The following is a 124,589-nucleotide window of genomic DNA, read 5'->3' as shown; positions in this document are numbered from 1 at the left end:
TGAGATCAGCGTACTTGGTCAGCGCTCACACAATCGGCTTGTTCTTTTATGGGACTGCTTGTTTCTGTGACGGCTTTTTAGTTTTGTGCTAATGTGCAGGAGCTAATTGCTACCCGGCAGATCCACCTTTAGCCCCCCGTCACTTCCAGGGGCACCTTGGTATGTGCATGTTTGGTGGCATCTCAGGGCCGGAATACTTCTTTCTTTCTCTTCAGATTTTCTTGTCAGAACAGTGTTCCATAAGAAGCAAGGTGTTTTCTTAAGAGCGTTGATTAAAAGGTTGTTATTCATATATAAAATGAGCATGCTCTATGGGATCTCAGGCTTGATAGCTTTCTGCAGTTCTCAGGGGAGAAAGGCATCGCTTTGATTTTGCTTGGCTGAATTAGAAGCTGTCTGGCTCCGTTCACACCTTGCCACTTCAGGACCTCCCTTAGGGCTGGGGGGGCTGGTCCTGTGATCTCCGCACAGCTTCACTGCCTTGAGGCCAGAGCTAAAGGTGGCTGTTGCCCTGGGCAAAAGACGCAGTGGCAGTTCCTGTGCAGGGATGGCCAGAGGTAGCCCGTGTCATGGACACAACCTGTGGCAATTTATGCCATGTGGCATGTATGAAGAAAGTATTTTTCCTCCTGTTTTTATTTACAGGCATTTATGCTTGGATTTCCTAAGGCCGCTGCAGCCCCAAAGACTTACTGATAATGTCAAGGGGGGGCGGGGGGAGTTTCAGCTTTCTCTAACGTTTGACCCCATTGCTATATAAACCTGTGCAACCTCAGCAGGTCACTCTGTGTCCAGAGCAGCGGGTGTCAGGAACAGAGTCCTACAACACAGACACAGGGCTGGTGTTGGTTTGAAGGGAAAGGCTTTAGCCCTGCGACGGTGTGTGCCCACGGCCGTGGGTTTAGGCTGAAGGTTGGTTAGGGCTTCCGCAAGGGCACGTGCAAAGCTGAGTGCTTGACGAGGCCAGGCCTGCAAAAGGCACGTATGCCACGGGTGGGTGGGTGTGTACATAGCTCAAAAGGTGTATTCTAGCAGGGTTTGGTTACTTTTCTGGGGTGTTTTGTGGTTTTTATTTTGGTTTATTTACTTAGCAACCCTTAAACAATGGTGTGGTATGTCATGACCTTTAGGGCAAAGGGCCTGGGGAGGAGGGGGTGTTGAATGTAGCCGAGGTAAGGTGCTGCGGCTGTTCTGACAGTGCTTTCAACAATTCACAAAATGCATCTAAAGCAGCAACATGACAATATCCTCAGTGTCAGAAGAGCTAAGCCTGTCTTATGGATACAGGGTGCTTACAGTGGGGATAGTCAGTGGTTTGTTGCAAGCATGCAGAGCCACTGACAGCCTTCGGTGGCGTCAGCCAAGCAGAGTTTGAAGACTTAGAGGCACTTCTGTATCTAATGGTGCTACAGCATAATCCAGTAGCTTCTGAAATATTCTTGGATGCCTTGAGGCTGAGCTTTACAGTAACATTTACTCCTGACAAGAAGAACATTAGCGTTGGCACTATTTCAGCGTTTTCCTTATTCCCACTGTTAAACCCAACAAGATAGGCTACACTAAAATAGGATTCATTATTTGTGTTCTTGTTAACTGCTTGTAAAACACAAGATTACTCCACTAGATGAAGCATCTTGTGCTTTCAGGAGTATTGAATGTCTACAGAGTAAACTTGGGACAGCTGCCATGAACAGCAGCGGGTTCTTCCAGAAGTAATGTGGTACCTCACTGCTCTCCTGGTAGCTGAATTCATGGCTCGCTGCTTTGCCCCCGTGCACGGGTTCCCAGACGTCCTGCGAGGTTCTGTCGGTTCTCCTGTGGGACGCTAAGGTACAGTCACCCTTGCGTTTGATGTAGATGTCACTACGTGGTGATCTTGAACTTAAGTCGTAGTCAAGTCAGTCTTGTCAGCGAGAGCTGAACTGCCTCTTGCTCAAGTCAAGCCTTTCAAAATGTGTAGCACTTCTAAATCGTCTTTTAGAATTCAGGCTGCAAATGCATTTTTGTAAGTAGATAGGAAGTTACCAGAAATACTTGGGTGGTGAGTTGTTGCTATTACTTTACCTTGAACTCCGCTGTTAGGCTCCAATTGCAAGTAGCACAGGGGCCTGACAAATGACATTGCTGTGGTCGCTTCTGCCAACACCTGGTTTTCCCTTCAGATGTCAGTGTAGGGAATTTGTAACGGAAAGGCTCACGTCGGTGTGAAGGGAGGCTGGGAACATTCCCCTGGACACGGAGGCTGTAGCAGGAGGCTGTGGTGGGGAAGGCGTGCTCCTGAACAGCCTGGCGACAGCACCCAGATGAGGTCAGCCAGACTCCAGTGCATTTGCCTGCAGGTTCCCAAGGTACCCGCAGCCCGGGAACAACCACAGCACAGGTCTGGGCTCACCAAGTTTGAGATCGTTTTCTCTCACTCACGCCTCCACTTCCCCTCTCCCGTGCTCTTACCTTTTTGTTCATTTTTTCCTCACTTTTATGACTTCTTGCTCTTTTTCTCACTTGGATATTCCTCACAAGCTTTTTTGTCCTCTTGCTTGTGCTTTTCCCCTCTCTTTTTTTTTTTCTTTGCACCTGCTTTGCTTTCCTTCTGTCTACTGACTTTTACTACAGGTACAGACCTCATTCAGGAGAACCTTCTAGGATTCAGGCCAGGTCAGGTACTAACGACGTATAAACCTTAGGATAACGACCGAAAACAGTAACAAAAATTTTTCAGAGGCTGCCACATATTTGGTAGAAGCACAGTTGCAAGCAAAACCTGGCATTTTCCCAACTGGAAGTGCTGACTACAAGAATTCAGTGGAAATGTGAAGGCAAGAGTAATATGACTGTCAGGATACAATATTGATACAATACTGTATCCACAGATAGTGTGATACAATCCCCAGGAGCCCACTGCATTTGCAGAATTTAAGCATGCACGAACAGGAAGCTTGCTCCTTTCCAAGTGCTGCTTATCTTCAGAGTGCTTACCGTCAGGTTACCTGGGGAGGAGAGGAGGTTCCCAGCACTACCGAAAAGAGCAAGGTATCGATTAGAAACGTACGGTCACACGGTGGAAGACAAACATTTATAAAGCTGGTTGACAGCAGGGCCAGTAGCATTCAGTGGTGAAAGGGAAGCTCTATGTGTGGATTCCACTGACTTGACGCTGCAAACACAAAACCAAAGCTTGTGGCTGATAGATTTGTTTTTATTATTATAGAACAGATGAACTAAAATAAGCCAACAATATAATTTTATGCCAACAGCCATCTTTCTAGCACAGGCGGTGACCGATTCAATGTACCCTTCTCCCCCCTCCCCGGGCCTCTGTTCAGCGGGGAGCAAACGGTGGTGGCTCTTGCACATGGGTTTTGGACTCCAGTGACCTTACTCTTTTTCAGTTGTAGAGGGGTGCCTGGGAAAAGAGGAGGCAGGGGAGCAGAGAAAAGAGTATATATCTTGTAGGAGCAATAAGCAGAAAGGCTTGTGGATCCTCTTGCACGTTCACGTGTGGTGACCAGGTAGATGGGACAGCTGGAGAACTGTGCCCACTCCCAACACGAAGCAAGCCCCTGGTTGCTACTCTAGTCAAGCCAGGAGTTCCTTCCCGTTCCAAACTAACAAAGGGCAAGATGCACTCAACAGGGGAGTTTCTGGCAGGGTAAGGGGCAGTCTATGTAAAACCAAACCAAAAAAACCACCCCCACCTCACCCACCCCCCAAAAAAAGCCCAAACAAACCTGCACTTTAAGCCACTTCAAAGTAAAAGTCACTTCTTATAATATAATAGATATTTTTTAAATGGCAGGACCACCATCCTAGAAAGACAAAGGACTTGCACTCAAGACCAAAGAAAGAAAAACAAAAATCCAACCAACAAACAAAAGAAACCAACCAAAAAACAGGAGTGGCCCCACTCTCAAGCTCAGCTCTTCTCTAAAAACAGCACTCGTCATCCATCTGAATAGGTAAGAGGAGGAGCGGACAGAAAATAAAATAAAATTGGTGCAACTTCTTGCCAGGTGGCGCATTAGACCAAAGCTCCATACCGTCCCATACGGCTACGCGTCCTGCGGTGGCAGCATTAATTTCTTTCAGCTCTCATTGCCGTATATGTCTGTATGTACAGACATATCCGCACAGAATATATAATATTGTTTTTAATGTTAGTTTTGATCCTGTAGAAGGGCTCATCTCTCTTTCACATGGTTCTGTGCTCCTGCGCTGTTGCTGCTCCCATTGCCGCTCCCGTTACTGCTGCTCCCACTGCTGCTGCAGAGGACCTCTGTGAGGTCGTCCATGATGGTGGTCTCTTTAGGGTCCACGAGGTTGAACTCCCTGATGAATAGGATAAAGTGTGTGTAGAGTGTGTTTAAATGTCCATGCAGCTCCAGTGCCAAAGTCTCCTTAAAGTGTGAGGAGTAGATATGGGCCAGCACGTGGAACAGGTACTTGCAGATCTTCTTCACTAGAGACTCGAATGAGTTGGGGAATTCCTTGCCTGAAAGGAAGAATAAGAAACACCATGATAGCTCCCGCCGTCACCTTCAGCCCCACAGCAGCGTCTGGGCTGAGCTGCACTAAGAGCTACGGGCCCACCTTGTACAGCAGACAACGGGGGGGGGCCTGTACCATCCTCTTGCCTTCTTTTTATGGGAATTCAGGGGAAGAATCTAAGGAGGGTTTAAGCATTTTCATTTGAAGTTGTTTTAAGCCATAAGGGTTCAAAAAATCAAGAGTAATCACTCTTTAAAACCACAACATTTTTTGTTATTGAACATAAAAATAATGAGAGGTTCTTCTGGGTCCTTACCTAGTTTGCCCAAGAGCAGCAGATTTTTCCCCTGGAAGCACCTAATGCTTGGGAGGCCAATCCCCAGGGGGCTGCGTGGGGTGCAGCAGTCTGACTAACTGCATATAACAACTTCCCTCATTTCACTGCTGAAATTCTACCACATGGGAAGAGAAACGGGAGGAAATAGCGTGTGTCTTCCATCGGGTGCAGTTGAAACAATTGGTGACAGCCAGCGCGGCTTCACCGAGGGCAAATCGTGCCTGATAAAGCTGGTGGCCGCCTGTGCCAGGGTTACAGCGTTGGTGGGTGAGGGAAGAGGGACTGATGTCATCCACCTGGACTTGTGCCAAGCATCTGGCGCTGTCCCGCAGGACAACCGTGTCTCTAAACTGGAGACACACGGACCTCACAGATGGACCACTCGGGGGGATAAGGAACTGGCTTGGATGGTCCCACTCCATTTGAGTTGCAGTCAACAGGTCAACGTGCAGGTGGAGACCAGTGACAAGGGGTCTTCCTCAGGGGCCCATACTGGGGCTGGCGCTGGTCAACATCTTTGTCAGTGACATGGACAGTGGGATCAAGCGCACCCTCAGCGAGTTTGCTGACAACACCAAGCCGTGTGGTGCGGTTGATACACCCGATGGCAGCGATGCCACCCAGAGGGACCGTGACAGGCTGGGGAGGTGGGCCATGTGAACCTCAGGAAGCTCAACAAGGCCAAGTGCAAGGTCCTGCACCTGGGACAGGGCAACCTCCAGTATCAATCCCGGCTGGGCAGAGAATGGATTGGGAGCAGCCCTGAGGAGAAGGACCGGCAGTGCTGGCCGATGAGAAGCTCAACGTGACCCAGCAACGTGCGCGCGCAGCCCAGAAAGCCAACCGTACCCTGGGCTGCATCACAAGCAGCGCGGCCAGCAGGTGAGGGAGGTGACCTCTACTGCCCCTCCTCTCCACGCTCACGAGACCCCACCTGCAGTGCTGCATCCAGCTCTGGGCCCCCACGCAGCCTAAGAAGGACATGGACCTGTTGGAGAGAGCCCAGAGGAGGGACACAGAGATGCTCAGAGGGCTGGAGCACCTCTCCTGGGAGGACAGGCTGAGGGAGTTGGGGCTGTTCAGCCTGCAGAAGAGAAGGCTCCGGGGAGACTTTATTTATAGCAGCCTTACAGTACCCAAAGGGGGCTGACAGGAAAGCTGGAGAGGGACTTTGTACAAGGGCCGGTAGCGATAGGACAAGGGGTAATGTCTTTAAACTGAAAGAGGGTAGATTTAGATAAGATATTAGGAACAAATTCTTTACTGTGAGGGTGGTGAGACACTGGCCCAGGCTGCCCAGAGCAGCTGTGGGTGCCCCATCCCTGGCAGTGTCCAGGGCCAGGCTGGATGGGGCTTTGAGCAACCTGGTCCAGTGGAAGGTGTCCCTGCCCATGGGGGGGGCTGGAAATAGGTGATCTTTAGGGTCCCTTCCAACCCAAACCATTCTATGAAATTGTGCTTGCTGGTCCAGTACTGTGCTGGCACAAAAAAAAGTGATTCTTGCACAGCTACTGTGATAACAGTGTCCTGGTTTCAGACACCACCTGCCATCCTGTGCATGGTGCACAGTACAGAGTATGTTACTGGTCTAAAGTGCATCCTGGCCACACAGACAAATCATTTGCATGAAACACCTTCACTGCCCTTGAATAAGCATTAAAAAAAAAAAAATTAGTCAACTGCTGCTAGCTTACTAGGCACTGTCTCACTAGACGCTGCCGTTTTCCAGATCAAGATGCTTGTAAGTGAACGCTAGTAGCTCAGTGTTTGCTGTATTGCGATATCCTAGCTCCCCGATTATCTGTTGAAATGGCTCAGGAATCTAGCTGCTTTCAGTCCTGATGAAACCCACCTACAATAACTTCAGGTCTCTTATTTTCTTCCCCTTCACCAAAGGCATTGCGTGTAGCAGTCTTGTTAGGATACAAATCTGAGTTAAAATTAATTTCGTATTGCTTTTTGGTTCTTAAAAAAAAAAAACACATTTAATCTTTGGAAGGGAAGGGAGATTGCCAGCAGTCTGTGAGACAAGGCCTGGCTGAGCAGGGAAGACAAGCCACAGTCCTGGCAGTCCAGTTGATTTTCCCCTTACTGGAAATAGTGAAATAACAGGGCTAAATTTTATTAGCAGCAGGCTGTATTAAACACATGCTGACAGTTTTCAATTTTTTATCCTCTCTGAATACAGGCTGGAAGATCTCAAAATGCTTGAAGAAAAAGATGTATCGATGATGGAATACTGATGACAGGACTGTGAGACTTCCACCCAAGTTCATATGCCAACAGGGCAACTCTGCCTTCAAGAATAAGCCAAACTTAAAATATCCCTTAAGAAAACCCCAAACCATCAAACAAGGAAGTGTGAAAGCTGCCTGCTGTTACCGCATACGCTGAATGCCAGCTTGCACCTCACGGCATCTGCAGAGCGCCGCAGGAAGCACCTGTCCAAAAGCAGACATACCGTATTTTGTCGGGAAAACGTCCTCATCTGTCACTAGCTTCTGCACTGAACTCATGACGAAGTCGACGTACTGAGGAGCAGTGCACTTGATCTTCTTTCCCCGCTCATCATACCAGTAGTACTGTCTGTGGAGAGAAGTGACAGTGTCACCACACTACACCCTGGCTCCTCAGCTCGGCTCCCCCAGGAGCTAAAACATCTCGACGGCTAAAGAATATAAACCAACAGCAGCAACGTTACCAAAATACATCATAGCTGCTACAGAAGAGATTCCCTTCAGGGTATCCTTCCACATCAAACCCCCTGGGTTTCGGCTAGCCAGTTTTGTTCCTCTCTATCAATGCACTCCCAGAAAGCCTGCCGACGGGTCTCCGAGGGGAGCAGCTCCGCTCAGGCAGCGGTAACCCCCGTCCGTGGCAGACCGAGGGTTTACATCCAGTCCATAGAACTGTGCAGGAAAGTATTACGTTACTATTTTTAAAGGGCAGCAACACTGCGCAGCGGTGACCTGGTGACCTTCTAGTGCTAACCACTGCAGAACATCCAGCACCTGCTAGCGCAGTATTACCGAACAGACAGAGGGTGGCTCCAAAACACCAGCTCGCCCAAGCCGGCCCTGCCGAACAGGCAGCCTCTGTAGCGCTACAAATCCTGCTCCCACACCTCGTCTGGGGAAAGTTTTCAGGACCCTTCCGCACATTGCTGCCAGCGTGCCTTGACTGCTTTCGTTACAGTTTACAGAGAACAGGTTACAGAGAGTAAAGGCTCCCCAAAACATCTGCGTTTACGCTTGACTCTGCCACCGGGTGAATAATCTTGTTGGATCCAAAAGGAACAGGAGACGTTAACATACTGCCCAGCTCCTCAAAAGCAGCCCTAATGCAATCAGTTAGCCAGCATCTTCTTGAGCAACTGCAGCCATCCCTCACCTGACGGAGAATCTGAAGCTATAAAAGCACTGAAGGTTTGATCCTGTTTTTTTATTTTTTTTAAAGTCATGACTAATTAAAGCACCTCTAACTGTTACCAGGAACTTGCTACTGCATTACGCACACAGAAAGAAATGTTTTACAATTAAGGAATTTGGCAAATATATACATATATATATATATTGTTGTTGTTGTCGTCTCTGTCACACTTGAGGTGTCTTGAGTTCCAGTTCCCGAATGCTTCCTCCAAACACTCCAGGCGCAGTCCTATATCATCATGGGATTGATAAGAAATCCATTGTATTGTCTTCCCAGAACACAGTGTAGGTGGTGTTTGCTGGCTGCCTTTGGAAGCAAGGTTGGAAGTGGTCTGAGCATCAGAACGTGGCTAGAAAGACACCTCATCCATCGCGTGAGCCCCTGAAGCCAGGATGCCGTTTTTTGCTTGCCTGTTCAGCTCCAACTCTGCTGCTGTTGACTAATTATCTGTTATCTGACGTTCTTCACACAAATCACTAAACAAGCCTCACTGTAGCCCAAGTCAAAATATCCCTTCAGTGTGACATTTAGCCACCTTTGCATTTTTTTTTTTATTTGCATGGAAGGTAAAGATTAAAGATAAATGTTTTTTATGTGCCTGACAGGACTAGACTGCATTGAACTGGAAGGATCTATACATGCTACTTGGAAAGTGAAGCTTTATGTATACCGACCAGCAGAACAATCTTGAGTCAACTAAAGAAAAATATTAAGTAGCAACTGAAAAGTTTTCATGTACAATGTGTTTTCATTGCCTGGAAAGATTCTTCAGGGACCTGAGGGCGGTGAGGTGAAGGCACTAACGGCACTGTTCATGCCCCAAGCTGTATGAAAAGAAGAGGAAGCTGCAGAAATGAGTAGAGTAATTCAGAATTTAAGAGAGGAAAAGCAACTGGAAACTAGTTCTGCAGACACTTAAGATTTAGAATTTTTCTTTCAGCTCATTTCCAGCATGTGGTGCTTGGTCATTGTGTCTGTTTACTGGAAAGAGCAGGACTGACTGCAAAAGGGCATAAAAAGGTGAGCAAGTGGAAGGAAACAGCAGGAGTCAAAAGCTCTTTGTAGAGTGATGTCAGGCACCAGAACTAGTGTTTGGGCCCTTGGGCGCAGACTGTGTTCTCCACCACCGCTCACCACCTTTATACGGTCCGCACAGACGGAACGACACGATGCCCCCCCATTGGTCTGGTCCTGCAGTAAGCCGCACCAAGACAGTTCTAGGTAATCCAGACTTATCTGGGGTCTTAAGACAAAGCTTGTTGCCAAGAGCAGAAGCAGAGCGAACTGTCTGTTACCTCGGCAGCTTTCTCGTGCCGCACACCTCCTCAACTGCAAGGCAGGAAGCACAGTTCAGCGTTGGCCTTTGGTGCAAAAATGAATCTGGATCGTTGGATTTTAGTCAAAGTTTGGCAACTGTAGAAGTTCAATCCAAGTGAATAAATCTGCTGCACCACCCCTCTGCATACCCTTTTTGCCTTTCCTTGAAAATCAGGCTAATTATGCAAAATTGGAACTTAAAATAAGAATCATTAAGAGTAAGAGGATAACTACAGGGACTGTGCTGCTGGTTAGCATCATGCACCTTCCCCGTGTTTCAAGTGCTGTGAACAGTCTTCACAGGCCCTGGAGGAAGAGAGGAGCCCCTGACATGCCATGAGCATCTCCCACCCGCGCTGGAGTTATCTCCGTTGACAAGATCGGAAACAGGCTGCGGCTCGGCGGGCACAGAAGCCTCACTGCATTCCACTGCTGGCACTAGGGCAGAGCAGTCCCGTATTAGGCAATGGATGGGGAGCAGAAAGGACAAGAAGATGACACTGAAAGGCACCAGGAAGTGCTCACATTATACAGACTTTGATTATTTTATTTCCTATGTAAAAATTCTGGCAGATCTAAACTTTCCCCAGTAAGGAGAGCAGGAGGAATTTGCAGCTCCACTCCAAATCCCAGGGAGAAATGACCATGGGTTTAACAGAAAGAAGCCTATGACGCAAATAATAAAGTATAACGCATATGAAGTCACAATGCTGCATCTTAGCACATGTGCATATTTTTCCCTTCTCCTCTAAAACATTCCAGGTTTGTGCCGATGACACAGAAGCCAAGGCAAAACAGAAGTTACGCTGGTATATAAGAAGGGCTTCTGGAAGGAGGGAGAGGCAAACGCTGTGGAGATGATGTGGTCTGGAAAGGAAGGCGAGACAGTCCCGCTAGGAATACTAACAGACGAGTTATGAAGAAAGCAAGACAGCAAATGGTATCAAATGCAGTGGCATCTGATATCAAGTGGCAGTAACGTAGTGCTTGTCAGCACCTCGGAATGGCTTTGATGGTTTGATAGGGGCAAAGAAATGTTTAGATGGGGGTGGAGAAAGGAATACACAGCTCAGGGAACATAAATATAAGAAAATGCAAAGCATGCAAGTTTTAATTAAGATTTCTAGAAGGAAAGAGACACTAAGGGCAAGGCAGACATGAGAAAGGAAAGTATAAGATTAGAAACCTTTCACTTTTATCTGTGGGCTGCCGGGAAGTTTGCATCCATCCTTGATTTCTGCCTCAGGAGTTTTATAATCTCAGCCCTGTGAACAGCACTTATGTAGGCTCTTAGTTACTCCGCTCCAGCACTTTGAGAAGTTTTACCCAAATGTCAGCTATAAAACCAGTTTACAGCTCACGGTGCTTTACAGCTATTTTGTGTAATAATAAACTATAAAAAGCATACTAAATCTAAATGGTAAATACTGTGTTAAAAATACAGAAACTGCTTTACAGTAAGTAATAAACATACTAATGAGCAAATTTAAGTCATTCCCAAAGCTACATTCGTGCCACTGTCATTAAATTTTGAGGATAACTGGCCATTCTGCTCTTTCTCTTGGTACTTTCCCACCTTACCAGCAAACGCTGCCATACGTTCTACAAGAAGACCAACTTTTGGTCAGATGTCTCTTAGTGAGCCAAAGCAGAAATCCCCTTCCTCGTTGTGTGCAGATGGCTGCGCCATCCCATGTATCTGACAAGAGGCCTGAAAGGTGCACCTGTCTGCAGTTCAGCAGTTGGCTGGAACTCCTCTGAGATGTTAAAACCTCACCTCAAATATGTAACTGCAACTGGTGTTTATTTCGCCAGCAAATACTCTATACTTAGGATTGAGTATCTGCTAGGTTAACTTGACAAGCAGCCTGTTCTCAATAGTTACTTCAACACCTCAACCGTAAATACGAGTAACCTTCCTTGGGTATGACCAGAATGGTGTGATCCAAAACACACCTTGGAGAACTGGGCAGGAAAACAGAAGAGAGGAACAGAATGCAGACCTCTGTACTGGACTGCCTAAGAAATCCACACCGAAAAAAATGGCAAAGTGCACCCATATTCCAAGGTCTGTAATTATGTGGCATTCTAATATAAGCAGATACTATTTTATTCCAAAGTAGCTGAACAAACAGAGCACAGCCACAGAAGGTCAAATCGGGAGTGTCCATCAGGTTGATCAGCAACAGACTCTTAATGTTTAGGTGGAACTCTATATACTGGAGACAAAGCAAAGGCACAGTAAATTATACCAACTGGTGTTTCTCCAAGACAATAAGCACGTCCTTACCTTACTTCATTAGATAAGATTTTTTAAAAAGCAGGAGGGGGATGGAGAAGCGACAGGCAGCTTTGTCATAGTCATAACTATGAACAAACAAGCATCTTGGAGGGCAATTCTCTGCGTTGCATTTAGGCATCTCTCTTCCAAAAGGGAAGAGCTAGGAAAGGCAGATTATAAAGATGCGGATTATCTAAAACTGTCGTTAAGAGATACTTGGAGAACAGAGTTACGAACAGGGCCCTGAAAGCTGAACCATAGCGAGGTGTGTAGCTGGGGGATCTCACCTCCGTAGTTTTTTCATGGGCACCGCACACTTGATAGAAGAACGCAACATGCAGCCTACAGTTTGCAAACCTGAATCACTCATTGCCCCCAAGTACAGGAAGATACTTCAGTTGTTACAATCTAGCTAAACACAAACCCTTTCAAGCGCTTCACCCAAGTGCAGACATGCTTCCTGTTACTCCCAAACAGCGCAGTTTTTCAGATTCCCCAAACAGGACAGGAACGTTCTGCCATCAGTCCTCACCACCAAAAATCTAGACTACAGCTGGAGCTGCCTACAAGCACTTCCTTGCTTTATTCTGCAGCATGAAATGCTTACAGAGAACTCTTGTTTAAGACTCCCTAGCACAGAACAGAACGACACTTAGAGAGGTTCCCTGCCACCAACCTCCTCTTAGCCACTATTTCCCATCAGCCAAGTGGACAAACAGTTAAACTCGCTCCTTTGGACAGCCAGTGCCTCATCAGGAATTTAAACATCAGAAAGCATGGGGAGCGAAAGTCAACAGAACGCTCATCTTACAGATCACTGTTTCTCATTTAGAGATCATTTAGAGACACGAAGTCTCCTCTTGATAAAATCTGGGTCCAGCAGATATTACTTGCTGTTCCAGCCTGTTTTCAAAGTCCCTAGCATGGCCTTTAATTCTCTATTGACAGTTATCTTTCCAACTTTTAAATGCAAAAGTATTCTCTGTACACTCTGCATTCTTCAGAGTGCTCTCAATGAAAGCCCCTGATAATAATTCCAAGTGTACAAGATAGCCCAGTACATTAAGCAAGGATTCCTTTCTAAGCACTACGTAATTATTGTCAGAGATACAATACAGAGCTCTGGTTCTGTTGCATACATTCCCTGGGATGTTTGTTTGATGTACTATAACATTAACTGCTCGGTCTCCTGTTTTAAAATCCATCTCAAGTAAATTAATCCCAGGAAATGCATGAAGAGGGAAGAAAAGGACTATCAGCGCGTGTGCTGGAGGAAAAAACCCACACAACTCAACAGGCTTATTCATACTGGACCAGATCTCATGTTCCATCATGCTGGACTGTGCTAATCAAGAGCAGGAGTTTATGGTAACTTTTTCTTACATTCACCATGTACAGTAAAACTACAAAGCTTTCTCTCATAAGTGACAGCTAGTCCACGTCAAAAAAGTCTACTAAGTCCTACAGGGGGAAAGTGCCAAACCAAAACGTTTTCCTTACTCTTTGCAAAGCTGCCACTTGTGTCCTCTGCGCTCAAGGGGCCTGGGCGGCAAGCCAGCGGCTCACGTCAGGCTAGAGGTTACCTGTCGGCAGCATGGTGCTCTGCCAGCATTCCAGCTACCAGAAGCACCCTCTGAGCTTCCCACAGCCAGTTTATCTCCCTGGCCTTCTATGGCATCTCAGCACTGTTACCAGTAAGGACAGTTGTGCCTTGGTCTTCTTCCCCTCAAGCTACACACACAGTAATTTGCCTCTCTGATCGGACCTTGTAAAACCAGCTCACAGCACTCACAGGTTCTCATCCTTCCAACCCTCCACAAAATCAGATTTCCAGCACCCTGCACCGCTGAGGGGGAGCAGAGGCTGTACAAGCTGCCACGTTCTCGCCAAGTACGGATCTGCCGTAAAACACTGGCCCAGTGCCACCCAATGCAACATCCTCCCCCAGGCAACTCTGAAGACTTCATGGAAACCTTGTAATTGTAAATATTGACTTACGTATTGCACACTGCCATGGTCTGACATGACTCTCCTGTACAGAATTCTGAGATTGTACTATACTGTAAGTTGATGTGATGAAAGAAAGTTGTTGCTGAAAAATAAACACAAAAGAAAGAAAATGAGAAGTAAAATACTTTTAAACACTGGTTATCCTCCAGACAATTAGTTGAGCAGAGCAAGCGAAGTGACCTCAGAGTCTTGAGCTTCCATACAAATCTAAACATGATTTAGCTAAATGAGTCTAATGACGAACTGCAAAACAAAGAGGTACATGGAATGAAAGCTCTTGTTTTGATTTAAGATGAAAGCACCATGATGCATCAGCTCTTATTACTCACTAAGCAGCAAGACTGGAAAGTGTCTCCGTCATCAGCCTCACCTTTACAGTATAACACTCTACTACAAGCTGAAGGCAAACAATTTGCTACATTTTTTTGAAGTTTGACTTAAAATGCACATTGGCTAGAAAACAGCATTAATAATTCTCACAACGTATCTCCTTTAAAAAAGTAAGGGCATGAAAACTAGTACACTTCTACTTTTTAAAAACCTCCTGAGTTAATACAGCATCTTAATACTCCTCAGGGGGCACTCAACTTTTTTCTTAATGAGTCCCTGTAAACTTTCCTAGCTTGCAGTTCAAAGTAGTTTCTTGCTTATCACATACTGTTGAAAATGTAAACAAGACTGGGTCATAGCTGCAGGGCTGGCAGGTGAAGCAGAAGCACAAGAAATTATTGTAAATCAGAACTGCCATGCACAGGCACAGCATTCAGTCACCGTAGTCAGTCACATCTCCAAGTTCCACTTGGCTACAGTTTAAATTCACACCAAAGCTTGAAAGGAGTGGGGAAAAGAAATCCAACCAAAATACTTCAAAATTTCTGGCTTTAGGCATAACCTGCTTTACATACAAATCTTAATAAACTCCCATTTTTACAATGCTTCTGGAAGATCAATAGCTTGCATCAGCAACGTGCTGAACCAGCCAGTTTACGGTCAAAGGGCATCTGCTGGTCCTCAAAAAAGCATCAAAACCTTCAATGCCCTCGTGGCACAGCGAGGCAGCGGAAGGACGAAATGCATCGAGGCTGCCATGCTGCTGAACACAGTTTGTACATAAGACAGCTTAATTACTATTCAAGGTCTAATTACGTGCATTATGCAGTAAGCACAAATAGTCACAGAGTGTTTTTCTAAGTACTGAAAACAGTAACAAGGAACAGAGTGAATGAATGCCTTCTGGGGCGTGGACAGCAAGCTCCGAGCTGTACCATTACAATACTCACTGTTGCTGGCTAGCCACTCGTTGAGGTCTATTTCTCGTGGTAACATCACTAGCTCCTTAAATTCAAAGTCAGTAATTCTGGATTTTGTGTATTCTGGCTCTAGGTAAAGTTTCTTCTCTTCCGGTGCTGGCTTTTTACCATTTGGCTTTCCCTTGGACTTCCTGTAAGACATTAAAGAAAGAGAAGAAAGGTTACCTGTACTGTCGATGAACGGCTACAGAAACCTGACAGAAGCTGGTTCAGCTAAACTCCTGTATCTGTGGTTACATTGCTTTCCTGCCTTCCCTCCCTTTCCCTTAATTATTTTTTTTTATTTAAAGCAAAAGGCAGTTTCTTAAAAAGTGTATGTGAACTCAGTCAATTTTTTCAAGTAACACTGGAAATTTTGAATGGTATTAAGAAACTTGAGACGGAGCTGCTCCATCTCCACTGCCCCTTTGCCAGTTTGGCCAGCAAATTACTGGGAGAGTGACGGTCTCTCGTCACACCTGCGAACAGTCGTGACAGTGGAATGGTGCTGTGCCTAAGGAGCGCCGCACGCGAGCACACTAACCGTCCCCTGCGTCATACCGTTAACTGGCACCTGCAAAACGGGGATCTGAGGGACAGCAGAAGTGGCCTGCTGCAAGGAGATAGCTCCCAGTTGGAAAAACGCTCCTTCCACCCAACGTACTGGCACCGCTCCTTCAAAGCTACGGCATTCCTCGCTACTCCAGCCCTCAGCGCTACGGCATTCCTCGCTACTCCAGCCCTCAGCGCTACGGCATTCCTCGCTACTCCAGCCCTCAGCGCTACGGCATTCCTCGCTACTCCAGCCCTACACTGCGGAAGCGAGCATCTGTGACTCCAGCTAGAAGCACTGATAACTACAAAAACTTTCTCAACTCCCAGGATACCTGAAAGAGAAAGATGTGAGTTCATTGTTTCCTGAAAATCCTTTAAAATCCAATGTATTACGAAATAACCTTCCATTTGGGTTTATAAAAGCAGACAAACCACGTTCCATAAAATGCACTTATCTCCACGGCATACTCTGCCGCTTCATCTCCCACTTCTAAAGTGTTTGTTGCAATCACTAGTTTTCCTCTCACACTGTTTTTAACATCCTCAAGCTAGAATCTCAACCCAACCCATACTCCTGGGCCAGGGGCTTGGTGAGGACTTCTGAGGAAGGACGGCGGGTCAGCACCTTGGTCTTTTCAGCTGTCTGGTTAAACAGTCGCATAGCCATGCGTTACTGCAGTTTACAAAATCCACCTAATCGGAGACAGAACATCTATTTAATGGTGAGGGACAAGCGCAGTAAGGCAATAATACAAGGTGGAGATGCCACGATTTTTTAACGTGAGGTTTTCTTGGTTAAAAAGGTTTTTAAGGACCTGTAAAACCAAGTCATGCCCACCTTTACAGATGACTGCATTGTTTGCTGATGAAACTCCTCTAGATCCCATCCGGAGGAAACCAACCTCGTGTTGTGGCTCTTAACATACTTCATTCACATAATTACCAACTTTGCCCCTGTCTGAGATAAACACAGGCTTGATTTTTGCCGTGAGGATGGGATACACATCTTTCCTGGAATGGTGTTTAAAGTATCAGTGCCTTCCCCCAAAAAAAGTATAATAATTTTTCTCTTTATGGGCTCTTTATTGATCTGTTCATTAAACCCATCCTCAGAAGGACCCATCATCCACGTTGTCAGCACTGCACTAGGGACGGACCCAGATCTGCCTTCCGCAAGAAAGGAACACCGTAACGTGCCAGCACTGCTGCTGGTTACTGTCTTGAACTTGCACTGAGTTTTGTCACACTTCTCTCTAACCAGTAAGTTAACTCTATAACCAGTAAGACCAGAAGGACTTTAAGACTTCAGGAAGGCCACTGTCAAGGAAAAAATAAGGAAAACCTAGTGACAGCAGTACGATGTACCTTTACATGCTCACAGTATATTTTCAAACCACAGATGCACAGAAAGCACTGCAGGAGGTCTCTGGCAGGGAAAAGACGGTCACACTTTCTTTCCATATGTTAATCAGAAAGGTGGATTTCATGGTTGGAGAGAAAATGCCTGTGACATAGAACACCTTTTAAAGAATACAAATACAACACGAGAATAAACAAACCAGTACCGGCGAAGATGAATTCAGCGCACAGCTACTCCCCCACATTTCCTGCCATCTCCTTTTTCCACAGCAGCTCATCCAAGATTTGTCCCTTACGTTTATTTAATGAAGTAACCTGGATTAATTCTCATAGCAGCTCCACAACGAAATATTTTTATGACATGCAGTCAGACATTCCTCAGAGCAAGGCTCTGAATACAGAGGGGCTGCTCAGACCAACAGCTCCTGGTTATCAGCTAGTTATTCTTGTTTTCAAACCTGTACTTTGCTAGATCTCCTATGAACTTCACCATGGAAAAATCAGCTACAGATAAGAAAGAAAAGTCCGTGAGAGCAGGAACTGCAGGAGGGCCTTAAGTACATCTTTCACGGCTTCTTTAAATATCTTTAATTTATTCTTGGGTCTGAGACTTCGGATTTTCACAGAACTTGAGATGATATCCAAGGAAAATTTAATAGCATGAAACAACAGTCTCAATCAATAGTCTGTAACCTGATTTTATGGCAGATGAAGCAACATATTTGACCTCTTCCTTTTGCAGGAATATGTTAAGACTTGTAACTACCTTCCCCTGACAGTCAACAGTGTAAATCCAGTTAAAACCATGCACTTGGCCCTAAGCTAGTAAAAAATACTCCAGGCAACTGATTTGCTTAATTCCCAGCACAGGCTGCCTTACTCCTACACTGCTGAAACCAAGGCTGGCACGCTCCAGACAGCACCCTCATAACATTGTCTGTCAGAGGCCCAGCAGGTAAGATCTATTTAGAACACACTCTTTGGGGTTTTTTTCAGCTATTTAGGTTTAGTGGTTTTGGGGTTTGGTTGCAGTGGAGGGCAGGATTCAGGCATTCAAGGATAAGTGGATTTTTAAGAGCATTATAGTTTCAGTAACAATCGCGCAGAAAACAACTCCAGAAGACTGGTTTGACAAACTACATGAAGCACAACTGGGGAGAAAAGCCACCAGTGAGAAGCTGTTTGGACAGAACAGAGTTTGCGTCTTCGCTTTACTTCCAGGATGCTCAAACCAAGGGCCCCAGGTTAGGGCCGTGCCACGTCAGCTAAGAGCAGTCTTCTGAGAGGAGGAGGAAGGGAGAGAGAGATGAAGAGGTCAAAGACAGTCTGTCCCAGAGCCAGGCTGTGCAGGGAAACCACAGAAGGAAGCCAGACACAGGAGGCTGAAACAAGCCTTCCACCGAACAGAAATGGGTAGTGTGTACCTCATTCTCACTTCAGCATCTTCTCCTCGTTTCAAGAAAAGAAACGGAAATTCAACACTAAATCTATTTGGCAAGTCTGCTAGTGCAAACGACTCCACATGGTCCTTTTACAAAACCCAGCCCCCCTCATTACCACCAAACCTCAGTTCTGTTAGATGAGTATATACAGCCGCTTTGTGTCTTTCCAATAGACACAGTGTTTCCACAACTGCCTTGTCCTGGAACTGGAGCACTTCAAACAGAAGCTTCCCGAAGGATTCCATGCTCTGCCCCTTTCCAAAGCTTTGGCTTGGTTTAAAAACAGACCTGACTCACGGGTATCGTCACTGAACCTGCAAAGTGTCCATAATCACAGATATCAAAGGGTTCATTCACCCCCCTGAAACCTGAATGTCACATCACCATGTGCAACACAAACTTCTTTTTAATCTTCTGCAGCTACTGAGAGCTAAAAGCAAGGCCACGGAAATTGTTTCTGCCAGCAGATTTTCATGACCTGCATGCAGTGCAGTCGGGGCACTACATGGCCCAAATAGAGACTCCGAGTACAAACTAAAAAAAATTCCAGTCTTACAGACATCAAGTTTTGAACCAGACCACACATCTTCCCTCAATTAGGCATAAGTTAGATTATAAAGTCAGACTTGCTCATATTAATTGAGTCACGCTCAGTCTAGGCTGTAGAATTGGGTTTAGTTCAGAAACCGCGTCAATACTAGTCGCTACTAAAGCATTTTCTTCACAAACTTGCAAAGCTGGAGCATACAGCGGTACAGAGAAAACAGCTTTATAAACACAACTGTGTGTGATTAAGAACAACAAATAATAGTTCCACGTTCTAGATAAATCAAAGCTCATACATTCACAATTACCAGAATTACGAGACAGCGTGAAGTTCAGGCGCTAGCTGCTTTGCTCTCCCCTAGCTCCAAGCTCACTACCGTTACAAAAACTTGTAAGAAACCACCATCCACGTGGAACCAACTCCAAATGTGCAAAGCGAAGCATCCATTATTCCCTTTGTTGCGAGCTGTTCACACTCAAGACGTCTTTCTTAATTTTTCATTTGAAGCACACAAATACAAAAAATTACGTGTAGCCGTTTCTGAGCTGTCCCAGAACTCCCTTGTAAGCGAAGACTACAGCAATGCGCCTCCAGCAGCACAGACAGCAGCTCCTTCAGCCTGCTTTGAGTGAAAGGAAAAGCGACAACAGTGAGTTTTACTGTTCTATTCAGGAAACGCTAAAATCCATCACCTGTAGACGATTATTTACTGAAGAACAACTAAATGTCATATAAGACCACAAAAAGGGCAGTACCTTTGAAAACACCGCTACAGGCACCCTAAAGCAAACCAAAGTCCTGATTCATGTTTACCCGTGTCTTTCTTAAAAAATACGACAATTCTACTAAACGTGTCTTAACATGTCCACGTTGGACCAACTGCATCTCCAAAGCAGCTGGGGGAATGGCTGTTACACAGCAGTTGGGTGAAGGTCTGTCAAAAGGTTAGCCCCAAACCTGTCTATCAGTGCTTAGCTACTAATTAAGGAAACAAAAGTCTTTAGGGAATCCAAGGAGACGGCACTCAGCAGTTTTTATTGACAGGCAAACCAGCACACAAACTAATTCTTTAGAGAACTCCCAGGGTAGGTTTGGTGTTTGTTTAGTTTTAGGCACTCAATTGAATACGATGCTACAGGCAAGGCCACACCTGTGAGTAAGTTTCAGAGAAGGAAAAGCGATGGGAGATGGCAGTAGACAGGTCACTTGTCTAAAGTCTTAGAAGGAGGTTTGGTAACTGGCCTCCAGCCCAAGACCACGACCTTCCTGAAGGCTTCTAGCAGGGAGCTGTACCAGTCGCATGTTCAGCTGAGAAAACACAGGAGCTGGAGGTGTGCCGGGTTTCACTGGAGAGAAGAGATATGTAAGACACCTCACCAAATGACAGGCCCACTGGGCACAGTAATTTTTTTTTCCTTGGTCTCACTGCTTTGTTACGATCAATAAAACTGCCAATTGCCCAGCTTGTTTTCTTATCATCTCAGTTAATAAAGATATTCCTCTAATCCTCTCATTTCCTTCTTGATCTGATGCCCAGTAGTTTCTTGGTTTAAAAAACCCCACACTTTGGAGCATCTTCAAGCACCATCCAGGTATTTATTTTAAAACCATTCAAGGAAAGTATTTTTCCCATTCATAGCAGAGGACCTGACGTAAGGTTCGAAGTTTGTTCATGGCGCAAATACTAAAGATGTGTTAATTTAAAATGATACCGTTTGCTTGGAAAGAAGCACACGTGAAAGTAATCTGATTTAGCTAAAGACGTATCCAAGACGCAATGCCCCCTGCGTGGACGTTCTTCATGAGCTGATGTAGTGTCACATCACTTTGGAACTGCACCAGGGCATCCATGGATCCACGGTTTTGGTCACGAGAATCGGATTTATTACATGCTTGATCACACAGAGGGAACACTAGTGATTCATTAAATGCCAAATGTCCCTAAACTGATCATGCAGTTTATCATCATCTCTATCAATTCAGGATTCCTTTCTTCTGGAGGGAACCAGCACAGCTATATTATTTTCCTGCTGCCTCCAGCAAGCTGCGCAGTTTCCTTACACCTGCAGCTGAACTGCAACCAATTCAAGGACAAACAGTGATGCCTCAGTTACCATCTCCCAGCCTTCACACCCAACTAAATAGCCTTGGGGTGAGTGGCTCTTTATTTTTTATATTTTAAATTCAAGTAATCAGCAGAGTTTCTTTTTAATGTGGCATACTAACATGGGTTTAGTACCAGATATAAGAGTAACTTTATAAAGTTAAAGACTTTATTAAAAAAACCTAGTGGTGAGCAGAGCTGCAGGCAAAACTCCAATCACTTTGTGTCCTCTGGATCAGGCACCGGTTTCAGGTTCCAGCCAAGTCTCAAACACACTGATTTCCATTTGAACATTGACAGAACAGGTCCAACAGGCCTTACGTGACAAATTTGTCTCCCTGTTTGCAAATCTCAAAACTCAGAAGTCATCTCAAGTCTGTGAGGATGAAAATCACCACGGATTATGAACCCTACAGGACAAAGATGCTTGTTTTATGATTAGTAATACTTTATTTTTGTTAGTAACTGACCCTATTTCTTACCCAAGGTTAACTGGTACAATCCTAGCAATCCCCAGCAAATGTAGAAGGCAGCGTGTCTCCACTGCTGACAATCCAGCTGTGAAGTGTTCAGCGTGTGCTGGTGAGAGCAAAAGGCCCATGGTTCCTAGCCATGCACGCACAAGTAGCACAAAACCTATTTTAAAAAAGATCCAAGAATAAGATGCCCACAGAAGTGTTACTCAATGGTATTTAGAAAGTCACTTGAGGTTTTGGGGGTTATTGTCAAGTAACCTAGCTTGCGCTTTATAAATTGTATAGTTCACAACCCAGAAATTTTTGGGGGTTAGAATGGTATATTCCCAACCAAAACATTTATGTAGAACATTCACAGCCTCCAACAACACCACCATGTTCACCCTCACCTAGGTGCACCTCTACGCCACCGAACTACCAGATATATCAAATTACCTCGGCCTTCGAATTTTAGTCTGTAATTTTTTCCTTGCTTTTTGAAGTGTCATGTTTTAAAATATCTTCCGCTGATGAAGTATTATAGAGTGGAGTACTCCTGCCAAAACCTACTTTCTCGGTAATAAGAGGATGGGGGTTAGCTTCTTAAAACACCAAACTAGGGAGGCAGTAAGCCAACGTATTAACTGTGTCTTTTAGGCCAAGCCTTATGAGCGCTTTCATGTTTTTCTATTTTCTAGTGAATAAGGGTTTGTAATTCAAAATTAAAGGTATACGGGATATTTTTGGTTTAGCTTCCCTCTCCTTTGGCTATGGAGTCAGATGGGATGTGAGTGGAACGGGACATGGTAAGGCAAAAAAAAGTCAGTATGCAAGCTCCCTCCCTCCAATGTACTCCTTTTGCAGAGAAAATCCAAAGAGTTCAGCCATCACAGAAGGGTACAGCTCTGCAAGGAAAACCAGGTGAGCTGCTCAGTTACTTGTTACCTTTCTGGTTCTTCTGTGGCACCTTACTGGAAAGAAGTTCTCTGTTAACTTCTGGTTAGAAACGCTCAGCGTTAAGTATAGGAGCCCTGAACCCATTTACAGCAGGAAGGAAACAGCTGCATGAGCTAGAATTTGTGAGTCCTGGTGACAAACACCCACCAAGAACAACGAAGCAGCAGGTTATGCCAGTTTTTACAGGACAGGAACAAACTCCTGAAGGCTGTCTGGCTCCCTAGCCCAGCAGCCCACAGTTCTTCTCCCCAGTCAAGCAGAAGGACTGAAAGCTTAAGAGGCGCTAGGTAGCTTTAAAACCACTTCTTGATAATTCAACATTTTTATTTGTATAGCATCCAAGAAAAGGTGAGTAACAAGCTTCACTGGAACATCAGCAGTTGCCCTTCCTTTGAGAAAAACCCAGAGATGATATCTGTGTTTCCCTCTTCCTTTAAAACCATACGAGATCAGTATCTGGAGATTTTTCTGCGATCCCATGTCCTGTCTGAACCCTGATCCTGTCTGAACCCTGATCGCTGCTGTCTTCAGCTGAAAATGCCACGTAACAGCACACCCAGACCACAAATCCTGGATGTACATATACATGTTCAGGACTGGGAAAGAAAAAAGAACATCAGCATGGGAAGGGAAGCTGTGGAAGGTATTGGAAAGCAAGCCCAAATCCCAGTTGCGGCATACAGCCAGTACAACTGTTCATGGATTGCTGTGGTCAGACTGCTTCTGCAGGGCCTGGCGAAGGGAAGGAGATGAAGCTTTTTAAGACAGTCTCCGTTCTGATCTCCTCTTAAGCCAGGTCCCCAGTAGACCCCTCTGACCTCAGTTTCATTCCTCCTCTCTTGCCCTAGGTCAGTTCCAGGGCTCAGTTGCTGCGCAGGTCTAAGGGGGCTGCGCCACATAACATATCTTTGGCAGCATTTCTGGCCGCTTCTTCATTTTTGTTCTGTTTTTAAAAGTTACTAATAGTTTATTTAAGAGAAGGAAGAAAGAAGAATGTACCCTACATGCCAGGGAAACTTTTTCTTCTGGATTTCTCATAGTGGCTCTTTGCCTTAAAAGGGAATCTTTGCTTGGCCTCCGGATGCTCTGTGTGAACAGTCGGTGCCAAGGCATGGCAGGCATGTTAAGGATGACAAGTGCCATAACATTATTTCATAATGCCGCTTCTTAACAGAAAGACCAAAAGATTCTGTGGGGCCAAACTTGAGTTTCCAGCCGATGCTGCTAGCAAAGCAAAAAGGACCTGGGGCAATGGGCACACGCCACCCCTGGGGTCCATCAGGCCTGTCTGCTCCCTGGCTCCCCACCCACCCGCTGGGGAAGGGGCTGGAGCACAAGTCCTGTGAGGAGCAATTGAGGGAACTGGGGGTGTTCAGCCTGGGGAGAAGGAGGCTCAGGGGAGACCCTGCAGGTCTCTGCTGTAGTGAGGAGGGGTCAGTCTCTTCTCCCAAGTAACAAGCCACAGGACAAGAGGAAATGGCTTGAAGTCACACCAGGGAAGGGTTAGATCGGATACCAGGAAAAAATTCATCATCAAAAGGGTGGTCAGGCATTGGAACAGGCTGCCCAGGGACGTGGTGGAGTCATACCTCATCACTGGAGGTATTTAGAAGGGTAGATGTGGCACTTAAAGACACGGTTTAGTCGTTGACTTGGCAGTATTAGGTCTGCAGTTGGACCTGATGATCTGAAAAGGTCTTTTCCAACCGACGTGACTATGATTCCACTTCTGCCCCTCCTCTCTTCCCTTGCTCCCCGAGCACCAGCTCAGTGTTTGCCAGCCTGTTTGCCCACAGTGGCCTGTCAGCTGCATATTAACTGCCTCCCAAATCACGGTGCTGAAACTCCCAGGCATCTGCTGGCGGCCAGGTACCACTGCTGCTCCCTCTCTTCTGCTCATGATCTTCCTTGCAGTGCGCTTGTGAAGAACGGCTACAGAGGACAAGGCCAGGCATGCGAACAGCTCAGTTAATGCTACAAGAATATGCAGAGTGCATTCTTGTGGTAAAACACACTGGACTGGAGTTCCCTTTCTTCTCTGGGTGTACCTGCCAGAACTCCTCCCCAGACGGAGAGGAGGTGTCCAAGCCTCTCTGGGTGCCTTTGGGGAGGGTCTTCTGACTACAAACCCTTGCACCGGTCCAAGTTCCCCTCAGTCAACACGCTTGGGAAGGGCTGAGTGGGACAGAGCCCCAGGAACGCCAGGGAAACTATGTCAGATGGGAGACAGATTATTTCTAGGAGCCAGTGATTCAATCTAAAAGGAACCAATCGCTAGTAGAAACAGAGAATTACCTTACCCAAGCAATACTCTGTTGTTTTTCATTTTGAAATATTCTCTCTCACCTCTTGCCAAAAAGCCCTAATATATCCGACCAGGAGGTGCCAACACGAAGCCTCAGCAAGTTTGTTTTCCCGAGCGATCTACTACAGTCCAGATTTTGGCAATTTGGGGATTAGGCAAGAAAAAAGGTCACAAATCTTCCCTGATGTTTATTTGCAAGAGCTCTACGTGGAGCCAAATTAGGTCTGTGGTAAGAGAGATTCAGTAGGTCATAGATTAAAAGTGTTGCAACAATTAATTTATCCAGTGCTTAGAACAAACCATACAGCTGAACACTGCATCATAGATGCCCAAGTCCTGGGCCCGTGACAGGTGTGGGGGGGTGGTTCTTGGTCTGGTTTTGTTGTTTTTAAACTCTCCCACTGTAGCAAACTCTGGCTGGCTGACAAAGCAAGCCAAAAACTGAGCAGAAAGGTGGCAAATCCCCAGCTTCAGGCGTCTCCTAGTGTATTCTCCCCTGCTTGCAATGCCTCCCTCCCTAGAACCGTACTCTCCAAGCAGACGCTGGCACTGGGCACCAAGGGACAGGAGAGGCCATGCCACGCTAACTCTCCAGGGCATCTCTGCCCAGCCATTCCTGAGCTCATCAGCTGAGAATACAGGCTGGAGTTTCTGCGTTCTGGGGTTTGTCTTGTTAACAAGCAGCTCGTTTTAGTCCCCAGGCACACACTCCAAACCCATCACGCCCATACACATACCTGTATCCTTGCCTCCCCCATTAAGGAAAAGTGTCATTTGTATTCTAGCCACACAAATGGCCTCCCCTTCATCCTCCATTGGTAATGTACTCCCACACTGCAGCCAGACAGCAGGAACGAGCTGCATTTCGCCCAGGCACGGATATCTGTATATGGAAACATTGGTATCTGAACTGGCTCTCTAGGGACCTCTGAGTCAGAGAGAAATAGTTCTTTCTCATAACGGAAAACCATTTCAGCGCAAGGTAGAGATCTACAGCATACCTTAAATTCTTGAATTAAAACACACAGGCAAAGGGGAAAAGTGGCTCTCAACTGAGAGCAGACAATGGCAGAGATAGCGAGCCTGCTTCTGTTACAGATGCTGCAAGCCTCAGTGGGGACATCTCCCACCATGCAGAGCCACAGGAACAAGTGATCCGCACCAAGAATTGAAAGCAAGTAAGTTCTGGGGTGGCTGTTAATCACCTTTTACACTTTGGGAAAGGCAAATATAGGCCTGTCGGGTTATACTGCAATAGCCAGAAGAGTATTTTTTCAACACATGATCTTGAAATTCCAGAGGCCAGAAAAACTGCTTGCAAACAGCAAGGAAAAACTAAAAAGAGTATGATTGACGCATTAAAAAAAAAAATCTGTATCTCTCTTTTAAGATTTTTAGACTCTGCAAACAAAGAAAACGTAAGTGTACTGTAGTAAAAACAGAAGCTTCTTAATTAACATATCATCTATTCCCTGTGTTTTCAGACATGTCTATTAACTGAGGCAGTGATTTATTATCCTGTAATCTTATACTGGAACGCACTTAAATAAAGTGATTTTAACTTCTGTGTCATGATGAAATTCAAGTTCTGGCAGCAGCCGCTCCTCCTGGTTCCGCTGAGGCAGCCCTGTCCCTGTCTGGAAGAGCCCAGGCAGCAGCTCTGGTACACCAGTGTGGGGAGGGTGGGCACCACCACAGCACACAACCCCCTGCAGACGCTGTTATCTTCCAACCCTGACGAAATCTGTAGAGCTGGCAGATTGCAAAGCTATCTTTTTATTTCTAAACTGAGCAAATTTGATTTGGAAACCTCACGGCCTTGTAAATGTGGGATTTCACAACCCAGCTTGCACAGAGTTGCTTTTCAGGATAGAACTGCGCTTTAATTGCTGGGAATTATCTCACCCTGGCAACCCGGCCTCGGCAGCCTTCTTGCTATATGGCCCAAGATACACAAACAAACCGTCTGCTCCGCTCGGAGTACCAGGGCGCAGACAGATTTTTCTTTGTAAGAGTGGTTTAGTTTCCTCACTGCCTTTTTTGCCTTACAAGCTCTCTCTGTAAAACAAAAAAATTCCTCTAACAATACTAACTAGTTGTAAGTACTACTGTAGCCTCAAGAAAACCCGCAATAAAGTATGTCAGATATGCAGGCCAAGCTCACCGCCTTACCCGCACACTACGTTTGGGAAGACAGGTACATAACATCTGATCTGCTTGTTATCTGAATTTTACAATTCTCAACTTTTGAAAGTCTATAAAAACGTTTACAAATACATTTTATAATTATACTGTGCAGTCTGGAAAAAGGCAATACGGACTGCATGACGTTCCCCAAAGAGTTAATGAGAATACTCACTCCCAGAGCCTGTGCTCTCAATAGATAAATATTTTTCAACATGGTGCAACATGCCAGCTTGCAGCTGAGCTCAGTCCTAGTTGTTGTCTCTCTCCTCGGCTCCCCAGAGGTGAGGAACACTAAAGGACTGTCTTTTGCACTTCCCGCAGGACCAGGCAAATTGCAACTATTTAGGCACAAAAAGTGTCTTGCGTTGGAAGGATAAGTTAGTTATTTTTGTTTGGCATTGCTACTACAGTTCTGCCTACCGTACGATTACATATAGGTAATGTTTTCAAAGGTGGGACTTCAACAGCTGAATCCTTCACGTAAACACTGTCTGGTTTACACCTAAAAAAATGTGGTTTAATAGGACAGAAGAGTGCTAGAGCACACCACAACTGAGAGCATACATAAGAACCGGTAACAAAATAGCTACTTCAAACAGCTTAGCTTTTTTGTAGGAGCTTCAGTAAACTCAAATAAGTTATATAGCATGGGAAAAAACTAAGCTGTTTTCACTATATTCATAAGCAATTCCACATGCCTGCACCTGTAAACTCACTTTTGAAGCAGTTGTACTAGCACACACATGTGCATCTTGTTGCAGTGAGACACACAGCTGTGAGGAATTAATTACCTACCCAGTCATTAGTTATTGAACAGGTTGGGCAAAGAAATACCAGTGTGAAGAAGCAGCCCCGCCTGAAATTTTCATCCACTGTATCAAGCTCCACAAACTCATCTCTTGCACTTTATGAACTGCAGCACTTTAATTGGGAACGATATTTATTTACTAGAAATGACCATGGGTCGAGGTCAGTTCTCTCTCAACAGCAGCTCTGAATATCAAAAAAGGATTTTGTTTTCTTTTGCTGACATTTTGGCTTTAATGTAAACCAAAGTTAGTTCAGGGAAATCCCCCCTCTCCTGGCATGCCTTCGATCAGATCCTGTGATGTAAGTACCTTTTGGTGTTAATATGAACCGTCTTGTTAAACTAAAAACCTGAAACCCATAGTTAGAAAGCATAATTTGTGTCTCCTCGCAGAGCAAGAAAGAGTTGATGGTAAAAGGAATCAAAGCATTATCTTAATTACGTAACTTTCATTAAAAATTATATGTACAAAACATTCACTACTCTAACCATGTAGCTTAAAAATTAACTTTGTGGCAGAATGATGCAGTGCGCTCTGTTCAGTTTTGTCATCAGTATCACACAGCTGTTTCAGTATTTCCTACAAAATCATGCATTAAAGTTTTGCTTTCTTTACAACAGAGGAAGAAAAATCTATTTTAAGATACAAACTCCATGGAATAATGGGCCAAAGTAAAGAATACTTGAATCACTGGTTGAAAAAAATAGTAGGGTGAATTACAGCTTAATTACTGGTACAGTTAAATCAGCCACTGTTAATTAGCTTGTTAGACAGCAGTGAATCCCAACCCTAATTTATAACTTTTCAGGATACACCAAGAGAGACCAGAAAGCTTAAGCAGAAGCACCTTTACAGATGCATACTGATCCATTAGCAAACAGAAGAAACCGAACCCACAGATACATTCAAACTTGCAGCGTTACCTCCAAGGGCTTGCTGGAACACAAATTCATTCCTTCTAATGAAATGCTGAAAGCATGGCCAAGAAATGGGCTAAGGAAAACTAGTAATTTTCAAAAATAAATATTAAAATCAGATGCACAGTTGCATACTGAATTTGTTTGATTCCCTTGGCTGCTGGTGCACATGACAAGCGGTATCTTCAACTGTTCGTGTGGATTTGCAATTAATCAGTTCATACAAGCAGAGACCAACATCTAAGATTCTTCGCCCGGACGCCAGGTGAAGGGATGCTTTCACACGAGCTTCTGCAGCCCGACATCGTGCCTCAGAACACCGGGTGGTTGTGACCTGCCGCTACTGCTCTTCAAAGCCAGCCAGCATTGCTCGCCGGAGAAGCCCCGTTTCAACTCCTGGCAGTGACCCACAGTCCGTACTGGTTCTGCAGAGACGAAACCGTGCTGCTCACGCGTAGCTGCACTAGTAGCTTCACTGTGAAGAAACGAAAGATGGTCCCTAACCAGTGAAGAAGTCGCTGGGAGTAGCTCACTATCACTGTTGGGTGATCCACTTCTCAATATTGAAGTCTCTACTTCAAAGATCAATAGGAATCCTCCTCAAAAAGCTTAACTGAAATCACTTAGTAGTCGAGCTAACTAATCTGCTAAGTTAGTTGTGTGGATTTAAAACGTGATGTATTTGAATGATGTATCTGGACATGAAAGAATGCTTTATATGCTGAAAAACAACAGAAAAATCAGTATTTCAGCTGAAACAGAATACAGTTTCTGTCTCACACAGATGATGGTCTGAAGACCTCAGCTTTACCTTTTCCCTGCACAAGTTTGGTCTGAAGAAATGAGTCACATCAAAACTGAGGACTTTGTAGAAAGAAGAATCAGCAAAATCTCATTTATCAGTTTCCTTTCCCCTGCCGTGCCAAATGCAGCCTGCTGATTGTCAGCACTTACCCCTGTAAGGTTTTGGTGTTCTGAATCTGGGAGTTGTGGTCACATTGGACTGAAAAGCAGATCTGGGCAAGTGCCTGGAGTGCGAGTGGAGTTACCAAGGTGCACCTCATGTCAACTCTCCTAGCGTTTGAGTTTTTCTAAGTCAACATGAAGAAGCCCAAACCTTTCTTCATTAACTCCATGTACTTTGTATGGTATGCCGGGATAATTTTTTATCCTGATATTAAGCTGTCCTAAGAGTTTCAATGTTCTGTCACTGCCTGCCTTTCTGAGGACAGCTGCACTCGCTGCTGATGCTTCCTTTTTTAAAAATAAAAGGAATTACGCAGGCTTCCACAATGTTCCTTTCACCTGGGGAGCATCTGCTACCAGCAGTTCCTGCTGTCTGAGCAAAAGCCTTTCTAAACTTATTTCAGGATCAGACAAATTAACTTGGAAAATTAACAGAGCAGCGTTTTCTGACAAGCTCAACCAGCCTAACTCCAGTGTTAATGGACTCCATTAACTCCAAAAGCGGGGGTTTTTTCTTCAGAAAGCTGGAAGAAAGGGTTAATCCGTGCATCCCATGCTCTTGCTCTTCTCTTCCCAGAGACTACGTGCTGGCAGCTCTTAAAAGAAAAGCAACATCTCATCTTCTTTAACAGCAATTTGCTAAAGTCTTAGTTAAGATTCTGTGAGCCCCACAGCATCAGGGATTAAGAAAAAGGATTAGAAAATACTCCTCAACAAAAGAACACTTCTATCAAACTCTGCTTTGGTGTAGTCAGAGAAAGATGTATGATAGGGGAATGGATCAATTTTGTCTTAGCCATCTTAGAGACAGAGCAACTGGTGGGAGACCACATTCCTAACACCACACCTCTTCAGCAAAGGTCCTCAGAATAGTAACAGGAAAGCTCTTCTACAGAGGATTATTCTTTTTCCTCTTACAAACTTATTTCGTAAAGAACTTGGCGTGCACAGACAGCTTGAGATACAGATACTTTCTCCATAAAGAGCAGCACCAGAAACATGGGCTATTACAACCCAGGTGGCAAAGAGACAAACCAGGAATTGCAGTCTGTGCCAGAAGGATGAACGTTGCACGCTCATACTTTGCGCAGATGAAAACAGTTGCATACCAAGGAAACTAGATAAAAGGAAGGTGAATAATTTCACAAGTTTCAGATTACAGTCAAATATATTCTTAAAGTGTCCAGGAGGAATCTTCAGAAAAAAAGAAACATACTTTTACCCCTAAAACAGAGGGAGATGCTGTTAAACCTCAGGCAAGTGCCCTTCCTATACTAGCTCTGGAGATACCTTACAGGGTTATTTCAACACACAGAAAAATTGTAGCAGTCCTCTCCCTCTGGCTATTGCTTCACAGGATGTAGAACATGTAACCAAAATACAGCTCAATGTTGTAAATCCCTCTGAGGACAGACACAGACTTCTTCATTAACTTAATACAACGTACGCTGCTCACCAACTTTCATAGATGCACCAGGGTCATGACACTCCTGCAGCAAATATGAGGGAACAGACAGACTACTATCCCAAAGACACGGAGGATGCCCAGCTCACCGGACCAGCAGGGAGAGCCGCTTCTCCGGAGGGCATGTCCCAGTCGCATGGGTCCACACCAAGCTGGCAATGCCACACACGCCTGCCATCAGCGCAACCTGCTCTGTCCTGAGGACAGGACATTTGTGTCAAAGAACCAGCTCCACAAGCACACCTGTGCTTTCATACACACAGAAGAGCTACCAGAAAGCCCCTCTGGCCTGGTCACACCTTGCCAAAGCACAAGACGTTACTGCCCCATAGCGTCATTGGTCCTTCTGGTCCTTCCCCCGTAGCCGGGTGCTGAAAGGCTCTCACTGAACAAGGAATTGGCTCCCATTACAGAAATATTCACCAAGAGGCAGCACGACAATCAGTGATGTCAGTTGCCCTGACCCGTGAACATTTTTTAACTATTTTGGTACATGGAAAGTTGTGGGAGGAAGAAAGAAAAAGAACAGGATAAGAATAGCTGGCGTGGTTCTGAAAAGCATTTTGCCCGTAAGCCCCTTCCGTGCACACTGCCCTCCCCCTCCCCTTCTGCCTGTCCCTGGGCTTCTGCATTAACCAGATGAGCTAATGATAAACAAGGCTCTTCCTAATTACTTTCTAATACTGCAGAATGGACTAAATAATTGAAAAATGTTTCTACCTAAATTAGGATATAACAAGATTGATTTTTTTAAAATATTTGCTTTAGTCCTGTCAATACACACAAGCATCACAGACAGCAGCTATCTTCAGCAACAAGAGTCAAGGCAGTGGAGAAGAGGCAGCCACATCAAACACGCCCTGCTTCCACCTACCTACATCCTGTTTCATGAACACGTTTAAGACTACTTCGCATGATCAATTAAAAAATAGAATCTAATGTCAAAATTAACCTGGTTTCTTTCTGATCTTGCTATGAATTATCTGAGAAATAGATAAGGAATTCGATTTTTCAAAAATTTGTACGTGCTGGATGTAAAAATGCACAGCACCATCCAAGATGCCAACACAAACCTGCTGATGTATCTGACTGAAGCAATCTTTATCACACTATCACTGAAGACATTACTACACTCTTGAAAAGCACCTGTAAAAATTCCACTTTGTTAGTAATGCCAATGGCACACCTACCCAAAAGGAGTGGGATGGCTTGTTTCAAGTTTTGGTTGGTATCCAAGTCAATCCTTGCACATTGCTGCAAGAAGGGAACTCTTTGGAGGCAGAGGAGTTCCAAGTTACCTATTCCCACACTCACCCTGGACTATGCATACATATAAACCGCAGCGTACTTTATCAGAAGTCACCACACAATGGCATCGCAACTCTGTAGCTGGCATCATTCCTCGTTCCTGACACCTTATCAGAGATTATTAGTCAGCTGTCCCAGAGGGACTCAGTTTCACTGGAGACTGAAAAGCAAACACACTGACTACACAAAGCTGCATGAGGGATTTCCGAAAATCACCTGCGCAGGACCTGAAGCGCCACGACGCAGCAAACGTGCTGCAGTTCAGAGCTGCAGGTGAGCACCTGAACCGGGACTCAGGCACTGGCACCAGCAGCGAACACTGTGTCCTCAACTCACCAGCACGCAGGTCTGAGTAATGCTGACGGCCAGCTCGGTTACCCGCTGGGACCAAAGAGGGGAGATGCCCTGTGTACCCGCGTCTTCCACTTGCGCTGCTTGAGGCCAGTAAAAAGCACACCTCTGCAAGGAACCTAACAGTAGTCAGCTGCTCCACAAAAAACTTGAACAATTAATACTGAAAAGTAGAATAGTATTTCAAGTTTTTACATTGGGGTTTTTTTCCCCTTCTACCTCTCCAGAGCCACCAACTTGTAGAAAAACAAAAACAATAAAACCCAGAAAAAACTGCATCCATTTTGGTTTTTTCCCCTCCCTAACCACGGGCTAAATAATTACACAATTCATTACAGGAGAGGAGAAAAATGAGATTAACGTATTTCAAAAACATCTGAAGTGAAACGAAAGCCCTAATTAAACACTATGCTAAGGAATATACATAACTTCATCTCAGCAGTGCCATGATTAATTTTAAAGGTGAGATGACACTTTTCTAATGGTATTTTAATTTTTTTAATCGTTACAAGTGTATAGTCTTGGTCCCATCCCTGAAGTGTTAAACACAGTTTACTAACCCATATGACGAAAGATACAAGCATCTCCAGAGTTCTTCACAGCTGAATCACTAATACTTTGAAAGAGTAATAAACCTAACAGTAGCTTTCATAAAAAATTAATTAGAAAGGCTGAGAGCACATCTGTTGCTTTTGTTACATTTTTCCCTCCTTTCTGGTTCAGCTGTCTTTCCCCACGCTCTTTTAAACTCAACTCAGGTTCTCAGAGTTGCTTCTTCTTGTGAAGCCTTTTTACTTGCTCACACTTTCCTCCTGGTTTCCTCCCCCTTACCGATTTTTCCTTTGGCAGCTGTTATTCCTAGTGTGACACAGACACTATTTGGCACCCAGCAGCTAGAAGGACTTGGACCTACTAACTAATGAAAACAACATGCATGTGAAAAGCTTCGAGACAGTGAGTTATAAGCACACACAACTCACATAAATAATGTAAAAGTTTGCTATGGAGGAAAGACATACTGATTAAGTACACACTGGAACAACTGAGCTTTATAATTCACGCCCAGGAGAGAGACAGAAACTGAGGGCACTTTAGGGAGAAGACGGACACTCAATCCCTTGTCCATTGTGAATGTCTACAAGTCCTTGGCAGCCTGTGGAGGGCTGGGAGGGAACGGTGGTGACGACAGTTCCCAGTCATGCCTGAGAAAAAAAGTCTAAAATGCAGTAGGCTTTTCATAACGCCAGGCTACGCACAAGAAAGATATCCTTTGATCTCATCCCCGAGCCATGTGTAGGGCTGGTCAGGAGAAGGAAAATTACTTCAAAGTTTAGTATCAATTCCCCTGAAGTTTAATATTCCTTCATCTTCTGTACAGACCACAGAAGACTCCATCAGCAGCGTTTCAGGTGGCCAGGCTCGACAGTGGTATTCGATACGCTTTGCCCTAGACTTACTCCGAAGTAGATGGCAAACCATTACAGTAACATGGGCTTCATCTCATTTAACTTCACATGACTACAACATAAGCACTAACGAGCGAGCTGGTCACTCTCTCAGGCTGGCGTTACCCCTCAGCATTCAACCAAATCTTTAAGCCCCCTGCTCTTCTCTACCAACAATGAAGCAGACAAAGCTCTGCTGTTGGATGTCTGTATGTTCAAAGAAATCGCACCACAGCTGTCACCAATAAGCCACCATTTTTTGCCTAAACAAGGTCTCACATGGTTTCTTCTTTCACAGTCACCAGGCTTACAGTTTCTGAAGCACTAACACCGAGTTTCTGCAATGAGGAAACTCCAACTGGACTTAGTATTTACCAAGGCTCCTATAATCATAGGATGATTAAATACTAGTCCTAGCTACTACATGTGCTGTTATGCCGCCTAAGCTCTTTGCAGAATAGGATAAGCTTATGTTTTCTAGAACAAAAACTTAAACACAGCAAAATGAAGCAACAGACATAAGGTCAGATAAGGCATCTGATGTGTATTCAAGAAGAGAAATAAGAGAACCAGTCTGGCATCTAAAGTAAGTTTTTGACTTCACATTTCTAACTGGGTGCAAAAGGAGATAACCTAGAACGAAAAGACACATTAAAAAAACCCTCTCCTAGAAAATAGTAGTCACTCCCTTCCGATAACAGATTAGCAAAATACAGTTATGCCATTAATTCCAAAGCCCAAAATATTTCACGTACGATAACTTTTTCCTGCTTTCACAACAGTCTTATAGCATATGTAGAAAATAAACCTCGGGGGGGAAAAAGTAAATAAAATTATGCACAGTTTCTGCATGTAATCCAGTTGGAGGAGAAAGAACAGAGTTAACTTATACTTTTTAAAAAAACATGTACCAAGCAAATCATAAAAATGTATGTTTCGCTGCTAAGTCACAGGAAGTTACCTATGCTTTAAAATAAACTGCCATAGATGATGAACAAAAGGTTTGGCAATTCTTCCCCACCGAGGCACCCATCTATTTACATCTGGGAGTGCTGCCAACAGAACAGCTACCAAAAACTTCAAAAGGTTCACAGCATGAATAGCAAGCCGCTGGCCAAAGGATTTTATGATATGACCAGCTGTGTAACACCATATTGAATTAGAGACACACCACCCCCCAAAAATGCAAAGAAGGGCCATTAGACTTATTAAAAAGCTGAAGAATCCTGAATTCCTCAAACTAATGTTTTCCACAGGAAAATAATTTTTTTTTTTTTTTTTTGGGGGGGGGGAGGGTTAAAAAAAACCCCAAAAGTACTGCAATACAGCACTTTCTAAGAGCAACTCTAGGCAGCCCTGAGCAAGCCCCCTGGGCTGATTCACAGCCAGGGCTCAGCCGCTTTGTGACCAGAACGTTTCATAAGGGCTCCCCCAGACTGGCTTGAGGAGAGGAGCGGGTGAGTCAACAGAGGAAGAGGGATAATGTTTCTGTTGACAAACATTTAACAATTGGCAACAGAGCGCAGGAAACCGGGACAAACGACAGCTTGCCAAATAAAGTTACGCTGGAGCAACAAGGCTCCTTTCTGGAGCAGTGCTGGCGTTCTCCACAGATCCCCGAGAAGTATTCTCAACGCAACCGAAATAAAAAGCTGCAGTTGTCGAAGAGCAAGGCTGCTAGTCCTAGTATTTGTGGCGATGTTTTCCCCTGCGAAGCAGAACGGGTCAGAACTGCTCCGAATCAAATTACTGCACGTCCTCTGCCAAAGAGCCTGGCTTCGGCCCCCGCAGCCGAGCACGCCTCAGCCTTCACACCAGCCCTTCTCAGCTACACGAGCAATTTTTTCCCCTCATCTTCCGACATTGCTGCAGAAAACGTGCCAAAGCACATGTAGCGTCTCGGCCAGGCTCTCTACTCGGGAAAGCCAGCACCCCCGCCGCCTTCTCGCGTCCTGAAAACTCCTTTTTCAGGGAGCGCGGACACGGCCCGCAGCGTCAGGGGCAGCGCCCGTGCTCCGCGCGGCTCCCGCGGCTCCCCCCGCCCACGGCGGCTCCCCCCGGCCGTGAGGGGCCGCGCCGCGGCGCAGCCCGCCCGCCCCTTACCGCAGCACTTTGCCCACCGCCTGCAGGACCATTTTGCAGCTTAATCCCGGTTTGGGACTCGGGGCGAGGACGGGCCGTTCCGCGGGGAGGCTGCACTGATCCCCGACCATGGTACGGCGGGACGAGCGCGGAGCGGCGCGGAGCGGGGGAAACGCCGGGCCGCCGGTGGGCACGGCTCGGCCCGGACTCTGCTCGGCCGCTCGGGGCGGGCTCTGCCCCGCCGCCCGGCCCGGCCCCTCCGCCGCTCGGGGCGGGCTCTGCCCCGCCGCCCGGCCCGGCCCCTCCGCCGCGGCTCCTCCCGCCGGGCCGCCCCGCCTGGCGCTGCCCCGCTGGGCCCGCAGAGGCCGCGGCGGGGGCCGCAGCCCGCAGCCCGCTCCCCCCGGCGGGGCGCCGCTCGGACGGCGCGGCCGGGGGTGCCGGCACCCGGCCCCGAGGCCCCCGAGCCGGCGCTGCCCCCTCCGGCCTGCGGCGGCCCCAGAGCAGCGCGGCAGCACCGGCCCCACCTGTACCGGGCCACGCCGGGCGCCCGGTGAGAAACGGGAATAACGAGGCTTTTGTGGGCAAGACACGGGAATAACGAGGCTTCTGTGCGCAGGGCCGGGCAGCGCTGCCGGGGCTCGCCCTGGCGCCGGGCTGGGTGCGTACTGCCAGGAACGCGGCTCTGCCCCGCCAGCGCCAGCCCGGCAGCGGCACCGAGGCCTCGTAGCTCAAACCGAGAGGGTGAAGAAGAGTAAAATCGCGAACAGCAAGAGCCACCTTGCCGTTATGGCCAGAGCTAAGAGCAGGCACCTGGTAATGGCCCTCAGAGGCCGAGTGACCAAGCAGCACCCCCAGACGCAAGGCCTGCGGTGACACACCAGCAAGTGTTACACAGAGAAACCACTTTGCCGTCAGTTTTCCTAACAGACCTTAGAAAGATGCTCAACATCCAGCTCCTTCCTCAGCCACGGCATGTAACCACAGCTCCACACACACCTTCTGGGCAGGCAGCTGTGCCCACAGCTCGCTGCTGGAGCATTTAGAGCCAAGCCGTGGCAAAAAATGTGACTAGCGTGGCATAACGTGACCCGGAACACAAAGCCCCGAGGACATCGCTTCTTCCGACACGCCAAAACCCGATGTGTGACATCTCAGAGAACACAGTGGTTTTGCCATTTTACGTACACCTGCGACACTGGCTGCGGCTGGATGGGGCAGTTCCCCAGCCAAGCACTCCAGTTTGTCTACTGAACGGGCAATCTTCCCCAGTGAACAGAAAACCGACACTGTCGAATCAAACCTAGCACAAATCACATCATTGCTGCTGTCACCAACACAACATCACTTGTCTAAAGTGGGTGGGAATGGGACCACTGTTTGCACAAACCCAAGAAACTGCAGCCACGTCACCCAACCTGGAGGAACAGCGCGCTTGCCGCTCAGTCCCAGAGCGCCCACACGGGCAGCAGCGTTTGCCAGTTACACACTTTTACTTGCATGTCCAAGACAGGCATCCACACCCTTGTGAAGCGGGAAGTATTTTTATTCCCACTCTCCAAGCAATCCACTTCAGATGGAGTTTTAATGACTTCACTGATAGCACACAGGAAGCCTGCAGCTGAACACAGCTCAGCTTTCCACTCCACGGCCTGGCGCTTCGTGCAGAAGATTATCCTGCCCTTGAAAAAGCTGATGCTTGCTCAATCTTTTCCCGAAGTAACAGTGACTTGTCACAGAAACATTAAACAGCAAGTCCTGGCAAATGGAGAAAGGACACCTGCCAAGCTGAACAGTTGCCCTCACTTCGTTCACCAGTGAAATCTGCACAGAGAGAATTTTGTTTGTTAAAAAAAACCACCCTAAAAACAACAAGCCTGTGATATAAAGCAGCTTAAGTTTTATTAAAAGTCTGTCTATCCAAAGTAAATTAAAGAAAAATCCAGGGGTCAAACCAAAATAAATACAGCTCTGTGGTGTTACAGTTGTGTTAGGAAAGCTGGCCTCTCCATGACTCTCACAGCTAAGCATTCACGCTTCAGAGACAGAGCTTCAGTGGTCTCACACAGGTTTGCAACTGACACTCTGCTGTTAAAACTAATAGATCAACTGAAATAAAATTTTTAAACCTGCTATCTTTTTACCTTGACCCAGATAAATGACCCACTTCTCCGTTCTGTTAGCTTCTCCATCAAACCAGCCCCTTCCTTTCCCTTTCCTCAACCACATGTCTCCGCAGCCCCCTTTCCAGCCTTTCTTCCACCTATCGCTTTTCCTCCCGTCCAGCAATATCCCCTTTCTGGATCAACTGCATGCTACAGTTTACCTGCAGTACTGGATTTTATGCAAGTTGTGGGAAAACCCAGCCTCTCAAAGTCAATTTTAAATGCTCCAAAATAATAAAAAAATGAAACAAAGTTATTATAGGAAGCACAACTTAAGTACACGCGCTTTATATATATGGCATCAACATAAGTAATTTAAAACACATCTGCAGTACAGAGTCTCACACTTTAACAAGATTTAGAGCACATGTGCAAACACAAATGAGTTTACTTGAAAGCTGCTGCATCCAGAAAGAGCAGCACTCGATCTAAAGGCAATATGCTTAGTTGAACACAGCTACTGGTCCGATCTCTGCCTATGCATATGCTGAAGGATGAGTACCTGCACTTCCTCAAGGGTGTGCCTGAGCCACCTGACACCCTGCCTAGTTACATCCACCGGTGGCCTCTTTTTCACTTGCTTTTTCAACATCCTCTGCATGTAACAACTGCTGGATCCGACCGTAGCACAAGCATGCTTCAGCAGTGTCAAACTGCTTCCAGCACAACCCCTGCCCACCAGCCAGTTTTGAAAGTTCACGGAGCTGTGTACGGAAATCACCGCTAAAACGTTAACAGAAATATCTGTGAATGGACCTGCCAACAGCTTTATGATTTGTATCGGTCCTACAGACGTATCAGCAAAGCAGTAACAGCACCAGTGGCACAGAGTAAGGGCACGAAATGGTGCACTGGGAAGAGGGGAGCCCCATTTCCCACCACCTACACGCGACTGTATGTGCTTACATTACACTGATGGAAAGGTTTCTACATTGATCCCCACTACCAAGCCAAAGAACGGTACTTATAAATTTCATGAATAATGCTTTGTATTTATAATTATGTTAAAGCAGCAGTTAATTACACATTTATGTGCCCCTTTTACGGTTCCATAAAAATCAAGTGTATAGCAGCCACCACATGGATGTATACTAGTACCCAGAGATTTGGCAAAGAAAGTCATACCAACCCAGACAAGCAAACAATGTCAAGGAGAAAAAAAAAAAAAATCACGACTACTATTTTGATTGAGGTACAATTTAGCATTTATATGCATAAAAATGAGCCCTTGTAATGTCAGATTGTAAAGTTCTGTTTCAAATCAAACTGAAGCTTACTGTGTGTCCCTGCCTGACACACATCTCAGTTTTGACAGCTAATTAGACTTTTTGTTTGACTTCAGCGTGCCCTGCTACCATCTAACCAAGTACTCTTTCCTGTTACCTCACAGCACATCCCCAGATCTCTGGAACCACTCAAAATCAGCAATGAGACAGTTTTATCCTTTAGCTTGCCTCTAAGCGGCATTTATACTGAGATTACATTTGCTCTCCATTTTGTCATCCTCGCAGAGCAGCAAAGATGGCATGAGCAGCTTTGCTCCATGTAGACAGTAAAGGCATGGATTTGGGACAAGACAGGCTGAAGGCAAAGTTGCCTCAGTGTCAGCAAGCAGTTTGGAGGTGATCGTAGTGAAGGCGGAAAGAAAAGATTTCAAGGGTATACTTTCAGCTCCACTCTTGAGATAACAGCAGGAGAAATCAGGCTTCCTGACTACACAAGGGTGTTGTGATACAAGCCTTATCAACAGTGGCTACACACATTCCAGAAAGTTTGTGCATAAAAGATTGAGCTTAAAAGCAGCCCACTAGTAAGTGACAAGGCGCCTACGTTTGCTGCATTACTGGAAGCTCTGGTAACAAGTCAGTATCCTGCAACCACCACCTCTAGCTTCATCAGTAGCGTGGGGGTTCTCTTCTGCAATAAGCAGAGAAAAAAATGGTACATTATATTCTCACCTAATCCATAACATGAGAAACAATTGACTGCAGCAAGAACAGCAAAATACCTCAAAATATCAGTACAGTTCCACCAGGAACTCCAAAGAATGTATATTACATCATTTTGGAAAGGATGACCAAAATTAGAAGAACCAAGGCTTCACCAAGTATAAAAAATAAAGAAAAGAAGGAAGAGGAAAGTGACTGCTGGCTGCTGTATGTACCAAACAAAGAAATCATGATCTCAGAGGTACTGTATTTCTGGCATGCTTGTGGGTATTGTTCCAAAATCCCTTGAAGTGTCAAGTTAAGCCAGGTTCACCAAGAAGTGTGTGTGGACGGGAGCCGAGGACCCTGAACGTATTGAAGGATGCAGCAATAGCAGCAGCTCAGCAGGAGAGGCTCAACTCCACCAGCACTGAACAAGTACCTGAGAACTATGGAGAAAGGAGGGGATGGTCACATCCAGACTCCACATGGACAAGTGACATGTAAGGGGACAGAGCTGATTTTTATCACCTGCATTTTAAGCAGTCCTCCCAAGTCAGCCCACATCAAGTGGCAGAAGCCCTCTGCAAAACACACACTGGTGGGACACTTGGTTCCACAGCAGCTATTCCAGGCGAGTTTGGGGCAAGTAGATTCTGACTTAATGAACTTACATGGAGTTGGAGAGAAACATCAGATTCAGACCTCACTTGTAGCATCCCTGAAAAGTCAGCACTGTTGTAAAAGTAATTCTGATTTTAAAAATCATTCTGAATCCCAGGCAAGTTCCAAGATGACTGTATTCTGCTTAAAGTTTCCCCTACTTCACACTGAAAAGGTTCTTTGCTTTCTGCACTAAGGTGCTGTATACCATTATATAGCACCCTATTTCAGTGATGGATGAAGCAGTCCCCATACAGTACTTTTTTTTCCATAGTTCATTCCAGAACAGCAAAACATCACAATGATACAGCCTCAGGAGGCAGCGAGCTTTCCTCTTTCTAGCTTGCAACACTATATGCTTGGCACCACTATACAAAGGAACAATAAACGGGAAAATATTTGCAAATAAACAGCTCAGATCTATCACCTTCATAAAACTGTCTTCCGCATAGACAAAGTTTGCTGGAGAAAAGCCTAGGAATAACTCCAGGTGACACTGAAGCTCCGGTGACAGGCAACATCACAGAGGATGAAATGCCTTTTTTTCTTCCAGTGGGGGAGGAGGAAAGGAGAAAACACAAACAAGTAAAGATGTGCCAGCGAAGCTAATGCATTTATCATTCTGAGTGCCCAAAAGGATGTTTTTCAGCACGTGCCTCTCGCAGATTAAGCCAGAGGAAGAAGTCTTATTAAGCAGAGTACCTGCTGATGGGCTGCATGGGGTCCTCACAGCATACTGTAAAGACTGAGATGCTTAGTTTATACCATTGCAGCTGCTGTTAGTTCCTTCCCAGGGATAATACAAGTGAGAATTTCATCTCACATTTTACCATTCAGGTTCTTTTTTATCTTGCCCTAATTTTGAAGTTTAACTAGGCTGTGCTCCAGCGAAGCATCAGTGCAACACGCATTTCATACAGAAAAGCTAAAATGAAAGACTCCTGTTCTTTTCCTTCCCTCCCCCAAATATGCTGGACCTCAAGCTCCACATAAAGAGGTAAAACTTCTAAAACTTGGCTAAGAAGCTCTCCCTAGGGATTGTTTAACATACTCAGAGCTACTTGCTACATAGATACAGAACTCTCCCTGTAAGTTTTACAACACAACTACTGTTTTCACAGACTTTGGTAAATATGGCATGGAAAACAAAACCTTAATTGCAAATTGGCACAAAACTCCAGGCTGAGCGCCCAAGGTGTAATCAGCACAGGAAAGGGGGGTATCTGTGTCAGCACTGGTATTGGTCAGGACTATCTACCCTTGGGTGGGAAAGGCGTAGAAGGAAAAAGGGGAGATGCTGGGAGTGAACTTGCAGAGTTTTCCCAGGCAGATGAAGAGCCACTAAGGAAATATGTTTCCCTCCTTTTTGGTGCTAAGAATGGCTTCATCTCAGTATAGCAAATTATTTTATCTGGTAATGTCACGTTTAGATGACAGCATGAGGGAAAAACAATTCATGAAGTCAGCATGAAATTTATTCTAGGAGATTTTTCTCCAGGCATGCATTACGAAATATAACACACAGAGCTTACATTATGTAAGATTAAAAAGGGGAAACTATTAATTGTAATTCCTGGCACTTACAGAATGATCCCTTAGCTACTACTTCTGAAGAGCAGGACCACAAAATCCAGAAGTCACAAAATTAACTTGGTTCACACCCAGAGAGCAGTGCATGTCTGCATTCCACAAACTCAAAATACACATGCTGCATCCCAGCTGATTTGACTTCTTAATACCTTGCAGGCCCAGCACAGACCAGAGCGACGGGAGGCCAATAACAGCTTTTGCCACGCAAACGATGCCATAAAGTACACAAGTTAAAATCTGAAATAGTTCAGATTTGTGAAGGAGATGAACAAATTTCCAGCAGTGGTTCAGCCTTGCAAAGCTGGTGGCAGCTCAGCCCAGAGGAGGGGCCACTCCACAGCTCTGAAGTAAAACCTGTTTGGTCAGCGTGCATGTTAAAGGCAGGTACTGGAGACGGACACAGGGCTCCAGAAAGACACCAACAAGGAGTTTGTCATAGGGACTCACCTCTGCTGAAGCTAGGTGGCTGCATTTCAAACAGTCCTGCAAGTAAAAGTGGAGATCTTGCCTTTGAGCAATCCCCAAACCTAACATCCCGCTGATGAGGCGTTTTGAGCCATTTGAAAAACTTAACATACTGAAAAAGGACTGTTAAATGACACACTGGGCGGGGGGGAAACCAACCTTGACATTTTACAGGCCAATTCTTGACACTTGGTTATAGTCAAGATGTTACAAACAAGAAACCCATAATACTCCCACAGCAGCACTGTCTTGGGTCTTCACTGCACTTGCCCATCTTGCCTGTGTGAGAGCTCCGCTGCCGGTGGGATATACGCTTACGTAGCCATGGCCACACAAAACTACCTAACTTAAAGTACGTTGCTTGGAATTTTCCTAAAACTTGTTACAAAAATATAGCCAGGCTTCATACTTCGATTTCCTGATAAAGAAAATGGCTTAAGTGTATTCACTTACCCATTCGATCTGAACCTCACACTTTGACAGTATAAAATCAAGCATCTCTCAAAATTCAGTGTGATCATATGATCTTGTAATCAACCCTCTCCTACAAATTCTGGACAGATTTGGACAAAAAGTAGCAAGATAATACATTTTCAGGTTAAGACTACCATACCCTTTTTTCAGGCACTGCACTAACATGCTGGTCCAGTTCAATAAGGAACTGGTAGATTTAAAAAGCTTGTAAACAAAAGATTGTTGGGTTTGCATCACATTCGTTGCTCCTAAATGACGCTTGTTCACAAGCAAGTTAAGCTAGCTGCTGAGTGAAATCATGCTAGTAGTATAAAAAAACCCCAAAACCAAACAAAAAAGAACACCTCAAACAGCACCCAAAAGAGTAAAAATCAGGGAAAACACCACTTTTCTATACAAAAATAATATAAAAGACCACCACCTGAATTATCTCAAACCATCAGAGGTTTCCTTTTTAGGCTCAGAATATTTGAATCATTTTAAAAAGCCCCTCCTGGAAGCATACACAGGTCATGAGAAGGTCTACTTAAGACAGAACTGCCTTCCAAATTATAGCTAGACTATCAGACACAAGTATTTTTATTACTGTGACATGCTTGCACCACTGTAAACGCTGGTTAAGAGGCAATCATGGATTACACCTCAAGAGAGAAACACCATAAAATGAAGGAAACTTCTATGAACCTAAATCTCATCTGATCAAGGAAAAAGAAAAGAAATGGTAGAATCAAAACTGAAGAGTCCCAGTTTAAGCCAATCACGGAGAGAGAGATACGGGTTTAAAAACACTGTTAAACACATCTGTCATTGAGTAATGCTGCAGTATATAAGGCTTTTCTGATTCTGTCTTGTTTAAAACCTCCGTTTTTCCTAGAATTTGTTCTACAGCTGGATTTACACCTTTCCCCCATAGTCCAGTGCAAGTCTTGAACAGATATTTACTTACTATGAAACAAAGAAAAGCACTGGCTGACAGAAGAGCTTTGCTGGTCTGGTTAGACAAGATTGTCATTTATCATGGTTTAGTAATGCAATAAGAAAATTAGCCTTGCCTGCTCTCAAGCACAAGAAAGTCACGCTTGAGGTACTGGGCAGAAATCGAAGGGAGGACCTTCCATCTCTACCAAGACTTGTTTGCATGAACTTTGCTAAATAAGTCTTTACCCCAATTCCACAGCCAGGAAAAAAAAGAAAGAAAAAAAGGTTACTATTATTTACGTTTTGCATGCATTGTATTGCAAATTGTTCCTAAACTACTCACTTTCAGGACTTCATCCATATCAATATGTACTGAGGCTCAGATCAATGGGTGACAATGTCACACTATGATAATTCCTACTTAGCTACTGAGAAATACCATTACCATGAGCGTGGCAAAGACATCTTTTCCAAAAGCATGATGAAAATTGCTTTGTAGCTAGGAAATGGCCTTGAAGTTGCAGCGTTACTGCAAGGATGAAGAGGTAGGCAAGTGGTGATCCAGTATGATCCAAGGAGACACAATTACTAAATACTGAGGGGTAACAGAGAAGGGAAGGATGATTCCAGACTTCTCCAAAGTCCAACTCTGCCAGTACCACCTCTGAGGTGCAAGTGAAATTGAATCCCTCTCTAAAGCAACATATATATATCAAATTTTATCTAAATTCAGTGATACACACTACCTGATGTATTTTTGTATTTTTCTAGGCTTCCTATTGGGGAAGTGAAAGAGAATATTGGAATATGCATTCATCCTGCATCTGGAGCTACTTCTGCTCTTTGAAGGTACACTGTATGTATCGAGCAAACGTACGTAAGCCTTTCTCTTTCAACATTCTGTTCTAAAAATTATTTGAAACTAGGGAAGATACATTGTGTTCCACTATGCAAATAGCAACTTCCCTGTATAATTATAGTACATTTTGCTCAGAATTGCATCATGACTAGGATACTATTAAGAGGACAAACATTTAACCACTATTCTTAGTTTGTTAGAAATTTTTTCCCACAAAAACACACACCAATCTTTTCATTGTTTTTACTTTAGTAAAGGAACAGTTATTTTTTATTTCAGTAAATGTATTTTTGTTAGTGTTACAAAACAGGTATTAAATTCTCCTTCAGCTTTCTTCACTATTATTCTTCCCTTGTCTTTACCACAGTTGCCTTAATTTTCTCTAAGACAAGATCATTAAATAGGAATAAAAAACCCTGGCATGCTGATTCCAAAATAGCCTTAAAGCTTCAGTAAAATATTCACTTCTAAATGTGAATTCAATGGAAAAGGGGCATCAAGGAGTTTCTTCCTTACGTTCTCACCAAATGGATAGGTGCACATCTGACAAAAGAAGAAACAGAATGTATTTCTAGTTCACACACATGAACCAGAAGCACTGGAACAAAACATAGCAGATGACTGAAAATATCATCTAAACTTTACAAGCTCTTCCATATGTTGTTCAGAAGTATGAACCGTGCAAAATTCTTCTGAACAGATGCAGCCTTACATCATTTTACTTGTGCACATACCTCTGTCAAAGCATCAGCCAGCGCAGGGCCCACCTGAGCAGCAGTCACATTAAAAGATGACACTGAACAGCTAAGAAACCAAGCACTCAAAAGCTAACCTTGGTATATTGGTTTGCACTCCCTATTTGAGCTTCTGATTATACTTCAGAACTCAGGTTTTAATTTCAGGATGGTAAAACACAGAATACAGATTCTGCTCCCTGTTGCTCTCCTATGTGCTCCATGCTAAATCTAAAAGAAAGTACAAACGCCGTTAAGGATCCAGTTCCAGTCTTCCCAATCCAACCAGGCTATTAGATACGCACATGAACCGATCAGCTTCAGAAAGAATTTGGTGTGTTCAAGTGCTATATTAAACTGGAAATTAAAAGGCTGGATCTTAACCTGTTTGAGAATCATGATAAATATGATGCAGCTTCCTCAGAGGGCCAGGAAGGAGAGGGGATGAAGGCATGGAATTTTAGCTCTACAGGGTAGGAGCAAATCTGAATTTTCTTCCCAATACATGCTCTACATTAATACATGGGCAACTAAATGCAAATTTTGAAAAGAATCCTTTTATCATAAAACAGTACAGCAGTTGCTTTTCATAATACAGCATCCAAAACATGTTGCTATTGCTTTTCCTGAAAGCAATAAAATATTGTTATTCCACAAATTCGGTATTACTTTGTTTGCATATGCAAGTGCTCATGCATATTTGGAACCTGACAGCAGCTATACTGCTAGCACCACTGCCTGCAGGCCTGCTGACTAGCAATTTTCGTACGAAGTATTTTCTTTCTTGCCTTTCCCTATGACCAAATTTATAAAGAAGCTGTCAAAAATCCCCCTAGCTGAAGTCGATATCCATATCCATTCACCATTTGGGTGCATGTCAAAACACAGAACAGACACAGAAGTAACGCCGCTGAGAAGTGAAGCTCTGCTATCAATGGGCCGAGCAACGAGATGCCCCCTGGCTCGCCGCAGCCCCAAGCCCTTCTGCATACCTGATGGGGGGAAGGTCTAGGGCAGGGGGAGCGCTAAAGGAAGGCTGTTCACTCCCTACACCAAAAGAAAAGGGACAAGAAACTATGCTTCAGCGTCCGAGGAATCAGTTCAGTCCTTCAGGAAACAAGCCTCCCCAGATAAAGCTTTACCTTTTAAACAGCCAGCTGGAGAATGAATTGGCAAGGATCCAGCTGTTCGCAACACACAGGTAACGTACAGCTCCTCCTCCTCTCATGACTCTTGCTTTGTCTTCACCGGTAATGGTTTGGTGGGGGACAGTAGTTTTAAAGACAAGGCAAATACGCAACACTTATCATAGCTTGAAATTCAGAGACAAGATCTGCCAGGTAGGTACAATCAGCATTGCACACCCCTTCTTGGGGTTGAGTTCATCTGTTTTAACCTTGTAGATAAACTAAATAGTTGCGTCCCCACTATGGTTTTCATAGCTTACATACTCTTTAATTGTTTCACAATGAAAACATGCGCTTTTTTTGATCCAAGGAGATATTTTGCCTACACAAATACAGCACGCTAGCACGGCGTGGCTGCTGCCGTAGACAGAGCACTTGCTACAAAACCTGTGCCCTGCACGTGCCGTGTACGTCACCCCACACCCATGCCCCGGCACTGCCCAAGTAAAACAAGCTACACTGGTACAAGAAAAACCAACCAAAAAAACAAAACAAACAAAAAAACACACCACATTTTGCCTATAACTACACTCGACTTTCTTCCAGTGCAGGTGTACTCTCAAAAACCTTCTTCATACCCCAACCACCAACGCCAGAAGACATCTGGAGCGGAGACAACACGTACGCAGGTAACGCCCGGTTTTTCCACCAAGTGATTCACGTTTCCTCCAGCAGCACGCTGGGTTCGTACACCACAGCACCAACCCATGCCTCCCTGAAAAGCCTGATCTACTGGGATTGCACCAGTCACGGCCACCGCACGTGCAGGGGGTGATGCAGCCGCCCATCTCCTGCTCGGGAGCCCAGAGGACAGCGGCCACGGCAGGGCAGCTGCCCCTGTCACAGCCCCCCCAGGGCCCATGGGGACACGGGGGCTATCAGGTGCAGGGCACAGCAGGAGCTCCCGGAGCAGAGATGCTCAGGTACGCTATAGGTACACACACCGCAGGGACCAGAGCAGTAGGCTCTGGGGTCAGAACCAGCCTTCAGCTCCTGTCTGCCTTCTGTCTAGTTACCCCTGTAGGGAACCCAAAGCTTAATTAGCCAAAAGCACACCTTCCAGTAAGGCATCTGGTTTTAACTTGTGTATCTTACAAGAAAGATGTTATTTTGCTCAGCATTTTGTTCCAATGGCTGATCACATCCACCGTTAAAACATGCATCCTTTGAATATTTGAAATCATCTAGCTTTAACATCCATTTATGTTTCCAATTATGATTGTTATCCTGTTAGATTATAGCTTTCTTCTCCACCCCCTCCTTTTTTTAACTTCATTAGCTAGATGCTATATTTACCTCTTGACCTTCTGAGAAACTAAAAAAAATAAATTTCCCTTATGCCTCATTATTAGAAATCTTTTCTTCAGTCTTTAAATACTGCAGGTCTTTTCAGCCTTTTAATTTAGATGGGATCCAAGTGCCTACTCAAGACAATGAAAGCACAACTGATCAAAAGATCTAGAGCTATTCTTACAACCTTAATAAGGGTGAGCAAGCACACAAGACTATCTGGATCTTCATTCCCCAACAAATTAAGGACCATCGTTCATTTAATAATGTTGCAAGGTTAAAACGTTTACGTTTCTAACATTTAGAAATTCAGATAGTATTTGCATCTTAAGACAACAGAAAGAATACTAGTTCTCATTATTTGAGAACGGAAAGAAAAAGCTATAAAACCATCAATTCACTTACATTCTCCAGACAGAAGAGCTATAAATATAATATAGCTCTTGTTTTATAAATATTTAATCAGCTTAGTAACAATTATGATCACTTCATTCCACGCAGGTTGCACTACCTTTGATTAAAAAACCTCAAGGAGAAAAAAAAAAGCTTGTTTTTCTTGTAATCCATTTTCTTCGCTTCCTTACCCACAACCATGGGGGGAAAAAGCCACAGCACTATCATCCAAGATTACCTTCTAAGAAACAAACGGAGAGCACATGGCAAAAACGTTGTGTCCTCTCCCACATAAAATTACCTCCCTACCACTGCGTTGCTTCCACTGTAATCCTTGAGTCCCCTTGAGCAAAAAGCAGTATTGATTCCAATTAAATTACCTGACCCAAGGGACTGTGTAGAAAGGAGCAAGGAAGATGATACAGCCTAAAACTTCAATGAGTGTGTCCTACCATCTGCTAATACAACCATTACTGTGAAAAGCCACTCGGATTCACTTTGCTGCCTGTTGTCTCCAGTGCCTTCCTCATCCTCACTCCTTACACTCAGAAAGAGCAAATGCCTCGTCCCATCCTCTACAAGGAACAGATTCAGGGGAGAGCAATGAAAGACCCCAAAATAAGTTGTGCCCCCTGACTCCCTCGATACCATCCTTTGTCTTGCTTTAACGATGCTACTTTTAACATCCAGAACTCAAGAGAAAATATATTCAACCCATACCTGAACTCGCTAAAAAACATGACCCACCCTCACCCTCTGCATTAACACGCTCCGTATACTCAAGGATGGTTGGGTTGCCTGGTGGACGAGAAACCCAAGGCTTAACAGATTGCCATTATGCACGTCAGAACTTGCAGACATTTCCCGGCTTCAGCGTGTCACACCTCTACTGAAAGTGAAAGCTGCAGTTTACCTTCTTTGGGGCTTCATTTACTGCCTCATTTCCAATTCCAGATAATCAACTTCTAACAAAACTGGAAAGCCCATGCTCTCTCCCCGTGCAACAAAGGAAGCCAGATTGTCCTCCTGTACTGTACGCATCTGCTTTTGTACCGCAACTGCTACTGGCAGATTGTTGCTTAAGAAAAACAGACTGGCAACGAGAAGGATCAGCAGCTTGGCATTTGTTCTACTTGTGTAACCTTTCACAAACAGCCTTGCATTTCCATCAAGGCAACGTTCATCTGCTCTGTGCAAATACAAATAGTAGCTTATCGAAAAGCTGCGATGTTGTTCAAAAATTGGCTGAACATATATAGAGAAACGAAACAACACTGACATTCAGACACTCTAGAACTTGCAAGTGAAATTTTTTAATTTCCAGTTTTTAAACAGCGCTTATGTAGTCAACAAATAAAGGTTATCAAACCCTCTCCTAACAGTGTTCTTTAATCATCTACCAGCACAAAATGCCACTAGAATGTTCTGAAATACTTTGATGGCATCTTTTGGCCACACAGCTAAGCCACTCCATCAGCCAGCTTCTTCAGAGAGGATTATTCCGATTCACTCCTCCCTGCCCAAACCAAATGGAAACTGTGCGTTTTCATAGTGTTTGTTTTCTGTCAGTTTAATCCTGTGATGCAGCTCACGACAAAGCAAATTCAGAGTCACTGGAGGTCTAAAAGAAACAACAGAAGCCCAGCTAGGGCTGGCAAGTCCCTTTCGCGGGAGGTTTGCCGCTATAGTGGCTGAGCTGTACGGTTGAACAGGCTCGTGCTAACAGCTTCACACATGCACTTGCAAAGAACAATGCCCCTGTTACACCATGTGTGTAACTACATCAGTTCCCATAAATGAGAGTGATAAGACTGTATACAGAGAAAAATTACACATAGCTCCTTGTTCCGTTGTTCCAGGCTGCCAGGACATGGTGTTAAACATTGCCGTAGGAAGTCAGAAGTGCTCCAGAACACAGGAAAAAACTTGGAGAAATAGGAAACTGACTTGACAGAGGAGAGGGGCAATCCAAGCAGAGCTGTTCAGCTCACGCATCAGCTCAAGGACCACGGTCACAGATTACCAGAAGACCATAATCTCCTCCCAGCCTTGCAGTTTTCCGACCACCCTTTGAGGGATCACTCTAAGTGATAATAATAAAGAAAATTAAGCCTGAGCATCTCAACCTTGAAGCATGTATGAAGCTTGAAGTATGTATTCTGGGCAAATAGGCAACTACTCTCCTAAGGATGAGGTGAAGCATGCTCTTAAAGAAACACTTTATTTATAAATTTTTTTTGATTCTCAGAGATGGACCTGTTTTGAAATTGCATTGCCATATTCCAATACGTACTTACAGGGGAACAGACACTGCAATTATTTTTCAGGGACATGACAATGAAAATATTTAACCTGTATTGCAATGTAGTTTGTAACACAGACACCACCTCATCATTATCGTACTTACTCACGCTACAGAGCAGATTTATTGTGATAAACTGTCCTGCGCATACAAAAGTAGAAAGTCACACTTCTTTCTTCCTATTGACAGCATCACGGCAGTGAAGTTGAAAACTTACTAACCCATCTAGCTTTCTTAATATATGTAAAATGTCAAGAGCTCAATTTATGTATTCAGTCCACTAAGTTTCTCCGGAACAGTAAGAAACTCTCCCTCCCACCAAATTCCCTCCAGAACTACTAGAGTCAGTGGGCACTGATGGACAGAGCAAAAGCAGCAAACACACACCCCGCAATTCCTTTCCGGACCAGAAGAGAGAAAAGGGAACTGATGACTCCACAGCCGCCTTCTGCAAAACCCAAGACCTGGCTTTTAGTTCTTGAACCACTTTTAGGAGAGCTGTTGTGCTTATTCATAGACCTCTCCGATACACAGTGATGCACTACTACTCGTCCTGCATGTGGGCACTGAGATTCCGCTATTGATCATGTACTGCATTACTGACCACAAAGTTCTCCCACAGCGAGCAAAAGTACGGAGTTTTTTCTCAAAAGGAGAGCACAGAGAGGAGACATCAACTCCAACATGTTTGAAGCTGCCTCTATGAAAGTAGAATTTATTTTTGTAATCTGTACCAGTGGAGTTGACTTTAAAACACAGCAGTCCCAATTTGTACTATTTTAAATCAGGATGCACACATATAAATAATGTTCAAAATTTAAGGTGGGAAAAGGCTGGAGCTACTCTTGTTCATGTAACGTGGCACAGAACCGGAGTAGCTCTCAAAAACTAAACGAACAGACTTGGTCTTGGAGAAACGTAACTGCCACACCTACACTGATAACCCTCTAAGTCAAAAGAAAAAAATAATTCTGTTCTTTTTTTTATCCTGGACGTTTTTACTGCTCCCACAAATTGATATTAGCATTGCACTTGGAACAGGCTACAATTACTCTGTGAGTGGCTTCAACACATGTTCCCTCCCTGCCACTCTGCCCTCTGTTCCTTGCAAAACTCACTCTTCATAGCTCAATAATTGTGACAAACTGATCCATGAAACTGAAAATACGGGGTTTGGGAAGCAATCCTGCAAGGAAAGGGGGCAGATACTGACAATTTTTCCAATGCTTCTAAGGTTGGGTCAAAGTGACATAATAAAACCCACACATCCAGCCCTTTCTAGCACCTCTGGGCCGGTTTGTCTCTCGTATCACGCTCTGAGGGGAAATCCCGATGAGCCAGGCTGCCAGAGCCACGCGCCGTTTCGCCAGGGGTGGGTGGAAGGAGCTCGCTGTAGGCTTCGGCCGCTTGCAGGCTCCCCTTCAGGCTGGCCACCGATGTAGGTACGCAGTCACTGCCTGGCTTTTGTTTTTCAGAACAAGGAGAAAACACATTTTTCCCCTCCCTTGTCTGGGAAACAGGAAATAGGTTCTTATAAAGGCTCTCCCACGTACAGACTGGGCAGGAAAAAGGTGGAGTTTGGCAACATGGAGATCTGTTCTTCAAGCGCAGACCAGTAATTATTCTAAGGTAAGCGACAGGATGGCTGGGCTTACTAATGTTTACTCACCCTGGTGCTGCTGCTTTCAAATGTATTTATATTTCATGCAGACTTAACCATAAATGTAAAAATTGCTTATTTTTACCCAAGTTTTTGGTTGGTTAGACCCTCGCACAGACTTTACTTTACCTTTACATACAAAGTCAACAAACTCAAAGAAATACGCCTTTTTAAATACCTGTGCAAGTTAATTAGCTCTTAAGGTCCTTATAAAGTGGCTAGACGTTTTTATCCCTATTTTATAAATGAGGCTATACTGTTTTAAGTGCAGAATATGACTCCCCAGAGCACACACAAAGTTCTACCCCTCCACTTCAGAAACCATAAGCTAGAAACAATATTGTCTTTAGCTCAGGGGAGGGTGGGGGGTGGGAATCATTAGGACAGAAAAGTATCTAGGTTTGCTAGGAATGTCAGTCAATTGATAACCATAAATCGTATGTCCGGAGGAACACATCTTCTTGTTGGTTGTACGTATTCCAAGAACGTATATTAAAAACTAGTAAAAAGGAAAGAATCGGCATGAACAGAAGGAAGGCTCTCCACTGGAAAAAAAATCCTGAGATGCTGGTTTGAAACTACCTGTGTATGAGCTACCCCCAAAAAATCCTAAAATGACTTGACTGCATCACACACTAAGTTTGGTATGTTATCCACAGAAAGCAACTAATATCCAAACTGCTTAGTACTAGAGCGCTAAACTGGGTGGGAGTCAAACTCTCTCAAAAACCATATTCCAGCCCCTGAGAAATCAAACTAGTTATTCAGGAACTGAAAGAAATGAGATTTTTTGCAGGTTTATTCCATCTTTTCACTAAAATACTTTAATTTGTACTTGTCAAGGTCAGACTGAACAGCCTTTTAGAGCTGGAAATTATTTTTTATAATCTTAAATACAGCAAGAGTCCCCAGTATATCACAAAACACAGTATTTAACCCCATAAAAAACATTTAAATATGTAGTCAACTTAGTTCCTCCTCAGAGTGTTCTATGAGCCATCAGTCATTACAAAAAAATCCCCTAACAAGCTCCATGACATCAAATTATAATGAAAAGATTGTTAAATTCCCCTCAGAAAACTGCCGTGTTACTGCATCAAGAATATACTTGTAATTAAAACTGACTGGGAAAGCAAAGACTTGTCTTTAAGAATAGCTTCAACACCTTTGAGCAAAGCAGCTGCACGACTGCCATGCAATAGAGCTCCCAAGCCACTAAAACCTGACATACATGTAAAGTCAGCATGGTGCTGTCCGTTAGGATCTTTCCTGCCAATGCACGATGCTTCGTTATCTTTAGCATCCATTGGCATTGCTGATGTTCTCTCCCACACAGAGTAAGTTAAATAACTCACATTTTCGTTTAGCTGAGGTAGCAGTACTGAGCAAAATGATGGTTCATCCTGCATCATTGGCAGGGTAGAGCTTTGGGAATGGAAGATTTAAAAAAAAAAAAATCATTAACAGGTCTTTGCTTTATTTTTTCCTTCTTAGTTGTAGAGAGGACCATAACCAAGAGTCCCCTCAATACAGGTATGAGGAAAGAAACCTCAATTTACGTCATCATCATTGTAGGTATGGTCTGACAGCAGGTAAGGGAAGAAAACAAGTTCCCATTCTATTCTAACAGAAAGCTTGAATTCACTGAAAAAAAGCTTTTAAAATGGCTATATTTAATACATTTGTTCATTATGCTTTTACAGGAATATCCCATTAAAAATCTCTAGGCCTCAGAGTATCTTAGCAGGAAGAAACAGAAATAATCTGTCCATTGCACATCAAGCTACCGATTCTGTAATTCACAGTAACCAGTATAAAAGTTTACAGTTCGTTTACTGCCCCTAATTATTATTAATGAGCTATAAACTGAGATGTTAATAGTTCTGGCATACAACAGATAAATTATATGGCTACTTTTAGTGGGCACTGCTTACCCTGCATATATACTAGCTTCATTATAAAGTAAGCCCTGACTACACTACATATTCCACAAAGCACTTGGATGGAGGGAGGTGGCATAGAAGGTGCCAAAAAAAAAAAAAAAAAAAAAAAAAAAGTGAAGTGCCTGAAGTGTTTTGTTGTTCCCTGTTCTGGCCCCAGGTTGTTATTGGAACAACATCTTTGTAATACTCAAATCCCAATATGAGCATTTATCACTGCCTGAGATTCTGTGTAAGAGCAAGGACAACAGTTTTCTTGAATGTGTAGCACAACATTGTTTTAGATCAAGAGGTAAGATATTTCCAGTAAGTATATACACTATGGGGGAGGGGGGGGGGAAGAGGGAGAGAAGAATACACACACACAAGACCTGCAGCAGCACGTTCTGGAGTTCTGAATTAAATCTTTGCTTCTGGCAGAGACTAATAAAATATTTGTAAAGAGTTACTGTTAGCTGCACAAGCTATGAGAATGAGCATATATTCCTATAGGTTATTCTTTGATTTAAAAATCTCCTACCCTTTGGCAATAAACTGATCAGGCTGGCTTTAAGAGTACGCATTGAAATGAGCATCCTTCTATGTCACAGCTGGAGATTTTTGTTTCTTAACCACTTTTTCACATAAAAAGACAATACAGATTTTTCCAGCTAAAATAACATCTGGCATAAAGTAGTACAGTACTACAAAATTATTCTACACTACATGCTGCACTGATCTGAAGAACTAGCTGATCAAGAGGTTACCCCCACCCACCCAAAAAGAGATTATATTTAATGTAAATTCTTGTTTTCTGCAAGTCTTCTGCAGCATTCACCATGAGGGCGGCCCAGTTCCAAATCCATATTTGGGAACAGCTCTATTAATATAACAACAATGACTCACACTGCAAGTTCTAATGAAATCGTCTGTTTAGAAGTGTTATGTTCATAATACTTTCCCCATATAAGGCTTACAGTTTAAACCTTTATGCATACATCATTAATGAATATAAAAATGCGTAAACTCCTTTTGAATGCTCGCATATGCAAGAAAAAAAAATCCCAGAGAAAACACATTTGAGATCATAAATCTTGTGTTGCAGGACCAGTGCCACCAGAACAGTCGGGCTGAACAGAGAACAACAGTTACAAAAACAATGCCCACAGCCGCTATAAAAGTAACTCCATTCTTGAAAGTGAAGATTAACTCAAAAGATTCAGAATTACAGTTCTGGAAGTTGTTCAGTATTTTGCACCGTACTTCCATTTCCCTCTACTTGGCAACCATACTGTCACTTTCTCACGTAAGATGGACAGTAGCAGGACTGCCCAGGATACATAACTAACGCCAAAATGCGGTGGGATTGCTGCAAGTGGCAAGTTATCACCAGACGGTGACAGCGAGACCACCATCAGCCCTGCTGCTGCTTTCCAGCATTCACCACCTCTCTCCTGGAGCTTTGGATGGCTCCATACCCTCGCAGCATTCCGCCAGCAGCAGGGAAAAGGCGTCCACAACCCGTGCCAGGGACCCGCCGAGGCGCAGGGACGCAGCAGCCGTCAGGAACGGCCAGCAGCCCCTCCTGGTCCCCCCGCTTGCCGCGTGCGGGAAGAGGTGCTGGGCTGAAATCCTGTCCCCATCGTTGGCTGTGTCACCAGGCAGTAATGCGAGGGTAAATACGGGATGCAGGGGAGCGGTGTGGGAGATCTATGGGGAAGTCTTTCATATAGGAAACCTGTGCTGCTTGTGCGTGACAACGTTGCCACGTTTGGGCTGTCCTCGGAGCAGGCAGAAGGTCCCCAGATTGCGGTCTACATCCACACACTGCAGTAGCCCTCCCCTTACAAAACAAGGGGCATTGTAATGACACTCGAGGAGCCACCTCACTCTGGCTGAAGCGGACTGAAAGGAAACCAGTCAGCTTCAGCAGGCAGAGGAGCAAACCCATAACCAAGCCACACCTGAGCACAGCCGGCGGCAGCTGAGCAAGCGCCAGGATCACCTGGAGTCAGGCAGAGTTCGCTCAGCAGCGCTGGCCCGGCACCTCAGCTTACGTTTTTTGACACCATAAAGCATTCTAAAGAAGACTCTGCAAAAAATGGATTCCCAATCCAACAAAAACTGAAGTGGATAATCTATATTTTTGGCCTTAATCTGATAAATCTGGGCTGTGCTTTCCAAGGATAACAGTCTGTACTGCTACCCTTAGATTTTCCCTTTTTTCATGACAAACTGTGGTGATTTGGGAGGACTGTAAAGCAGTTCAAGCAGCTGCTTCTCCTCAGATAAGATATTTGGGTGTTCGCAGTACTTATGTCTGCCAGAGGAGCTATTTCAATGGGCTTTCATGAGCTGTTTAATGCTATTTTTCCTGTAGTTGCAACGATACTGAATAAAAAAAAAAGCCTTCTGAAGCAGCTTATTATGCTCTTTCCGATTTCTGCTTTTTTGGGCAAAACAAACATAAGACACTACTTTTTCTCCTTGGCTTGCTTTGCGTCAGCAGAAGATGGAAACACAAAAGAAAAATAATTTATTTTTCAATTTCAGTGCTTGGCTCAAGATCCAGTCATTAGTTTAAAGCAGCGACTTGGAGCAGAGGAAACAGATCTTGGGGCCAGCAATATTTTATCAGTCAGCTGAACGTCCATTAATCTTTAAGATATTCTTAAGTATTTTGTCCCTGTCCAACTTGAATTTGTTTCAAGGGATCGGTTACTTCTGCCTTTGATTATATATAATCACTTTCATGTACACATAGTCCTGAAATGAATGCAGGAAAAAAAAGTCTCCATGCAGAGCAGAACTCAAAGAGCATTTTCAGAAGGGCCCAGGGCAGCACTGGGAAGGGAGATGTCAAACTGCTTGAATTCTCAGCTGGAACACCAACAACACAAGCTTAACACAAACTTTTCAAAATTTGAGCAAGTGCCCCGAGCAGCGAGCTGCAAACCCTGCATGCTCAAAGCTCTCACCCCTGCCAGACTTCTGCACACGTGACACAGCCACGCTCCGGTGGCCCTTAGCGTCCCAGGAAAACATGCCACAGCAACTGTTAAGCAGTGCAGAATCACACACAGTAATGATGAGAAGGTAAAACTGATTTGATTAACATTTAAACATTTTACTTTGTGCTACATATTTGTTTCAACAAATAAGCTCTTGTTGATGCTGTTCAGTTTCCATCCCCCTGCGTTTGGGATGGCCACTATGCAGGAGTTGCAGAGACCATTGCTTAGTTTTAAACAGTGATCTTCAAGACAGTTGTTGAGTTTCTAAACATGCACTGATTTAGAAAATATTGTAGACCAAGCACACACTGCATGGCCTTGTCAAAACTGCAGTGCTAAGCAGAAGAGAATGATGAGGCACCATACGGGCTCACTGACCAGGGCCATCCGAAATCCCAATTTGGGTGCAGTTTTACCTAGCAGACTGTTTATCAGTATATCCTATGGTATCTGAAGCAAGGTCAGCAAGTTGCCAGCTGTCCAAAGGAGCTCTTCAGCTCTATAACTGCACAATCTACTTAACACTGCAGCAAAGCTTTCCTACAGTGGGCATGGCCATCGTGAAGGCAAAACAGCATGGGCACGGGTCCGTTTGCGCTACTACAGAGGTTACAGGAGTCTGTAAGCCTGTATACTATGATTCTAAAAGGCACAGGAAGCTTAGACCACACCACCAAAGTTCAAGCTGCGTATTTGTTTTGGGTGTGTTTGAGGTCACATCTTGCGAAATGCACGCTTGGATTTACACCCTTCCTTGAACTTAAGTCATCAGGAGAAAAAGAGGAAATAGATGTGTAATAAACAGTATTTGTTATCTGACACCTTACCAGTATGCAAAGACTTATACTAACAGTAATTCCAAATACTAAAGGGACATGGGAAGACAAAAAAAAAAAAAAAAAAGCATTTGCAAAGAGGAAAAAAAAAGTGATGCTAAAATTATTGCAGTGCCAGTGCATTTTTCACCATCAATAAACAAAGCACCAACTGAATAAAGGGATCTCCCCCAAGTTAAGATGACCTTCGAAACAGATCATTGCTAAAAAGAAACTCTGCAATGCAAGGACATATAATCAGCACACTGCAGGTTAGCATATAACAGCAAAGCTGACTTAATGTTGTCAAAGAGATGCTGGCAAGATTTCTACCTCAGGCTCAGCAAGTTAAGGGAGGTCTCCTAACTCAGTGTCCTCCGATGAATCTCAGCACCAAATACCCCTGTCTCCACTAACGTGTAATCATTACCCGCTTCAGAAAGCAAGAACAAACATGCCCACATCCAGCAAGACCCACTCAAAGAAAACCTATAAATCACAGTTTCCAAGTGAACTTTTGGATTTCAGTTGCTCCCAGTTTATATGTGTACAGTTCTTGCATAGTGTAGCTGTGGCACAACAGAACAGGCAAAAGTCCAAGCAGGGGGAGCTTCTTACCGGTATTGGGTTTGAAAATGTTTTCCAGTATCTTAGCTCCCCTTGCAGTCTTCCCCTTTATGAGTTTCCAAGTGTAGTCAGAGCCTGACCAGATCATACACAACAAAAAAAACCAATTATTGTGATGACTCTTGCTACAGTTCCTTGTTGACAAGCAAAATGAAAAGCAAGAATCAAGCTTTTCTGGACCAAATACCTGCAGTTTCGGGGAGTACCTTATGAAACCAGAGACAGAACTATTAAAAGGAAAAGTGAGCATCTTTATGCAAAAGATGTAAGAGTCTTCACGTAACCCCTGTATCCTAGAGACTGGGCTTCTCCAATCACCCTTTTTGGTTGCCTCATCCAAGATATCAGCATCACCTGCAACAAAAACACCATCTAGAGCTTGATAAAATCAATCTGTGAGAACATAATGAGGTAGGCATGGTTTATTTACTTTAAGAACATCTGGATACAGTACCTAAGGAGAAGTTACACTTTCATTTCAAAAATTGAGGGTTCAAACAGAGTTCTTGTTCTCCCTCATGAACACTTAAGTTACACCCCCTAAAGTGAACTTACTGCAAGTTCAGTAGCTCCAGTTCACAAAATAAGATTCAATACAGAAGGAAGGTGCAAACAAAGTGACCTTTGACGTAAAGAGTTCCCTGCTGTTGCTCTTGATGCACAACAACTAAGCTTTAATACTATTAAACATTTAGCATAACACCACCTTGTCTGATTGGGAGTATACTCAGAAACTTTACCACCATACTCTGCAATTCCATCTCTGAACATGCTGATGAGTTTGAGGTACTCACGTTTGGCTGTACAAACCACCCAGGTCCCCCCCGCCCTTTTTTCCTTTAATCAGAGAAGCACACAGTTTTCATGCACTAGGCTGTGAAGAGTAATCCCATGGTGGCTATGGCCCTGTCATGTGCAGGTACCTGCTGCAGCAGCATTTGTCTTTGCCCTACAACATTCCACCCCAACGAGCTCCCCTCTCCTGAAGTGACCTGCGCAACAGGGAGCCGCTCCACCTGGCAAGTGGAACACGCTGTCCCAAACAAAAATCCCTAAAGATCAAAACAAGCCTTTCTGCTGACATGCCAAAAGTTTAGGCTAAACAGGAAAACATACTTGAAGCTCTTTTTCCATTGCCTTGCATTATTAAACCATCTAGGCAAGAGATAAACATAAAAGGAATTTCTTTAATTAGATAAATTCACTCCTCGGCATCTGTTGTTTAATAGAGCGAAGCACATCAGCATGTTAGAATCAGATAATATTGGAGTCTCCCACAAACTCACAGTTGAAGCTTCTTCTTCATGCAAGCAATTGGGTGCCGCTGGTTTTAATCACTGTAATACAACACTTCCAGTTAAATGCTCGCCGTAAAATGTCATGCCAGGTATGCACTGGGCCACAACAAGTGAAATTCCTTAAAATGATTATGCAGCATCTTGCAAGTTAGAACAAGGCAGAACAGATGCACAGGGTGATCTTGCACAACTTATTTCCCTGAAGTTCTATACCATGTATTCATTTTTAATAAACCTCAAATCAATTAAAGATTGTGCTTCCCATAACTAAAACCTAAACGATTCCTTTAGCATAAGCAGTATCTATTACATTTTACATTTCAACATCAATGGGCTCTCTAAATTAAAACAATCTCTCGAAGGGTTAAAAAACCTCTGCAAAAAAAACAAGTTAATGCTAATATACTCTTAACCTCTATCTGGTACAAACTAAATCCCATCGAGTGACAAACTCATCTTACAGCTTAAAACCAAATACTCTAAGATAGTAACTTTCAATTATGTTTGATTTTGTAAGCAGTCAGATAATGGCATTTTTATTACAGTTATTTAAATAGTTAAGGATAAGCCAGGAAGATGTTAGCATCCATGCAAAGGACCCTTCTACGTGGCATTGTGCAAGCCAGGGCAGGCAAAAAGCAGTGCAGACCAGCTGAACAACACTGCCGAAGTTTCTCCTGTCTGATCTGCTTGTGCTGCCATCTGCCATCCGAGCGCACAGCGGACCGTGAGTTTCAAGCAACTGGGCAGTGCTGGGCTGGTCTGCACACCTGTACTCCGAAATACATCTGGGCTTTGCAGGAACGCAGCACTAAGCCGACCGCACCGTGAAGCACTATCACAATGCTTACTCATTACAGAAGGTTAAAAGTAGCAGCAGCAAAGCAGAACGACACTCCAAGGCTAACAACTTTCTTCATTTGTCAAGTCACCTGCCAGGTACTAATGAACAGTTGACACGACACCACGGATGTACAGGTCTTCTTCAGTCAGGTATGCTGTGCTGAGAAACAAACCTTACACATCATATGAAGGCATGCGATAATCTGCCTTAGTAAAAATTAAATGCAATTATTAAAAAAAATACTTTCACCTGAAAATTGTCTATTTTCAATTATTACAAAAAGATTCCTTAAACAAGGAATATCTAGTTGGTTATCTTCTTTCCAGTAATGGTATATTCTCTGTTACTGAGAGGATTTAGGGACAGAGGGGGGGAAAATAAATCAGTACAGTAACTCAGAGTGGTTTTAGGCACTTGAAACTACTTAGACTGAATAAATTTAAAGTAATTTGTATTCCTCTCAGGGAGCACCACATTTAATGATTGCAGCTCTTGCTCATATCAAAAGCCAGCCTGCTTGCTGGCAAATGCTTAAAATAATGACCACAGCCATCTCTTCGGGAATCACACCGTTCCTAATGCTTTGGTGGTTTTACTGAACAGATCCACCTTACTTCAACACACAGACAACTCTTAACTTGTCCCCACCAAATGCACATGCTTTAGAAGTAAATCTAATAAAAAAAAAATCAGTAAAAAGCAAGCTAAATAAGCTGCATATTTTACATGCTGTGATCCTCTGCTCTTTCAGACAAAAGACTTGGTCATTATTTCACATACCCCATCACTAGGAAGAAAACCAAAGGCTTCCGTTTTCATGTGGTTTTAACGATGAAGATTCAAAAGAGGATGCAGGCTCTCTCTTACCCATTCAGCGTGTATGAACCATTCCTCTTGAGTCTCATACTTGCAGATAAGAATCTTAGGAAAAAATCCAGAATGAGGTGGTTTGTCCTCTGCTAGACCAGAATACAGGCACCTGTTTGGTGGTTGCGCTTTTTGTTCACCAGGGGATCTCTTTCCTGTTTCTCTGAGTCATCAGAGAGGAACAATGTGAAACCGCCACCAGAGCCACTTAGCAGGAAGCCCAGAGGAAACTGCCTGCAGCCAAGCAAGAGTCTCGAGGTGTAAAATCTCCCCACCACACCTCCGACAATATCTCGGAGCCCACCACGGAAAAGCAGCAAAAATTCACGGAGAAGCGGTTTTTACAAAACACCTTCACCGCTCCCTGAGTGTGCAAGAATAAATGCTGTTAGAAAGCTGTGTTTTACTGGTGAGCTGCTGCTTCCCAGGCTGAAAGCAGCTTCGGATCTATTCCTCTCTCCTCACGAGCCCGCTGCAACTATCGCTCAAGTATCCAGCACTACCGTCAGAGCACAAGGCAGCTAAACAAGATGCCCTAAATAACAAACATTCAGACTTTTCCGTGGTTTTTCTCCCGCTAATATCAAGTTGGAAACTACACATGCGGAAAGGGACACGCAATTAGTGGTTAGAAGGTTCATCTTCCTTCTTGAAAGTTAAAAGACAGGCAGATGTGAAGTCACGCTCAAATGCAGCAGAGAAAAATATCCTCTAGCAGCCCAGTCTCGGGCAGGCTGCCCTGCATAAATCACACCATCGCACTGTCTCCGATGCGGCTGTTTTCCTTCCTTTTCTGTTCACCCTACCCTTCCCCGAGAGCTGTGAACTAAACAGCTGCACTGTTGAACATCTGGACCAGAGGAGTGAATCTACCATGCAAAGCAAAAATTACACCAGATAATTGCTGATCATTTACTGTCTGTGTGCAAATCGGCACTGACTCAAGTAATAAATCACGTGAAAAACATTTTTAACAATGAATGTTGAAAGGACTGTCACTTGTGGCCTAGGTGAAACTGCTCTAGCATAATGGGAAAACTGCACACTAGCCAAATAGAAACATTCAATATTCACTACCTACACAGAAGAAAGCGATGGGTAGGGTCCCACAGTACTCTGGCCCGAGTACAACATTATTCTGTATTTTAATGGCCCAAATCTCACACTGTCAAATGACAATGTTTGTTAAGCTGAATTTTTATCTTTAACCCATCTTCGCGTTGTTCTTTCAAATTTGTCATCTGAAAATTTAAGTTACAGAAAAACAGCCTAAAAAAAAAAAAAAAAAAAAAACCTGCGTGATTTCTTTCTAGGTGCCCAACATTACACAGTTAGGTGTAGTCAGGCATACTTGTATAGGGACTGATTAGATCACAAATATTGAGAGAAAAAAAGGGTTACAATGAACTACAGGCTGAAGAAATCAACTATGTCGTACTGTTGATAAAAGGCAGCAAGACTGACCTGTACAAATATGCTGCGTCTGCAAGACAGAAAGCAATTCCCAGCATCTATCGGGCCTAAACTGGAGTATCGTGCCCATCCCCCAGCACCCTAGTTGAGGACAAACGCATAATTAGCTGGAGAGAGCACCCAGAGAGCACCAAGAATATTATTAATCTCACAGATGAGAAAGCAGAGAGCAAAACAAGGGAACACCTTCCAAGAATGCAGAACACTGCTGTAAAGAGAAAGGAAACAAAATGTTCTTCCTGCTCTATCCATCACAAAGGGACTTGAGCTAAGCAAGAAACAAACCATGTTAATATTAGATTTTTTTTGGTAGAGGGGTTTTTTTGGGTTGGTTTTTTTTTTTTTGTCATTGGTGGTGTGTGGTTTTTTTTCTTTTAAGTATAGAAATAGATTACAAAGTCTCCATTATTGTAGGCCTTTGCAATGATCTTGCTCCAGAGCTGACTAGGTGACCTCTCCAGGTGTCTCTCATCCCTAGCTTTCTATGGTTTGCTCCCGCTGCTAGCCAGAAGAAAGAACAGAAATTGTGCAGTGTAACCACATGAGGCAAACCAGCTCAACCCAAACCAGATTACAGCATGCTTTCCCTTTCCTCAAAGTTAGTTATACTGGCCAGGGCTGCACACAGGTCCAATACAATACCACCACAGTGGTAGCAGCACTCTGCTTTTATCACACACATCATGGGGAAGAATTATACCATGTGTTCTTCTCAACCATCAACTTTGCAAAGATCCCACCAACACGCCTGGCTGGCACCAGGGTCCGATTCTTCCAATTGCTCTGGTCAGGCCCCGCTGTCCCCAGGAGGGAGTGCAGAGTCACTACGGCCACCAAAGAGCTAGAAGTGAGGTCCCTGCGGGCGGCTACCTACCAGTCCTGCATAAAGCAAAAACACATTCTTGGAAGCTTATCAAAGAAAACCAGGATGATTCATTTGGTTAATAACTTGGAGAAGAAAAAATAGTTAAAGCTAATAAATCACTGCTATGTAAAGATCACTTCTAAATGCTCTGCAACCCCAGAATCGAACAAACACTTGAATTCAAGTTTTCTTCTTAGAAGCCAAGATTTCTGGAGAGGTGGTCTTAAACCCAGGCTCAGAGTAAATCTGGCATGTCTTCAGTTTTAAGTGAAATAAATCATGCCCCACTGAAAAGATACACCTGACAGTTTAATTAAAGCATATATGACACTGCAGTTACGGGGTGTCCACTAATTTGCCTTGGAAGTGTGCCAGCAATATGAAACAAGAGCTATTGGGAGGTGGTGTCTGATGACTATTACTTAATAGCAATTGACTACTGTTGGAAGCTGAAGAATCACAATTTTTGTAATTAACAAAAAAAGCAGACCTTCCCACAGCTTTTTTTAAGCTCCTTTCTGGATGCAAAATTTAAGCAATATACCCATGGATTTTCAGAGCCTTTTGTTTTGACTGGCTACCTAATCTCTTAAAAATAAGTTTCAGCATGATGTTGCTGCAAGCAGCTGCTGTTTTTTCCAAACTGCTTCTCTGAAAGACACCAATGCTTTTTTTCTTTCTCACCCCTCCATGCTCTGTCAAGGATTACAGCAGCACAAGGGTATGTGTTCTTTAACATCTCCATCTGAAAACTATTATAGGAAACCAGCAACTAAATATAAACTGTCCAATAGGAGCCGGAGCCAGCCACATTGATGCTGGGATCCCAAAATGCTATCATGGACAAAAGAACTTACCACAGAAACACAGCTAAAGCCTACTTGCCAACACGACTGCTTCAGAAACAATGAATTCCTGCTTCAGAGAGGTCGTCTGGAGAAATGTATTTCGTTAATAAAGATTAAAAAAACCTTTATTTTTAGTCAACATGAAAATAAAGACAAACTCGCTGAAGTAGGCAACAATGATGAGGCAATATGCTACACACATTATCTCCTACACTATTTTCAAGTAGCTGCACCTAAAGAAAACCTTTTCTCCTCTCCCTACACATACACATTCCAGAGAGCATACACAAGCTGAATCATCATTACTGCGGTGAAAACACATGGGAGGAGGGAAAACATCTTTACATCCCCTTAAGATTCCTTCTGACAAATAAAGCATTCTTACAGCCCACTTCTCTTTTATTCCCTTCCCTAAGCAGAATCCATAAACTTTAGCATGGATTATTTGTTCCCAGGCTAAACATTCATCCAATTACTGCTCTGCTTCTGAGGGGAATTTCAACAAGACCATTTGGCCCAGTTATTCTGGACGTTAGCTTCAAGTACAGTTCTTTAGATAACAGAAATTAGTATGGATGATTTACCATTTTAATCCGTCTCCCAGCCACTCTGTGCTTTGAAAACAGCATTAAAAGATCCCCGTTTCAATTACTATTAAAAAAAATAATCTCCATTTAATAAGGAAACGTACATGTTAAGTAAAAAGCTGGGTACAGAAGAGAATAGCTAGTCCTCTACTACTTGGAAAGACTTACAGTACACTCAGTTTAATTATTCATCCAGGGAGCTTTGCATATGAATGAAACATCTTTCTACATCTAAGAAGAAACACTCACTAGCAACCCCAGTCCTCCACATCTGGTCAGGAAAGAGAGAGGAGACAGTGTGCCCATATGTACCCTATTTTCCAGAGCCATGGCTTTTTCCAGGTGTTAGAAGTTACTTCTACAACATTTAGTATTATTTTACACATGTATCCTTGACCCATTCCCTCCAATGCCTTTGAAAGCTCCATTTGCATTTGTCCCACAACTGAAGAGAACAATTTGCTCCCTTTTCTCCTGGTAAATACCCACTAACCTAATGCTTAACCTTGTTTTCTACTGTCTTGCATCATAACTTGCACTTAAGGGCCAGCCAAGTTAATTCCCAAGATAATCAATGAAACAGTGAATTGTTACAAGAAACAAATTTGAGTCTACTTTTCTAGTCTGATTATGCACTTACAGCACTTTGTATTAGTTTGCACATCACACAGGGTATTAAATAGTAGGTCAGTCAGGTCCACTTCTACTTAACCACTTTGCTAATTCAGGCTTAATTTAAACACTGATATTGGGGAAACAAAGAGCTTACAGGTCAGTATCAATCGTTGCTGGATAGGGAACGAAAAAGTAAAGGAGAACAGGAAAACTGACTCTGAGACATAGCTGGAAATAAACGTTTTCCCCAAATGCTGCTAATTCATTCTGCACATGAAGATAGTGCTGCCTCAGCTTCAGAGCTGAAGGGATTTTGTTGCCAAAGCTGTAAAGAAATCCATTTCAGTGGGGGTTTTGGCTTCATATTGAAAAGAAGAAAAAATCCTGTGTGGGGACACCACAACGGTCAATATACAAATGAAAGCCATACCACATTCCCTATATACAAACAGAAAGCCGTAACACATGAGAGGTCTTTAATTTGCTTTTGAAAAGATTATATTTTTTTACATTAATACAACAGCCAGTCCTGATTTAAGGCAAAGACGACAGCAGCACCAAAAGGGTTACTGCAAGCACTTCATAATAAGCAAAACAGGACAGCACTGGAGAAAGTTACTGAACTGAAATAACAGAAAAGCAATCCGCCTGGAAACGGAAAAGGGTGGGTGAGCAGTCTCTACCGGACAAGGGCAAAAGCCAGGGTTTATAAATTTAGAAAAAAATACACGCCCACACAAAGCTTCTCAAGTAAGAAGATGGGAGGGGGGAGAACCACACAAGGTTTTACAAGGCCTTTATATAAATTTTGCCTAATCATCCTTAATGGACATCTGCCCATGGCTTAGTACAGGAAAGACCAAGCTTTCAGTGTGTGCCAAACCGTCTGAAACACAAACCTCTGGCACACTGCCCACTTTGATCCCCCACTTTGGGCAGCTTCCTGGAGGTAGGTTTGGAGCAAATGAACACAGACAGATCACTCTTTGGAAGGGCTGTCTAAAAGAGTTAATGTCATGCGAGTTTGGTGTCAGACTTCACAGTGCTCAACTGCATTATTTTTAACTTACCTTAAATGATTTCTAGGTTTTTAAAATCAGAAGCAGCTAGAGAGAATTCAATAATTAGTTTCAGTGTTAAAGAGAGGTCCTTACACAGGGTTAACACAAGTACTGTGGCAAAATAATTTTTTAGCAAGGGGTGAAAGTGGCTCTCCTTGACGCAGATGGGCATTAAGACCAGCTATGTGGACAAACAGTTATTTATAGAACTGGCAAACTGCTGCAGAGCATGAAGACCCCCATTCAGATCAGCCCCCACAACCCTGTCCATCTCAAAGGAAGGCTCATAAAGTAGCATAATAAATAGTAAAAGAAGATTGATGTTCTTGGCAAGAGCAGCAGGCAGGTAATTCGGAGCAGGCACTGCCCCTCAGTCCACCAACAGGAAACAACTGCATGACTTACCGCAACGCCCCACCCGAGCAGTCCCAGCCGGTATAAAAGTCTCTGCTGCAAAATTTAGCTAATGATACAATCCAGGAGAAGTCTGCAAGTACCACAGAGGGAGAACAGGAGAGAAATTTCTGAGAAAGAGACTTTAGCTAAAATTAACTACACATGATCAGGCATGTGTGAATCCCTGAAGCCTATAAAGCAAGCAGAAAGAAAAAGAAGTTAAAGTTTTCTACTGCACAACTTGCCTCTCTCTTATTTAAGTTTAGCTAAGTGGTCTCACGCTAAGGTACTAAAAGCTGCAAGCAATTCTTCTACTAAAAAAAAAGTTTAAAACTAGATTGGTTTTGCTAATCATGAAACAGTACCCAGATTCCAATACAGAAAGCTGGCATTCCAAAAGTAAGAGTTTTATTACATAGAACCTTTAACAATAGAAAGGAAGGAAAAGTCTTTAGATAGTAAAAAAAAAAAGGTCTGTCATTTTGGTCAAATACAGAATGAATCATTAAAAACAAGAGGTATCAAGAAATACAATTGGATAATAAGGGTATAAATTTTGTAAGACACACTGCACGCTGTATGTAGGTTAGTGAGTACAACAGGTATGAAATATACAACAGCTATGTGCTCAGTCATCAAAATATTTCCAATTTGAAGTATCAGGCCCTCACCCTCAATCTCCTTTTGAATTTGATGATGAGCTTGCTCTTACACATCCGCGGCAGCATGCTCATAGAGTCATTCATCTCTCCCATTACTATCTTCGCCACTGCACAGGCAGACTGATGGGACTCTAGAATGCTCCCCTGGCACTAGAGGAAATTCCCTTGAGCCCCAAGTTCAGACTGCAGATGCAGATTCTTATTGCCAAATAATATAAATTTTATAAAATTATTTACTTAAGAAGTTTAACATTTACACCTGTAAAAGACAACAAATCTGGCAGCCACTAAGTTGTTCTTTTGCACTTCTTAATTCAGATGGGTCTGAAAGATCTGCGCAAAAATGCTTACTTGGGAAGGGAAATACTGATCCACTCTCTGCAATTCAGTATCTAGTAAAAATTAACAAATGAACATTTCTGCACCCATGGAATATAGCTGGCTTTGACCAAAGGAATTACGTGGGGGAAACAAAGCTTGTGAGCAGTGGGGGTAGCACACCAAAGAAAAAAAACCAAAAACCTGTAAAGCCAAACACACATATTACAGGAAGACAAATATAATCAGAAGCTTTAAGCTAACCTATCAGTTGCTGAATGGTATGAAAACAAGAGGAAAACGGAGAATTGAACATTTCAGAATAAATTCTGATCATAAAAGTTATCATCCTGCATTTGTAGAGTCACTTATCAGACACACTTTATGTAATACACCCTGAGAGAGAATTGACTAGCTCAAAACAAAAACAATGCTGTTTTTGCAGATTATTCTGTACTTCTAAATTGATGCACATAATAAAACAGCTTCTCTGAAATTAAATGCAGAGTGAAAAATACCATGTGTGTCAAACACAAAGGCAGCAACATGAATTACTTGAACACTGGCTTTTTAGGTGACCCTAACAAAACCTTGCCTAACTGGACTTCAGGGGCTGCTCACCTTTTTGCAAGACCCTAAATGTTCAACAAAAAAATGTTTTTGCAGACAAATCCCAGGCATAACCCTAGTCATCCATCCTTCAAAGGCAAGCAAGAGTACTTCACCCCAGCCAGAGTCTGGACATCCTATTTGAGGACATCAGAACACTAACAAACATTTATACAGCACATTTGGAAATTCTTACAGCACTCTGGAAGAAAGCCCTGAATCCCTGCAATCTGTGTCATCTCCGTGATTGTTACAGTCAGAGTGGAAAAACCCAGGAGGAAATGGCTATGAAGTGCAGCAGGTAAAGGAAACTGTTTTGAAACTGAATCAAAATCTCAGTGCTGCTTCTTTCTACATTACCAGGGGTAAGACACACAGGGCACCATCTGTACTGTGCATTTTCATTATGTTAACTAAGGCACAGAGTGAATATGAAGAAAAACTCTCGCAAGGCTAGAATGCCGGACTGTCAGTATCAGATAGGTGGGAGCTATAAATGCTAGACTTCCTGACACTTAAACAGTTTAAGGCCAGGAATGAAGAACCTGCTACACCTACCAGTTTGGCTCATGTCTTCCACTCTGTATCTCCATTTCCTAAAGTGTAGAATGGCAGTAACGACACTTTGGGAAGCACTTGGATAGCCAGAAACTGAGAAGATAAAAGGTCTAAGGTCTTATGAGTTGAAGTGACTCATGTAAAGCCAAGCACCAGATGAAAGAATAACATAATTCAGAAGTCCTCAGCTCTCAATTCAAACCTCACCGCTTAGGCCACGTGCCTTTCAAAATACCTCTTACATGACAGAAGCTGAATTTCAGTTCTGAATAACTGCCCTTTGTTCTCTCTTCTGTGCACACACACTTACTTTCTCTAAAGATTTTTGTTGAACATTGGGAACTGAGCTCAAGGCAATATTGTAGGCAAATCCTAATTACTAAATCCTTACTTTATATGCCACCATTGTCAAGTCAAAAGATCTTAAAAAATTGTATGCCCACCACTAAATTTCAACCGAACTTTGCACAGCTGCTGCCTCGCCACACTTCTGGTTTTAAAGACTTCCACTGAGTAGTTGTCCATCTAGCTTATGGAGTGGGAAAACCTACAATCCAAGGCAATCCCTAACCCCTCACGTAATGCATCCCCATCCCTATATGCAGTCTCACATCCTAAAAGTGATTAGCCTAGAAAGTGGATCTTAAATGCCTTCAGAAACATGGCAACATACTACTTCAGCAGCCAAGAGGTGATTGGGAAGAACAAAGCAATATAAACCTACTCTGGGAATGAAGCATTTTCTTCCTCGCAAAAGATGGAGTCACTCAATGTTAAAAGCAGAATTTCTAAGCTAACAACAGAATTTTTATCGCTTTGCTGTGCTTTTACCCAGAATAAGGACAAATTGAGAGGATGGCTAATCTTGCTGCACAGATCCAGGTTAAATGAGAGGACCAGTTTTTGGCTGAAAACTGAGTAAGTGAGAAGCGACTTTAATTTGAAAAACTGACTGCCAAATTAACAAAGTCACAAAACTTCATGTGACAGGTTAGACTTGCCTCAAAACCATCATGTTTTACAGGTGGTATCACCCATCATTTGAAAGGCTCATGAGTTTCATCGAAGATTTTAAACAACATCAGTTTAGCCCCACACACCCCTTCTTATGTGCGTATGATGGGCAAATACTTTTTTTTTTTCCTTTGAGCACAACTAAGGGTACATCTCACATAGCCTATTCCTTCCCTACAAGTCTCTCCAGCCAACGTATCCAGTTTACTCAATGCTGCACTTGTGTTAGGCTTCCCTTCTTCATAGATTCCACCTTTACTTCTTCCAGGATTTAGAAGGGATAGTAAGGCTACAATCATATATTTTAACCTGCGTAGCTGTATTTACCCGTACACTTCCACACACAGCTTCCTTCGCTGTGGCTGGGGAAACACAGGCACATCACAGAGGTGGGGAGCTTGTTTTCAAGAGGCCGGGTACTCGTGGAGCCATTCCTTCTAGACACAAACCTTTTTTATAGAATTTCAGCTTATGCACTGGGGATTTAACCTAAGTCTTGGATGAATAAAGCACACTGTTTACGGTCACAGAGTGGCTAGCTTGCATTTGTGATTCAGAAGAATGACTTCAAAACCCAATCATTAAACTCTCTCTAAACATCATTTTAGATTCCCGACAAAAGGGTGAAAGAGGGCAGAAGAAAGGCTTGCACAGCAAATTGTGAAGGGAGATTCTCCTTACATGCTATTCTGGAAAATCTATTACTTATCTAATGTATTATTACTATTGTTGTTATTTACTTACTTATTTAGCTGGATTTTTATCCAAGTTCATGTAATTTTGCTTACTGTTACTAAGCCACAGTAATAAAAGCAGCCTTGCCTACAGTGCCGAACAGGACACAAGCAAAACCTATACTGATTAGCATACAGTTTTCAAAGGTCAATTATCACATTAGCCAAGCCATTTAGGTCTCTGCAATGTGGAGTATTCTCTCATTTTAGACAGTAAAATGGGACAAAAATGGATTAGATTGCTTAGGGTCAAACAGTACAGCTGTTGCTAAGTAAGAGCTTAGGTTCTCCAGCAGCTTGAGTAGCTGGTAATGGGCCATTTTCACACTACGCCCTTGTCCAGCTGACACCATCTTCTGTCAGATGTTTAGAGACAGCAAGCAAGCTAATCTACCGAGATAAGTTAACATTCACTTATCTTATTTCTTTACCCTGGGGGGGGGGCGAAAGGGGAAAAAAAACCCCTACCAAACCCCCCCACTAGAGAAACAACAAAAAACCACCTTAAAGGACCGATCCACAAAAAAGCCTGGCTGTATCTTCACAGTCACGTAAAAAGAGTAATCAGCACCTCTACCTGTCACATTTAGAAGCAAACCCAAAAAATACTAAGACACAGTACGGGCTGTCCTAAAACTGCTTCTGGTACAATAATTAAAACCTTAAAAAAGTATATCACCAGTGTAACTTTTAAGGGATATCACCAGTGTAACAAGTAAGCTGGTGTTCCCCTCCACCCCCGAATTTTAGCCACATGGTACATATCCAAAAAGATGTATGCTAAAGCAATTTTGGGCATGCAATGTCAAGCAACTCCAGTTTCAAAATGCAACAGCTAGACTGCAGGCCTTAAAGCAGCCTTGTTGCACGTACAGACTGTAACCACTCAGCCTCCGTAGGATACGTGAGCATTTTTACAATGGCATTTGCTCTGCTAGCCTAGACAAGCAAGCCAGGCAAAGAGGACTGCTGGGTTCAGCTCCAGGTGATGAAAGAAGGAAACCTCTAATAACTGGAAATCATTCTCCCTCCAGCAGAGCTGGCATTCCCTCCCCTACCTACCCAGCTTTCTCCCTACCTGTACTTTGCACCCACATCCACTCTATGATTGTATTTAACCTTTATACTGTACTTCACACCTACCCTTCAGGCTCCCGCGCCAGCATAGGATCCCTCAGTTTTTCAGGTGCCCATCTGACAACTGAAAGCGCCTGTGAAGAACAGTACAAAGCAAACTTCACCACGCACGGCTTCATCACCTTTGACCTGCCTTTCGCTCCAACCTGCAAGCCTCACCTCTTTGGTCCAGTTACTACAAATTTCTTAAGAAAAATATAAAACTTTGCAAAGGTTAGAAGAGCTCTCCATTTCCCATTAAATTCAATCCCAGGGAGTCACCAGAACAGATCGCTGCATTCCCAGACCAGCTGTTTATGGTCATACTGAGCACATCAAACAAGCATCGTGCTTTAACCCCTCACATTTACAAATCAACTTGCACACCAACAGCTGAAACCCTATTTCTTATTTTAAAACTCAGCTAGAACATCATTCAAAAAAATCACTCCTGTTCTATTTTTTCCTTCTGACAACTAATGCAATGAAAAATTATATTCTGTTGAGATACACCACTAGACTCTCCACATCCTAGTACAACAGTGGATTATCTGCTTGCTTTAGAAACAAAACACCTCACTACATTGCCATCAAATAAGATAAAGCTCAGCTCAGAGCAGTGAAAGCTGGAAACTGGTATTATTGTACTTTCACTATTAACCTTTAAAAACATACCCACTTGAAGTGGAAGTAACGAAAAGCTTTATTCTTCATAAGTGGTGAAAAACAGAGGCTCTTCAATTTTCTATGAATCATAACCAGGGCACGAGCCAGCTGTGGTCCTATACCAGTCATAACAGCTCTTATTAAAGCTTTGTTGCAAGTTGTCAGCTTTTTTTTTTTGCCCTTTTTTTTTTTTACAGCATTTCATTTTCCTCATACACTGTGCTTATGTAACAATATATACCAAAGAATTTGGATAATCAAGTGAGATGCCTTATCTCTATCTCTGAAGTTGTAAGCGCCAAATAAACAGTTATGCAAGCAGCTACAAAATACTATAAATCCAGAGCCAGAGTCCTTGCCTCACCCCTGTAATGTCTCTGCCTCTTCCAGTTTCCCCCATCTCCTAAACAGCGATGGATATTTTATACTCATGACCAGATTCAGGGGATGTCACTGCAACACTTGCACATTTGTTAATACAGGTCACCATTTCTTATTAACTTACTGACCAAGATAATTTCAAGTCCACATACTACAAGATTTTCCGCACACACATTAGAACCAAGCTTACGTTCAAGGCCATCTTTTCCTTCTCTTCCATTCCCCGCGCACGTATTTTGGCACAATCACACAAAACCCAGTTGCTTCCCTGATGTGTACCACCGACCAGCAGCTGCAGGGCCTCCGTAACAACAAAGAGAGAGTTCATACTGTGGGTCAGGCATAAAGCAATGATGTGTTACAAGGAAAGCACATACATATGTGTTTACATTAATCTTTTTACATAACATTCCACCTTTTACCTGCAGGTATTTTAATGTCCCATCACTCTGCTTGCTCCTCAAAAGCTCTATGATAAATTTCACCAACTCCACCAAAGCATAACAGAGCAAGTGCTCAAAGAGGAAAAGGAACTGCAGCAAGTTTTGCCTAAGTGTATTAGAAACAACTGCCATAATCTTTAAGCTGTATTTTGTCCTTGCCTCTAGACAGTGCAAAAAGATTAACTTTAAAAGGTCTCTTGCTTATTTTTTTTCTCCTGACAGAAAGGTAAAAAACACTGCCCTTAAAACTCAACATGATTCTTGAGAAGGCTTCTTTTCAAGCCTGGCGTAAATACTAAGTCTCTTCTGTACTCTTTCTGCCTATCTAAAGAAAGATTTGCCCTCTCCATGTTGTCATACTACACTGTGCTCCAATTACATATACCACAAGCCAGGAAAGGTTAACAAAATTTCTGAAGTTACTGCTGCAGAAGCAACAGCAACCTAAAATCCTGACATTTACAACAGCAACAGACTCCCTTTCAGTGAAGGCTCTTTTAAGCATTGACCAACTACTGAAATTCCTTTTCTGGCAAGCTACTGCTCTATGGAAGGACTAACACCACTCAGGAATAAGGCTTGCAATAGAAAAGAACGTGTCACACTCCTCTTGAACGTATCAAAGAATCCAGCTTACTGCTATTCAACCCTAAAATATTTAAGGATTTATTTAAAAAAAAAAAGCAACCCACACAAAACCAACCACGTGTAAGGTAATGAGCTCGCACAGAGATTGTGTTAGCTACTATTTATTTCTTCCTCATGAGCAAGATGCATTTAAACCTGTAAACTGGTATTTCACTTCACACCACTGCAGGTGTACTCTGTAACACATCCCGCTGCTGGAGACAGATTTAACCTGAGCACAGAGAAGCTCCACTTCCCCCCTTACAGATTCAAATGGTAGCCGCATGCAAAGCCTCTGAATTGTAGTCCTTCCTGATATATCATCGTTTACAGTGCATCAAGTAACTTAGAGGGAAACAAAACGAAGACAAACCTTCCAGCAGTAAAGATGTTGCTGTAGAAGGATCTACTTTTTCCATTACAAGAAGTTTACAATACTCATATGGTTTTCAAATTCGGAGTTTACTGATCAACATGTAAATTAGAATTCCTAGACTAAGATTTTTGTTGTTTACGTATATACTCTTTTAGCCTCATAGTCCTACCAGGGAACTGTATTAAAACATCAGGCTGACAGGCTAATTTACTGAATAAGTACCATGAGGAACCTGAGAATGACTTAATTTTGTTGCTATGACCCTCATTCCAAGCCTGCACCTTCTCCTCTTAGGTATCATGCCCTCCTTACCCCATTAAGATTCACTCAAACCATAAACAATCTGTGGTGATCTCACCAAGGCGGCCACCAGTGCATGTACCTAATAAAACAATTGCTCTGGAAATCTCTCTTACCCAGAAAAGACTTTCTGCTACCACTCAGTTGTAGCGGGCCAGCAAGTGCTGCCACTGAATGCACACTCCACTTCCAAGGTCAGTAGTAAGAGATGTACCACCACCTTCACATGGGATATACAATACACACTTGAGGATAGTCTCATTTTCATTATGCACTGAGTCTAACTTTCTCTAGAATCAATGTTTTGGCCTTCTAAGAGCACTCCTTAGATGATAATGCCCCCAAAATCTTGTGTAGTTTACTGCGTGCATTGAAAAGCTCACTAACAGGAAGGACCTGCTTCATGACCACATTTCTTTGAAATATCTTGAGGAAATTAAAACTTACCTTGTTTCAACTTAATACTTACAGGACAGCACACAAAGCAAAAACACTCACCATGAGCTGGCTAGTTATCCTTAAAAATGCACAACAAACAGGTCATGCAAAGAACATTCTAGAGGCGTAAGAGGCTCTTATAGGAAGAAAAGATAGGTGTCTGAGAAGAACACAGCCTATGCCACCCTCATAACCCAGAAAGGAAGAATATTGGTCTACAGTATTTAAACACTTACTAAAGCACACTACAGGAATAAAATATCCCACCTCATTGGCTTTACTACAGGAGAAAAATCATTTGGGGCAGCATAGCCCCCTCGTAGCATCACCTGACCCGACTGCAGCACTCCCCACCAAACGCCACGCTGAGGGAACACACTGCTTCAGACAACTCAAACACCGCAGCATCAAGATTTAAGACCAGCTGGCACCGTTCTATCTTTCTATAAGCCTTTTCTATTTCAAAATCCCTAGTATGCCAAGAGCTACAAATTTCAGCACCCCTTCCTGCAATGGAAAAAGACCCAAATCACTTGGATGAACCCCTGTAACAAACAATTAAAATGCCCCCACATATATAAAGCCGTAAACGGAGGGGGCTCAGCACTCTGAGGGAAGCTGTGCACCTCCAAGCGTGGCACAGAGGCTCTCCCCATCCGCCTCATCCTCACCAGGGCTGTGACCTCCAGAGCAGGGATGCTAAGCAGCTCCCCTCCTCCAACCCTCCGTGTCTCAGACACTTCCTGTCTCCACTGGCATTTATTTTCAGCCCTCAAGATTCCTTTCTATATGTTCCAGGAACCCTCTAGCCATCCTCTGTCCAGATGGCAGACTTCAGATGAAGGGAACGGGGTCTTGGAGAGTCTTTTCTTGGCCTGCTTCTCAGCAGCCTGCTGGAACCGAGAGGCAGGCTGAGTCTCGCACAGACAAGGCTCTGTTGCACTGCAAAAGCCCTTCAATCCCTCTCCACGCTTTTCCTCAATGCCCTCTTTGTCTTCAAACAAATTTGTCTTAAACCTTTTAATGGCCTCTGCTTTCCAGGGGCACGCTTTATACAATCTACTCCCTACAAAGCTGCAGAAAGCCAGGAAGAGGGCAAAGGAAAGGGGGTCTTAGCAATGCACTAACAGACAAGCAGAGCCTCGGTTTTCACTACTTACAAAGAGATGCAGAAGAAAAAGGCAGGTGACAGGTTTCACTCCTTTTGATCCCTGTCATCTGCAAGAGGTTTTCCTGAAACGTGCCAGACACAGCAGTTTACATACTCAAACTCACTAAGGACCACCACCCTATAATGAACTACTTTCAAACTATGACTTGCCTGGATAACCAGTCCTTTTAATCTCTGCACTGGGACAACAGAACCAGACCGTTGTATAGTCAAAGACCAACACAGCATTATCATCAACACTATACATTCATGTACAAGCTTCAGAGAATGACTGATGTCTTTGACTTTTTCAAACCAAAGTTTTGCCAAAATAAATAGAAAAATGAAAAAAAAAAAATATTGTTCCCAACCGAGGCTTCACTGAACAACAGTTTCATAAGTTTTTGTAAGATCTCTTCAGGATTCCTTCAACAATACTCATATCAAAGGCTACGACATTACTTGATTTATTTTATATATTTATATATAAAAGAAACAATACTTCCAAGACCCAAGAGGGTTTAAATCTGAAATAAAGCTGGATGCTTCAGAGCGGAATATATTTAGGCATAAACTATTCTAAAATCAAATGCTGTCCCCATTTAAAGACTAGAGCTGTCAGGAAGACTCTAATGTAGCTCTTATTAATTCAGGAAAGTTGCAAAACTTCAGTAAAACTAACTGGGACAGGAAAGTTACAGAGAAGCTGCAGCAGCACAGAAAACTTCCCAATTGTGGGCAGGACCTTAAAAATCCAGCACCTCAAAGGAAACTACCAAAACAGTGATGTGATGGGAAAAATTAGGCAAAGCACAGCATAGTCCTTTGAAGGGTAATAAAAAAAAAAAAATCCATCTTCTTCATTGGTGGGAAAAGCAACACAATCTAGAGGCATTATTACACTGCAGTGCTGCTATCACATTCATGATGGTGTTTTTCCAGTCAAATTCTTGTTCTTTAGGTTTACCATTGATTTTATAAGTTAGTTGACCATCTCCTCCTGTCCCTTTTATCATGTACATTTGTCATAATACTGCCTGCAAGAGGGTATCTTCCATCTCATTTTGACCAAAATATCATACAAGAAATATCTTGAAGAATATTTACCATTCCTTTAAGGGATAGTTTGAAAACCAAATGCTACAAATAAGCTGTATTAGATACCCTGGCCAGATTTTTATCATGCGTACTATATTTTTATTTTCCCTAACATTTGTATGTCGTTAGAAACTGATCTTTTTCAGAACTGCATAAAAGATTCATAACTAATTTCAAATATTTCAAACTTTTCAGACAACTCCTTTCATTTAAGGGGTGTGATCTCTTTGCTCATTAGGGTAATATACTAACTGCATGATGATACCCATAGCTCCTCCCACAAACATTTAGGATTGTCTAATTCAAATTTATCTGCTCATAAATGTCCACCGTGTCATTTGCAGTCATTTACTGTATAATAGCTGTAGTTGATGAACTGGTTTTCAGTTCCTGTTTTCTCTCCTCCCTTCTTTGGTTTCTCAATAGATTAAAAAAAGGTGTAGCTTCATCAGAAATTCAAGTCATACGTCCACAACCAACGGTTGGCTACAACTAGAACATCACCCAATTCCAGGAACTGAAAAATCTGACCCAGAAATTACGTTATTTAAAACTGAAACCAGTTACAGACCACCTATAAACCTTAGCTAATAACAGCTAGCTAACAAAACATGGATGGAGTGAGCCAGGTACTGAAATCATAGAAAATTAAGTCTATCAGCTATAGAGTCAATGCAACATAAGGAGACACAGCAAACCACCCCATTATGAGCCAAGACACCCATCACCATACCCCTGGAAAAGGGAACTCTCTTTCCTTAAATCAATGGTTTACTAATCAGACGCTTAGACAAAAGCTAGAGATTTGTGAGGGTGGTTCACAGAGAGAAGACTAAAATCCAGCAAGTATGGCGAGAGATGTTTGGGCTCCGATCTGAAGCCATGTCATCCAATAACACCCTTGGCGCTGAGCTTGCATAGTGACCTTTCTGTGGTTGGGTCCCTAGCCAGCACGTCTGAAAAACTTTCTAAGAGTATGAGAGTGTGGAATGAACAAACAAGAGATAGGATAATCCTTTTAAAACTCATGGAATTAGTCATGCTCTTAAGAAAACCTAGAAAAAAACCAGAATTTAAGTACACAAAGAAGGCCAAGGGAGCAAGTTAACTGAGGGAAAGTGGAGGGGAAAAAGACAATTGCAGTAACAGCCGAAAAGACAATCACCTGTCAGGATATGCTGACAGAGCAAAAAGAATCCATTATGATTAATGCAGATTACTGCTGTATCTGTCAAATTCTACACGTTGTTGCTTTTAAATTCAGATGGGAAGTGCACACGTTTGGTCCGGCAGTGAAAGCTAAGCTGTAATAGGCTTCGGGGTGAGCAATTAGACTATTTTTGGGACAATAGTGGGAAATAAAAAGGGGTTGCTACACTGGAACTTAAGAATTACTTCCACATATCTGTTTTCATTTCTGGCTTTAAAGCTAAAATGAGCCTAGCACTTAATGTGTAATAATTACTCTCCTTGCATCACAGCAAAGAGCTATCTTGGAATTCAGCATGAACATCTCTAATAGCAATTGTACCACAGCCCAGGACAAGAGTGCACTAAGAGCAGGAACAAAAGGGTAAAGTTTGCATTACCAGTCTCTCAGTTTCATGGGCATCTAGATCTACCAGCAACATGAGGAATAATCCAAGATAATAATACAGAAGATGGGACAGTAATCCCATAGACTAGTAAACCTGAAAAAAGCAAACGCTGAAGCCACAGGCAGCTTTATTAGACAAGTTGTATCTTCCCAGTCGTGACATGTTCCACTATCATCCTAAAAACTCACTGTATCCCCCTTCTCTCCTCGTATGCTGCACTGGGATTTTTCGCACTGATCTGAAGCTAACGAACAGCTATGCTGCATTTCTTTCACATTCTATTCTGAAAACAGGACTTGCAGTGAAAAGGGACCATAAGGGAATCCAGCTCAGTAGTTGCCAACTGCCTATTCCTTTCTCTAAGGGTGGTTAGGCTGCACTTAGACCCTTTCCATGTGTATTCCCTGGAAGCATCTGGTTTAGGTTGCTATTTTGATATCTTCATACCAAAGTTCATTTAAATAAAGCAGCTGTGATCTTTCAGCTAATAAGCGCTAAGAAAATCTTTGCTCCGAGAAAACCGTATTTTGTTACCAGCAGAGGAATGCTTCTGAACTGTCTGCTCAGGGTCTTTTGGTCAACAGGGCACTAGCCTGTGTAATATAAAAAAATAAATATTTACCCCTAGTAGATATGCCCTCAGTATCCTTACCTGTATTATCTTCACTGACCCTAAAACTCCCTGTCAAAACCACTGTTTCTGTTAAGCTGTGTGGGTAATAAGTAATTAATATCCGACTCCACAGCCAGCCATTGGAGTTTGGAACCGACTGCTATAGAACACCTCACAGTTACAGAACTTAAGGACTATGCATCTACAATATTTTTAAGTAATTGATACTGCTTTCATAAAAGAAAGGTATTTTCTGCTAGTGCTAGGAAACAGAAGGGGTGGAGTACTTAAGAGCCCTTGGAAACTGGACATCCACACTGGCAGAAGCAGTGGGAGGGAAGGGCAAGAATTCTTGCCCACACACAACCATGCATGTCCTGCAAGATCTGGGCAAAAACAAACCCCCATGATTTCAAGCTCACTCCAACACTCTGCTCATATTACTTCATTATTTTTTTTTTGCAAGTCAAGTATCTATTCTGAGGTTGTGGTTCAGAAATCTAGTTTAATGTTGTATTACAGGGAAGAGCTCTTCATAAAGCTGTCCAAACAGTCTCCCACATCTTCCCTACCAACAGATACATCTGCTCAGCTTAGTAACAAACTGATTGATACTCCAAGATATTGCATGACAAGAATACTTGGGAAAGGGGGGGGGGGGGGGGGGGGGGGAAGACTGAACCAGATGAAAAATACATTTTATACAGTTCTTAACATGTCAAGACTGTGATAGCATCTGAGGGAAACTGAAGTTTAAAGAAGAGTTCCTAACTTGGATCTGCTGCAGATCCAGCAGGCTGGCTCAGCTCCCAGACTACCGAAAGCCCAGAACTCAGTAGCAGTCAGCCTGTCCAGAGAGGTTCTTAACTCATTGTAATTAGGCATAAAGAGCACCTGCTTTTTATTGCATTTGTGAAATGTTACTTTATGTGCCTAAAACTGGAAACAACCATTGGATAGGAGGGTAGCAACATTAGAAATGGAGAAAGTGGATTTCTGATACACAGTTTTTTCCAAGCGCTTAAGGGTCCTGCTTGTTGACCTAGGGAGACTCCTGAACCACAACACAAAAAACCGTAACTGATTTCTTATTTCTTGCATACTAGCACACTACCTGCAAAGCATGAAAGAAACAACACAAATTTACTTTGAGAAAATGTTTCCCAACCTTCAACTACAACTCAAGCCAAGGCACGAAGTGACAACATAGATCCTGCTGAAAGTACTAATGAAGTCTCTTGGTCTAGACAAATTGAGAGTAACATAGGAATTTAATGAAGAAAGGCGAGAGGGAAAGTACTTGTGACAAGTGCTCAGTAAACTGCATCTATCCTTAAGTTTTGTTTCACACAAAGATGTAGCAAACGTAAGTTACTAATGTGTATTATCATTAGAAAAGGTTGGCTTGAAGTAGACAAGCTAAACAGGAAAGACACTCAAGATTTTGGTTTCTCCCTCCCTGCTGCTACCCCCCATCCAGTCCTCCTTCCCCCTCTTTTGGTCACCACAGTACCAGCTGATGGCCACACACCTCTGTGCTAGTTAATGTATAAAATTGTCTTACCAGCAGCAGCACAGCGAGCAGATGATGAATTCCATTCCAACAAAATTAACAGCAGGGGATTTCCAACAAGATGGCAATAGAGTAAAACACAGCTCAGATACTCAAAGAAACGTGGGAAGCCCAAGAAAACTGATTACTGAAACGCAGCCTGAAATACTAGTAGCACTTTTCCAGAATTCAGCGAGATGCAACTTCTAGCAGGCAGAGTGAAAAACAGAAAAGGGTTCTCTTCTAGAGAAAGGGTACACATACATAGCTCGCTCTTGAATAGACAGCTGCACGAAAGAAAGGAATATGCTTTCTGCCTTTCTTTTATCTATCAGAATAGCTGTTATCTAAAAGTTTCCTCCTCTTCTTTTTGGGTAGGACTGCTTTAAAAAAAACCCAACAAAACAGATCCTCCCAATAAACGGAGATTTAGCAATCATTTTGATAATGCTTTTCTCTACCTAGTTCTGCCTACCCTTCAAATCAGTTTGGAAGCAAAGAAATAGCAATTCCAAACGAATAAATAAGTAATGAGAACTGTTTTTTCCAATCTTTCCTTTCGTCTTTTATAACATCAATTCCAGTGACTCAGTTACATTAAAGAAGCCAAAATATCCAAGTCTGTTTTTTCTAAAACCTACCCACTTTCTTGAAAAGCATTGAAATGGTCGTTTTATACCTGTTTTAAGAGATTTCATAAACTCCATTCATCTTTCTGCTTATTAGTCGAGAGGGAAAAATTCCCAACTGCAGAGCCTTAAAGCCCCACCTTGTGGAAGCTGCCTAAAACATACAAACAGGCATCAGGGGGAAAAGGGCTTCAAATGGAGCTTTTACAATTAATATGTTTGACACTTCCACGTTGCCATCAGTCACACCGTTAGATGCATTCTACCCCAGTAGAAAAACAAGCCGTGGGGGATTACCAATAAAACAAAAAGCTGGTTTTATTTTGTCGCAATAGAATAGTCATCCTGCATTGCATCGGCAGACAGCATGCGCGGCAGTCCAGAGCAGGTCTTGCTTTCACCACATTTGCTGGCTCCTGTGGGCTGGACTTACTCTGTTTTGTGAGCACGAACACATGGAATCACCGACAGATTTATCTGGCCAAAGAGCAGACAACTGAAGAATACAGCGACCCTGCCACGAACGGCTAATGGAACTCTGTCCTGCGATACTAGATTGCCCCTCGTTTTACACGGGGATTCTGAAAGCTATTCACAGCCCTCCCCCAGCCATCTCTTACAAGCCCAGCTGAATGTCCGCATTCTGCCATTCCTAAAAGCTGGTGCTGGGGCCAACTCAGCACAGCCCCACGCTGCCTGTGACCGCAGCCTGGACCCGCACTGCCCTCTGCTGAAAGAGGAGCCTGCACAGTCCAACGAGCAACTTGCACACCACTCTTACTTACAAGCTCACACACAGTCCCCACATCATTTATGTACCTCGGTTTTCCTTGGTCTTCCTTCTCTGTCAGCCTTCACAATATTCAGGGTTCTGCTTTATCAGGGTTTTTTTTCTGCTGCTTCTTTCCCATGAGGGCTACAAAAGCATCAGATAGGTTTCTATGTTTACATACTGTAATACCGTGCCAGCGCATCTAGACTCCAGAAACCAGTTACTGCACTACAGCACTAAAGACACATCATGTTTTTAGCAACGAAAGAGCAGATAAACAGAGAAGGAAAAAAAAACAAACCCAGGAAGTGAGCTGTTCAAAAATAACCTCAGAAAAATGAATTTTAAATTATCCTTTGTCATCTGCAGTACACGTCATACAACAGTGTCACCTTGTGTAGTAAAACCAAGACACCTAAAGAACATATATTCATATATATACTCAATACACTGAATTAATAAAATATACCATAATCAGTAACTGATTACTAACAGTAATCACGCTACTTTCTCAGATACAAACCTTGCAATGTTTCTATTTTCAACTGTTGTCCCACTTTGAGATTTAGCTATTTGTAACAATCTGAAACTCTGGATAACTTAAGGACTGAAATACTGTACAAAATCTGAAAGCGCAAGATAAATACAACACATCAGCTTGGAACACTAAGGAGCACCGAAGTTTAAAGTGGTAGAACACAGGGCACCTGAACCTGTAAGAACAGATGTAAGCACACCCCTTGGAGTCAAGGGGAGTACGCCACTTCAGAGCACGCCGGCGTCCTGATGCTCAGGACCAGGAAAGCCCACATCTCGCCCCCAATCCCCAGCTGGCAGCAGCCACCAGGCGATTTTCAAAGCTGCTGGGAGGACACTGCATGCACTTCAGCAAGTTTCCATAGCTGGAGGCTGACTCTATCCCCTCCAACTCATCCAAAGCATCCCAACCTCCCAGCAGCGCGCCAGGCTCCAGAGGAGCGCAGAGAGAGCCCACTGCCCGCCTGCCCTGTGGGGCTGCCCCTCGGATCCCCTTCTCCAAAGACCCACACCCCACACAGCAACCCAGGGCCCTGCGCAGGGGTCGCACTGCAGCAATGGTTGTATCAGGAAAAAATAAAGAGCTATTACTCAACTGGCAAGGAGGAGAGGGGCTGATCTGCTGCTGCACGGCACCCTTCAAATTCTGAAGAGCGCATGTGAAACTGTATCTTAAAAGCGCTTGTTTTAAATAACACTAAATATTTCATTCTTCCTGTTCTCTAGGCTGTACCAGCTCCAGCTCTGAATAACCTTTCATTTCCCGCAACGCTGCTGCAGGGAGGATAGACTTTCTCTTTTAAAGAGAAAAACTGAACGCACCCCACCTTCAAAGCAGATCCTGGTTGCCCCTTTAAATACAAAAAAAAAAGGGGGGGGCAGCGTTTTACTGCAAGAAAAAAATGTTCGCAGCTTCTTTCAAGTCCTCTATAATGTTCACTCTTGGTGGCTATTACCTGAAAAAGAGTCTAGATACAATAGAAAACAACATTAAATTTGTTAATAGATTTTTAAAACCACAGAAGAAATTAAATATACCCCAGTATACAACCTGAACCAATTTACCTTCACAGTGGAAACACTGTGGTCGGTCTTTAAGATGAAACTATCAAGTCTTTATTTAAAAAAAGAAAAAATGAAAAAAAAAAGAAAAAACCCCAACTACATAACTCACTCAGACTTTATTCCAAAACGCAGAAGTGTATCTTAATTTTTATCGTCACGGAGCAGGACCAAAATTGCCAATAACAAAAAAGCTATGTATGGACAGCACGCCAAAAGCCCATTTGTGTATTAACAATGACAAAGTGAAGACTTTAAATAAGTAGCATGGCAAAGCAAAAGTATCTGTCATCATTGGCATGCGAAAATCCCTTCTTTAGACTGAGCTTTGATAATTCCTCCTCATAAAATCAAAGCTTCGGTCCAAAAATGACATCTAACACACAGAAGTTTCAAAGCCACTGTTCTCACTCTGACCCCCGTATGAACCTACCAAAAAGGCTACTCATCTCAACCTATCTGTTTTTACTGAATAGTCTCCTTTTGCCCCTGTGTTGCTTCAGTGATGCTTGTGTACAGCTATCAGATGCGGTGGTCTGGATTCATTTACTTGCAGCTCTAATCACTGCATTCAAGAACAGACAGACCACACTGCCCTCATGGGAAGGTACCCCTCGTTACCACCGAACTGAAAGCACACAGTAAAGCTGAGAAAAGAAGGACCTTTTTGTAATTTTTTTGTGGAGGACAGGCTATATATAACACTTCAAAAAAAAGCAGATGCCGCCAAATTGTTCCTGCAACAGTAGAAGCAACACCACACGTAGCCCAGTCCAAGTCAGCACTGTCGAGATAAAACTGCATCATGTTTCTAGCAATTTCTCCCTTAGAAATCAAAAGCATTGCAGCTAGATTATCCTCTGAAAGCCCTGAGTGCTGCCACATGCTTTGTCACTACAGTAGTATCTTCCTGCTTGGCAGTCTCACCATGCTTTATCATTCCTTTACTTCAGCTGTCGGGTGCTTAGTTTCTCTGGCGGGGAGATATTAGGCCTGCTGAACCACTTCGTCTGCAAGCATAAGAAAAGCATCCATCGCGTGAAAGGGTTAGCAGGAACTGACATATAATTTTTTTAAATCCACAACTTCAATTAGATTTACCATCCTACAGAATAAAAATTCATTAAGTTCCAAAGATCTCTCCAAGGAACCACAGAAGAGACCTGTCTGTCAACAGAAGCATATTCTAAATCCACTTTTCAGCACATTCCTTCCATCATGAGCAGTTAAAGCAGCAATATTTTGTGTTTTTTGTAAAACAAAATTGTAAAAAAAAAATCCATAAAAACTGGACTCAGACAGCCAGGCTACACAGAGAACTACATGCAAATGGTATGATTACAAGAAGGGTATTCCAGGGAAATAATTCAGAGTATGAGAAGTGGGCAGAAAGCTCCGAACGACCATGTCTGTTCCACGTTTCAATAATAAGGCTGAACAAGTTTATTCATCTCCACCTTTCACAGAAATTACAGCCCACAGAGACTGAGGGCATGGAACAAAATGCATCAATTTGCCATAACGATGTAGTCTGACAGCAATACACATACCATGACCTTTAATCCGTGTAGGCTTCTTCTGTATGTCTAAAAGGAAGTCAGGTTAGAAGTGTGGACCACAATGATAGATTAGATAAGCCCCACTGATGAGCCCTTCGATGTGCTACACGGCTTTCATCTATTTAGTAACCAAAGACATCAAATAATTCTGTTGCCAGTACCTGACTGATACTCCTTGCCTGAGATTTCATGCAAAGTGCAGACACGGTTATGGTGTCTGCAGCTCTCAACTATATATATATATATATTAAAAAAAAAAAAAAAGAGAGGAGGAAGACATGAACCAAACACCATTCCAGCAAAGGAGGTTAAGCAGTTTAAAAAACCAAGCCCTCGTTTCCAATACTGTGACAAAATTTCACCACTACAATTTCAAAAAGCCAATCAGAACAAGCTTCCTAAAGAAAACTATCTAGGGAAGATACTAAATGGTAGTTTCAGTCCTGCCTTAGAAAGTAACGTTGATGAAATAAACATAAATTATAACAGGAGTAATGTAAGAAAGTATTTCTGAATTTACCACTGATACATGACTACACGGAAAGAAAACGTTTTTATCCTTAATTAGCCTGCTCACTCTATCTGACCTTTGAGATATTTTTTTATACAAAGCCTGAGAAGACAGACATGTTCTGAAACACTGTCCTCACCCAATACTAGAGAAGAACTGTAACACATGCAGTTGAACAGGCAGACTAGTCCACGTTTTGAACTCTCACACCTACACAGACAACATAACTAAAACCTTAAAGCCAGCCAGAGAAGAACTGATAGCCAGCTTAGTTTTCCCACCTGATCCAGCCTGTGGGGAAGGGTCAACTCCTGAACGAGCCTCTTAACGAAAAGGAAATCTGTATTGTGTTTCTCTGGGTAAAACTGTTGAGAAAGACATCAACACACATCAAAAAAGGGTAAATATACGTGGCCTGTAATGAATATGAAAAACTTAAGTGCATAAAAAGGTTGGATGCTTTAAATTTAAGCATTCGTAATGCACATTTATATTAATTATTTCCTACATTGTCAACAGCACTGCACACAGGAAAGCAACTGGACTCTGGAAGTTCAGCTTCTCCCTGCTGCTTTTCATCCTAGTGTTGCATAATGGACCAGCTTTTACAGTGTGACTGCCATCCCTGTCTTTGGTCTCTGCTTTGAAAGAGTTTTCTGGGTTTTTTTTACAGTAACTTAAAACACAAGATCAGTATCTCATCAGAAGATCTTGTGTGTCTAGCTAATTGGCGATGTCAGCATTATATCTTTAACAGAGATGACATAATCCATCTCATTCTGCATTGAAAGCAGAGGAGTCCTCAATTACCTTTGAACATGTGATGTTAAACATGCTGCAGTTATCAGAGGCAAACACACACCCTTTGGGTTGCTGGGAACCAGTACTGCCCTCATTTGCCCGTTTTAATACAGGATATCCACACCTGCAGTAGAGCACAATGGCAGGAAAATCAAGCTGATTTCCAGAAGGTATTTTCTCCAATAAAAAAATACCCAGAAGCAACAAGTCATTTTCACCTATGATTTTCCCCCTCCTAACATTACTACAGTATATTTGATTCTGTAAATTGAGTGATCATTATGACCACTAAAAAAATTAAAAATAATTTGAAAAATCCATGTCAAGACAGCAAGGCTGAGCTAATTAAATCCAGTATGCTTTACTGTTCCTGAAAAGCTCTCTCGCTATCCAGTTGACCACCATGGTAACACTTCTTATCCACAGGTATTAAAAAAGCACTTTCCCAAACCTGTATTTTCCAAAGCACTTTCCCTGCTGATGTACAGGGTACAAAAGCACAGAGGTCTAAGATAGAAAAGAGTTTTCACCTCTCCTTAACACCTTAACCTAATGTCTCACAAGCTGGCCTCAGAATCACCCATCCCCTACTGTAAAGTTCACCAAGGTCCCAGACCCTAATAAAAAAGGTCAGACAGGCAAAGTTAGAAGCTGAAAAAGAAACTAACACTGGAAGTTGAGTAAATAGAAAACATACTCACTAAAGCCACTGTAAAGATACTGTAAAAATACTGTAAACTTATATATTAATCAGATGAACATTATTAACCCTTTAGTAGTCATCACCAAAAAGACAATAAAATACATTTAGTAACATTTCATCAATTGTTTATAAACCCGCAGTGCAGGAGTCAAATACAATTATTAATCAACTAGTCTCATCCAGCACAGCAGTACCTGCAAGCCAAAATCTAGAAATCAGATAAAAGTAGTCTGGACACTTCAGAAAGGAATTTAAGTAACAGTCTTCCCTCTAGCACACCACATATATGCTGAGCTTTTCCGAAAATTAATCCTTTCCCATTTAGTATCTCTCCTTTTCTTGCCTAAAGACCTGTAAGGGGGATATAACACCACTCTGTTAAAGACCCCCCATTACCTCTTTCTTTCTCCCACCTTATGCAGACCTTTTACTCATGTGCCAAGTACTTCGTTTACTGTGGAAGCTTTTCCCAAAGGGGTAAATGCTATTTTAAGGACATAGTCTAGCATCAACACATTTTGTGGGAAAGTATTAGACTTAAGGTAAAATGTAGAGATAAGTAGCATACGCAGTCATTATTACTGCTGTTCGGACTTCCAGGTTAATAACAAATTATCCAGGATGCATGCAGCACAAAGAGGTGTATTAGTTCACATCTCAAGAGACTTATCCAAGTCTAACATAACTTATCAGTTGTGCAACACAGCTGCAATTTAGAGAGCCTCTTTGCATAGCCACAAAAACTAATGCAGGAAGTCCTCCACTTCCTCTCATTCTCACTACACTTCCAGAATGACATCTGCGATAGAAGCAACGGCATCCTTCATGTAAACATGTTATCTTCTTGCTTTGATTGAGGCTGCACAACGTTCCTTTGGAAACATGTCACAGAGACTAAAGCACGACACTCTCCATCTTCCCTGCGTATGCTGGGAAAACGCAATATTCACCTCCAAGGTCGTTATAAGGAATACCATTTATAACTTGCTAAGCTTAAGAAGCTATACAGCTCCGCATAGCTGTCAGTTTAGGGCAGCAGCTTAAAGACAGGGCAGCCACAAAGCAAAGGGTGAGAGAAGAGTCTCCCCTTCATAAAGGTCTCCGTTCTCTCACAGACGTCTCCCTGTCTAATCAGATGCATCTCATACATCAGGTCATATGCATGCTTGACAAGCAGAAAGATGACTTTAAATTAAAAACTTGAAGCGCAATTCATCTATAGGTCAGGAAGAGATGAAGAAATATTTCAGATCCTTAGCATTAGTGGTGGCCTTCCTCTTAAAGAAAGCTCTCAGCCCAACATTACTTCCCTTTCTGAAGGAAACTACTTCTTCAGATACTGGAATCTTTCAAAGAATTACCTTCTCAGGGATGGCAGAAAATGTTTATGAAGATGCAGTAGTTCACAGAAGAGGGAAATTGCCCTTGAAAACCCTCAGTCATATACATTTAAAACACATGTTACACAACAGGCAAATCCATTACAGATTTAAAAGCTGATGGTGAAGATGGAAGGGTTTTTAATGCAAATCAGGGTACAGTTTTCCTAAGATAATAAAACACAAGTGACTTAAGAGTAATTTTAAATAGGGTGTTTTCTGTTATACTCCTCTTGTCAGACAAGCATGTCCCAGACCACTGTGGAAAAATTATTAGTGAAAAATGTGTTCATAGTTATCATGTTACCAGTAAAGCAACAATAAGAAACTCAAAGCCTAAGCAACAACATAGATGGAAATTTAAGCTGAAGCCACAGGACCCAAGAGTGTCACATTTCCTTCCATCCAACTCAGGCCTGGAGATATTCTAGGCAAAAAAAGACCCATCCAGGATGGTAAAGTATGCCTCTGACAAACCTGCTGCATCACTGCATCTTTCAGAGGCTCCCTTGAAAACATGGTGCAAGGAAGAGATTTATCTACCCTGAAAAGTGAAGTACACAAAACACTGTTTAGAGCTTTCAACTGTAAATGCTGCCAGAACTCATTCAGCTTACTGTGATGCCAGATGTATCTTAAATTCCTGGTAGCGTCTCACAGATAACTTAGAAACACAATACAATGGTACCTCTATTGCCAACCCCTGCTTACTTTTTTAAAATGTATAAACAAGCCAAGCTGAATTGAAATTGCTCTGTTTCAAAACCTCATCCTCACTATCAGTCATTTCATGGACTACAACAGTACGGTTATTTCTCATTACCCAGTTAATCAAAACACAAGCATTTTTGACAGCGTGGCTTCGGAAAAGTCAGATTTTTGCTATTTCAGGGAAAAGATTCCATTTATAAAGTATAACTTTCCAGAAACCCAGATAATTACATCTGTACAGGACATTAATTTCAGCTTGTTCTTCAGATGGTTTGCTGTTAATTTCTCCATTTATCTGCAACCCAGGAGTCCCTAGATTCTTCATTACTGCATACAATACTGCTGCTGCAAATCAGGCTACTACCCGAGCAAAAATTTCCCTGTTACACTGAAGAGTACTAAATGTAACAGAACAGCCACTTTAAAACATATTTTGTATGTTATTTTGCGAGATTCTTTCTAGCAGCTGAAAACTATTCTTCTGACCACTGCTCCTTCTTCAGGCCTACAACAGTACTGCTGCAATGAGAAACGCAGGTTATCAGCCATCGCCAAGCAATCACTGTCGAACCAACAACCACAAAGTTTTTCCAAAATCAACAGGCGAGAGCAAAGCTCATATTGATAACTACATCCATACCGACCCATTGAAAATAAACTGAAACTGAAACTTCAGTTTCACTGAAAATAAAATGAAATAAAATGAAATTCAACCCCAGTTTGGAGTTACTGGTGGCATCACTTTCCTAACATTAAAGGTGTGCTGCATTTTCTGCTACCACAGTCTGCATCAATATAAAAGTTGGGGGTGGGAGGGGAACTCATTTGTCCCTCTGCCTATCTAGATTTTTATCACACCTACCAATGTTGCAGCTCTCTTACCAGCTTTAATAAGGTGCAGATTAAATATCTCAAGGATATAACTATCAGTCTTAAAATCAATTTTACCAGCAGATCTCAATGACATAACAGGGAGTTCACCATTTTAAAGATGGGAAGGGAAAAACAAAAAGGAACTGGAGAGACACGTCTGAAGTCACCTAGTATGCTAATGGCCAAATTCAAAACAAAAATGCAGATCTCAGTCCTAAACTAGCACTCTGTAGCCACTGCAAGAAATTGGAAAGCCAGTTATTCACAAGAGCAGCTCCACTTCTAAAAAGAGTATCTTATTCCATGTTCACCATTTCCTAGTAAATTTTCTTAACAAATACTAGTAACAATAGGGACAGCAGAAATCTGTTCCTCCCTCCCTCTGGAAACGTAAGGAAACTTACTTGCAAAGAGCAAGCTTAGAAGTATTTTATCATCCTCATCAAATATTCTTCAAGGACTCAGTGAGGGTTGAGATCTAGAAACTTCTCACATTCTCTGTAACAGGTCTATGGTACATCTTGAACATAACCAAATGCAGATTTGCATTTTCTGCCACCTATGTGATACCAGGTTCATACCTGATTCAGGCACCACGACCATGAATTCAGCAACTTCCAGGAACACCGGCATCTGTTAGGTTTTTTTCAGTTAGGCTGAAAAAAGTCATTAAGTACTCTCCACTATTCTACAAAATTACTTGATTACTTTTTCTTATGCAATGTTTCCCCAACAACAGATACACCACAGACTGCTGCAATCCTGCCTAAGTTTTCTACTGTGCAGCTCAGCCGCTACCTGAGCAGTCAGAGCATGAGCTGGCACCGACCGCTTTCCCCATCGTACAATACTAAAGGCAACCGAACGGTTACTGGGGAGGGAGGGCTGAAGGAACAGACATTGCAGGCCGTGGAAAAAAAGCCACCCTTCTCTTTTAGCAGTATTACTCCATGTCTCACCTCCTCACTTTTTTTATCTGATTATCTAGCAGCTTTGGAAAACATTTTGGAGACTATGTTTTGAATATGAACTATTTCTCTTTTTTCTTTGTTTCCTATTTTCAGTTATTTAAGAACAGGGTTGAAAGAGGGAACTTGCATTTAAGAACTAAAAAAGCCAAAGCCAAACCCAAACTTTTCATATTTGTTACTTCTTACTTTACACATTTTTTATAACAAAACCCTGATCTGAAATACTGTTGTGAAATACTTCCTCTTTCATTTATTCACATGGACAAGTTATTTCAAGAACTCAGACCATTAGTTTATCGAGAAAATGAACTGGTAAACTTTATTATGCAAGGCATTATTGAAAACTACCGCATATTTTGGAACACATGTTCTCCCAAATACATGTGGACACTCGTGCACGAACACCTCCCAGCCCTTCCCTGAATGGAGAATCATACATCCTCAACCGACATGCTCTTCTCTTCTAGTAACTGCTGCACTGCATGTTGTTACATTTGTGTTTAGGGATAGTATGTTTCTCTATTTCTTTTACCCTTAAAAGCAAAGTTCAGTTCTGCCTGTGCTGAAAAATTGCCAGCTAACACTTGCTAAACTGTCACATAAAAAGCTCAAAAATTTCTGCCCCTTGAGGATACCCTTGAAGTAATCAGCCAGCCCCACTACCGCTGGTCTTCTGTGCCCTGCTGGATGAAGCTCGCACTGGTGGCACCAGCTCCATCTGCACAGGGGGTATCACCCTGGTCTGAAGCCACCAGGCACACAGCCACCACCTCTCCCAAAGCAGAGAGCTCTGACACTACCTCCTCCTGAAGGGCCTTGGTAGCCTAGGTGCATAGATGCTCCTCCAAGCAACTCAGGCAAGAAAAACTAATTCATCATCAAAAAAATAGCTGAACTCAACAGAACCCAAAAATCATTAGTTAACAGAATTCACAGCACCATAATTATAAACCCTGGTGAAGAACTGGCTAATGAAGAAAGAGCAATTCACAACACAAGGCACAATGTACTTTCAGGTTTCCCTCTTGAGCCTGACCGAGCAGGCAAAGGGATGCTGAGAACAGTGGAAAAAAGCTACATGGCTTGTTAAAACAGGGATTGCTACCCTTTCCAAGTGACTAATGTAATCTCTTTCCTCTAATGGTAATTAGCAGGAAGGTGATATTAGAATAAAAGGCTCCAGGCAGTACATTTCCCTCATAATTATCCAGCATTGATTCGGTTTGGGTAATTGCCTTTGGACATTTTAGAACAACAGACATTATGAAATACACACGGAAGAAAAAAATGAAAAAGACAGATTTTCATCAGACATCCAAGTACACATTTATCTGGCACTACAAGTAATTTGTCCTCTTGTTTGTACCTGAGAGCAATGTTAAACTGAGGAAAAAACACTTCATAGTAAATTATAGACCTAGCACAGTCATACCCAACGTTAGCATGAAACTTGTACGATTAAATTACCTTTATGTAAAAGCAAACTGATCTGTACAACAGTTAGTCTTGTGAAGGTTTGTAAAATGCTACCAGTAAGAATTTAAGAGCTGTAGGTTGAAGTGCAGATATTGAAAAAGCAACACACCAAATCTTATAAAATACTGCTGCTTTTGGGGCTGGGTTTTTTGTTTTAATTTTCAGTGAAAATAATGCAGTGGTAACTACCATGCACTCACCTGCACCTAAAGATGCCCCAGTGTAACACAAGGTTTTCAGACAGGTCCATGCTGTGATACTCAAACTTGGATTAAACTCTGGTAGGGCAACAAAAGACACTCATCCAAGGTTGCTGGCTGTTTTCATCACAAGGAAATACCTCCAGCTTACAGTTACGTTCTTCCACAGCTGCACAGTCCCCTAGAAGCAATATGTCAGGCCACAGTGCAGTCTTGCAAGCCAAAGAATATTGGCGAGTCTCATCTCTCCCTCCGCACTCTGGCACTGGGGACACGCAGGTGGTAGGTACCGCACACCAGCAGAGGCTGTAGCGTTGGTTGGCCTTAAACTGCCATCAGCCTCCAGCAAGACAATCTGATTGTGCTTTGTTATTCTAATACATGGATTTGCATAGCATTCTTGGAATATTTTGCTGGAAACTGACTACTTGAATTTAGTTTTCTAAACAGCACCGTTCTGCCCGTCATTAAACACTTAGTGGAAGCCATAGCCCAGCTTTTTATACTTCCAGCAGTGGTGAGGAGGCTTCTTACCAAACACCAGGAAGCACTGAACTACGAGCGGCATTTCAGTGTAAAGACTGCCCTATAGAATTAGGTGGAATAAGTTTTCCATGTTCTTCCTAAAATTATTTCATCCCACAAACACTAGCTACTCCTCCAGATTCTAAAACAATATGTGACACTAATCACAGATTTTGCCTACTAAACAGCTACAAAACATCGTTATATCCTTCAATTAAGGACAGAGTGTTCTACTTCCTTAATGGTGTCAGATTTTGCCTGCTAAGTAACTACAAAGCATCATTATTGTATCCTTTAATTAAGGTTATGGCATTTTGCTTCCTTAATGGTGGCTGACCACACAATACGTAAGCTACAGGAAAAGGCACCACTCCTCCCTCCCATGCTACCTGCAGATGTGATTAATGGCAAGAAGCTGCTACTGTCATCAGTGCTACAGATGGCAAAATGCAAGATAAGCTCAGATGAGTGCCTGTCTTACAAGAACCACCACATTTCTTCTGCAGTCAATCTTTATACATAAAATACTAAGACGTCAGTTCACAGTTTGTGAGTGCATGTTCTCAAGAGAACTACAAGGTGTAGTCACTTTTTTTTGTCAGGAGTTAGCACTGATCATCACAACTATATATATATATATAAATCAGTCTGGAAGTACAATCAGCTGCCCCAAATGCTCCTGAGCAACAGCACTGGTATTTGCTACATGGGAAGAATGATTTTATCACTTTTGAAAGCAGAAGGCCAGTATTTTGCTAAGAATCAGAAAAGGTGACTACAGAAGAATTACTCTCTTCGGGTGACACCTGTGCTCTCTTCAGATGGGTATACTGGGACTTTCTTAGTAGCAAGGTGCCCCACAAAGGAAAGATGTTATCCTTAAGATGAAGATCCCACTAATATTTGTCTGATGGAAGAATTCAGCTTCTCCTGAGCAAACAAGGGGAGACCAAAATGGTTGTGTAATTCCTGGAAACACAGAAAAACAGTTTTAATTGATGATGCACTACTTTTTAAAGTTAGCTTCGGTTCCAATTAAATCACAAGTGGCATGGCTGAGAGCATGGTATTTTCTGCTCTGCTGGGGTGGCCAGGGTCCAGGCCATCTGTGTGGAATGCACGGCGGCCATCCCACCCTTCCGCCAGCATGGCCAGCGGTGCCAGCCGCTCCTGCAGCCCGCAGAGGGGACAGGGAGGGATCTTCTTTTGTTTTCCTTATTTGTTTATTTGCTTTACTCTGGCACCAGGCAAAGGGCTCTTCTCTTGCCAAGTTCATTACCATTGTAAAATGTTCCCAATTAGACTGAGTGGGCTACGGTGAGGAGGAAAAAAAAACCATAAAGTTTACAATTAAACTACAGGACTTTATAAGCCTCGATTTTAGGAAGCAGGTGAGAGCTGGATATAGCACATCTCTTTCTCTCAAGTGCTCAAATCCTCACAGATCACCTGTTCAAAATTTCTTCCAAATTTTTCGAGGAAGTTTTTTGTTAAATAAAAAAATCAGCCAAAACCCATCAGCCTCTTCATTTAGTGATCTTCTACAGATGCCTTCCAAACAGCTTCCAAAACTTCAGTTTTACGTTTACATCTGGGACTATTCAGTCATAGCTGATTTTATCATTTATCATTTCCTACAAATGACAATCAGTTTGTTATTAAAACATTAAAAGGCATGCCTGTATCTCTCTGGCCCCCATTAACTCTCTCCCTCATCCCACAGAGTTCTTGTCGACATCTCGCTGAATGCGGCCACAAATTGTTGGTGCAGCATCTCATGGTCTCCTGAAGATGACAAACTAGCCAAGCAGCAATATTCTGCTAGTGGCAAAACCAATTGAGGAAAATCCCATCCTCTGCCTCGGTGGCACCACAGCCTAAATCAACATTTCTGTACGACTGTGCTCTGAGGGAGTGAAAACTGCTACTCAAAAGCATTTTCAAGCCAGCACCCATTATGCTTAAAAGAAAAGATTAAGAACTCTAGCTGTATCACTTGCAAAACTCTGGACACCAAGTTGACTGTCACAGCCATATAGAGTTACCTGCACAGGACACTCATTCACAACACAGAGTTTATGTCTATGTGCAATGCAAACATCGCATGTTTTCCTCTAAAAAGACTGTATTTGCTGACTCATCTCTTATGTCTAACTTACGGTCCCAGAATGTACCTACAATTCTCCCACTTCTCAGATCAGCCAGTGCTACAACCAGCAGAGGAGTCTAAGCTGCAAAAGATAGGAGACCTTCCTCACCAAGAGGAATGCATTCCTGCATAGTAACCAGCAGTTCTCCAAGCACAGCAAAAGACAGTACAGAAGTACACTTGGACATGCAGGAGCAAGGCTGTCCCTTCCAGGATTAAGATAACCAACCAAAATAAGAGTATTTGTTTGAAAAGCATTATTCTCAAGTCCCTTCTGCTCAGTTGGGAGATCAAAGCACTTGCTTCATGTATTAAGAAACTGATTGAAGACCTGACATAGTAATAATTCTATAACAGACTACGAGAATGCTGAAGATCCCACAAAACCTCCATCACTTTCTCCAAATACATGAGGTTCCAACAGCCAAGAAGTAAACTCAGAAATCTTTCATTGCTTTCACTATGGGAAGGTTTCACAGTTACCCTTTAATACAAAGGGAAGCGGTAAGCTGAACAAATGCTTACTGTCAACACTTAACCAGCATAAGCTTAGGAAAAAGCATGAGAGGAAAAGCAGGAGAGTAGGAACAGCATTAAGAGCAAGCACTCGCCCACCATGTTCTGAAGTTAAACAAAAAGGCACAGAAACGAATCAAGCTGCTGCAGGCCCTCTGCCCAGCTCCTACCTGCCACGCAGCTTCTGCCCACAGACACCACACCAGACGTGAACATGTGGAAACCGAACGCTACCCTTTCATGAAACCTTCCCACATTTCTCCCCAGGAAAGGAACAAGAAAAATCGACTGCTGTCTAAATCAGTCTACCTAAAATAAGCCATCCCTTCTCCGACACTCCCTCCCTACCCTGAGGGATTTAAGAAGCATGCACTGCCATGATCTGACAAGAGGTAATCCAATAAACCGGACAGCCTCCCTCTCGCCTGCACAAGGGCACAGCTGCTCCAACTCCTCATCCAGGCCCTGCACCGCCAAATGTTGTCTGCAGCAGTTCAGCCAGATCTTTACTGAAGTAGGAAGTGTCAGGCATTCTTCTAATCAAGGCTGCAATTAGACCTACGTGCTGATAACCAAATCTTGAAGGTTTCTTCTGACAGAAAAAGATCAGCAGAGCTTGGGGTTTTTTCACTGTCCCTTTTCACCTCCTATCTCTGTTACAGTAGCGCGGCTAAAACTTGGTATGCTTCCCAGCAAAACTGTCACCAGCTAATCTCCGCCAGCCACCGGCCCACCCTCCCTGCTGCCCCTCCATCCCAGATGGATCTGTCCACAGGACAGAACCAGCTGCCTCCGATAAACCTGCACGGCTGCATCTCCCAGCACGCCAGAGCCCTCTGAAGTGCTGCATCTGAGCTTCCTCCTGCAGCAAGCGTACTGACACACTGCCCCTCGCATCCTGCGGGCACAAATATTACTGGGAAAAACGGCACACAAAATTGGAAGTGTTAAGAGTGGCCTGCGTCACAAGAGTCAATGTACTCTGAACAGCAGCTAGGTAACTTCAGGTTGAACAAAATTACAGTCATCTTCAATGAGTCACACACCAAAGTACAACTTGCAAAGAAAGTGAATTAAGAACATCCTAGTATAATTTATTTTAGCTGAGAACTTCATGTAGCTTCATATTAAAGTGTGGTTTTGTTTTTTTAAGTTTACACACTGAATTTTCACATGACAAAACATCTGGCTGGGAGCATGTGGCAACAGACAGTATGTGATGCACATCCTACTTCCTAACTTCTCTTCGGTAGCCCTGACCAACACGAGTTTGCCATCTGTGGCACTAAGAGAGAGGGAGGACATTTATCACTTTTCTTCTATAATCGCATATTCAATAACCAGGATTTCATACATAACAGCTGCATCCAGCAGTGGACAATGTGTTTTATCAAAATCAGTGCTTTACCAGAAGATTACATTGGACTACCCACAAAGGGAATGTGTTCCTGTCCCCAGAATACGCCACATCCCAGTTAGGGAGTGTAATGTCAACAGAAGAAACCAGTTCAACTCAGAGTTGAGCTTTTTTGCTGACAATTTACCATAGAGAGTGACAGAACAAAGAAATTACACAGAATGACTCAGATTTGCATTCACTTTGCTGTAGCACAGCAATTTGAATATAAGAGAGCTAGCCTAATTTTAGCAGAAAAATTGATGTAGAAGCTATTCTCCCAACAATGATAATAAAGTTTAAAAGGCTAAATCTCAGCTAGAACCACATTTATAGAAAGTGTGCTAAAGCATCTGTTAAAACATATCAACCTAATTAGCATTTCCAAAAAAAAAAAAAATGACACATACATATAAACCATCACCACAGACTCTCACGAGATCTGCAGCAATTAAACAGGATACCTGGAAAACCGACACACAGCTCATTTCTGCAATTGCCCCGGCCCCTCTGCTCTTCTGTTTACCAGGGCAGTCAGATTTTGCCATCCCTGACTGATGACACTTTGTCATCAGATATGAAGTTGATTTTCTTCCTCCAAACAGAAGCATATTCTATCATAGTGACATTTCTGGATCCACAGTTGTAGCAAACAAGAGGAACAACTTTCTAATCATTTAAATATTTATTTTTCAGTGACATATTACCTAACTGAAAATTGATAATTTTAGCCTGTTTTACAGAAAAAAAATGTTTCATCTCATCCAGTACATAACTTGTTTCTGTGACACCATACGACTTAACATCACAGTTTCACAAATACATTCAGCCAGCAAGCTGTCACTACCACCATTAGAGTTGATCCTACTCTCCCTCCATCACTCCTCATCTCTCAGTCTTTCCCTTTGTGCCTCTTCCACGTGGAGGTAATTTGTGCAGCAGTACAGTGACTTGGATCAGAAACTGATCCCAGTTAAACCTGCTGAAATGCTGGTTTTTTTCCTTTAGTTTTCACCTGCATCACTAGCAGGAACCAATTCCTAATGAGATCCCTCAAGCACTTGAGCTGGCAAAGAGTGGGGAATAAACAGCTGGAGTAGTGAGAAGAGAGGACTTCCCACGGCAGTCCAGTTGGCCCAAAGTGCTCAGGGAACTACAGCATAAAATACATAGTCTTCATGTGATACCAACGATTTTTGTTATAGGATACTATGGTGCTTTTTATAAAGACCTGTTACTCCTTATAAATATGTATATTTAAAGGTCAGTTCCACAAAAGAAGACTTCAAGGTTGCCTTTACATATTCTTCAGCTATTGCTAAAACCCTCTTCTGGAGAGAAAGTATATGTATTCGGAAATTTAAAAATTAAAATAAAAAAGATGTGGTGCATAGTGAGCAGAACAAGTTACCAAGCAAGAGTTACTTATGCCAAATCAAACAAAATTAGGAAGCTCCACAGCTTCTAATGGAGTCATTATACTCACCTTCTCCAGAAGAGGAGTTTATAAAAACAGAGGAAGGGTCACGGTAGCAGCGATCAGACACAACTAACGAAGCCAGAGGTGGCTGGGGCCTGCTCCCCCAGCCCCGTGGCTGCCGTTATTACAGTACCAACACTTATGCTGGGTGCCACGTTACGCCAACCGGCAAAACAAATACCTGCTTGTTTTGCCTCAAGAGGAAAATTCTCCTCTTCCTCAAAGTGATCCACCCTGTTTCCTCCTTCTGAACACTATAAAAAACACTTGAATGTTTTCACATTTTCAACTCCACCTTGATAATTCCACATTTACCTTCTCCAGTCTCAGCCACAAAGAGTAGCAACACATTTGTTACATCGCTCTTTTTTTGCCCAGCTGCACGGGTACTGGGAGAGGAGAAGCCATGTATAAGACAGATTTTTATTGATGTTGATTTTATGCCATAATTTTATAGTTTTCATACTTCAGTATGCTCATGTTTTGTTCAAAATAAATTCAAATGATACAAAATTATGAGCTAAACCTAGCATTTAGTTTTCCAAATAGTACTTGTACATTCTGCATTTTGATACATATGCTAATACCTACCAATTAGAACCATAACAAAGACTTTGAAGATAGGAATTAGTGAGAGCAACTTTCCAAACCAGACTCATTGGTTAAATGACAAAACAAACATTAGCACCATTTCTCCTGTATAATGATGCAAAGTATTCTAAATAGGAGAAATAGGGGGATAATTCTAATAGGAAAAAATTTAAGAAAATTAAACAAAAGACTACACATTACAAATGTGACATTGCATTTGGTATGTTCAGCCTCAAACATTGTTGAAATAAAAAATTATCTAAATTTTAGCATAGCTCAAAAACAAAGAGATAACCACTGTGTTTAAGTGGTACAGGACAGATTCTAGGTACAGGATTAGAGATGAGTGACAAACACCATGGAAGGGCTGAACCATGAAATGCATACTGCAGGATTATGGTGAAATTCTTGGTATCTGTAGCAAAAAATAGTCTTACTGTTTTAGGACACTTAAAGGACCAGGAAAGCTTCTATGCTGGTATGCTTTTTTACATAGATGAAGGCATATTTTACATTTTTAGCAACACTGTAATTACATTAGGTTAAGAGGTTGTTTTACAGTAGCCTACAAAAGAAGATGCAGTACAATTTCACTGAATGCGAAGATCCTAATCAGTACTTTGTATTAGCAATTTAATACCAGAGACCACTGAGACAGGGTTAGAAGTTAATACCAGTCGTCTTCCTAGAAAAACTCCTTTGATACAATCTAAAAGCTCCTCCTTTTGTAATACTTAATTTCCATCAATCATCTGCTTTTGTATTAAAACCATAAGCACAATCATATGCATATATTTCTAGTGACCATATGTTGAAATCCTCCAAGTATTTCAGCATGGCAGGAATAGGCTGTTACACTATTAGAATTGTCCATTATGTCACCTGTCCGCGAGGGACCAGCACCAGGCCACTCAGAAGTGCTCGGTAATGGAAGGCGGCTTCTTTCCACAGGAGTTAGGGCTCATGGTTAGGGCTAACCCACCCCAACTGCGCAGGCTTGCTTACCTCAGCAATCTGCACTTTTGAAATAAATAAAGCAATAGAAACAGAAAAGTTTAGATTTCTGTTCCAGGCTGCTGCTTTCAATGTTTGTGCGAGTTCATCTGTGGTTACACCATTCCATAATGACAGCATGAATATGCAAACTGTTGCTAGACTACTTTTTTCTTAATATGCACCCTGAGAAAAAAAAAAAAAACCACCACCACACACACTGAACCGCAGTTTAGACTACTTAGATATCTGTATCATCACAAAATACTTTAAATGAGCTACAAATCCACCCACTAGTTAAAACAACCTTTCTTGATCTTCAACTGTTAACACAATTTATGAACACATGCACTTCTATCCTTAGCATTCACCAGCTTTTGTCAGCTGCAAGCACGAGATATCCTGCAAGCCACATTCTCAGTGGGAGCGCTAGGCTGAAGGAAATAACACAATTTGAAAACAGGATGCACACAAGAGATTTTTTGCATGCACATTCCCAACTTAAATATTCAAGGAAGATTTGGGCAAGGGGAGAACAGATTCAAGTCCAGAGCTTTACATAACCAGCAAAGCAAACAAACAGCAATAAGAGGACAGAACACCCGATTATGCTCCGCATGCTGCTGTCTCACTGGAAGGCAAAGCCAAGAAGCCCTGCAGGAAACACAGGCTAGCAGCAAACTTATTTCCTATTGCTTCTGTGTTCAAAAACATCCCCAGTATGCATAAATCAAGATGTCATTGGCAGTGAAAACAGAAGCCCAGCTTAACTCCATAGCTACAAGGCTCTGTTAATCCCTCTCTAACATTCTCACCAGGGTCCCTAGGCTTCTTTTGTTCTCATAATATCAAACTATGACAAAGCAGCTATGACAATGACACACACAAAAGAAATTGTATTCACTTGTCAGATAACTGGGTAAAAATATCTCCCTCATAAGTACAGTAACAAAAATTAAAGCAAGCAGAGGCTACGTTGCATATGGACAATTATTCAAATTTTTGAACACGAATGTATTTACTACGGCACCCAAAACACTGAGAAAACTCACAGCTATAGTCTAACATGGATCAACATAACACACCAGCATCATTACTTAAGATAATCAGTCTTCAGAAACATTCCTAGTTCATGCATACCTCAGCTCTGGCTTTTAATATTGCAAGGTGCAGCAAGAAAAATGCTGTCCTCAAACCTACTGGAGTGAGAAATTGGAGCAGTAGAAGGCAGTAATTCTTCCTATAAAAATGGAATCTATTGCTTTGACACAGCCATGCTAGAAATCCAGATAGCTTTTCTTTCCACAAGATGCATCACACTGAAGTCTATAATGGACGTTACAAGCACGCTGCTGCCACAGAGCACCCGAACACTTTTCTTTCCTTTACACTCCCATATGTGAACTATTTTCAAAACTATCCAAAGAATTTATCAGCAACTTCTTCACTGAGCTGTTTTGGTAAAAGTCTCTATACCTTCTAGAAGAAAAAGGACGAAGGTGACTAGCACTTAAAATCTGCACAATTTTTCATAATAAAGGCTCATAAGGGCTGTTACAGCCTCATTTACTCCCTTAGCATATGCTGAGGTCATCCTTTAGAAGATACAGCACTTGATCTTCTCCAAGAGAATTTGGAGAACGTAATACCTGAACAAGTCAAGTTCTACTGTATTTTTAAGGAAATGGAATCTCACTAGGAAGAGCTGAGGTACAAGGCTCAAACATTGGACACTGTCATACTTCAGTTATCTTTTGAACTGCATCAATTAAGCCAATGCAAATTATCGTAAAATCTACATGGACAATAATGTGTACACAATGTTTTTGCAACAATTTGATTTAAAACCTACGAAAGAATGAAGCTAGGGAAGAGCTGTGGGTTTTCAAAAGCCTAAAGTGAAAACAGTTCCAAGGAATACAAAAGGCCATTTCCAGTCACTATACAAAAACCTGATTTATTCTCAGCACGATACCAACAACCCAGAGGTAGCATTCAACCGATGAGCTGTTTGAACTGGCTTGGTTATAGATTACTCTCTTCCCAACACAATCATACTTTCTTCATCTACATACTTCAATACTATTTATGCATCTCCTGATCAAGCTAAGTAAAGCTCCAAAAATAAAGCTAGGATTATTAAGCTAGCATGTTACTAACCATAAAACCTTAAAAATACAAAGTATATTTAGATATTTTCTCCATATCTCTTGTGCATATGCAAAAAAAACCAAACACCCACACAACAAAAACCACCAACATGGAAAGCACTCACCTAATGAGACAAAAAAAGTAATCCTTATTCTTTTTAATCAAGGATCCTCCCCATAAGCATTTTGGGGGCCAGAAAGCCCACTTTAGCCTTTACATAATTTTAAGCACCAATTACATTTAGGGAAAGCACCTGCAATCCATGATCTCTTTGTTTCATATTGCCAGATGCTGAAGTAATTCCTACTGAAGGATTATAATTAGCAAACCGTGCTTACACATTAACATTATATTGGAATTGGTTTGTTTTTTGTTGTTTTTTTTTTTAAAAAGTAACAAAAAATTACCAGACTGAAAACCAACCCTTCAGATCGTGACAAAAGTTTATTAAAACTTCAGAAGCTTCAGCTCACAATAGACAGGAGGAGGATGTAATTTGAAGTATTTAAATTGTTCAGGAAGCAAGATTCAACACCAAGGCCAATGTGCCATCTGGCATCTCCAAAAACACACCCCCAATCCAAGTAGATAATTGTTTTTGAAAAATAGCTATAATAAACCCAAGCAAATACAAGTTAGAAAAACAACAGCAGATCAATAATACAACTCATATATATAACCAAGTGGTCTTGTCTCCAAATTTACATTCTATTCTTGCTGATGTTAAAATAGACTCCATCTTAATTCTTTATTCTTTCTGGGGAAGGAAGAAAAAAAGCTGATGTACTTTCACCTCTAGAAAGCTAGTAATAAAGGAAGAGCACCACCATGATTCAGTATTAACATCCTAAGATACTTTCAGTTCCATGGAATTTAAAACTTTCTCCCCCAAGAACCAATTCTGTCGTTTTCCCTCATTATCATTGCATTATCAATATCACTGAAAGTTACTACAAGGACTAACGTATGTCTAATGACACTCACAGTCCCAAAGGTGACATTTCAACAACAGGGAACAGTAAATACCAGAGAAAAAAAAAAAAAAAAAAAAAAGTGACTTAGTCATCCCTAGGAACCAGGCACTGTAATTCAGGGCCTCTAAACAAGAATGAAATATGCTAAGAAGACAACCAACTTCACGAATAACGAATCTGAAAAAGTTGACCTTAGTCCAAAACGTATTAACTTAAAACAAGAAAGAAGAGATATCAAATTCTTAATCTTTCTGCAAGACATACCATGGAGGTGCAAATGCACAAGTAGCACTATCTTAAAAACCAGGAGGAAAAGCATTCTAATAATACTTCAAGTTTTCCAAACTTAAAATCGTATCACCAACTAATACTTCTAGTACTTCTGTAAGAATAAACAGATATGGAAACGAGTGTTACAAAAGTTGTTTTAGACAGGAGTTATATTTTTGTTCCTCTATAACAATCAGATTTTTATGAAGTATTTCAGCATTGAAAGGGGAGGTATTTGCAAACAGAAGATTAAGCTTTATCCTGCTGTTATGTAAGTATGTTCTGGATATCTACCTCCGCATCACAGGACCATGCAGTATGCAAAACAACAGCCTACCAAGCCTAGTATTCCATTTCTGACAATGGCCAACACTGAAGCAATTCAGAAGACTCCATAAATCTCTGGAAATGCAGCTAATTGCCCAACACCATATCCCAAGAGAAATTTCTTCCTGGCTCTGACTGCTTGGCTTTGATGCACAGACCGAAAACAAGTATTATCCTATCTAGCACTCTTGCTAATGTGGTTAATCTTTACCAAACTGTATTATTTATCTTAGTGAATCATACAGTTTAAACCCCAAAGCTCAACTATGGGATGTATACAAAAAATCTTCCTATTTATTAGTATTCCAACCTTCTATCATATGCAAGACCCTAAAATTGTTCTTATTGTGAAAGTATGCTGGCAAGTCAATTGTTTTAAACCCACTTTTGCTTTATTCTCCCCCAATTTTTGAACTGGCTATTGCTTTTCCACAGGATGAAGCAGAGTAAGTATTTACTGAAACGTAGTTAAGCTTAAGTTCTTCTGGATTTGATTTTGTAGCAAGAGCATATTGGAGAACTCATTCTTTCTCTGGAGGTCTGAGACAGTGCCTGCTGTGATACTCACATTGTCATTTTACCACTAAACTCAAAAAAATTGGCACAAAGAAGCAAATCCAAAATGAGATTAAAAAGCAAGTAATAGTTTCATGTTAGTAGCTGGCTGTCACTCTAAAATAATATTTGTTTTAGCAAGCCCGAGTTAATGAGTAGCCCATGGCTATATGATAACCATTGTCTTCCTTGGAGATTAGGCTCGGTGTTGCATAGGTTTATCTCACAATATTTTTACTCCATGTCCTGTAGACTCCACCCACATCACTAGTCTCCAGGGTTCCTAGGGAAACAAGCCACAGGGATAGTTCCTGTAAGCAGCCACATTACTACTTTCAGTGAAAACATGGATCCGATTTGGATTAGTTGTTCCCAAAGCTGTTTGGTCCTGCTTTTTTTTTTTTTTTTTTTGCATGTAAAAAGTCCATACACTCAAACGTATACTAGCAAAAGGATAAGGGGACAGTCAATTTCAGTCAGACTCTTTGAGAAACTTCATCTTCGCAACATCCTCTTGTAATGATGTGGTATTTTTCATCCAAAACATACCAAAGCTAGGATGCATTATCCCTCTTACTTTAGCTAATACAAACCTGACCTACTTCATTGTTTGGCCAGCAAAACCAAACAGGTGAAATTAATTCTCCCTCCATCTAGCCAGGAAAACTTTGTGTGCCATTTTTTAAAAGTATAAGACTTAGAATAGTGGATCACAGAATTAACAGCAACTAGGAAAAAGAGCAGAATATCTTCACATTTCACTTTACCAGGAACAAAAAGCCCTGGGTGGATTTTGTTTGCGCGTGCAGCCTGGGTCCCGCATTACAACGGCCTCTGACCTCCTCCAAGCCTCACGTACTTTTTCATAGCTCATTAACAGTTGTCTAATCTTTCTTCTAGAGTACTTGATCAACATAATAAGAGCAGCAAATGTGGAGCAGTTACCAAACTCTAGTTTCAAAGGAAACGGCAGAGGACACAATTTTGCACAAAGCTGCACATTCAGCCCAATCACATTTCCTTTTCTACCACACTATCAAATCAAGCCCTCCAGAAAACAGAGGCACTTTCCCACTCGAGTACTGTGTAGTCCACAAATCTGGTGCCCTCAAGTTTCAATCTCACATCATTCAGAAGACATCAATCTTTCTCCATCTTAGCCCTTGAGACTGATCAGTAGCATCTTTTGGCCTGGCTTGTGACACCAAATTGCATACACTGTTTTTTGGCATAACTAGGACTAGAACCTTTGCCTGTAAAGTTACAGACCCAACCAAACCACATCCATGCTTTATACTAAAAATGTGCTATGTCCACAAGTAGAAGAAAATATTATATACAAACCATGCAACAAGAACTATTGGCCTAGGGATTAAAGGGCAGGCCATAAAGTTTGCAGCCACAGGCAACTGCAAAGTCACACAGACAGTGTGCTGTGTGTGATACAAGGCTAGCATGTTGCAGGCATCTATTTGCAAAATGTGCATGTGTGATGAATCAGGCCACGGCCATTTATCTGGATGAACAATAAATTACTGCTTTAAGTCGGGCATATACTGGAATTCCCCAGATCCAAGTTCTTTGTGCATTTGTTTTGACAGCTACAGTTCAATTACAAACAGTGACTCTGCACAAGATATTATGTGCAGTATTTCATAATAATATTAAGGTCTTAGTAATAATAGAAAATAATTATTATTCCTTTATTATACCCAGACAGGAAATGGCAATGTATATGCTAGCAAAGTTTTATTACATGTGTAAGTACCATCCTTCTTCCTATATTTGCTTCCTATTTGCTCAAATTTTACCTGCTTACTTGAACTGCAATGGCTGTTGTCAACACTAGGGCCCACCAGCCTGCTGACTTCTCTCATGTACTCTTGGGTTTGCTTAACAAACAAAAAAGATGGGTTTTTTTACCGTTGTCACCACAAGGGCACTTTTCTACACAGGAAGTCAAATCAAGTTGCGAGTGGATTTGAATTGTGTACATTAAACCCTTCATGGAAGTTGTCATTCAGAAGTTAAGCAACCTCCATGTTAGCTTAATTTGCGATGCCCACAGAAATATTTAACAGTTTTTTATTTTACATTTTTGGCTCAGTTCAGAAATACTGCAGATAGCTGACACACCCTAAAGATGTAGAACGAATGTGGTGAAATGAGTCTGTCTTTATAATAAAGTTACTTCCTTCAAGAATTTTTTTGCCACCTAGAAAATAAAGAAAAGCCCATGTTTCAGAAGGAAATGTTTAAACACGAGAATTTCATAGATCTGCTAAGCAAGACTATTTCTTATTTACTTCAAAAAAGGACAACATACATTTCTACTGAATAAACAAAACAGCAAGTGATTTTTGTTGTGCAATGTAGTGAATAATATGAATAAAAAAGTTCCATGTGTTTCATGAACTGTAGAAAATATTTCTCCATTATCAAGATGATCAATTTCAAGTATTCCCAACCAGTCAACCTCATAAGTTCATGGTTAAATTTGATTTAAACATAAGCATTGATTCTACTAACCATAATGAGAAAATGCAAGTCTGAACATGTACAAAATTTTGCCCACCTGCGAAGTTACACCACCTACAGCAACAGCTGCCTGCTGACATTTTAGCAGATGACTGGGCACATCCTGCCTGAAAGAAGCCTGGAAAACACTTATAAACACTTTTTAAAAAAAAATTCAAACACCACCCATTTATAGTACTGTGCAAAAACAGGAAGGCCACCCTTTAAAAAGTAAACTAACCACGTCGCCTATCAACTGGCAGCTAAATACCCAGCTGTGCCTTACGAGCATAACACAGGATGTCCCCTTTCAGAGGAGCTCTCCTAGCATGGCACTTCACCAGCTCAAGCCTCAACAAGCTCCAGTTGACTAGGGCCAGTACTTTCATATTTAGCAGGGTGGGGCAAGAGAGACAACCTCATCGCAGACACTGAGGTTACGAGAATGCAAATCACCAAATTCAGCATTTGGAACAGCACCCACAACTCAAAGTGAAAACCTGTCCTATGCCAGACCACACAGTAAAACTCTACCATCAGCCTAGTAAGAAACATTAATAAATACATCCAAAACCCCCTGAAATTTCAGGTTAGTCTTCAAAAATTGCTCATAACCGACAGCACAACAATAATCAAGTAAGGAAGGGATACAATAAGAACAACTACTGTTAGAAGCCCGTCCAGGAACACTGTGCAGGAGAAACACTACTCCCTTAATGCCTCAAAAAAATCCAGCAGCAGAGGGGCATCCAACAGACCCTCTGCCTTACAAGGTTAAGGCTAGAACGGAACAAAAAATCAGCTGTAGGCATTAGACTGAAGTACCCCCTTTGTTATTTTTTCTGTTCATCTCTTACCAGTTAGACTTCTTTCAAACCTCAAAAATCAGCTAGTTCAAAAAACAGCACTATCTGGCTACAACAAAAAGGAGTCACAGATGAGACCTGTAAACGTGTAAGAACCGCAGGTTAGCACATGCACCCCAGCGAGAAATCACAAATGAACCAAGAAAGGCTGACTCACCTAACGAAAGACATTGGAGGGGATCGGTGTATCTGAAGATTAGGATACCCTAGACCAGAACCAGCAAATACTACCATTTCCAGTATCTCTTTTCCTAGAATTGACTCAGGTGTTAAATAGCAAGACCAGTGGCCACCTGCGCCTTGTTGAACGTAGGCTGGTCAGCTCCTTAAAAAGGTACCAGCCCCCTGCTACATCAGCAGGGGAGATTTATCCAGCTGACGTGGGGCTGTAGTACTAACGTGATTTTGTTCCAGGCAGCCTATTAACATAAACAAGAGATACAAGCATGCCCAGAAGCTTTTTCTTTCTTCCCCAAGTACATTTATTGGTCTAATAAAAGTTATTAGCCCTCACTACAAAATTAGTCCCTTTTTACATCTGATGGAAAGCAGTCACACTAACACTTCATTAGACATGACAGTCATGAAGGTTAGAGTTCCAGCCACACCTGGGTATCAGAGACAAGACTGAAAAGCAAGCTATTTATCATTCATAACACCTGACACAAACTTGAAACCCCAGAGTCAACTCTGTAACCTGAGCCCATCCCCAAAGCCGACACAGAACACCTCCCTGTAAAAAACCCATCTCTATCCAGTTTTGCATAACCTGTTAAGATACTCAGGAAAGACTTTGTTCCATACTGTGTAACTCCCCGCTGCTTTATAAAGAACTGCACAAAATAAAAGTTCTCTAAATTAGGAAATTCTAGACTGAAGGAACATTAAGGTTGTAAAATGAAGTGGTTAAAAAAAAGTCTCAAGGTCACTTCTCTGCAACCCGGTTTACACAAATTCTGTGCTTTATGTATAAATACTGGGACACTTCTCAGATAAAAATCCCAACTATTTACACATTACAGTATAAAGAAGGGACAGCAGTGATCCAGACCCTGAACACTGACAATATTAAATGAACACTTTTCTAACGTGAAGAAAAAAGAAAACAAAAAGAATAAACAAAAAGCATGCAGATACATTGTGAAGAGCTTGAGTTACTAGGCCCGGATCATTTAAAAATAGTTTTCTGCATACTTACATTCTAGCTTAATGGATTTACTCTTTGAATGTTCAGAGTAAGAAGGAATTTGATCTATGGCAGTCATTCCTGTCTTGATTCCAGTTTAACTTCTGACATTCTTCAGGGCCTTGAAAACTGTGTCTAAACTCTGGGTTTGGTACTGCGTGTGTTTTGTTTTGTTGGGGTTTGTTTTTTTTTAATGTATGTGCTCAATGCTCTTTTTCCACAGTCAGAAACAGAGCTCTATGGATTGTGTGAAGAGCTTGCACTCTGACCAGTTTCTCTTGGCTGGCAGAATAAAAGGAAACTAACTTCACACAAAACTGCCATTTTTCCTCCCTCCAAATGCTAAAATTATAATACTGCTTTTCAGCCATTTACAGTTATACTCATCATTCTAACTGCAAAATTAAATCACTTAAAATTATTACACACTATCTCAGGAGCGGGGAGGCTTCTAGAGCGCATCTGTTTGAAGTGCGGCAACAAAATAATGAAGCAACAGTTCTTCCTTAAGTAGACTCACCGATATAACTGTAATAATATAAATGACTGCAAAACCAATTTAAAAAAAAATAATCACATTTACTCATTATAGAGCTTGGGACAGTGAAGGGCATAGTCTAATATTTATTTTTAAATGCAGAGTAAGATGAGTGAAAAAACTGTTAAGGAGGGCATTAAAAAACTGAACATTGCATGTAAGTTTCACCACCTTATCACTGACAGTAGAAGGCTAAACATGGGTTAACAACTATGCACAAGATTACTTCAGTAGTATTCCACTAGCAGAAGCCCACATTAAAGTTGTTTAATAGGTCAGCAGTGATTGCAGAATATGCAGATCTAACAACACCGAGTTCAAACTTGTATACACAGCTATCCAAAATTGCAGTCTCTTATAAATTTTACTCTTTCAAGTATGCTTCCTCTGGGCCCACATCCAGTAGATTTAACAGATGGGAAGTCCTAGTGAAATACAGCAAAGCTATGTAGGCCATCACGCGCGAACCGAGCTCCTGGAAAACTCTCTTCCACCAGACAGCTGGACTTGGCCAGGCACCCAAAATACCACCCACCTTCACACGTACACCATGACAGAGCCAGCGCTTTTCCCAGGTAGATGAGACATGATTTAGAGCAAATTATAAACTCCAAGTTATTCATAAATATCCAATTCACTACAAGTATATTTATAATTTAGCCATAAGCTGAATGTAACACAGTAGGACAGCAACTGTGACGGCATTCCGAGGCCGCTACCTGCTCCAAGATACCAGCCTTGTCACGGCACCTCCTGTTTTCAGATGTTCTGCAGTTCTTCCGAACAGTTCAAGCAGAGCGATACAACATCAGGAAATTACTAATTATTTGCAGAGTAATTACCACTAATAATCACATTACTACATGATTACATTCAATTAAGTCCTTGCTGCCACCAGAAAGAGTGCCCCCCTAAGCTTTATGTCTTCACCAGCTCCATAGTGCTATTAACATTATACGCGTAGCCACACAGACAGGCTGCAGGAATTCACTTAGCTGAAAACTAACCTTAGGAGAGAAAAGAAGGATAAAAAAAAAAAGAAAAGATTAGTTTTCAGTCAAATGAGCATCTTAACCTACCAGCCTTCCCAAATACTGGTGCTAGCACAAAGGAGGAGAGGGTAACATGCAGAAAGACACAAGGAAGGCGCATTGCTACCCTTTCAGAATGCTCAACTCTTCTAAAGAAAGTAATAGTTCATTTTACTTTAGGGACCTGGAGATTGATCTGCTTTTCTTGTCTCTCAATAAAATCCCTGTTGGAAAAAGAATGCTCTCGTAAGAACAAATCTGTATTCACGTGCATTGTACTGACCAAAGGAAAGTAACTGCCCGATACAAATTGTGTGGTTTGCTAAAGTAACATAAAGTAACAAAATGTAGGATTTATTTGGCATTTTCTCCAAGAAATCAATAATTAACTATACCAGGACACTTCAGGGAGCAAGGCTCTGTGGTTATTTTTTTATTTGTTTTGCATTACAGCAGAAAAGCCTTGACAGCAACAATCTCAGTAATATAACCGAGCACTTTCAGAACCAGAGATGTGTAAGGGAACAACGTGCCTGAAGAGTTTAAATTGCTCTCTCCAGTCCTGACTCCTTTTCTACAACTACTACAGCCCTGGAAACTCATGTTTCAAACTAACAGCAACTTTCCACTAGTATACTAATGAATATTACAAGTTAATATTTAATGGAGATATTCTTTTACCTGCAGACTATGTTATACTAGTTGTTTTCACAGCTAAGTTCTGGTTTAACAGAGGTACTGCTCATGTCTGCTAAGTATATAAAATAATATTTAAGTCTCAAAAGTAAGCAGTGAACTGAGTGCAAGTGGCTCACAGACGGACCTCAATTTATCTGGGGGGGAACAACCTGAAACCCCCTAGGTAATGTTACACCTATAAATAGAAGTAAATAAGGAACACATGAATATTTCCTGCCCAGGGGGACTGGACATGTCTGGTTTACCGGTTCTCAGTTATTCTAAGCTCCCTCAAAGTAGAGAAAATGGCCTGTGAAGCCAAGAATTTGCAAGGAATGTAGTGCAAGGGAAACACCTGTTGTGAGGTCAGTTAACAAACAGAACAAATAAACACACCATGCAAGCTGTGGAAGGTGAGATGTTGCAGCAGTTTCTGGAGGGAAGACTGCCTTATAAAGGCAGGAGACTTTCTTCACTGAGGATGACTAAAGGAAAGAAAGGGGAAAGGCATCCCTTATGGTTACAGCACCTTTCAGTGTTTCTTCCTTTTTATAGAAATAAGGAAGTTTCAAACAGTACCTAGAATAAAAATCATTAGCTACCTTTTTATATAAAGGTCTGCTAAGCAAAGAGAGCCATGCTCTTCTTGGTTCAACTGTATTATGCACCAGCCAAGCTGGCAGCTAAATATGCTGTGGGATTTCTCTGTTCCCATGACAAGATGCACTTCTTACCATTAATGGACTTGATGATCCTTATGGGTCCCTTCCAGCTTGAGATACGCTATGACTCCATGATAATGCATCCCATTCAAAAACAATAAAGATTTAGTCTAACAGCTGAAAAAATGGCATATTGGATTTTTACTGACTGAGAACTAGAACGCTAGCGTGTGCTTTTTTCACATCTAGTCCTTAGCTGCTCTAGCTCAAGGCTAGGACTTCTCTGCATAACAATATTACTCATATTTCACCATAATGTATATTGAACTGGACAGTGTCTTAAGGCCTTACAAGAAAATTTCTTAAAGACACTTTGATAAATGCAGAATGGACGACAACAAAACAGCAGTATGTGTTACTTCAAGCCTTCAAAATCACTGCTGAAATAACGTGGCAAAATCCTACACGCAAAACAAGTGGGAAAATTCTTAAGCTTTATTTTAAGCCTGATAGTTACAGCTAAATAAAGTAACTACATGACACGCAGGCCTGCTTAACTAGACAAACCCAGCAGCATGCAGACCTTGATAAGTTCTCTTACACTGTTTGTTAAAAATCATCAGTATTGCATATACTCGAGAAGACTGAATTTGTGTAGTTACTGTGCTATCTTAATACGACATACTTCCCAACCACCTATCCTGGTCAGATGAAGACCGTGCAAGGCAGCAAACATATGTGGTGTGTATAATGGATTAATTGACATTACTAAATAAAATTTGCAAGTGTGAAGGCTCTTACATTAGATTAGACATTCTTCTATTTACAGCTGTTGCCGCTTGCTCCATCTTGCAGATCACAGAGCACCTCAGTAGACTGAACCTGTCTGTGCCGTCTTTGGGCACAAATATTCTGATCAGGAGTTTGCTGCTTTCTTCTGCCGCCTGTATTTTCCTGGTCTTTCTAGGTCATTGCTTCTCCAACTGTCCTCAAAGCTGCAGATGTGGGATATGAGAAAAGAATAGCCTTCAATCATTTTTAGGCCCTCCTTTTCAAATCACCAGGGCAACATCTGAAAGAACTGGTAATTGAGCAGTGGATGGTATGACAATATGGACCACAAAATCTGCAACTTAAACTAAAGACTGAAAAAATCCCTACTGCAGACAGCCCCTTCCCTTTTATTCCATTTACACTCTAATTAAGTCTGGGAGAAGGAGCTGTGAATATTTGTCAAGTCACTGTAAGGCACGGAAAGGCAGAGAGATAATACACTTGTGTGAAGTTAGCATGGTCCCACAACTTGTTTTTTACTGTAATAAATCCCTCCCAAAAAGAGCTAGACACTCTGCTCTCCAGAAGAAAAGATGGCTTACTACACAACAGATGGTTTGCACCTAAAATTTTTAACAAGCCGCTAGGTGCTGCAGTCTTCCCTTAGAAAGAGCGCTTAGTACTGCAATGAAACCAAGCCACACGGATGAGGGCACTGGCACTTTACCGGTACCAGAACTACCTGTGAAATGAGTGGACCCTGCAGTTCACAAGTACGAGAGATACTTACACAGATCCTGGAATAACACAGTCCTCTGATGCAGAGAGAATATGGATACACGTTCAACAGAAAATAGTCTTCACTGGAGAGTTCAGAGGTAGCACTTCACTTCTTGAGGATGCGGTTTTTCTCATGCTCAGAGGCATTCAAGAGTCAAGAGGGAATGCCATTAGTTTATGGAAAAAGCTTTCTTGCAAAGGAAAACATGAAAGAACTTCCCCTCCTGCTCATTTCCTTCACTGAGTCCTGTTTTTTATAGGGCTGGTCTACATGCTGAAGGCTTTTCAAGTAGCCCATGCACAGCTCTCCAGCTCATTTCTGCAGAGGAAGGGTTTCTTCCCCAGTTTAAGATGCATCTACAGAGGTGTTTAGCCATCACAACTATGTTCAGCTGTTGCACTTAGTTTCAATCAGCATAGTCTACTAACCTGCTGAACTATGATGTACAGATGTAGCCCCAAATTATGTTTTGTGTTTAACACATAATTGTTGGCAAAATATTTTGTTTCCCTCTCCCCTTTTTACATAACAGTTCACAAAGGGCTACAGTACACAATCCTCCTCTATTATGAAAAAATATGTTACGGCACCTGACATCACAGCTGAAGGTTAAAAATAACTGACACTGTCAGGTTTACTAGTACCATTAATGTGTTTTACTCCTTTTCGTTTAAGAATTTTAAAACAAATTATAAAGCAAGTTTCATAACTGAAGGAACAATGCCTATCTTTGTTGTTACTTTGAACTTCAAGAGCAGATCACAATGGTATTTGTAACACAAAAGTTTGAAATCTTTTCCAAAAAGGGTAACACAGATCTGTCAGATGTTGATGAGCAAAGCAATTAAGCAATACCAATCTCTAGTCAAAATCGCACTGAAAATATATCCTATGTACAACAAAAAAAAGCTCCAGATGGTCATCTTTCTTAGTGGAGAGAATGCACTGAAGAAACCACAGTTTTTCCCCCAATATCAGTATTAAGGTTACATTCAATAGAAAAGTTGAAGACTGTAACCAACCACAGAAAAGACTCTGGGTTCATTTTGGTGCTCAACCGAGTGCTGTAACATGCCAGCAGCTATTTTTGTTCCCCAGCTTTCTTCCCCAGGACTTGACTGAACAGAAGGCAGCACCCAGAGAAGTTTTGCTGTGTGACCATGCAAACCTATAGCTGTTTGTTAATCTGAAATAAATTCACTGTTGTTTATAATCTTCAGCTTCTTTTTTTTGTATATTAAGCACTCCGAAGCAGAGACACTTGGGCAGCTGCCTGTTGTGGTCTCTTGGAAAGGGAGGGGGGGGGGGGGGGGAAGGGTAGATTCTAATCGTACCACAAGTGAAGGGGAGGACCAGAAAGGAATAAAGCAGATCTCAACTCTCCATCATGTATCAGACAAATGTAACACAAACTTGAAGGGGAGAGATCTACACAGAAGCAACTGTTACCGCTGCCTAATTTAATACACTTGCACTTGAAGGTGAAGTTCTCAGTAATATAAAAGTTAAAACACAGAGGGTGTTTCTCACACCAAAACATTAAGGCGGTACAACCGCTAACATGAGACATACAAGTGTATGGAAAGCTGTAACTGCAAACCAGCACGTTACCAAAGCAGTTCGGAATAAGAAAGATCACAGTGCTTTTATTAGTAGCGACACTTATTTGGGAAAGAGTGACAACACCAAGAAGCAGGCCAACACAATTTGCTCTCCAGAGGCATCAACACAAACCGATAGGTCACTGGGAGTGACCCGTTTTCCTACTACTTCTGCAACCCTTCCCTTCTCCAGCGAGCGGGAGACCCAGCCAGCTGAAGTTTTCACTGAAAGAAAGCCTGAGCAAGTGACATTACCTAAACTTCTGCCCTGGCAGACAAATGCCCTCAGTTTCTCTCTCAAATGGCAAGAGGGATGTTTCCATTTGGATACATAGCTGCTAACAACAGCCGTTGGACAGATTAAGAAAGGGTCCCTCAGGCCTTCTACCCCTTCCCCCTAACGAAATATCAATGCTCTCCCTTCCTGCCATAATCTGCACCTCCCGCCTCTGCCCCCAAATTCACACAAATAGAACTCGCAAAGTTTTAAGGGGAAAAAACATTAAGAGCCTCGGTGGGACAATACTGTGTTTGGTCAGGTGAGAAACTTACCAGGAAATAGCTGAGAACAAGCGAGTAACACGCAAATGACTCAGGATCCATTCCCATTACAATGGGGAAAACAGGCAAGTCTTTTTCCATGGCCGGATCCACCCACCCCGGGTAAAAAAAGTACAGAACAAATGCCAATTTTTTTCATAACAACTTCAAAATGCCCAAATTATTTCTCGTAAGAAAATCAGCATTGTAACATATCTTGAGTTTAAGTAAACTGAAACTTGATTCTTTTCTTCTTTACAACGTAATTCACACAAAATAAGTACAACAGCATAAATGAGGCATTTTGAGTCATACAAATGTCTTAGGAAAAAACAGTCAAACCCAGGACTTACGCAATTACAGCGGCACTTTTTGTCAGTTGAGCTTTTACTTTTACAGAGTAAATACAACAGACCACCTGTGCTTCGTGGTCGTTATGAAACAAATCAGAACAAGCTTCTCATTTGTATTTTCATTAAGACCATGCAGTAATAGAGGCCAGCCCCCTGACTCACGAGCCGCAAGCACTGCAGCCCAGGGCACGCAGACCCCTTCGCACAGCACGAACACTGCATTTCTGCTGCTCAGCCAGCTGCAGGAAAACCCAGTGTCAGTACCAACCCCACGGACATGCAGCGTTCGCTCCATCGGGCTGAGGGGTCAAAATTACAGTAAAACCTAACTGGGACTGACCAGCGGCTCGACAGCCAGCCACAGCTAGTCTGAAGATAGGTAATAAGTGCCGTACATCCACCAGCAAAGAGTTCAGCTGCAGACAAAAGCCAACACGCACACCAGTGATCTTTCCAGCACAGCACATCCCAGCAACTGTGACAAAAGAGTTTATTCTGTATTCCAGGCACAACGCACTGGAAAAGAAGGCAACCTAGATGGTAAAGATCACATTCAGGAGCCGGACCAAACTCCCGCAAAGAAGAAACGAAGGGCTACAAGTTATCACTGCAGTACTAGTCCCGCTGAAACACAAACCTGCTGCTCGTGCGATTCTGAAGCGTAATTATTCACAGTTCACCCCGGTGTAGGTCACCGGCACAATTCACGCAGAAGTAACCGACAGTACCCTGCTCGGGATACCGGTGAGGTGGCACGTCACCCCCACCACCCGCACCCCTCCTGCACTGAGGTTCGCAGACCTGGAACCAGCAGCACGGCGCTTTCTACCTTCTGTCTCGATGTAATTAGCGCTATTAATCCCAGGCTCTCGGAGCCCCCATGGCGTGGTCCTGATTCGGCTTTAATCTCCGCCGAGGCCTCTTCTTCCTCTCCGCAGAAAGCCAGTTAAACCTTGGCAAGCCCTTCGGTGCGGAGTGCTGCTCTGCCGCAGAGGGATTAGCCCCGCACCGCCCCGCACCGCCGGGGAGCGCGGGGACCCGCAGCGCCCGCCCTCCTCAGCCCCCCGGGAACCGCGGCGAGAAGTTACTTTCCCAGGGAGCCGCCGCCCGGGACGAGGCCGGGCCCCCGCACCTCCTCCGCCCCGGGCCGCCCGCCCCGGCCCCTCCAGCCTGCCCCGGCGCCGCCCGCCCCGCGGCCCAGGGCCCCCAGCGCCGGCAGGCCCGCCCGGCGGGGCGGCCCCACTCACCCCATGAGCCAGTCCATGGCTGGGTCCTGCCGCGCCGGAGCCTCCGCGGCCGCCGCCTCGCCGCTCACCGCCCGCTCATGGGGGCCGCTGCGGGCGCGGGGCTCCTGCCTGCCGGCCCCCGCCTCCCGCCCGCCTTCCTGGCCCCGCCGCCTGCCCTCCGGCCCGGCCCGGCTGCGGCAGGGCGGGGCGGCCCCGGCTCCCCTCCTCAGCCTGACACTCGCGCACTGGGGCGGCCGGAAGTAAACACAGGGCGCTGGCGGCCGCCGACCCGGAAGCGGCCCCGCCGCCGCCCGCGGCATGCCGGGAAACGTAGTGCGGCCGCCGCCATCACCGCCGTGGCGGTCCGGGCGCCCCGGCACGGCCGGGTTCCTCGGCGCCGGGGGGCAGCGGGCCCTCCGCCTGCCTGGGGGCTCTTGGTCCCCGGGACGGGGCGCTCCAGCGTTACCTGTCCCCGCCTGGGAGGGGGGGGGGGGGCTTCACCCTCTGGGCCGCAGCGGTTCGGTTCTCCCTGTGCCACAGGCTCCCTGGGGGAGCTCCGTGTCAGGGCCGCCGAGGTAGCCGGGGGGTGGGGGGGGGTTACACCATCCTGCGTGCAAGACGAATTGCCTTAATTCGGGAGGGTGGTGAAAGCCTGGAGCTCCCCCAGGGCTGCCAGAGACAGACCCAAGCCGCTCCTGGACAGAGACCACTGTCCTTCCCACCCAGAGAGAGCCCTGGAGCTTTGGCAGTGGGACACGGGCTGGCTGCCTCACCCACCTGCCTGGCCCTTTCTGCTGCTGGTTGTACCTCATACTCCAGAATCTCCACTTTGACTCAAAATCCTTCCTTTCTCATTTCCCCTAATTGCAAAAAAACCCAACCGACTAACTACTAGCTCCACAGAAACACAGGGACGATACCTGCCCACAGCCTCAGACAGCCCAACACCGCACCTCTTGGAGAAGTGAGCGATCCTAACTGTTCTCAAGAGGAGAAATCCCTTCCATGCAAATCCTTGTGGCACGGCACTTCCAAAGGTGGTGTGGGACATGTCCTCTTCACCGATTTCTCTCAGCAGCAGCACCTAAGTGGAGAAGTTTACAGAGGCAGATCTGCTGGGGGTGATTGCATGCTTTGGGCACGTGTATGAATTAAAAATTATTTCTGTTGACGGGAGAGTGATGATTACTTCATTGGACTCCCTGCAGTCACCAGCTTTCTGAGGGACGGACCATCTTTCAGAGGCTGTTTGAGCCATCACCCTCTTCCTCCACCCCTTGCTCCGCCTGCCCTGCTTCCTCCACCCTGCCCTGGGTGTGAAGGGCCCTCCCAGCCCTGTGGTGCTGTAGGTATGGGGGTCCCCAGGGCCCCTCATACCACAGGCACCTACCCGTGGCCCTGCTTGTTCAGGGATGTTGAATCGGTCTCCAGCCGTAGCACTGGCTCCAACAATAGTTCCAGCAGAGCAGCATTATCCCAGGACTAGTAATGCATTCTGAGGGGGTGTCACAGGGGTGATTTAATAAGAATCTGTCTTGGTCATGGCTGTTTTTTATCCCTCTGCCTTGAGGAAAAGCAGCAGAATTATTTTGTATTGAAAACCATATTGTGCCATCATTTTTGGAACTGGCCCTCCCTCTGAAATCTGCTGGAGATCCTTTTGCACAGCACATAACTGCTTTATTTAGCCCTTCTCCTGTAACAAAAGTTCACCCTGAGAATTATTTGGGTATCCGGTAGTGTAATACAAGAAATGGAAGACCAGAACTTGAAAATGTATCCTGTCTGTGGTCAAATGGAGTATTTTTCTTTAACGCCCACACTTTATCTTTTAATTGTTTATAGTTTTAGTTATCCTTGTAGCTTTAGAATTGTAGCAAAGGATAGGAAAGAGGTCTCTTGCAGCAAACCCCCACATACTTTACTGAGTGGCTGTGATGAGGGTTTTTTACAATGTTTAAAATACCAGATCAAACCATCTGCAGAAAATAATTATCCTTTATGCAGACACTTGATCCAGTCATTATCTGCAAACATTTGAGAACAGATGTCCCTCATTTGAATTATGTTTTCTTGTTGCCCTTTGTTAGGAGTATTTTTAGCAGGGCATTTGAGGATGAGTTCCATCCAATTTTACTGTGGGATGCATTGTACCAGGAGTAGGGTGTTTAGTCATATGACACATGTTTTAAAGCAGAGATGACTTCTGATACAATGAGTTTGTCATGTCAGATTAGCTGTTTTCCTCCTGATTGTATCAAGGAAAATATATGGCAACTGGCACTGGGAGAATTACTGGTGCAAAAGAAACCCGGCCAACAAACATCTATTTCATTTATATTTTTTATTGTATCTTCCAGTGGCACAAGGCATTTATCTGTATCTCACCTAAGGTGATTATTCTATAAGTCTTTTTACACCTACTTCTGTTTTCCTCCTCCCCTCAGCTACTGGAAACCCCAGAAGTGCCTCTGGCAGATGGAGCATTCCACAGTCATCCCAGTTCAGTCAGGTCCCTCTCTGAGCAGCTCTGAAGAGCAAAGGGTGTGCCAACCCAAAAGCAGTCTCCAGTGGTTGCCCTGCAACTCCCCTTTTGTTTCTAAATCCTCTAAAATATGCATTTCAGCGATTATTTGTTTGACAATAGCAAGCCTGGCAGGCAGTGGGGCTCTTTTGTGCTAAGCCCTATGCACATGCATAAAGAAAAGGTGTCCCTCATTCAGGGCAGCAGGCCTGTGAGACCCATAGGACATGAGTATAAGGTGCTTAACAAGAGACAGGTCCTTGGTATACAGATGTGGTACGAAGTGTTGAGGATCGGAGAGGTTTATAAATGCTTGACGTTGGAGGGTTTTGCACCGACTCTTCCCTGGATTACTGTCCCGCAGCTTACTTGTGTCTAACAGGATTTAAAATGCAAGATTATTGCCAGACAGTCTGGGCAGAACGGCTGCGGTGCGCAGCGGGCTTGCGGAGTCCGGACTGTAAGGCTTTTGGCCCGTGGCACATTGCAGGGAATACTGCTTTCGCTCTCTCCTCTCCTCCTTGTTCAGCCACCCGTATCCCCTGGCCTGGCTGGCACAAGAGGACCCCAAAAAATGTGCATGCCCTGCTCCTCCTGGCGTCCAGGCACAGGGTGGCTTTGTTCCCAGCGGTTCCTCAGCAGCACCAGAGCTTTTTGGGAACTGATGGGAGGCTGGGGGGGATCCCATGCAGACCAGACCACAGGAGCTGGGGCAGACAAACCTCTCGCATGAGGATCTGGCAGTTGTGTAAAGCTTTGCAGAGCTCAGTATAAAAGCCAAGGTACAAAACAGCATGGACCTGAGGGCTGTCCCAGTCTGTCAGAGGGCTCTGCTAGGTCCCATCACCCCTGGATGCAGTCCTGAGATTGGCTCAGTGCTGGCTGACAGCTGCCATGGAACAGCAGGTCTGAAAGTTTCTCTCCTTATTTTTCCCTCCCGTGGTTCTCATGACCAGATTTCTGCAAAACAGGATGTTTGATAGTGACGCAGACAATGCCTGTCATATATAGCTGTTTTTCATGTTGGTTTTTCAGTCAGCTTGCTTTGCCTGTCTGGTAATAAAGCGGTGCCACAGAGGACAAGCAGCTATGAGGAAGTAATCAAGGCACCAGTCTCTCTGCAACCCTGTCCCTTTTACTGCCTCTGATTTTATTGTCATTACCTCCTGCAGCAGAAAAAGTGCAACGCACAGGTGGGCAAACATCACCTTGCACAGCCAAGCGCTGAGGAGTGAACTTTGCTCCCTTAGTGGCTTATTGCACCAGAAACACCTGTTCCCCCTTCACCGCCGGGTATCTGGTGTGGGGCTGAGCGGCCTCATATCTGATACCCTGACGACAGCTTTGCCTGTTCCTTTCCTCTCCCTGAGCAGCTGTGGTAGAGCTGAATGAGCAGGCGAAGGAGGAAAGCAAGCATTGCTCAGGCTGTCCGAGTTTTCCTTCCCTTGATTTGAGGCAACGTCGTTCCCATGCAGCTCATCTTACCCTGGGCAGCTGAGAAGCTTCAGCAGGCAGAGAGATGTGAACTCGTTTGCCTGGCGGAGGTATTTCCAGTGGGTGGCAGAGAAGCAGAGCAGGTGATGGCTGCCCTGACACAGAGGGGATGTAACTTTGTTCAGCAAGCTGCAAATCTGCTGCTCAGATCTGGGTCTTCAGCAAGAGGAGGAGATACACCCTCACTGGGAAGACGTGGCAAACTGATGGGCTCGGGATCAAAATGGTGTGTTTGTGGAGCTCTGAATGCAGCACTGGCTCTTTAAGTCAAAAACATCCACATACTCCTTCCCTGAGACAAAACATCTTTGTCCCTGTGCATGAAACATATTACGGTTCAAATTCCTGCAGAGCCATTAGAAAAAGCAAAGTGCATGAGTCTGACAGCGTGGGCCTGCCTGCAACTCTGAATGTGATTATTAATCATGCTGGATATTAATAACAGCATCTCTTCTTGCTTGGAACATTTGATTTTTTTATAAATAAACGCTGTGAGTAGTTATAAATATTGATTGCTGCCAGTAATAGTAAGGCATTTTAGATATAGTCTTGCAACAAGACAATCAATCCTGCCAAGGACCAGAATGGGGAAAAAAAATAAAGGCATTTTGGATCTTGAACTAGCTGGGAAATACGACTTGTGTTCATATGCCTGAGAGAGGGCTGATGCTTTGGGGAGAAGGGCTGAAAAATCTGTCTTTGGGGGTCTGCACTGCCAGAGACACTGAACAAAGTTCAGTTTCTCCCTCCCAGTTACAGAAGAATGGAAGTATTAAACAGTTCCTCTTTCAGATGACAACTTATGAGTGGATGTTAAAGCACGAGACTGGTGGTGACTGGCTTTTATTTTTTCCCCCCACTAATTAGGTATTAGTGAGCAACGCCTGCCTCACGCCTCAGCTTCCACATCTGGGAAAGGAAAGAAACACTTCCCTCTGCATCAGAAGTCTTGTGAGTGTAAAAGCTCAGAAACCTTCATCGCATAGATGTGCTCAAAATTGGGTGGATTCCTCTGTTCTTCCAAGCAGGAATACAAAAATTATGCTAAAGTGGATTGAGTAGTAGCCAAGGGAGTTTTCGTTTCAGCTGGGAAGCTTAGGAAACGCCGATGGCACGCGTGGGGTCGGTATGCCTGGGCTGACCTGCATGTGCTGGAGAGCTCTGTGAGCCGGATGACTGTGGGTTTCCTTTTGTCCCA

At 43.0% G+C, this 124,589-nt stretch overlaps 1 protein-coding gene and 1 long non-coding RNA gene across 6 annotated transcripts; both read right to left on the bottom strand.

The window, feature by feature from the left end:
• Positions 1–3,175: 3,175 nt before the first annotated feature.
• Positions 3,176–119,635, bottom strand: MOB2 (MOB kinase activator 2). Of its 5 annotated transcripts, none has more exons than XM_037401940.1 (5): positions 119,395–119,635; positions 15,140–15,300; positions 13,848–13,941; positions 7,284–7,408; positions 3,176–4,489 (listed from the first exon to the last, which is right to left on the bottom strand). In XM_037401940.1, the coding sequence occupies exons 1-5, from the start codon at positions 119,409–119,411 to the stop codon at positions 4,179–4,181; spliced, it is 708 nt and encodes a 235-aa protein (XP_037257837.1). In that variant the 5' UTR covers positions 119,412–119,635; the 3' UTR covers positions 3,176–4,178. The 5 variants fall into 5 exon arrangements, with proteins under 5 accessions (XP_037257837.1, XP_037257838.1, XP_037257836.1 ...); XM_037401941.1 differs by lacking the exon at positions 119,395–119,635 and adding an exon at positions 106,033–106,055; XM_037401939.1 differs by lacking the exon at positions 119,395–119,635 and adding an exon at positions 73,295–73,332.
• LOC119154443 lies at positions 111,785–118,938 on the bottom strand. Its single transcript, XR_005106467.1, has 2 exons — positions 115,663–118,938; positions 111,785–115,093 (listed from the first exon to the last, which is right to left on the bottom strand). It is a non-coding gene; the product is annotated as an uncharacterized LOC119154443 (long non-coding RNA).
• Positions 119,636–124,589: the final 4,954 nt, after the last annotated feature.

Source organism: Falco rusticolus, chromosome 10 (assembly GCF_015220075.1).
Source record: "Falco rusticolus isolate bFalRus1 chromosome 10, bFalRus1.pri, whole genome shotgun sequence".
Taxonomy (NCBI): Eukaryota; Metazoa; Chordata; class Aves; order Falconiformes; family Falconidae; genus Falco; species Falco rusticolus.
The sequence above is the reverse complement of the archived record's forward strand: the minus strand, read 5'-3'. Positions and strand labels throughout refer to the sequence as shown.

What these genes read in the sequence shown, in the direction of transcription:
- MOB2 (XM_037401937.1), bottom strand. Translation starts at nt 36,533, where the DNA reads ATGGTCGGGGATCAGTGCAGCCTCCCCGCGGAACGGCCCGTCCTCGCC. An exon ending in ACCATGGCAGTGTGCAATAC is followed by an intron (nt 7,409 to 13,847) that starts GTAAGTCAATAT and finishes TTCTCTCCACAG; the next exon opens with ACAGTACTACTGGTATGATG. An exon ending in CGTTTTCCCGACAAAATACG is followed by an intron (nt 4,490 to 7,283) that starts GTATGTCTGCTT and finishes TCTTCCTTTCAG; the next exon opens with GCAAGGAATTCCCCAACTCA.